This window comes from Papio anubis, chromosome 20 (genome assembly GCF_008728515.1).
Source record: "Papio anubis isolate 15944 chromosome 20, Panubis1.0, whole genome shotgun sequence".
Taxonomy (NCBI): Eukaryota; Metazoa; Chordata; class Mammalia; order Primates; family Cercopithecidae; genus Papio; species Papio anubis.
In genome coordinates this window covers 13,561,386-13,678,229 of record NC_044995.1, presented here as the reverse complement: position 1 = coordinate 13,678,229, position 116,844 = coordinate 13,561,386, and the positions used below count along the sequence as shown (strand labels likewise).

Below are 116,844 nucleotides of genomic sequence, written 5' to 3'. Positions count from 1 at the left end.
GGAGGCTAAGGTGGGAGGATCGCTTGAGCCTGGGAACTGGAAGCTGCAGTGAGCTATGATTGCACCACCGCACTCCAACCTGGGCAACAGAGCAAGACCCTGTCTCAATAAATAAATAAATAAATAAATAAATAAATAAATAAATACTTGAGTGGAAAATAAAGGCAAAATAGCCAAATGGTTGTATCAATTATATAAAGGTAATGGGTATATAGGGGCATATTATGCCATTCTGTCTCCTTTTCTGTGTGTTTGAAAAGGCTTATAATAAGTATTTTCTTTCTTTTTGTTATTTATTTATTTATTTATTGAGACGAAGTCTCACTCTGTCACCCAGGCTGGAGTGCAGTGGTGCTATCTTGGTTCACTGCAATCTCTGCCTCCTGGGTTCATGCAGTTCTCCTGCCTCAGCCTCCTAAATAACTAGAATTACAGGCGCACGCCACCATGCCCGGCTAATTTTTGTATTTTTAGTAGAGATGGGGTTTCATCATGTTGACCAGGGTGGTCTCGAACTCCTGACCTCAGGTGATCCTCCTGTCTTGGCCTTCCAAAGTGCTGGGATTACAGGCATGAGCCACTGCACCTGGCCAAGTTTTTTTTTTTTTTTTTTTTTTTAAGTAAAATAAAACACTAAAGATAACATTGTCTCCCCTTCTTAGGATGCATCTAGCTAAACAGAGCAATTTAATGTAGGTGCAATGCCTGAAATGGCTGCCGGCCAAAATGGAGGGCTCAACACATTCCTTTAACTTTTACCAAGGACATAATTTGTGCTGGGCACTGGTCCAGGAGCTGGGGGCACAGCAGGAAGCAAAGCAAAGTTCCCACCTTTTGTGGTGTTGACAGTGGGGAGCAGATACGTGTTATCTAAACTTTCACTGTCTGAGAGGGATAAGCAAACTGGAGAAAGCAAAGCAGGCTGAAGGAAGTACCTGGGTGTAAGTGAGGTGTGAGCTGTTTTAGGTGGGTGATCCAGGAGGGGTTCCCTGCGCAAGTGGCACTCAGGCAGAGGCTGAATGCAGTGAGGGAAGAAGTGGGGCAGATGTGCAGGGAACCTTTCCAGGAAGCAGGAACAGCCAGTGCGAAGGCCTTGAGGTGGAAGCCTGATGAGATTCTAGGAATGGAAGAGATGTCAGTGTGGCTGGAACAGAGTAGGAGAGGAAGAGAGTCATAGGGGATGAGTAAGTGGTAGCTACTTCTACTGCTGTAATAATGATTATACTATGTGATTTGTTGTTGCTGTTTTTGAGATGGAGTCTAACTTTGTCTCCCAGGCTGGAGTGCAATGGCGTGGTCTCGGCTTACTGCAATTTCCAACTCCTGGGTTCAAGCGATTCTCATGCCTCAGCTTCCTGAGTAGTTGGGATTACAGGCATGCCTGGCTAATTTTTGTTTGTTTGTTTTTGAAATGGAGTTTCTTTCTTGTTACCCAGGCTGGAGTGCAATGGTGCGGTCTCGGCTCACTGCAACCTCTGCCTCCCAGGTTCAAGAGATTCTCCTGCCTCAGCCTCCTGAGTAGCTGAGATTACAGGCATTCTCCACCATGCCTGGCGATTTTTTTTGCATTTTTAGTAGAGACGGGGTTTTACCACGCTGGCCAGACTGGTCTTGATCTACTGACTTCAGGTGATCCACCCGCCTCAGCCTCCCAAAATGGTGGGATTACAGGCTTGAACCACCGCGCCTGGCCCTAATTTTTGTATTCTTAGTAGAGATGGGTTTTCGCCATGTCGGCTAGGCTGGTCTCGAACTCCTGACTTCAGGTAATCCACCTGCCTCAGCCTCCCAAAGTTCTGGGATTACAGGCGTGAGCCACTGCACCCGGCCCTGATTTTTGTATTGTTAGTAGAGATGGGGTTTCACCGTGTATGCCAGGTTGGTCTCTAACTCCTGACTTCAGGTGATCCACCCACCCTGGCCTCCCAAATTGCTGAAATTACAGGCGTGAGCTACGGCTTCCAGCCTATACTATGTGATTCTTACTAATTCATTGAAGTTGTAAGCTAATGATTTTAAGATAAGGTTAGAAAACAAAAAACAAAAAACTCCCAATGGTGAGCACGGTGGTTCATGCCTGTAATCTCAGCACTTTGGGAGGCGAAGGCTGGAGGATCGCTTGAGCTCAGGGGTTCGAGACCACCCTGAGCCACAAAGTAAGACCTTGTCTCCATAAAAAAATAAACAAAATTACAGCCTGGACTACCTAGTGAGACCTTGTCTCTACAAAAAATACAAAAATTAGCCAGGCGTGGTGGTGCACACTTGTGGTCTCAGCTACTCAGGAGGTTGAGGTGGGAGGATCACTTGAGCCTCAGAAGTTTGAGGCTGCAGTGAGCCAAAATTGAGCTACTGAACTCCAGCCTGGGCAACAAAAGTGAGACTGAAAAAAAAAAGAACTCCCAAAGAATTTCCTAAGAAGTAGTATAGCCCAGTGGTTAAGAGTGTGGGAACTGGTCTCAGATTTTGAGAATTTAAATTCCATCTACATATTGGCTGTGTCACCTCTAGCAGGTTACTTAATCTCTCTGTGTGCCCAAGCCCCTTATCTTGAAAGTAGAGATAGCAACGATCACCCTCCCAGGGCTGGTGTACTGGGGAGCTAAAAGAATTTACCTAAAACAACTGAGCGTGGTGGCTCACGTCTGTAATACCAGTGCTTTGGGAGACCAAGGCAGGTGGATCACTTGAGATCAGGAGTTCAAGACCAGCCTGGCCACCATGGCAAAACCCTGTCTCTACTAAAAAATACAAAAAAAAATTAGCTGGGTGTGGTGGCATGCACCCGTAGTCCCAGCTACTCAGGAGGCTGAGGCACGAGAATTGCTTGAACCTGGGAGGCAGATTGCAGTGAGCCAAGATCGCACCATTCCACTCCAGCCTGTGCGACAGAGCTAGACTCCATCTAAAACAAACAAACAAACAAAAAGAAGAATGCACCTAAGATGCTTGCCACAGTGCCTCGTACATAGTATGTGCTCAATAAAAGCAATAGCTGCCAGTATTATCGTTGTTGCAACTCTGGACTTTCACCTCTTCCTGGAGTAGGAAGGAAGATGGAGGCCTGTCATTGAGTCTGACGTCAGCAGTTATCATGCGTCAGCTGCTGAAGTGGGACCTTCCCTGGCTGGGTCACCCTGGGCCAACAATGTTCTTTCTGAGCCTCAGTTTTCTCAGCTGGAGAAGGGGATCCCTCTTGGGGCTGGTGTGAAAACTAAACTAGATAGGAGTGTACATGAGGTGCGGAAGTAGAACGTTGGGGTGTTGGTCCAAGCAGGCTTGAGACCCAGCTCAGCCACTTGCTTCTGGGTGACCCTGGGCAAATGGCTTCACTCCACTGATCCCTGACTTTCCTACCTATGAAATAGGTCTGGGGTGGGTGGGGGGCATCTCTCAGTGAAGAGAAAACTCAGGTTTGAGGGTCATGCGGAGCTGTGTGCTCTGCTGCTACCACTTCCTGGTTGGATGACCTCACTTCTCTGAGCCACAATTTCCCAATTTCCTTTTTTTTTTTTTTTTTTTTTGGAGACAAGGTCCTAGGCTGGAGTGCAGAGGCATGATCATAGCTCACTGCTGCCTTGAACTCCTGGACTCAAGCGAAACTCTCACTTCAGCCTCCTAAGTAGTTGGGACCTAGGGGTGTGCACCACCATGCCTGGCTATTTTTTCATATTTCGTGTTTTTTGTAGAGATGGGGTCTTGGTCTGTTGCCCAGGCTGGTCTTGAACTGCTGAGTTCAAGTGATCCTCCTGCCTTGGCCTCCCAAAGTGGTGGGATTACAGGTGTGAGCCACCACGCTCAACCAATTTCCTCTTTAGTTAATAAGAGGTATTTCAGAGCCCACTCATCACTGCCCTCGCCTCCTGAAATCTGTCTTTTCCTGTGTCTGTCTCTGTCTTTTTCTATCTCTCTGTTTTGTCCTTTTTCTTTTTCTCTGTCCCTCTTTATCTCTCTCAATGCCTATCTCTGTCTCTCCAACTCTATCACTTTCTCTGTCTGTACCTCAATCTCTGTATCTGTTTGTCTCTCTCTTCATGTCTTTCTCTCTCTGCTTCTCCCTTTTCTCTGTCTTTCTCCATGGCTCTCTTTCTCTTTCTGTGTCATTGTTTCTGTTTCTGATTCTTTCTCTCTATCTCTCCCTCAAGTGACACACACACCTGTAAGGTTCTGCTGACGTGTAAAGGGAAGGGAAATGCAGGGATCAGGACATGGACACTCTCCAGAAACACTGCAGGGATGTTGGCTCCTTCCTCCTCATGACTCACCTGGGCCTCACCCAGCTCTTGCCTGCCTGCGGGGTCATGGGTGAGGCCCATGGGTTTCGGGGGCTTCCCCAGCCTGTGGAGAGGAGAATTTCAGGCAGAGACAGAGAGGGTGAGAGAGTTGGAGGCAAAGAGAGGGAGAGACAGAGAGAGCTGGGGATAGAGATGGAGGTGGGGAAAGGAGGCAGAGGGAGAGAGAAGAGACCCACAGACAGACTAGTTCAGGGGAAATCGGAGATGGGGGTGTGGGGGGAGAGAGAGAGACAGAAAACAGTAACCGAAGGACAAGGACAGGGAGAAAGAAAAGTGGGCAAGCAAGGAGAGAGAGAAGATAAGAGACTGACAGGAGTTAGAGAAAACAACACACAGTTGCCTTCAGAGAGCACAAAATAGACACAGTGATACAGGGACACTGTGTGTGTGTGTGCGCGCATGTGTGTGTGAGTGTACATGCATGTGTGTGTGTGTGCACATGTGTTCATCGAACATAGGGCATTTACATTAAACAAATTCTTGTCACTATGAATACCCCCCTCAGTTAGTGGTTTCTTGTTCACCATCCTCCGTGAAATCAATATCCCGCACAAGAGTGCTACTCTCTTGTGCGTGAGTGTGCGTGTGTGTGCATATGTGCGTGTGTGTGCATGTGTGTGAGTGTGAGTGTGTATGCATGCATGTGTGTGTGTGTGCATCTGTTTGGGGCTCCTTCATCCTCTTGCCACCTGCCATGATGAAGTGACTACCCTCTGGCCTGGCCACTGGGAGCGTCCTTCTCTGGTAGGGGAGCAGGGGTGGGGGATGGGGAGGTGACTGGGCTGATGGTAGGGAAAGGGCCATTGCCCATAACCTCCCCTTTCTGGGACGCCTAACAGGCCACACTGATGTGGCTTTCAGATCCTGGCCTGGCCACCTCTTAGATGCAGGGAACCTCTCCACTCAGGACCTCCCTAGGGAGTGGAAGAGCTGGTAAACCCTTGAGTCCAATAACCGTCTTCCCCCGTTTTCCAGGTGGAGAAACTGAGGTCCAAAGGGAAGACTTTTTATTTTTTTGAGATAAGGTCTTGCTTTATCGTCCACGCTGGAGTGCAGTGCTGAGATCTCAGCTCACTGCAACCTCCGCCTCCTGGGCTCAAGCCATCCTCCCACCTCAGTCTCCCAAGCAGGTGGGACAACAGGTGTACACTACCACGCCTGGCTAATTTTTGTATTTTTTGTAGAGTTGACATTTCACCATGTTGTCCAGGCTGGTCTTGAACCCCTGAGCTCAAGCGATCTGCCCACCTCGACCTCCCGAAGTGCTGGGATTACAGGCATGAGCCACGGCGCCTGGCCTAAAACAGCAGACTTTAAATGAGTTTCTCCCTATCTCAAGTTTATTGTGTTTGTGTTACAGTGGGTACTGTTCTGAGAGTATTATCTATATTATTGGTGAATCTGTAAATATCCTATTTCGTACACACATATACACACGCACACGGAAACTGAGGATTAGAGATGTGTGGTGGGCTGAAAAATGGTCCCCCAAAATATGCAGGTCCTAAGCCCCAGAGCCTATGGGTGTTACCTTATAGGAAAAAAGGGTCTTTGCAGGTATTATTAGTTAAGGAACTTAATCAGGAACATTTTCCTAATTATCCAGTTGGGCCCTAAGTGTAATCAGAAGTGCCCCTAGAAGGAGGGACAGGGACATTTGACTATAGACAGGAGAGAAGTAAGTCATGGGAGAAAAGCAGAGGAAAAACAGGGTGGGAGAGAGAAGGTATTTGTTGCGAGCTTTGACGAAGGAGAAAGGGCCAAGAACCGAGAAATATAAGAAATACAGCTCCTGCTGGAAAACGACAAGGAAATCACTCACCCCGAACATCTCTTGACCAGAGCACTGCTCTGCTGACACCTTGATTTTGATTACGAGACACATTTTGTACTTCTGACCTCCAGTCTGTAAGAGAATAAATTTCTGTTGTTTTAAGCCACTAGATCTACGCTAATTTGTTACAGCAAAATAGGACACCAATATAAGAGGTGAACTCACTTGCCTGAATTGAGCTGATATTTTTTATTTTTTGAGACAGGGTCTTGCTCTGTTGCCTTGGCTGGAGTGCAGCGGCAAGATCATAGCTGACTGTGACCTCCAGCTCCTGGTCTCAAGTGATCCTCCTGCCTCAGTCTCCTGAGTAACTGGAACTACAGGCCCAAGTGACCAAGCCTGGCTGATTTTAGAGAGCTTTTTTGTTTGTTTGAAACGAATTCTGGCTCTTCTGCCCAGGCTCGGGCACAGTGGCGTGATCTTGGCTCACTGCAACCTCCGCATCCCAGGTTCAAGTGATTCTCCTGCCTCAGCCTCCTTAGTAGCTGGGATTACAGGCACCTGTCACCATGCCCGGCTAATTTTTGTATTTTAGTAGAGACAGGGTTTCACCATGTTGGCCAGGCTGGTCTTGAACTCCTGACCTCTGTTGATCCACCCACCTTGGCCTCCCAAAGTGCTGGGATTACAAGCGAGAACCATCATGCCCAGCCCCCTGGCTGATTTAAATCTTTTTTTTCTTTTTTCAATAGAGACAGGGAGTCTCACTATGCTGCCCAGGCTGGTCTTGAACTCGTGACCTCCATCAATCCTCCAGTGTTGGCTTCCCAAAGTGTTGGAATTAATAGGCTTGAGCTACCACATCTGGCTTCTAAACTGACTTTGTTAGGCCAGGTGCCTCATGTTTGTAAACCCAGAACTTTGGGAGGCTGAGGCGGAGGGATCACTTGAGGTCAGGATTACAAGATCAGCCTGGCCAACACGGTGAAACCCCATCTCTACTTAAAAAAATAAATGAAAATCAGCCCGGTATGGTGGCAGGTGCCTGTAATCCCAGCTACTTGGGAGGCTGAGACATGAGAATCACTTGAACCCAGGAGATGAAGGCTGCAGTGAGCCGAGAACGCACCACTGCACTCCAGCCTAGATAACAGGGCGAGACTCTGTCTCAAAAATAAATAAATACATAAAATAAGATAAACTGACTTGTTAAGTATAGTGTCAGGATTTGAATCCCCTGCAGTCTGGCTCTACTTCCTACATGTACACCCACCATGCTGAGGGGTGCTGCCCTGGAGTGGCGGAGGCAAAGTCTAGGAGCTATTAATAGAAGTTTCATTCCGTTCGCTCCCAGCTCCCCCCCTGCCTCTTTCCATCTCATCCCTCAGCAGCCTTCTTTGCTATGCCTCTCTCTGGCATCATGGGATTAGGGGTGACTTGGAGAGAAGAGGGGACCAGAGGAGTAATATTCGCTGAGTTTGTGTGAAGAAAAATGCTTTTCTTGCCTCTAGCACCTTGCAGCTCTTTTATTCCACCGCCTAGATGCAATAGCAGAAATAATCTTTGCAATTCAAGGCCTAATATTCTGAATATATAAGGAGCTCCTGTTATGGGTTGAAATGCTTCCTCTCCACACCAGAGAAAGACAGGTGGAAGTCCTAACCCCCAGTACTCAGAATGTGACCTTATTTGGAAATAGGGCTGTTGCAGATATAATTAGTTAAGATGCAGTCATACTGGAGTAGGTTGGGCCACAAATCACTATGACTGGTGTCCTTATAAGAATGTGGCTCAAGGCCGGGTGTGGTGGCTCACGCCTATAATCCCAGCACTTTGGGAGGCTGAGGTGGGTGCATCACCTGAGGTCAGGAGTTTGAGACCAGCCTGGCCAATATGATGAAATCCCATCTGTACTAAAAATACAAAAATTAGCCAGGTGTGGTGACGTGCACCTGTAGTCCCAGCTACTTGGGAGGCTGAGGCAGGAGAATCGCTAGAACCCATCAGGCAGAGGCTGCAGTGAGCCGAGATTGTGCCACTGCACTCCAGCCTGGGCGACAGAGTGAGACTCCATCTCAAAAACAAAACAAAACAAAACAAAAAAACAAACAAACAGAAAAAAAGAAGGCAGCCCTGTGACGACAGACAGACACAGGAATAATGCCATGTAAACACAAAGGAAGAGACTGGAGCTAGGCAGCTGCAAGCCAAGGACCGCCAAAGATTGCCAGAAAGCCACTGCTGCTGGGAAGAGCGAGGAAGGATTCCTCTATGGGTTTATGGCCCTGCTGACACCTTGATCTGGACTTCTGGACTCCAGACTGTGAGACAATACATTTGTCGTTCTGACCCACCCAGTCCGTAGTCCTTTGTTACAGCAGCCACAGGAGGCTAACAGAGCTTCTATGAATCAACTGAGCTGAGCACAGGGGCTCACGCCTGTAATCCCAGCACTTTGGGAGGCCAAGATGGGTGGATTGCCTGAGCTCAGCAGTTTGAGACCAGCCTGTGCGACACTGTGAAACCCTGTCTCTACTAAAATACAAAAAATTAGCTGGGTGTGGTGGCGTGGGCCTGTGGTCCAAGCTACTCGGGAGGCTGAGGCAAGAGAATTGCTTGAACCCAGGAGGCAGAGGTAGCAGTGAGCCAAGATCGTACCACTGCACTCCATCCTGGGGGACAAAGTGAGACATCGTCCCAAAATAATAATAATAATAATAGAGGACAGGAAAAGAAGCACAAATGACCCCTATAAAAATGACACTAGACGGGCACAGTGGCTCACGCCTGTAATCCCAGCACTTTGGGAAGCGGAGGCAGGGGGATCGCTTGAGCCCAGGAGTTCCAGACGAGCCTGGGCAATGAAGGGACACTTTGTCTCTACAAAACAAAAAAAGGTTAGCCAGGTATGGTAGGACATGCTTACCTTCCCAGCTACTCAGGAGGTTGAGGCAGGTGGATTTCTTGAACCCGGGGGTTCAAGACTGCAGTGCGCTATGATCGTGCCACCGCACTCCAGTGTGGGTGACAGAGTGAGACTATGCTCTAAAAAAAAATTAGTCAATAAGAGAGACCCCAGAGATCTGTTTTGTCCCTTCTAACAGATGAGGATGCAGCAAGAAAATGCCTTCCATGAACCAGAGAGCGGGATCTTGCCAGACACCAAATCTGCTGGTGCCTTGACCTTGGACTTCCCAGCCTCCAGCACTGTGAGAAACAAATGTCTACTGTTTGTAGGCATTCAGTTTGACAGATGGTCTTATTCATACATCTAGACTCTCAACTGCGATGTTGGGGGTGCTGGGAGCCTCTCTCCTCAAGGCTTCTTACCCTGCAAAAGGTAAGCCTGGGCTACTTCATCCAGTGTCAAAAGAGTTCTCAGCAGCAAGAAAGTGAGAACAGCAGTGGCAAGTTCTTTTTGTTTAAATTTTTAAAGCTCATTATTAATTTTCTTTATTTTTTTGTTGTTTTTTTGAGACAGGATCTCTCTCTAATGTCACCCAGGCTGGAGTGTAGTGGTGAGATGTCGGCTCACTGCAACCTCTATGCCCTGGGCTCAAGCAATTCTCCCACCTCAACCTCCGGAATAGCTGCGACTACAGGTGCGCACCACCATGTCTGGCTATTTGTCTGTATTTTCAGTAGAGACGGGGTCTTGCCATGTTGTCCAGGCTGGTCTTGACCTCCTGAGCTCAAGCAATTCATCTGCCTCGGCTCCCAAAGTGCTGGGATTACAGGGGTGAGCCACTGCACCCGGCCTAATTATTATTATTATCATTATTATTTTTGGACACAGTCTTGCTCTGTGGCCCAGACTGGAGTGCAGTGGCGTGATCTCGGCTCACTGCAACCTCCGCTTCCCGGGTTCAAGTGATTCTCCTGCCTCAGCCTCCTGAGTAGCTGTGATTATAAGCGCCCGCCATCATGACCAGATAATTTTTGTATTTTTAGTGGAGGTGAGGTTTCACCATGTTGGCCAGGCTGGTCTCGAACTCCTGACCTTAAATAATCCACTCACCTCAGCCTCCCAAAATGTTGGGATTACAGGCGTGAGCCACTGCACCTGGCCTAATTATTCTTTTTTAGAGATGGGGTCTCACTGTGTTGTCTACACTGGTCTTGAACTCCTGGGCTCAAGTGATCCTCCTACCGCAGCCTGCCAAAGCACTGGGATTACAGAGGTGAGCCATTGCCTCTCACCAAAGCTGCAAGTTCTTGAAGCCAGGAACTCAAGGCCCAGGCTCAGAACTCATGGAACGTCAACATATCTCATTCTATTGACCAAACCAAGTTACAACACCAGCTCAGATTTGAGAGGAGGAGGATCGACGCTCTCTCTTGATGGAAGGAGCTGCAGAGAACTCGTGGCCACTTGTATTAGACCACACACCTTTTCACCTGGCAAAAATAAAACGGTTTGATAATGCATGGAGTTGATGAGGCTGTGGGAAAACAGATACTCCCCACTGTTGCTCCTGGGGGTGTAAACTGGTATAGCCCTGTGAGAGGTAATTTTGCAATCGCTCTCAAAATCACAAATGTGGCAAAACCTGCGTCATTTTGCAAAACCACTCACCACGTCCAGGAACTTGATGCATGTATGAAATGATATGGGCACAGGGCTCTTCATTGCAGCATAGTTTGTGATGTCAAATGGGAGCATACTAATGCTACAAGAGGTGCATTTATCCAGTGGAGAAAAGAAAGAGGAAACTCTTCATGCAATTCAGGTTACATTATTGCCAAGTTCAAAAATCTAGGGCAGAACAGTGCGGAGAATACCCCACTGTGCATTAAAGGAGAGGGGCCTGCCCTGGCCAACAAGGCAAAACCCCGTCTCTACTGAAAATACAAAAATTAGTCGGGCATGGTGGCAGGCGCCTGTAATCCCAGCTACTCGGGAGGCTAAGGAAGGAGAATCGCTTGAACCCGGGAGGCGGAGGTTGCAATGAGCTGAGACGGCACCACGGCACTGTAGCCTGAGTGACAGAGTGAGAGTCTGTCTCAAAAATAAATAAATAAATAAATAATAAATATTAAAAAACAAAAAAAAGAAAGAAAAGAAAAAGGAGAAGGGCATATGTCTATATTTGCTTTTAGAGTATATGCATTAAATAACTTTTCGGTGCTGGGCGTGGTGGCTCATGCCTGTAATCCTTACACTTTGGGAGGCCAAGGTGGGAGGATTACTTGAGCCCATGAGTTTGAGACCTGCTTAGGCAACACAGGAAGACCCTGTCTCTACAAAAAGTAAAAAAATTAGCCGGGTGTGGTGGTTTGTGCTTGTAGTCCCAGCTACTCAGGAGGCTGAGGTGGGACGATTGCTTGCGCATGGGAAGTTGAGGCTGCAGTGAGCAGAGATTGTGCCACTGCACTCCAGCCTGGGTGACAGAGCTAAACTCTGTCTCAAAACAAAAAATAAAAAACAAAACAACTCGTCTGATGCCCCCTTGCCTCCACATTTCAAGTGAAGTGCAGGGAAGTGTCCCTTCCCTGCGTGCCTGCTCTTCATTCTTCAGTCCACTAGCCTCGTGTTTGTGCAGCTCCTGGCCTGTCACCCAACCCGAGTTATCAGTGATGATAGCATCTAGAGAGACTGGCTTCCCCTAGTCACGAAGTGCCAGGTGCTGCTCCCTCCTATCCACACTCCAGACTCGCTGGAGGACTCACTGTCCCGTCTTCTCACCTCTCCTGCACCAAAGGGTTCTGGGTTTACCTGGGAAGGATATGAGCCAAGACCACAGACTTCTCCCCGCCCCAGCACCCCATCGAGAAAAGCCACCTCCCCATCGCCAGGCTGCTATCTTTCCTTCCTAGGCTTGGCACCTTCCAGAGTCACCTCCTTGATCGTACACCCTGATTCAGGGGCCCCACCTGGGATTCTGGGAAGCCTGGCAGGCCTGTGGGTGACCTTGAACTTGTCCTTTCTCTTGCTTGGGATCTCTCCTCTGAGCCAAGAGCGGAGGTCAACCTCAACTTGCCCCTTAGCAGCCTTATTTTTGTTGCTAAATAATGATGATGATGACGACGACCACAATGACAGCAGCAGTTACTGCCCACTGTTCTAAGTGCTCTACATAAATCAACTCAATCCTCACAGCAGCCCTTCGATGGAGGTCCTCCTAGTTGCCCTGTTTTACAAATGAGGAAACTGAGGCCCAGTAGGTAAAATGTCTTGCCCAAGGCCACTTAGCTTGGAAGTGGCAGAACTGGAATTTGAACTCGGATTGTCTGGTTCCAAAGCATTCATCACTCCTCTGGACCGGTGTGCGGTTTCCTTAACGCCCAAGCATCACTACTACAAATACCTCCAATCCTAACAGAGCCACCATTTAGCATTAGTAAAGAGGCAGGCTGGGCACCATGGCTCAAGCCTGTAATCCCAGCACTTTAGGAGGCCAAGGCAGGAGGATCACTTGAGGTCAGGAGTTGGAGACCACCAACATGGTGAAACCCTGTCTCTACTTTAAAAAATAAAAAATTTGTCTGGGCATGGTGGTGGGCACCTGTAATCCCAGCTACTTGGGAGGCTGAGGCAGGAGAATCACTTGAACCTGGGAGGTGGAGGTTGCGGTGAGCTGAGATCGTGCTACTGCACTCCACCCTGGGCATCAGAGTGAGACTCTATCTCCAAAAAAAAAAGGAGGGCACTTACAACTTACAGCAATCCAGGCCCTGGGCTACACCCATTTAGCAGATGAGCACACTGAGGCCTGAAATAGGGGAAGGGACATCCCCAGAGTTGCACCTCATAGGAGGAGCAGGTGGGGTGTCAAAGCCCATGAAGGGTGGACTTGCCAGGCACCAGGCTGGAAGGCCCCTCACGAAGTGGTTGAAATTGATCTTATTCCCATTGAACAAGTGTGAAAATCAAGGTGGCCCAGGGAGAGGCAGGACAAGAGCGACACAGGTCTTATCCAGAGAGGGCAGATCAATTTCCCTCTTGGTACCTGCCCTGTGCTCAAGCCAGAGACGTTTGGGTTCAAATCCTGGTTGTGCTGATTTTCTTATTGCATGCCCCTGGACAAGGCCTTGACTGCTCTGAGCCCTGGTTCCTTTCTTTGTAAAAGAGGGAACCCCAGGGCTGGTTTCATTTGTACTGGTTGTTAAAATATTGAGGTATGTCCAGATTTGGTCGATAAAATTCCCCTGTCTGGAGGCCTTGAGTGCCCTGATGGCATCTCTGGGTCCTCCCAGACATCCTCATGTTCTAGAAAGGTGAGGGAAAGACTGGGTCCCTGGTGGCCACCAGGATGATACTCTAGCAATTGGGCAGAATTGTTACTGCCAATACCCTGGCTATATTGACAGGTGGTCAAATATTTTGAGTATCCTTCCTGGGGTTAATGATAATGGCTGGTAGGATTACTGTAAGGATTTTGTGAGCTAACGTCTATAATGAGTGATGAGGCAACCCATTATTATTTTATATTATTATTATTATTTCTTTTTTAGAGCAGAGTCTCACTGTCACCAAAGCTGGAGTGCACTGGCGACATCATAGCTCACTGCAACCTCTAATTCCTGGGCTCAGGCAATTCTCCCACCTTAGCCTCCCGAGTAGCTGGGACTGTAGGTGTACACCACCATGCCTGGCTAATTTTTATTTTTATTATTTTTTTGAGACAGAGTCCCACTCTGTCACCCAGGCTGGAGTGCAGTGGCGCAATCTTGGCTCACTGAAACCTCCGCCTCCCGGGTTCCAGTGATTCTCCTGCCTCAGCCTCCCGAGAAGCTGGGACCACAGGCACGCACCACCACACCCAGCTAATTTTTTGTATTTTTAGTAGAGACAGGGTTTCACCATGTTGGCCATGATGGTCTCAATCTCTTGACCTTGTGATCCGCCTGCCTTGGCCTCCTAACGCGCTGGGATTACAGTTGTGAGCCACCGCACCCGGCCCTAATCGGCTTTTGCCATCCAGTGTCGGGCCCAGCCTTCTCCCGCAAGTATGCAAAACAAGTTGGTAAAAATCAGAGAAGCTGGATGGGTAAGCCTGAATTGTGAAGTTAAATTTATCGGCAAAATGATGGGGCTCTTCAGTAACTTCAGGAAATGCCTTGGATATAGCATGGAGTTCAGCTTTAGTTCCAGAGACATAAGAAATTTGAGGACCTCAGTGTCGTCAGACAGCCTGGTTTTAAGGGGATAAGTTTTTATAGGTTGAGGTTATGAAGCAGAAGGGGAAGGGGTGTTAGTGGGGAAAGACATCAGAAAAGAAAGAAAGAGAAGGGTTAAGAACCAGTATACGGGACCTGAGAGAGAAAGATTTGGGGCTTCAAATGCTTTTTTTTTTTTTTTGAGACAGTCTCGCTCTGTCGCCCAGGCTGGAGTGCAGTGGCATGATGTCAGCTCACTGCAATCTCTGCCTCCCGGGTTCAAGCGATTCTCCTGCCTCAGCCTCCCGAGTAGCTAGGACTACAGGCGCGTGCCACCATGCCTGGTTAATTTTTTTTTTTTTTTAAGTAGAGACAGAGTCTCGTCATGTTGGCTAGACTGGTCTCGAACTCCTGGCCTCAAATGATCTGCCCACCCTGGCCTCCCGAAATGCTAAGATTCCAGGTATGAGTCACTGCGCCTGGCCCACCTGGCTAATTTTTAAATTTTTTTTTAGAGGCTGGGTCTCACTATGTTGTTCAGGCTGGTCTTTAACTCCTGGGCTCAAGCAATCCTCCCACCTTGGCCTCACAGAATGCTAGGATTACAGGTACGAGCCCCTGCGCCTGGACACAACCTATTAATAGTAGTAATAATAATAATAATATGTCCCCCTGTCCTTCTCTGGCCTCACTGAGTAGTCCCAGGCTTTCCCCACATGCCTCTCAGGACTCAGTTTCCCCATCTCGATGCTCTTTCAGTCCCCTCTCTTGCCAGGTGTCCCAGTGGCCAGGAGGGTGGGAGGGGCCGCTATCTTCCCGGCCTATTTGCTCTCTCTCTTCCGGGGCTGCTACCCTGGCCAAGGCCCTAATAAAAGGCAAGGGCACCTATGTCCTGCGTCCTCCTCTCCGGCCTGGACCATGCTCTGGCTCCTCTCTGCTCTGGTGCTCCTGGGAGCGCTGGCCGCCCCAGCAGGTGAGCGAGTCATGGTCCATCAGAAAGGGAGAGGGTCGGCTCAAGGTCACATGGGGTGGTGGGAGTCCAGCTTCAGAGTCTGGACCCCAGGTCCTTCCAACTGGGCTCACTGTCTGGCAGAGGCAGAAGAACAGGGCGGCTGAGAACCTGGTTCTGGAACCAGGTTGCCTGGGTTCAAATCCTGACTCTGCCACTTCTTAGCTGTGTGACTCCAGACAAACCACATAACCTCTCTTGCCTCATTTTTTCTGTGAAGTGGTGACAATGCCCCTGCCTCAGAGGGTTGTTGAGGCATTGGTTGAATCCACATGTTTGAGGAGTTCAGAACAGTGCCAGCCTGGCAATGGCTCTGTTTGAGGGTGAGCTCTGCTGGATTATCCAGGAGCAGTTGCTGTTACTCTTTTACCTCGTCTGCTTGTCTCCCCTTTGGCTCTAATTCTGCCACCTTTGCCTGAGTTGGGAATTCAGTGGTTTGAATCCTGGCCAGGACCTCACTGTGTGATCTTGAATTGAAACTGTAAACCCAGCAGCTCCCACTTAGAGATTCCGTGATTCCCATCTCCAAACCTTTGCCTGCATTGTTTCATCGACTTGGAACGCCATTCGCACTCCTCACAACAAAGAAGGTTGTTGATCTCCCAATGGCCCTCCCCTGCCAGCCCTTAGTTTTATTCTTTATTTTATTTTATTTTATTTTTGAGACAGGATCTCACTCTGTTGCTCAGGCTGGAGGGCAGTGGTGCAATCTTAGCTCACCGCAGCCTGAACTTTTGGGCTCAAGTCATCCTCAGCTTCCTGAGTAGCTGGGATTACAGGCATGAGCCACCATGCCTGACTAGTCCTATTCTTGAAGTGTGTGTGTGTGTGTGTGTGTGTGTGTGTGTTTGTGTTCTTTGTCCTTCTCAAACTGCAGAGTTTGATCGCTGTTCTCTTCCTTGCAGGAAGCTCCAAGACATGTCCAGCCTGCTCTTTGCTGCGAAACTGCACTGAAATAACTTTCCTTCTGCCCAGGACTCCTGCTTGTTTAGCCAGATGCAGCTGGGTGGGGGACCGGGCTGGGGACTGGACAGGGGCTGGGTGGAAAGAATGGACAAAGGTGGTGGTTGGAAGGGGAGCATGGATGAGGCATCCTGGGACTGGAGATTGCCAGCCCTGCCTCATAGCTCAGCCTGGTGCTGCTGGGGTAAAGGGCAGAGGGGAGCTCAACAGCAGAAGAGGCCCTGGATTGACCATGGGGATTGCTATAGAGTGGGCAGAGGTCCTGGAGGGCTTGGAAAGCAGGGGCCCTAATCTCCCTTCCTCAACCTCTATCCCTAGAAAATGGGACTCTCATTGAGAAGGGGTCATGTGTGGCCCCTGGAGAATGCCAAGAAGGTGTCTATGCCCTGACCTACGGCCCCCATGCAAGTCTCTGGGTCAGCACAGCCTGTTGTGAAAACAACTGCAGTAACCTTCCCCAGCAAGGTTTGTTGGGGGGACCTCGGGCTCACACACCAGGGTAGGGTGTGATGCGGACCCGGCCTCAATTTCCTGCCTCACAACCTTTTGTCTGACTGATTGGGGCAAGAAGGAGACCCTCAGTTTTCTCATCTGGAGAATGGGTGTGATGTAGATTTTAAAGGGTGTTCATCCCCTAAGCTGGCACGTGGTAGACACTCCTTTTGTTGTCATGTTTATTGAATATTGGGAGGCTAAAGAGAACTCCAAGCTCTTTTCTGTCTCTCTCTCTCTCTCTTTTTTTTCTCTTTTTTTCTTTTTTTGAGACAGAGTCTCGCTCTATTGCCCAGGCTGGAGTACAATGGCGCAATTTTGGCCTACTGCAAACTCCACCTCCCTGGTTCAAATGATTCTCGTGGCTCAGCCTCATGAGTAGCTGGGATTACAGGTGTACACCATCACATCCAGCTAATTTTTGTATTTTTTGTAGAGTTGGGATTTTGCCACGTTGGCCAGTCTGGTCTCAAACTCCTGACCTTAAGTGATCTGCCCGCCTGGGCCTCTCAAAGTGCTGGGGTTACAGGCATGAATCACTGTGCCCAGCCTCTTTTTTTGTCTTTAATAGAGGGGCTCCCCTTGAAGGCTAGTCAAACAGAACATAAAACCTCACAAGTGGTGACAGGCCCAAGTCTAGGGTGAGCCCAGCCAGGAGCCCAGGATGCCAAAAAAAAATTTTTTTTTTAAATTTTTTGACAGAGTCTCACTCTGTCGCCCAGGCTAGAGTGCAGTGGTGTGATCTTGGCTCACTGCAAACTCTGCCTCCTGGGTTCAAGCAATTCTCCTCCCTCAGCCACCTGAGTAGCTGGGATTACAAGCGTATGCTACCACACCAGGCTGAGTTTTTTGTATTTTTAGCAGATATAGGGTTTCCCCATGTTGACCAGGCTGGTCTCAAACTCCTGGCCTCAAACAATCCACATACTTTGGCCTCCCAAAGTTCCGGGATTACAAGTGTGAGCCCTCGTGCCCAGCCACAGGGTGCAAAATTTAAGGAGATGCTTACTCTAACGGATGGCCCTCTACTTGCACAACCGTGAAAAGTCGTGCCTCCTCAAATTCTGGGCCCCTGGTGTCACCTAGACCTGTCCCTGGGTGGTGAAAAAGATCACTTTTCGTTGCTTGGTTATTTCTTCTAAGAAGGAATTCGTACTTGGCAGATGTAGCAATGGGGAGAGGTAGCCATCCTTTCAAATGAGTGGGATTTCCCGCTTCCTAATTTGTGTCTAATTTCCCTCCTAAATTGTGTCTGTCAGCAAAATAAAACCCCAGGTTCAAGTTAAGAGGTGGGCATGCTATTCAGAATATAAAATGCCAGGTATGATTATAACTGCATGAATTTTTTTTAGACAGTCTTGCTCTGTCGCCCAGGCTGGAATGCAGTGATACAATCTTGGCTCACTGCAACCTTTGCCTCTTGGGCTCAAGCAATCGTCGCACCTCAGCCTCCTCAGTAGCTGCGGCTACAGATACGTGCCACCATACCTGGCTAATTTTTTTGCATTTTGTAGAGATGGAGTTTTGCCGTGTTGCCCAGGCTGGTCTGGAACTCCTGGGCTCAAGCCTTCCACCTGCCTCAGCCTCCCAAAGTGCTGGGATTATAGGCGTAAGCCATTGTGCCCAGCCTCAGGTCTCAAACGCTCCTTGCAGCCCCTGAAAACTTATTCTGGGGCCAGGTGCAGAATCGCTTTGGGTTGGGAATTCAGGAAGAGCTCCTTTGGAGAGAGTTCAGGGTCTCTCACGTGTTGTAGTCAGAGGGTGTTAGGAGCTGGAACTGCTGGGGCAGGAATAACCAGGGGCTTTCTGAGCACCTCTTGCATATATGTAAAAACAGGGCCTTTCTATGTGGCCTCTCCACATTGGTTAGATTGAGCTTCCTCCCATCATGGCTACCTCAAGGCTCTTTACATGGTTGCTAATGATTTCATTCAGCAAACAAAGTTATAGCAGCTTGGTCTTTATGGCTCAGCCTTGGAAATCACGTAATGCGACTTCTATTCTGCTTTATTGATTGAAATGGTCACAAAAGTTCCATCTGGTTTCAAGATGGAAGAGGCATGGACCCCACTTGTTGACGTGTCATAGATTTGCAGAGGTATTTTTTAAATCACCACTATGATTTGCAAACAGTTGGAGAAGAGGACTTTTCAGCAAAAGATTTATAATATAACCACAGTAGCCAGAGGATAAACTAATTATGAAGCCAACCAAATAATCGAGAGCAGTAGCTTGGGCTTCTGCTTTTGGCAGTATGGTGGACTTGATCCTCTAAAAGGTCTTTTGCTCCAAACAGTGGCATACTGGGAAGGTGGAGGACAGAGACAGTGAAATAGAGGAGGTGGCCCATCACGGTGGGGAGGAGCATTTTATCACTGACATTGTTTAGAATTGCTGGTACTACATGGTGATAATAAAAAGCAAACTGATCTTTTAGTTGGTTTTATGATTTTAAAAAATTCTCTATAGGCTGGGCATGGTGGTTCATGCCTGTAATCCCAGCACTTTGGGAAACTGAGGCAGGTGGATCACTTGAGAACAGGAGTTTGAGAATAACCTGGCCAACATGGTGAAACCCCGTCTGTTAAAGATACAAAAATTACCCGAGTATGGTGGCACACACGTGTAATCTCAACTACTTGAGAGGCTCAGGTAGGAGTGAGCCGAGATTGTGCCACTGCACTCCAGCCTAGGTGACATAGTGAGACTCTGTCTCAAAAAAAAAAAAAAAAAAATTCTCTATAGAAAATAAACCCCTTATAGCCTATTCCCAGGATGGACTGCTCCCGTTCCCTACCCCTGCTTAGTATGCCACTGTTTACAGATGAACAAGATCCTATACAGAAATACTTTTCCACACTTTTTCGGGTTGCAGAAAGTTAAGAAAATTTCCACGTGTCCCTAAGCAAAACAAAAATGTGAACAGAAATCAGAATGGGAGCAGTGAGAAAACATGGAAGGCACAGTGGTCTGGGAGCAAATGCTGATAATAGCCTGCTTTAGGTAAATAGGTTTTGGGCTGGCAGCATGCTTCTGGAATTTAGGTTCCCACATAAGCTAGGGACCTTGGACAGAGGCCGAAATGATCCCTGGTCAGTAGCACCTCCTGGCACTCAGTAGAAGCAAAAGCAAGTCCTTTCCAGGGAAAAGCTCCCAGGATTCCCACAGATGAATATCAACCAAATATGAGCTGACAATCATAGTTCATGAAAGGCACAAGGAAACAAGCCACCATGAGTGATAGCAGAAATAACAAATCACAGATACAGACCTGTGAGGAGCTCAGCTATTGTAATTATCAGCTGTAGAACATAGCATAACGGTATATGATATGTCTGAAGGAATAAACTTAGAATCACAAATGTGAGTAGGCAACAAGAGGTTGTAAAAACTGACCAGGTAGATTTGAAACTGAATCATATAGAACTACTAAGATGGGAACTTTCAGATAGCGAAAGATAGACATCAAGGTGGGAGGGTTGGACTCTGAGCCTCTTGTTGCAATCTCCTCTCATTTCTGCAGGGGGTCCCCAAATTCTGAAGGGCTGTGCTACACCAGAGGTCTGCAACTTACATAAGAATGCCACCCTGGGTCCAGAAGACTCTGGATTTCATCTCACTGCTAAGCCTGAATGCAACTACCTTACTCCTCCTACACAGCCAGGTGCTTTGAACCCTGCCTTTCTTACCTCCCTGGATCCCATATGCTCTTTTCAAACCTATGTGTTCCCAGGGTGTCCACATTCCCTATGATAATGCTCCCAATGAGTATAATTACCCATACACACACACACACCCCACCTGACACACTCAGAAGCAGAACATCTATTGGCACATATCCACGAACATCCACATTTACATCCTAGCACCCAAAACAAATATGCAGAGGTACATAAATTTCTAAACATGAACATACTGTGAACATATTATGTGAGTGAGATTAAAGATCCACACTCTGTTTAAATGGATCTGAGCCTGGGCAGCATGGCAAAACACCGTCTCTACAAAACAACAACAACAACAACAAAACAAAGCCAGGCATGGTGGCATGCGCCTGTGGTCTCACCTACTTGGGAGGCTGAGGTAGGAGGATGGCTTGAGCTCGGTAGGCAGAGGTCACAGTGAGCTGAGATTGCATCACTGTACTCCAGCCTGGGTGACAGGGCAAGACTTCTTCTCAAAAAAAAAAAAAAAGGAAGAAAAGAAAAATTTGATGGTGGTTTCTCTCTTTCCTTCACTTCCTTGCTTGTGAAAGAAGACAGATTTGCCAATAGTCTTATTTTGGCTTAACAAAGAACATTCACAAGAAGTTTTGTCTTCCACAAAAGTGATATGCTAATTGAAATAGTATTTACTGGGGCCACAGTTTATTAAGCAATTCAACCAACTCAACAGAGGGATAGATGTTTTAGAGGTGAGAAAGGCAATTTTCTCTGGATAGAGCTGCCTTCCCTCAGCTCCAGAGATATAGAGGAAACTGTGTTAGAAACTACACCAGAAAGGACCATTCTGTGTGTGTGTGTGTGTGTTTAGAGACAGAGTCGCCCTCTGTTACCCGGGTTGGAGTGCAGTGGCACGATCATGGTTCGCTGCAGCCTTGACTTTCCAAGCTTAAGTGATCCTCCTGCCTCAGCCTCCTGAGCAGCTCGCACCACAGGCACACACTGCTACACTCAGCTGATTTTTAAATTTTTTTTTAGAGGCTAGGTCCTCCTTGTGTTGCCAAAGCTGAAGGACCATTCTGTGATGCAAAAGAGAGTGTGTTTACTGGCGTGGTGGCTCATGCCTGTAATCCCAGCACTTTGGGAGGCTGAGGTGGGAGGATCACGAGGTCAAGAGATCAAGACCATCCTGACTAACACGATGAAACCCCGTCTCTACTACTAAAAATGAAATTAGCCAGGCATGGCGGCGGTAGTCCCAGTTACTCCAGGAAGTGAGGCAGGAGAATGGGTGAACCCAGGAGGTAGAGCTTGCAGTGAGCCGAGATCGCGTCATCGCACCCCAGCCTGGGTGACAGAACGAGATTGTCTCAAAAAAAAAAAAAAAAAAGGCTCATCAAAGAGTGTGTTTACTGAATTTTCAGACAAAGCTGAAACATTCTCACCTTAGCTTCTTCAAATCTCCAGCTGCCAGGAGTTTTCCTTTTTTAAACTGAGCAGTGGATTTTTTTTTTTTTTTTGAGGGTGAGACAGAGTCTCACTCTGTCAGTCAGGCTGGAGTGTAATGGTGTGATCCCGGTTCATTCAACCTCCGCCTCCTGGGTTCAAGCTATTCTCCCTGCCTCAGCTTCCCAGGTAGCTGGGATTACAGGTACCCACCACCACACCTGGTGAATTTTTGTATTTTTTGTATTTTTAGTAGAGACAGTGTTTTGCCATGTTGGTCCGCCTCAGCCTCCCAAAGTGCTGGGATTACAGGCGTGAGTCTGTAATTTACAGCAGATTTAATTAATTATCACAATGAAGAAAAAAGGCTGACTTAGGAGCTCAAAATTTACAATACGGAAGGAAAAAGGGCAAAATAGGAAGCCTGACAACAGAAATGTGGGACACGGAATTTTTGCACACATGATTCCTGTGGACACAGACACGGAACATATCTATGCATGGACACACAGGCTTTCATATACATGACGTGGAAAAGAGGCACAAGCACCCACAAGCATACAAAAGCACAAAATATACACAGGCAAGCTGAAATACATTACCAACATCCACGAACGTTCACATCTGTACACCAACATATCTATATATATATATAAGCACCCCCACACCTTGATGGAAACACGAACACACCCAGCCACAGAAACACACACACACCCTTAAAACCAGCTTTATACACATACACATAAACACACACCCTTGTTTATACAGACATGCAGGTAAACACTTACTCACACAGTGTCCTGCAGAGCTACACTCTCCTCTGAGCTCTCACCAGTCAGTTTCCTAGCTTGAGCTTCCTTACAGTATGGTGACTGGCTTCTGAGAAGGAAGAAGTGGGAACAACCAGAAGAAGTGGGACACATCCCTGCCCTCCTGCAGACAGTTTCAGAAACACACAGATAATTCAACACAGGAAGGCGCAGCCAGATGTGCACACAGACTTAACAGGCCTGCAAACTTGCACACACAAATGGCATTCTTGCAGAAGTGCGCACACGAAGGCACTTTTGCGCACTCATGGGCACATATTGATGTGCCCAGAAACTCAGCTCCATGCACGTGCATGCACACTGGTTGTCTTCCGTCCGGTTCATCTTCCTCTGTCCCCAGGTCCTCATGCAACTGTGACACACGCCAAAGCTGAGACCACCATCTGCTTCACCTGCTCAGACCTCCACAGCTGTGGCCCACTTCCATGCCCAGAGGATAATAACTACTGCCTTCAGATGGCGGGCATCACAGGTGAGTGCCCATGGGGACAGAAACAGGGCCTAGGGCACAGCAAGACCTATCCTCACTCTCCCACTTTGCTGCCTAGCTCCAGCCATTGTAGCCTTTTCCTGGGCATGCAGGACAGAGGCTGGGGTGCAGTGGAGGGTGTGAGTTTAAAATCTACTGCCATTGTTGTTTAAGTTACTGCTGAATAACAAATTGGCCAGAACTTAGTGGCTTAACCGATCATAAAAAGACAAATACTGTATGATTTCACTGAATTATCTAGAGTAGTCAAAATCATTGAAACAGAAGATAGAATGGTGGTTGCCAGAGGTTGTGGGAGGGGGAAATGGAAGTTGTTCGATGGGTACAGTTTCAGTTGTGCAAAATGAGTTCTAGAGATCTGTTACACTCAACAATGTGAATATAGTTAACATTACTGAATGGTGCACTTAAAAATTGTTAAGAAGGCCAGCCGGGTGTGGTGGCTGACACCTTTAATCCCAGCACTTTGGGAGGCCAAGGCGGGTGGATCATCTGAGGTCAGGAGTTCAAGGCCAGCCTGGCCAACATGGTGAAACCCCATCTCTACTAAAAATATAAAAATTAGCTGGGTGTGGTAGTAGGCACCTGTAGTCTCAGCTACTTGCGAGGCTGAGGCAGGAGAATCACTTGAACATGGGAGGCAGAGGACACAGTGAGCCAATATCACGCCACTGCACTCCAGCCTGGGTGACAGAGTGAGACTCCGTCTCAAAAAAAAAAAAAAAAAAAAAAATTGTTAAGAAAGCCACACATGATGGTTTATGCCTGTAATCCCAGCACTTTGGGAGTCTGAGGCAGGAGAATCACTTGAGGCCAGAAGTTCAAGACCAATCTGGGCAACACAGTGCGACCCCATCTCTATTTTTTTTTAAAGGTTAAGAGGGTATATATTATACTGTGTGATTTTCAAAAAAAAAATCACAATTGGCAAAAAAAGCTTCTCAGATTAGACAAGTATTTGTTCTCTCACAATTCTGCAGCTGACTGGGCTCAGCTGGGCAGTTCTGCTCTAAGTGGTAAAGGCTGAGGTCACTTATGTGATTGCATTCAGCTGGGAGCTTGACTGCAACTGGAATGTTCAAGACAGCTGGGGAGAGCATCTCTCCTCTGAGCTCTCACCAGTCAGTTTCCTAGCTTGACCTTCCTTACAGTATGGTGACTGGCTTCTGAGAAGGAAGAAGTGGGAACAACCAGGCCGCCTTCTCTTTTTTTTGAGATGGATTCTTGCTCTGTCGCCCAGGCTGGAGTGCAGTGGCGCGATCTCCGCTCACTGCAAGCTCCGCCTCCCGGGTTCACTCCATTCTTCTGCCTCAGCCTCCCGAGTAGCTGGGACTACAGGTGCCCGCCACCACGCCCAGCTAATTTTTTGTATTTTTTTTAGTAGAGATGGGGTTTCATCTTTACTATTAGCCAGGATGGTCTCGATCTCCTGACCTCGTGCTCTGCCCGCCTCGGCCTCCCAAAGTGCTGGGATTACAGGCGTGAGCCACTGCGCGTGGCCACAACCAGGCCTTCTAAGTGATAGACCCAGAACTGTCATAGTGTCAGTTCTGCCACTGTCCATTTGTCAGAGCAAATCCCAAGGCCAGCTCAGATTTAAGGGGTGAGGTAATAGATTCCACCTCTTGATGACAGAGTGGCAAGGTTAGGTTGCACAAGAGCATGCAGGATGGGGGATACAGTTGTGGCCATCTTCGTATCTACTACAACACTCTGGGCAGGCAGCCCTCCTTAAGGCTCCTGTCACTCTGCCTCCACAGAAGGAAAAAGTGGACTCTTCTGTAAATGGGAAGAGGAGTTCAACTTGAAATCGGCTCTTTGCTATCTTTTTACAGCATAAAGAGGCATAATAAAGATGGTGTTCCAGTCTCCAGTTCTAGATATTTCTGGGATCTTAGAGAAGTTTCTTACTAAGCCCATGAGATGCTCATAGACAGGGTGTGGAGACTTCCCAGGTACAGAGCCGCCCTATTAATTGGAACCCTAAAGAGAGAAGGCAGGGGATCATGGAAGGCTTTCTGAACTATGTGATTTTTTATTGTTGTTGTTGTTGTTTTGAGACAAGGTCTCACTCTGTCACCCAGGATAGAGTGCAGTGGTGCAAACTTGGATCACTGCAGCCTTGACCTCCTGGGCTCAAGCGACCCTCCCACCTCAGCCTCCCAAGTAGATGGGACTGCACCACTATCTCTGGCTAATTTTATTTTATTTTTTTGTAGAGGCGGGGGTCCTACTATGTTGGCCAGGCTGTTCTTGAACTCATGGGTTCAAGTGATCCTCCTGTCCCAAAGTGCTAGGATTATAGGCGTGAACCATTGCCCCCAGCCTGAACTTCATGTGTCTTAATGAACAATGACCAGCTTTGGATGTATTATGGGGAGATCTCAGGCAGAGTGAATACCATCAGGGAAATACCCAGAGAGATTTGGGGAGTTCGGTTGGGTGGTGGGTTGTGATTGCCTTTCCTCACTAGCCTGGCCTCCATCTCTCTCCAGACTTTGGAGAAGGTAACCCAGTTTCCTGGAGAAACGGTTTCTGTGTGACCTCCAAGGACTGCAAATTTGGCAACTCCATCTATGCCCTGACCTACGGCGTTGGCTTTGGCTTCTGGGTCAACACCACCTGTTGCCAAGGCAACTGCCAGGGGCCCACCCCTCTTGGTATGCTGTCACCAGAAAGCAGTCAGACGGGTGGCCACGGAGGTGGTGGGTGACTCTGGAGGCAAAGTTGGGGAAGGAATGCAGGAAGGAACATCACTCAACCCCCATCCACAACCAGGCTGCCCTCAGGCACCCTGACCCCAGCTTGGGAGGAAATCCCATCAAGGTCATGACAATGTCAAGGTTGTGACAATATTAAGGTCGTGACAATGTGGTAGAGCCTAGGAGTGCACTGAGGGCTCCAGGAGGTCCTGAGATTCCTTCTGACTGACCCTCATCCTCTTCTACACAGCAGCTCATCTGGCCTCACACACTCTGAGTGAGATCTTGTGTCCTACATGTCCTGGGAGCTCCTTGGAGCCCTGCAATTCCTCCTTCTACATGCGGTGTCCCAGTGGGGAAACTGAGTGTGTCCAGCTGGACCTGACGTCTGAAGAAGGTAATGGGGACAGCATGTGTGTGTGTGCGTGTGTGTGTGTGTGTATGTGTGTGTGAAGAAGGTAATGGGGACAACACGCCTGTCTGTGTGTGTGTATGTGTGTGTGAAGGTAATGGGGACAGCATGTGTGTGTATGTATGTGTGTGCACATGTGTGTATGCATGAGTGAGCCTGAGCACACTGGATTTGGACACTGGTGTGCTTGAGTTTGGAGTTTCCCCTCCATGCTTTACTCTGTGTAGCTCAAGGCAAGGGACTTTATCTCTTTGAGCCTCAGTTTTCTCTTCTGGTAATTGGGGATGGTAGACACACACCTTGAAGGGCGTTGTGAGGACAAAGTGAACTTATGAAGGAGGTGACAGAGTAAAGGGCATGAGAACAGGACTCTAGGGCCAGGCTGCCTGGGTTCAAATCCTGAATCCACCACCTATGAGCTGGGTGACCTTGACCAGGTGACTTTGCCTCTCTGTGCCTCAATTTCTCCATCTGTAAAAGGGGATAACTTGGTATGCAACAAGTTCTTTAAAAAACAGGGGAGGGCCGGATGTGGTGGCTCACGCTGGTAATCCCAGCACTTTGGGAGGCCAAGGTGGCAGATCATGAGGTCAGGAGATCGAAGCCATCCTGGCTAACATGGTGAAATCCCATCTTTACTAAAAATACAAAAAATTGGCCCAGCGTGGTGGCAGGTGCCTGTAGCCCCAGCTACTCGGGAGGCTGAGGCAGGATAATGGCATGAACTCAGGAGGCGGAACTTGCAGTGAGCTGAGATCATACCACTGCACTCCAGCCTGGGCGACAGAGCAAGACTCCGTCTCAAAAACAAAACAACGACAACAACAACAACAACAAAAACAGGGGAGGCCGGGCGTGGTGGCTCACACCTGTAATCCCAGCACTTTGGGAGGCTGAGGCGAGCAGATCATCTGAGGTCGTGAGTTCAAGACCAGCCTGACCAACATTGAGAAACCCCATCTCTACTAAAAATACAAAATTAGCCAGGCGTGGTGATGCATGCCTGTAATCCCAGCTACTTGGGAGGCTGAGGCAGGAGACTCGCTTGAACCCGGGAGGCAGAGGTTTGGTGAGTCGAGATCGCACCACTGCACTCCAACCTGGGCGACAGGACTCTGTCTCAAACAAACAAACAACAACAAAAAACAGGGGAATAACAACAGTCGCTAAGTCCTAAGACTGTTGAGAGAATTGAATAAGATAATCCACTAAACTATATCAGTGCTGTCTGAAAGAAATGTAATGTAAGACGCGTGTGTAATTTAAAATGTTCTGGGCCAGGTGTGGTGGCTCACACCTGTAATCCCAGCACTCTAGGAGGCCAGGATCGCTTGAGCCTGGAAGTTTGAGACCAGCCTGGGCAACAGAGGCTGACCCTCTCTCTACCAAAAATTGTCAAAATAATTAGCTGGGCCTGGTGGTACAACCTGTAGTCGCAGCAACTCAGGAGGCTGGGGTGGCAGGATCACCAGAGCCCAGGAGGTCAAGGCTGCAGTGAGCCATGACTGTGCCACTGCACTCCCGCCTGGGTGACAGAGTGAGACCCTGTCTCATTTAAAAAAAAAAAAAAAAAAAAAAAAAAAAAAAAATTTAAAAAGGAAACAAACATTGCACACAAGTGAAAACACACCTGTAACATACGTGTAAGGTAGAAGGAGTGACAATGAGAGAGACAGCGGTGACCAGCCTCCAGCTCAAGGAAAAGAACATTCCTCATGAGCTTTCACGAAGGACATGGACTCGAGGGGCTCGCGGACACTGAGTGTGCAAGGCACTCTGCCTGAGCGCGCCCCCACGTCCCCTCCTTGCACCCTGTCTCCGTCTCCGCAGGCGGCTGGAACGTGAGCGTACGCGGCTGCGGCTCCCGAGACCTGTGCAGCGCCCCGGACTGGACCCACGGGCTCTCGGTGCTCCCGAGACATCGAGACATCGGCTGTCCAGCCACTGCAGCCCCGGCCGCCGCGCCGTCCTAGAGTCCCACTGCCGCTCGGGCGCCGCGCGCCCACCCTGCCGGTTCTGGCGGTAGTCCTGGCGACCGCGACGCTGTCCTAAGGAATCCCGCCTGGACCACCCTGCTGTCCAGGAGGCCCCCTCCTCCTGCTTGTTCGGCACGTTGCTAGATGGTGCCCTGGCTCCCCTCTGCTGGGGCAATGCGCGGACCTGGAAGCTTCTGGTGAGGAACTCAGGAAGTAGGGGTGATCTTCCTCCCTCAGACTAGCGCTTCCCAAAGCCAGACCTTTTGCTCCAGACTCAGGGCTTACTCAAGGCTAAGTCCTCTTTCCTCCCACCAGGGCCCCAAAGGCCATGCCTCCATCAGCCTAGGGTGTGTCTTCCCCCCTCAGACTAAGGCCACTCACCCCCTGCTGAGATCAGACCTCTGCTCAGCTAAGGGGGGGGGGGGCGCTGTACCTCCCCCCTCTGATTAGCACTTTCCCCAAGGCCAAACCTCCTCTCTCAGAAGAGGGCTGTTCTTCTTCCTCAGGTTAGAGACGTTAGGGACATCCCCATAGCTACACATTCTTTCCTTTAGATCAGGGGGCCTCAAAGACTAAGCCTCCTTCTTCAAACGAGGGAGTCCCCAACATCCGGCTGCTCCCGGACACCAGGGATGTGTCTCTTCTACCACACACTGACAAGCCACTTCTCCTCTTTCGTTCTCCCTCTTTGGGGTCTAGCAAAATCCTGGGCAGCCAAGGTGGGGCTTGAGGATCCAATACACCCGCTTCCAAGGTTTTCAGGGCAGCCTCCTCCACCCCTACCGTGGGCCAAGACCCGGCAGGGGGCTTGGGTGGGGTGAAGAGCCCCTCTTCTGTGTGGGCTCAATCTCCCAGCTGTAACCAGATCTGAATGAATCACATGTCACAATGCCAAGTGGTCTGAGTTTCCTTTTTCTGACGTTTTAACCTCAAAGAGGGACCTGATGTGGTCCTCTTTCCTCTGGGGCTAGAGGAGGTAAAGCCTCTTCAACTGGGGAACCTGGAGGGGACATACCGACAACAGTGTCTGGGAGCCAGGGTGGGCATAAGACCAAATGCTGCATCTAGAACTGAACTCAGAGGACTGAGCGGAGAGGTGACACTGGGGAGCTCACCATAGGCACAATGCCAGGAACCGTTTGCTTTCTGCTGAAAGTGGCTGGGCGTGGTGGCTCACGCCTGTAATCCCAGTGACCGGGGGCTGACAGTGGGAGAGAGGGCTACCTAAGAAACCACTCCAGGCCATGCACCAGACAGATTAGATGGCGTGGCTCTAGGGTGCTTGAAAGAGACCGCCCCCGCCGGGCGCAGTGACTCACGCCTCTTATCCCAGCACTCTGGGAGGCTGAGGCGGGCAGATTACTTGAGGTCAGGAGTTTTAGACCAGCCTGGCTAACATGATGAAACCCCTGTCTCTATTAAAAATACAAAAAATTATTTGCGGGTCATGGTGGTGGGTGCCTGTGTTCCCAGTTACTCAGGAAGCTGAGGCAGGAGAATCACTTGAACCTGGGAGGCAGAGGTTGCAGTGAGCTGAGATCGCACCACTGCACTCCAGCCTGGGCAACAGAGCGAGACTCCATCTCAAAAACAAAAACTGAAAGTAACAGAAAGCCCAGCCAAAAGAACAGAAACAATTTATTTAACATTCATCTAACAAATCTTTATCAGTCACAAGCTATGCATCTTTTTGTAAGTGAGACACTTGTGATACAGACAAAATTCTCTGCTCTCATGGAGGTTGTGTTTTAGTGGAGGACACACATAATAAATAAATATCACCTATCATACATCACACATCAGTGAGTACTAGGAAGGAATCATAGTGCAGGGAAGGAGAATGGGCAATGCTGCCAAAGAGGTATGATCTTATATATGGTGAGTAAGAGCCTCAGTAAGGTGACGTTCGAATAAAGACCTAAGTGAGGCAAGGGAGAAGACCATGCAGGTGTCTGAGGAGGGGGAGGGGGGCATTCCAGGCACAGGGAACTGCAAAGGCAAAGGCTCCAAGGCAGATACAGTAAGAAACAGTTAATGTGGACCAGACGCAGTGGTTCACGCCTGTAATCACGTGTGATTTTAGGAGTCTGAGGTAGGAGGATTGCTTAAGGCCAGGAGTTCAAGACCAGTCTGGGCAATACAGCGAGAGCCCATCTCCACAAAACATTGAAAAGTTAGCCTAGCATGGTGGTGGCTACTTGAGAGGGTGAGGCAGGAGGATCACTTGAGGCCAGAAGTTCAAGGCTGTAGTGAGCTATGATTGTGTCACTGCACTCCAGCGTGGGCTACGGAGTGAGACCCTGTCTCAAAAAAAAAAAAAAAAAAAAAAAAGAACGAGAAAAAGGGAGAAAAAAGAAAGGAAGGAAGGGATGGAGGGAGGGAGGAAGGGAAAGAGAAAGAAAGAAATGAAAGAAAGAGAAAGAAAGAGAGAAAGAGAGAGAAAGAAGAAGGAAAGAAAGAAAGGAGGGAGGGAAGAAGAAAGAAAGGAAGCAAGGAAGGAAGGAGGGAGGGAGGGAAGAAGAAAGGAAGAAAGGGAGGGAGGGAAAGAAAGAAAAAGAAAGAAAAAGAAAGGAAGGAAGAAAGGAAAGGAAGGAAGGAAGGAAAGAAAGACAGAAAAAGAAAGAAAGGAAAGAAAGAAAGGAGGGAGGGAAGAAGAAAGAAAGGAAAGAAGGAAGGAGGGAGGGAGGGAAGAAGAAAGGAAGGAAAGGAGGGAGGGAAAGAAAGAAAAAGGAAGGAAGGAAGAAAGTAAAGGAAGGAAGGAAGGAAACAAAGAGAAAGAAAGAAAAAGAAAGAAAAGAAGGAAAGAAAAAGAAAAAGAGAAAAGAAAGAGAAAGAAAGAAAAAGAAAGAAAGAAAGATGGAGGGAGAAGGAAGCAAGGGAGGGAGGCAGGAGAAAGAAAGAAGTTAATGTTATACAAATGGAGGTACAGCAGAGGGTATCCAGAGGTCAGTAATTCAGCGATTCAAAGGAAACATTGAGAAACTATCTTTCTCCTCTGCTGTCCTCTGCATGTTTCCATGATGATGGCCATAGCTGCAGCATCATGGCCTCGTACAACCATATCCAAAGCCAGAAGTGGGGGACCTCTCATCCTTGTCTTTCCAGAAGCCCCATCCCCTAGCAGACTTCCCCTCATACCTCCTTGGCCAATATTGAGCCAGCCAATCCCTGGCAAGATGATAGACTTATCATGATTGACTTCACCTAATCAAGATTCAGTCCCTGGGGTTGAGAAATGTTCGTCTCTCCTATGGATCATGGCTGCCCCAGAGTCTGGACAAATATGGGGTTTGAGAAGGGGGAAATGAAAAAAATACGGGGTTTGAAAAGGGGGGCATGGTGAAAATATGGGGTTTGAAAAAGGGGAAAAGAAAAAGAAGAAATGGATCAATAAGGATCGGTCAGAAAGACAAGTTACCCTAGGCATTTCAACAGAAGGAATTTAATGCAGGGAGTTGGGAAGGGTTGGGAGAGCAAAAGGGAGAAGCAGGGGAGCTGGAGAGTAGAGAGGAAGAAATTGAGGGTTCAGTTACTGTGGCTGTGTGACATATTTCCCCCCAAAACTTGGTGGCATAAAACAATTCAGGACTGTGAATCAGGATTTGGGGGTGGGGTGTGATGGTTAATACTGAGTGTCAATTTGATTGGATTGAAGGATGCAAAGTATTGATCCTGGGTGTGTTTTGTGAGGGTATTGCCAAAGGAGATTAACATTAGCTTCTAATTTAAGATTACCAATTTCAGCCGGGCGCAGTGGCTTATTTTTGGGAGGCTGAGGCGGGGGTATCACCTGAGGTTGGGAGTTCAAGACCAGCCTGATCAACATGGAGAAACCCCATCTCTACTAAAAATACAAAATTAGCCGGGTGTGATGGCTCATGCCTGCAATCCCAGCTACTTGGGAGGCTGAGACAGGAGAACCGCTTGAACCCGGGAGGTGAAGGTTGTGGTGAGCCAAGATTGCACCATTGCACTCTACCCTGGACAACAAGAGTGAAACTCCGTCTCAAAAACAAACAAACAAAAAAAACAAGATTACCGATTATCAATTTCACTTTGAGTTCATCAACAGGGAGATCATCTTGGTGGGCTTAATCTACTCACACAAGCCCTTTAAAAGTAGAATGTTTTCTCTTGCTGGTAGCAGAAGGGGAAGTTAGATTTGAAGCATGAAAAGGGTTTGATGCGGCATTGCGGGCTTGAACATTGAAGGAATCAGGTGGAAAAGACCTAAGAGTAGCCTCTAGGGGCCAAGAGTGACCTGAGACAAGAGCCAGCAAGAAAGTGGGGGCCTCAGTTCTATAACTGCAAGTAGCTGATTCTGTTGAACACCTGAATGAGCTGTTTTTTGGTTTATTTATTTATTATTTATTTATTTTGAGACAGAGTCTCGCTCTGTTGCCCAGGCTGGAGCACAGTGGCACGATCTTGGCTCACTACAACGTCTACCTCCCAGGTTCAAGGGATTGTCCTGCCTCAGCCCCTGACTCCCACCCCGGTAGCTGGGATTACACGCCTGGCTAATTTTTGTATTTTTAGGAGACGGGGTTTCACTATGTTGGCCAGGCTGGTCTCGAACTCCTGACCTCTGGTGATCCACCCACCTTGCCCTCCCAAAGTGCTGAGATTACAGGCGTGAGCCACCATGGCCCGCCATTTTATTTTATTTTATTTTATTTTATTTTATTGAGAGACACAGTCTTGTTCTGTGGCCCAGGCTGGAGTGCAGTGGCGCCATCTCAGTTCATTGCAACCTCCGATTCCCAGGTTCAAGGGATTTTCCTGCCTCAGCTTCCCAAGTAGCTGGGACTACAGGCGTGTTCCACCACAACCAGCTAATTTTTGTCTTTTTTAGTAGAGACAGGGTTTCACTTTATGTTGGCCAGGCTGGTCTCAAACTCCTGACCTCAGGTGATCTGCCCGTCTTAGCCTCCCAAAGTGCTGGGATTACAGGTGTGAGCCACCGCACCCGGCCCACCTTAATCATTTCTAAGTGTGCAATTCAGTAATGTTAAGTATATTCACATTATCGTGGAATCAATCTCCAGAACTTTTTCATTTTGCAAAACTGAAATTCTATACTCATTAAACAGTTCCTCCTTTCCCTCTTCCCAGTCCCCAGCCACCACCATTCTACTTCCTATTTCTATGAATTTGACTACTCTAGATACTACGTATAAGTGAAATCATACAATATTTGTCATTTTGGGACTGGCTTATTTCACGTAGCATAATGTCCTCAAGGTTCATCCATGTTACAGCGTGTGTCAGAATTTCCTTCCTTTTTAAGGTTGAATAATATTTCATTGTATGGATAGATCCAAATGTTGATCTATTCATTGGTTGATGGACACTTGGGTTACTTTTGCCTCTTGGCTATTGTGATGCACATGCTGAATGATGCTGCAATGATCATAAGCGTGGTTATACAACTCTCTCTTCAAGACCATGCTTTCAATTATTTTGGATATATACCCTGTAGAACGGGTGGATGATGTGGTTATTCTTTTTTTTTTTTTTAGATAGATTCTTGCTCTGTTGCCCACCAGGCTGGAATGCAGTGGCGCAATCTCGGCTCACTGCAACCTCTGTCTCCCGGATTCAAGCAATTCTTCTGCCTCAGCCTCCTGAGTAGCTGGGAGCCACAACACCTGGCTAATTTTTGTATTTTCAGTAGAGACAGGGTTTTACCATGTTGACCAGGCTGGTCTTGAACTCCTGACCTCGTGATCCACCCTCCTTGGCCTCTCAAAGTGCTGGGATTATAGGCATGAGCCACCGTGCCTGGCCTGATGTGGTAAATCTATGTTTAATTTTTTGGGGACCACCATACTATTTTCCATAGTAGTTACATAATTTTGCATTGCCACCACCATTTGTTATTTTCTGGTTTCTGTCTGTGTGTGTGTGTGTGTGTGTGTGTGTTTTAATTTTTTACATTTTTTTAGAGACAAGGTCTCACTCTGTCACCCAGGCTGGAGTACAGTGGTGCAATCACAGTTCACTGCAGCTTCGAACGTCTGGGATCAAGTGATCCTCCCGAGTAGCTGGGGCTATAGACATGTGCCACTATATCCAGATAAATTTTTTTTTTTTTTTTTTTTGTAGAGACAGAGTCTTGCTCTGTTGCCCAAGCTGGTCTCAAACTCCTGGGCTCTCGCAATCCTCCTACCTCAACCTCCCAAAGTGCTGGGATTTTGAGTGAGTCATCACGCCCTGCTTCTTTTTGTTTTTTACAGTAGCCTTCCTAACGGGTGTGTACACATGGGTGCTATTTTAAGCCCCTAGGCTTGTGGTAATTCATTACTCGGCACTAGGTACCCTTGGGTGAGAATGTCAAGAGAGGGAAGCCATGTTGCCTTTCTGCCGTACCCTCAGAGATCATACAGCATCACTCTTGCCATATTCTGTTCGTCCAAGTTCAGGGGAAGGGGCAAAAGAATAACAGCGTTCTGGAAAAGGATGTAGGGCCTGAAATATTGCTGTGGTCATTTTTGTAATACCACATATTGGTGGGTTAGGGCTTCAACATATGAATTTCAGGAGACACAAATATTCCATCCATATCACTATTGAAAGTAGGTGGGAATTGAACAATGAGAACACGTGGACACAGGGTGGGGAACATCACACACCGGGGCCTGTCGTGGGGTTGGGGGAAGGGGGAGGGATAGCATTGGGAGATATACCTAATGTAAATGATGAGTTAACAGGTGCAGCACACCGACATGGCACATGTATACATACATAACAAACCTGCACAATGTGCACATGTACCCTAGAACTTAAAGTATAATAATTAAAAAAAAAAAAAAAGGAAAAAGGGAAGGAGGTATCATTTCTGGCTAGAACTGTGTGGATGTTTCACGTAATTTATTGCATCTGATGCCCTATGATGTAAGCATTATAAGCCCTTATTTTGCAGATGAGGGATGGAGACTTCTGAGTGTTCATCTCAAAGTCTAACAGCAAGTAGCTGGACTCAGCTATGTCTGCTGATTCACGATTCATGTGGATCAAAAGGTCAGCAGGTCCCATGTTGGAAGAAAGGACGGGAATGTCCTTGCAGGGACTCTGAACTGTGGGCGGATGTAACCTGAGTCATTTCCAGCAGATTTCAGAGCTTGAGTGGTTTGTCAGCCGGGTATGGGGGCTCATGCATGTAATCCCAGCACTTTGGGAGGCCAAGGTGGGTAGATTGCTTGAGCGCAGGAGTTCAAAACCAGCCTGGGCAACATGGCAAGACCCTGTCTCTACAAGAAATTAAAAAAATTAGCCAGGCATGGTGGCACACACCTGTGGTCCCAGCTACTTGGGAGTCTGAGGCAAGAGGATAGCTTAAGCTCGGGAGTTCAAGGCTGCAATGAGCTATGATTGTGCTATTGCATCCCAGCCTGGGCAACAGAGCAACACCCTGTCTCAAAAAAAAATAAAGTGATTTGCCCTGTCACTGCTCTCTCTGCCATATGGACCACCAGGTTCCCGATAGAGTCCACCTGCTGGCTTCTGGAGTGAAGCTGACATTGAACAGAGCCACAGTGGACTCCAGCAGAGATGTGATAGGAGCGAGCAACCTGCTGTTGTAAGTTACCAAGACGTTGGGGCTGTTTGTTACTGTAACATCACCTGGCCTATCCTGACTAGTCCAGAAGTCTCAGAGGGGATTGATGACAGAGGTGAGGGTAGAACCAAATACGTCAAATTGCTGCCCCAGATAGGTTGGTGAAGATCTTTGGACTCTTCATGTACCCTATAAATATACATACCTAATATGTACCCATAAAAATTAAAATTAAAAAAACTGAAAAAAATAAAAGATCTTTGGACTCAAACAGACCTGGTGGGTTTGTGGTGTGGATTCACAATTTATCTTCAGTGTAGTCTTGGACAAGTTTCATAACCTCTCTGAGCCTTCTGTTCCCATATTGTAAGCTGCTATTGTAACGTATGTTAAGCACAAAGCTTGGCCCACACTAAGCTTTCAACCAATTGAAACAGTCATGTCTTCGGGTTGTTAATCATGAGGACTGTGCTATTATTTATCCACATTGTATAGAGGAGGAAACTGAGGCTGAAGGAGGCTAATAGGCTGCTAGTATGTAGAACATTGGGATGGAACACACATCTATCTGACACTAGAAGATAAAATTTCCCCCCCTTAAATGTTAAGAAAACGTCCAAATATATACAAAAGTAGAGAAAATAGTATAATATCTATGATAGACTGATACCCCAATCTATGATGGAATCAGAATGTGACTGAGCCCAGAGCCCATGGCAGAGTGCTCAGGAAAATGTTTGCAGGCAGAAATAGTCATTAAGTGTCCAAAATTATCCACATTTTGCCAAATTATCTCTTCCTTCCTGTCTTCCCTGCCTCCTCCTTTCCTATACCTTCCCCTCTTCCTCCCTCCTCTCTTCTCTCCTTTTGCTTTTTTTTTTTTTTTTTTTTGAGATGGGGTCTCGCTCTGTTGCCCAGGTTGGAGTGCAGTAGCGTGATCTTGGCTCACTGCAACCTCTGCCACCCGGGTTACAGCGATTCTCATGCCTCAGCTTCCTGAGTAGCTGGGATTACAGGCACACATCACCGTGCCCAGCTAATTTTTTGTATTTTTAGTAGAGACAGGGTTTCACCATGTTGACCAGGTTGATCTCGAATTCCTGACCTCAAGTGACGCACCCACCCTGGCCTCCCAAAGTGCTGGGATTACAGTGTGAGCCACTGCTCCTGGCCTTTCCTTTGCTTTTACCCTCCCTCCTTTGCTCTTTCTCTCTCCCTCCTTCCTTTCTTCCTTCTTTCCTCCTCTTTCTCTTTCTCCCTCCTCTCCTCCATACTTCTTTCTTCCTTTCTCCTTTCTTTCCTTCCTGTATTCCCTCCCTCTTCCCTTCCTTCCTTTTTGTGCTGAGACATTTAAAGCAAATCCCAGTCATCATATTCCATCCATAAATACTTCCATGTGTATCAAAGCCCATGCTTTCAACTCTTGTAGGACAGATGCATCCTTTCTGGGAGGGAGGATGGAATAAAATAAAGCATATTGAGAGCTTAGCATAACCTGCACCCATCCCTCCCTGTTTGCAGAAGGCCTAGAATATCCTAATCTTTCAGGGCAGATCTCCCCTCACCCATGGATCTGTGACATTCTTCTAAATCCTTCATGGAAAAGCTCATATCAAAAGTGACAGGTTCACCTGTCTCTACAAAAAAAATTTAAAATTAGCCTGGGTGTGGGGGCATGCACCAGTGGTTCCAGGTACTCAGGAGGCTGAGGTGGGAGGATCACTTGAGCCTGGGAGGCTGAGAAAAAAGTGACTGGTTCAATATGGATACAAGAGACACATCCACAGAGCTCAGGATAGTGGTTCAGAGGATACTCGGGTTCCAGTCTGTCTGGGTTTGAAAGCCAACTTTGCCACTTACTAGTTTTTTTTGTTTGTTTGTTTGTTTGTTTTTTAACCTTTGGAAACAGAGTCTCACTCTGTCGCCCAGGCTGGAGTGAAGTGGCGCAAACTCAACTCACTGCAGCCTCTGCCTTCCAGGTTCAAGCGATTCTCCTCCCTCAGCCTCCCCAATAGCTGGGATTACAGGTACACCACCATACCCAGCTAATTTTTGTATATTTAGTAGAGATGGAGTTTTGCCATGTTGCCCAGGTTGGTCTCTAACTCCTGAGCTCTGGTAATCCGCCTGCCTCGGCCTCCCAAAATGCTGGGATTATCACCGTTTTGTGAGCCACTGAGCCCAGTCACTAGTTCAGTTACTAGTGGCCTCAGGTGCGTATCTTGACCTCAGCTTTCCCATTTGTGAAATGGGACAATAATGGGTCCTACTCATAGAGGAGACATGCGGTTGAGGGAGTCCACACGTGCACAGAACTCAGAACAGCGCCTGGAATTCAGAGTTCAATGCAGGTAAACGGTGGCCCTTACTGTCATTATTGGGGAAGGGAGTGCCCTTTGGGTCATGGGTGTCGTTTCTGTCTGTTACCCAATATGGCCTCCCGCTGTGAAGGTTGCCCGCCCCAAGGTATGGGTGGGAAGGAACCTGGGGGTGGTGAGGAAGGAAGGCAACATCTCTGCCAGACTGGAGTCTCTGGAGGATGAGTCCCGGATATGACCCATCCTGGCTGAGTCCAGAGTCCATGGCAGGTGGTCAGGAAATGTTTGTGGAAAACAGTCATTTAATGGTCCTGGAATCTGCAGGGGTAAAAGGGACTTGGGGGATAGGGTGGGGCTAACCTGGGTGAAGAATTTGATGTTATTGTACATTGCTAATTTTCCATAGGGGCATACATGTAGGCATATTATTCAAGTTTTTAAATTTTATTATAAATTATTTAAAACAAATAAAGAATAAGTGGAGTCTCCTGGCACTCAGTTGAAAGACAAAAAACATCAAAACATTTGAAATACACGCCCAGGGGCCACAGCCTTCCCTGGCCACAGCTCCTTTCCTCTCTCCTCGCCTGAGATCACCTCTATCCTGCACATGATATCTCTAATTTTGTCACCTACAGGCATGCTTTTAATTTTTTTTTTTTTTTTTTCCAGACAAAGTCTTACTCTGTTGCCCAGGCTGGAGGGCAATGGTGCTATCAATAGCTCACTGCAGCCTCAACCTCCTGGGCTCAAGTGATCCTCCTGCCTCAGCTTCCTGAGTAGCTGGGACCACAGACATGTGCCACCATGCCCAGTCCGTCCTTCCTTCCTTCTTCCTTTCCTTCTCCTTTCCCTTCCTTCCCCTCCCCTCCTTTCCCCTCCCCTGCCCTCCCCTTTCCTTCCTTCCTTCCTTCCTTCCTTCCTTCCTTCCTTCCTTCCTTCCTTCCTTCCTTCCTTCCTTCCTTTCTCTCTCTCTCTCTCTCCCTCCCTCCCTTCCTTCCTTCTTCCTTTTTTTTTTGAAGGGGGAGTCTCGCTCTGTTGCCCCGGCTGGAGTGCAGTGGCACAATCTCAGCTCACTGCAACCTCCGCCTCTCAGGTTCAAGTGATTCTCTCAGCCTCCCAAGTAGCTGGGACTACAGGTGCATGCCACTGCGTCCGGCTAATTTTCTTTTGTATTTTTAGTAGAGATAGGGTTTCACCATGTTGATCAGCTGGTCTCGAACTCCTGACCTCAGGTGATCCACCTGCCTCGGCCTCCCGAAGTGCTGGGATTACAGGCGTGAGCCACCACACCTGGTCCCTTCTTTTCCTTCCTTCCTTCCTTCCTTCCTTCCTTCCTTCCTTCCTTCCCTCCCTCCCTCCCTCCCTCCCTCCCTCCCTCCCTCCCTTCCTTCCTTCCTTCCTTCCTTCCTCACTCCCTCCCTCTTTCTGGTCTCCCTATGTTGCCCAGGCTGTTCTCAAACTCCCGAGCTCAAGCGATTTTCCTGCCTCCAACTCCCAAGGTGCTGGGATTACAATGATCAGTGTTGAGTCACTATGCCCAGCCACTTTTAATTTTTTAAGGGAAGTCTTTTCTTCTTTTCTGCTTGGTTCTTTCCTCACCTTTCTCTTCTCTCCCCCACAGACTCCTTCATAGGAATGCTCGTAGCTCACTGCAGCCTTGATCTCCTAGGCTCAACTGATTCTTCCACCTCAGCCTCCCATGCAGCTGGGACCACGGTCATGCACCCCCATGCCAAGCTATATGTATATGTTTCGTAGAGATGGGATCTCACTATGTTGCCCAGGCTGGTCTTGAACTCCTAAGCTCAAGCGATCTACCCACCCTGGCCTCCCAAAGTGCTGGGGTGACAGGCAAGAGCCACTATGCCTGGGCAACTCTCAGCATCTTGCTTTCCTCAACCCTCCGAGTCATTCGATTCACCCTTTCTAATGGCTGTGTGGTGTGGTTTCCATGGCCTATGGCATGGATGTACCAACATTTATTCAGCAGTCACTGTCCTATTGAGGGGAATTCACCTTGTTTTCTCTTTTGTCCCTCCCACTATGAGAGATGTAAACATCCTACTGACAAGACAGTTTATCATCTGTTATGTGTCTCTGTGTCTTAAATAATTTCTAATGAATTTTAAAAGCTTGGGACCGGGTGTGATGGCTCACACCTGTAATCCCAGCACTTTGGGAGGCCAAAGCGGGTGGATCATGAGGTCAGGAGTTCGAGACCAGCCTGACCAACATGGTGAAACGCTGTCTCTACTAAAAATACAAAAATTAGCTGGGCATGGTGGTGCACGCCTGTAATTCCAGCTACTAAGGAGGCTGAGGCAGGAGAATTGCTTGAACCCAGGAGGCGGAGGTTGCAGTGAGCTGAGAGCTGAGATTGCACTCCAGCCTGGGTGACAGAGCAAGACTGTCTCAAAAAAAAAAAAAAAAATTGCACGCCGTATGCCTTTCATGCATTTTTAAAAAAAATTCAAAAATGTGTAATTAAATGAAATTGAAAGTTACAGTTAAAAATTAGAAGCAAGAGGCCAGGTGCGGTGGGTCACACCTGTAATCCCAGCACTTTGGGAGGCCAAGGTGGAAGGATCATTTGAAGTCAGGAGTTCGAGACCAACCTGGTCAACATGGTGAAACCCTGTCTCTACTGAAAAATGGAAAAATTAGCCAGGTGTGGTGGCGCTTGCCTGTAATCCTAGCTACTTGGGAGGCTGAGGCAGAATAATCGCTTGAACCCAGGAGATATAGGTTGCAGTAAGCCAAAATCATGCCACTACACTCCAGCCTGGGCAACAGAGAGAGACTCTGTCTCAAGAAAAAAAAAAAAAGTAAGAAACAGTGAAGTGGCCCTCACCTCCCCAGGTGTGCTCCACTCCCCAGGTGCCATTTCCATCCAGATGGGGCCCCCTAGACATCCTTTTTCCCCTGCAGACTCCAGGGAGTGGTCAATGAAATTCCTTCAGTCATGAAAAGGTCCATCGGATAGATCTTTAGGAGCAGGGATGCTCAATTGAAGGAAATGTGTTCATTTAATTCATTAATAAGTGTTGTCAGATTTGCCTCAAGTGTTTCATCTGGGGCCTTCCTGCATGGGGAACACCTGTTTCTCTCTATCAGGCCTAATCCAACTTCCCAGCCATCCCTTCTGCCTCCTCCCACCCTCTCTCTTTGAACCTTCCAAGTGAACCTTCCAAGGCCACAACTTGGGGTTCTGACCAGTGTTGTGCTGAGCCACGTGGGACCTGATACAAAAGGCACTATTTACTCATGCCCCTCTGTCATGGTTTCATGATTTCATGTTTTTTTTTTCTTTCTTTCTTTTTTGAGACAGGATCTGGCTCTGTTGCCCAAGCTGGAGTGCAGTGGCTTGATCTCAGCTCAATGCAACCTCCGCCTCCTGAGCTCAAGCCATCCTCCTACCACAGCCTCCAAAGTAGCTGGGGCTATAGCGCCTGCCACCAAGCTCAGCTAATTTTTGTAGAGACCAGGTTTTGTCACGTTGCCCAGGCTGGTCTCTAACTCCTGGGCTGAAGCAATCCACCCACCTCGGCCTACCAAAGTGCTGAGATTACAGGTGTGAGCCACTGCACCTGGCCCTCACGTATTTTTTTGTTTTTTGTTTTTTTGAGACAGAGTCTCTTTCTGTCACCGAGACTGGAGTGTAGTGGTGTGATCTCAGCTCACCTCACTCCTAGCTTGTTACGGGAAAACCTGTGGGTTGGCTGGGCTCAGCTGTATGGTTCTTCTGCCCCCATGTGGTGTTGGCTGGGGTTACACCTGTGCCTGCATTCAGCTGGAGCTCATCTGTGGCTGAAATGTCCTGGATGGCTTCAAGCTCATCTCCATGTGGCTGCAGTCTCTACATGAGGTCTCTCCAGCAGGGTAGCAGGACCTCTTCGAATACAAGCTTTGGAGAAAGAAGGAGAAAACAGGAGCTGAAACCTGTTAAGGCCTGGGTTTGGGAGTCTCAGAGTGTCACTTCTTGTGACAAAGAAAGTCACAAGACTGGCCCAAATTTAAGGGAAGGGGAAAGAGACTCTGCCTCTTGCTGGAAAGAGTGGCACATGCCCACAGGGATGGGAAAATTGCCAGTGGCAGTCTACCCCTTCCCCAAACCCCTTCCCCAACTGCCCATCTCTATCTTCTTGCTTGCTTTTCCTTCGTTTTTCTTATCATTACTTGACACTATCTTAATTACTTTTGCTTATAAGCTCCATGAGAGCAAGGACTGTTTTGTTTTATTTTGTTTTTTGTTGTTTTTTGAGACAGAGTCTTGCTCTACCACCCAAGCTGGATTGCAGTGGCACAATCTCGGCTCATGGCAACCTCTGCCTCTTGGGTTCAAGCAATTCTCATGGCTCAGCCTCCCGAGCAGCTGGGACTACAGGTGCCCATCAGGACACCTGGCTCTTCTTTTATTTATTTATTTATTTATTTATTTAGTAGTTTTAGTAGAGATGGGGTTTTGCCATGTTGGCCAGGCTGGTCTCAAACTCTTGACCTCAAGTGATCCACCCAAAGTGCTGGGATTACAGTCGTAAGCCACCATGTCTGGCCCTTTTTCTTCTTTTTTCTTATCACTACTTGACACTACCTTAATTACTTTTGTTTACTATTTATATATTTTTAAAATATATAAGCTCCACAAGAGCAAGGGCCTTCTGTGTCTTATTCATCACTGTATCAGTACCTAAAACTGTGCCTAGCACCTAAAAGACAGCCAATATTTACATAAATATTGAATATGAATCCCTGAGGACTGATTTCAGGTTTACCCAGGTTGTGGAGAGTGGAGAGAAGGTGGAGGCCACCACATGTATATATTCCTAGGGACATGCTTTAGAATTTCTAAGAGACACAGAGAGAAAGGGCAGGCAGGAAAGGAGGCTTGGGAGTGGGCAGGAGAAATGGTTCAGGGACTGTCTTTGTCACTGCTGTGTCTCCAGCCTCGACCAGCCAGGGCCTGGCTCACAGTAGGTGTCTGGAAAGCATGTGTTGAATGAATTAACTTTCTCCAAAAATCCTTCACTGACTCCATCCCCACCCCTAGGCTGGGTCAGGCACCCCCATGGCTCCCACACCTCTCTGGGCAGCTTCAACCCCATTGTGGCCACCGTGGGTCATCACTGTCTGAGGACGGAGGTGTGTTCCCTTCTAGACTCAGAGTCCACAGGGTTGGTGCTGTCTCAGTCACCACTGGATCCCCAACATCAACCAAGGGGTCCTTGGAGGTAGTAAGTATACTTTGCATCAACCTCCTCTCTCTGGGGTAGAGCCGGCCCCATCATTGCTGTATTCTCACCCCAGAGGGACACAGAGTAGACACTCACAGAACACCTTCGTTGATTCTAAGATAGATTCTTTTTCCTTTTTCTTTTTCCACGTTTTAACAATTTTTTTTTAAGAGACAGAGTCTCACTATTGCCCAGGCTAAAGTGCAGTGATGTGATCACAGGCCACTGCAGCCTTGACCGCCAGGGCTCAAGCAATCCTCCCACCTCAGCCTCCTGAGTAGCGAACCACAGGCACACGCCACCATGCCTGGCTAATTAAATTTTTTGTGTGTGTGTGGAGACGGGGTCCCCCTATATTGCCCAGGGTGATCTCAAACTCCTGGGCTCAAGAAATCCTCCTGCCTTGGCCTCCCAAAGTGTTGGGATTACAGGTGTGAGCCACTGGGTCTGCTGCAATTTTTCAAATAAGACAACTGACTGGGTACAGTGGCTCACATCTGTAATCCCACTTTGGGAGGTCGAGGCGGGGGGATCACCTGAGGTCAGGAGTTTGAGACCAGGCTGGCCAATTTGGTGAAACCCCATCTCTACTAAAAATACAACAATTAACCAGGCGTGGTGGCACGTGCCTGTAATCTCAGCTACTCGGGAGGCAGGGGCAGGAGAATTGCTTGAACCTGGGAGGCGGAGGCTGCAGTGATCTGAGATCGCGCCATTGCACTCCAGCCTGGGTGACAGAGTGAGACTCTGTCTCAGTAAGTAAGTAAATAAATAAATAAATAAAACAAGACAACAGTGAAGTTTGCTGCATCATTTGCCTCTTCCTTCACAAAAGATTTCTCTGTAGCATGCGATGCTGTTTGATAGCATTCCACCCACGGTAGAACTTTCAAAATTGAAGCCGGTCCTCTCAATCCCTACTACTGCCTTATCAAGTAAGTTTATGTCATATCCTAAATCCCTTGTTGTCATTTTAACAATATTCACAGCATCTTCACCAGGCACAGATTCTATCTCAAGAAACCACTTTCTTTGCTCATCCATAAGAAGCAACTCCTCGTCTATTCAAGTTTGATCATGAGATTGCAGCAATTCAGTCGCATCTTCAGACTCTACTTCTAATTTTAGTTCTCTTGCTATTTCTAGCACATCTGCAGTAAATGCCTCCACCGAAGTCTTTTTTGTTGTTGTTTGTTTGTTGAGATGGAGTCTTGCTCTGTCACTCAGGATGGAGTACAGTGGCGCAATCTCGGCTCACTGCAACATCCGCCTCCCAGGTTCAAGCAGTTCTTCTGCCTCAGTCTGCCAAGTATCTGGGATTACAGATGCATACCACCATGCCCAGCTAATTTTTGTATTTTTAGTAGAGATGGGATTTTGTCACATTGGCCAGGCTGGTCTCAAACTCCTGACCTCAGGTGATCCACCTGCCTCAGCCTCCCAAAGTGCTGGGTTACAGGCATGAGCCATCATGCCCTGCCATTGCTTTTTTTTTTTTTTTTTTTGAGACAGGGTCTGGCTCTGTGGCCCACTCTGGAGTACAGTGTTGTGGTCATAGCTCACTGTAACCTTCAACTCTTGGAATCAAGCAATTCTCCCTCATCAGCCTCCCAAGTAGCTGGAACTACAGGCATGTGTTACCACACTTAGCTAACCTTAAAAATTTTTTATAGAGATGGGGTCTCACTATATTGCCCAGGCTGGTCTCAAACTCTTGGCCTCAAGGGATCCTCCAAACTCGGCCTCTCAAAGTGCTGGGATTACAGGCGTGAGCCACCACGACTGGCCCCTATCTCGGCTTTGGACAGGCCTTCTTCACTAAGTTTAATCATTTCTAGCTTTTGATTTAAAGTGAGAGACGTGTGACTCTTCCTTTTACTTGGACACTTGGAGGCCATTTTAGAGTTATTAATTGGCCTAGTTTCGTTATAGTTGTGTCTCACAGAAGAGGGAGGTGCAAGGAGAAGGAGAGAGACAGGAAAACGGCTGGTCAGTGGAGCAGTCAGAACACATATAATGTTTATCAATTAAGTTTGCTGTCTTCTGTGGGCACAGTTTATGGTGCCCTGAAATGATTACAATGGTAACGTCAAAGATCACACTAGCAGAGATAATAATGATGAAAAAGTTTCACATGTTGTGAGAATTTCCAAAATGTGACACAGAGACATGAAATGAGCACGTGCTGTTGGGAAAATGGCACCAACAGGCTTGCTGGACACAGGGTTGCCACACACTTGCAATTTGTAAAAACCATAGTATCGGCCCAGGCGGGGTGGCTCATGCCTGTAATCCCAGCACTTTGGGAGGCCAAGGCGGGAAGATCACTTGAGGCTAGGAGTTCGAGACCAGCCTGGCCAAGATAGCGATACCCCCGTCTCTATTAAAAATACCAAAATTAGCTGGGCATGGTGGCGCACGCCTGTAGTCCCAGCTACTCGGGAGGCTGAGGTGGGAGAAGCACTTGAACCTGGGAGGCGGAGGTTGCAGTGAGCCAAGATCATACTACACACTCCAGCCTGGGCAACAAGAGCAAAACTCTGTCTCAATACATAAATGAATGAGTGAATGAATAAATAAATAAATAAATAAATAAACAAAACAATAGTTGGGAATGGTGGCGCATGCTTGTTGTCCCAGCTACTTGGGAGGCAAAGGTAGTAGAGATTGCCTGAGCCCAGGAGGTGGAGATTGCAGTGAGCCAAGATCATGCCACTGCACTCCAGCCTGGGTGGCAGAGCAAGACCCTCTTCTCCACCACATACCCCCACCCCCGGCAAAAAAAAAACACATAGTATCTGTGAAGGACAATACAGCTGAGTGCAATAAAATGAGGTGTGCCTGAAATTGAATTTATTATTGAATGAATGAAAGTTCTCTCTCAACTCAGGGTTTTTGCAGAGGCTGGTCCCTTAGCCTGGGATGTAACTCCCTAATGTGCCATCTGGCTCACTCCTACTTATCCTTTGGATCTCAGGTCAGGTGCCCCCTCCTCCAGGAAGCCCTCCCTGACTCCCAGGCTGAGTCAGGCATCCCCCTTTGTGCTCCCACAGCCCTCTGGGGTCCCCCATCCCAGAGCTGCCCCCTCTGTCATCATTATCTTGGGATGGATCTGACTCCACCACTGGACTCTGAGTCCTGTGGGGGCAGAACCTGGGGCTGTCTTGTTCATTGCTGTGTTTCCAGCATGCAGATAGGCAGGGTGCAACCCCTCCCTGGCTGGTGCTCTGAGGAGCTGCTGGGGGCATCCTTGGGAACATGCCAGTCTGCATCGGTGCATATGTGCAGGCAGCGGTGGCTCTCTTTCTTGGTCCACAATCATCCTGGGCTGCAATTATCTCCATTTTCTTGGGTCTGGAGCCCCTGAAGCAGTGCCTGGGTTTGATGCATCTCTGGGGCCCTAGCTGCTGCAGCAGAATGAATGAGGTTCCTGAATGGAGTCAGTGGGTTTCGGGGTTTCTGTATATGTTGTCAGTGTGTAATTGTGTCTCTTAAAGTCTGCACGTCTGTGTCCCTGAATGAGGGTGTTTGTGAGGCTTTGGTAACTGTGTGTTTGTCTGAGTCTTGCTTTCCTTCAATGACTCTGTTGTTTTGTTTCGTTTAGAGACAGAATCTTGCTCAGTCACCCAGGCTAGAGTGCAGTAGCACGATTATGACTCACTGCAGCCTTGAACTCCTGGGCTCAAGCAATCCCCCTACCTCAGCCTCTTGAGTAGCTGGGACTACAAATGTGCGCCACCACACCTGGCTAATTTTTTTTTTTTAAAGAGATAGGGTCTTGCTGTGTTGTCCAGGCTGGTCTCGATCTCCTGGGCTCAAGAGAACCTCCTACCTTGGCCTCCTAAATTGATGAGATTACAGGCATGAGTGAGCCACTGCGCCCACCAGCAATGACCCAATTTGTATCATCAACTTTCACACTTGTCTGGGGAACTGAGAGTCCCCGGGTGGAGGGTGGAGTGGTAGCAGGGCCAAGCCCTCGGACACCAAGCTGTGAATCTGAGAGTTTGTCCTGGGGGTGATGGAGACTATGGAGGATTTTGAACAGGTCTCAGTGTTAGAAAGATCTCTCCGGAGCCTTCAGCGGAACTGGAGGGCCCCGTGTGAGTGGGTGGTGAGCCCATGAGCAGCTGGGGTCTGGAGTCCCTGCTCCACCTCCAGGCCCCGCCCCCTGACATCACTGTCGCATTATTGCACCAAGGCTGGCTGACCAATAAGCTGCTGCTTGCTATTACAATGGGTCCTAGCAACGGCGTCTGACCTTGGGTTAACAGGGAAGGAGATCCAATCAGTGGGGAGAGTGTGAGGGGAGAGGGAGAGCCTGCAGGGCAGGTGAGTCCCCCAGGGCTCTCTCGCTGGGCCCCTGTGCATGTGCGGAGCAGGGGCTTGCGGTCCTAATCTGGACTCTCTCAGCCCAAATTCCAACCACTGACTCGTCTGCCCCTTGCTGCCAGGACCTGTTCCAGGTTCCCACTCTTCCCACCCAGACAATACTAGGGAGAGGGCATAGGCAGGAACCCTTCTGACCCAGGATAGGAGGCTCAGATCTGGAGGCAACAATGTCTTTATTTATTTATTTATTTATTTTTCTAAGACCGAGTCTCGCTCTGTTGCCCAGGCTGGAGTGCAGTGGCGCAATCTTGGCTCACTGCAACCTCCGCCTCCCGGGTTCAAGAGCTGGGACTACAGGCATGCGCCACAACACCTGGTTAATTTTGTATTTTTAGTAGCGATGGGGTTTCACCATGTTGGCCAGGCTGGTCTCGAACTCCTGACCTCAAGTGATCCACCCACCTCGGCCTCCCAAAGTGCTAGGATTATAGGTGGGAGCCACCACGCCCAGCCAGGAACAATGTCTTAAGGACACATTTCTGTGGGGGGTGGAGTGCGGTAGCAGAGGATGGGGTGAGGGGTGGGAGGTGAAGAGACGGGATGCAGGGGGCAAGGAGACAAGGCGGGAGGCAGGGACATGTGGCTGAAGGGAGAGTAACTCTCTAGAGGGGTGAAGGAGCCTGGGGACCTGGGTTTGGGTCCTGGCTGTGCCTCTGGATGAGGAGGCCTCACTTGTCTTGTCTGAGCCTCAGTCCCTCTCCCTATCAACTGGGGACAGTGATCCCAGACATAAGCAGCTCTCCCAGGGCTCCCTGAAGACCCTTAGTGAGTAAATGTATTTTAGAGGTGATGGGCCAGAGGAGGGTGAGTGGGAAGGGGGAGGACCAGGGAAGCTCCTGGCGAGGAGGAGGGATCTGAGGGGGGCCATCACGACAGGAGCTCCAGGGGGATGGGAGGGGAAACTGAACCCCAGGAGGCAAGGGCTGCCATGGCAGGGCTGGGATTTCATGGAAATGACTCCCAGTGTCCAGGTGGTCCCCATGCCTGGCTTCCCGAACCCAAGGGTATCTGAACCCAAAGTCAGCCTAGGGCTAGCTGAACGGGGTTCGTGGTCATCACAGCAGCCCTGCGAGGTGGAGGGGAGTATCCCCCACAGAGCAGCTGAGGCTCAGAGAGGGCGAGGACTTGCTCAAAGTCACACAGCTAAGAATATTACTAATGATAAGTACAATGACGATGATGATGATGCCAATGACACGTGGCACCTGCCCTGAGCCAGGCGCTGTTTTATGGGCTGTTTTATGTCATAACTCATTCAAGTGACAGAGATCCTACAGGGTGGTTTGTCGTGATTGTAGGTATCATTCTCAGTGTACAGATGAGGACAGTGAGGGGAGAGTTAAGTAACTTGCCTCACATCACTCAGTGAGTATGTGGTGGAGCCAGGATTTGATCCCAGGCAGTCTGGCTCCGGGTCTGGGTCCCCTTCACCCCACCCTCCAATCCCAGCCGCAGCAGGAGGCAGCTGTTTCCTCTGAATGGGTCTGTGCCACAGGCCAGGAGCTGGGCTTAAGCCCTTTCCTATGCAGCCCTGGCTATGTAATTTGCAGAGCCCAGTATGAAAAGAAAATATGGGGCCCCTGGTTCAAATATTACAAAGAATTTCAGGCCAGGTATGGTGGCTCATGCCCTTAATCCCAGCACACAGAAGCCAAGGCAGGAGGACCTTGATCTCGGAAGTTCAAGCCCAGCTAGGACAACATAGTGAAACTCCCATCTCTACAAAAAGTTTTAAAAAGTAGCTGGGCATGGTGGCATGCACCTGTGGTCCCAGCTATTCAGGAGGCTGAGGTGGGAGGATTGCTAGAGCCAAGGAAATCAAGGCTGCAATGAGCCATGATTGTAGCACTGTGCTCCAGCTTGGATGACAGAGATCCTGTCTCAAACAAACAAAGAATTTCAGCCAGTGTCAGCAGAGCATTAAACCAAGCACTGGGCTACTCTAAGCACACAGCCCTCCAAGGCATGCATACATCTGGAAAACTGACCTGTGCCTAGATTACCCTGCAGACTCCAACAGTGCTCCAAGAGGCTGCTTGGTGGTCATGCCCATTACACAGAGAGGCGCTTCATTTTGCCCCTGGTCACACAGCAAGTTAGTGGCAGAAAAGGGATGTGAACCTGGGCCTGCCAGATCTCAAAGCCCTTTAACTTGTGCCAAAAATGTGTCCCCAGTTCTTGAAGGAGAAAGAGAGTTGTGGGCTTCCAGGGGGACTCCCTTCACATCCGTGATGTCTGTCTCTCCCCACCCTATGCCAAGGCCCAGGTGGTGTGAATGGCTCCCTTCTCCTCTGCAGGCGCTGAGGATCACGCATCCTGTGACTCTCCCCTGTCCCCCGCCACCCTCTGAACCACTGGCCACCATGGCTACTTCAAAGTTGCCTGTGGTGCCTGGGGAGGAGGAAACCACCATCCTCATGGCCAAGGAAAGGCTGGAGGCCCTGCGCACAGCCTTTGAGTCGGGCGACCTCCCCCAGGCCGCCTCTCACCTCCAGGAGCTGCTGGCCTCCACGGAGAGCACCCGCCTGGAGGTGGGCGTCACGGGCGAGTCGGGCGCCGGCAAGTCCTCCCTCATCAACGCCCTGCGTGGCCTGGGGGCCGAGGACCCTGGCGCGGCTCTCACGGGCGTTGTGGAGACCACGATGCAACCGTCGTCCTACCCGCACCCACAGTTCCCCGATGTGACCCTCTGGGACCTGCCAGGGGCCGGCTCTCCAGGCTGCCCGGCGGACAAGTACCTGAAGCAGGTGGACTTCAGCCGCTATGACTTCTTCCTGCTGGTCTCCCCCCGCCGCTGCGGGGCCGTCGAGACCCGCCTGGCCGCCGAGATCCTGTGCCAGGGCAAGAAGTTCTACTTTGTGCGCACCAAGGTGGACGAGGACCTGGCGGCCACACGCAGCCAGCGGCCATCGGGCTTCAGAGAGGCCACTGTCCTGCAGGAGATCCGAGACCACTGTGCTGAGCGGCTGCGGGAGGCCGGCGTGGCTGAACCTCGCATCTTCCTGGTGTCCAACCTCTCGCCAGCCCGCTACGACTTTCCCACACTGGTGTCCACCTGGGAACATGACCTGCCCGCCCACCGGCGCCACGCTGGCCTGCTGTCGCTCCCCGACATCTCACTGGAGGCCTTGCAGAAGAAGAAGGCCATGCTTCAAGAGCAAGTCCTCAAGACTGCCCTGGTGTTGGGCGTCATCCAGGCCCTGCCCGTGCCGGGGCTGGCGGCTGCCTACGATGATGCCCTGCTCATCCACTCGCTGCGTGGCTACCACCGCAGCTTTGGTCTGGACGAGGACTCGCTGGCCAAGCTGGCCGAGCAGGTGGGCAAACAGGCGGGTGACCTGCGCTCTGTCATCCGCTCCCCGCTGGCCAATGAGGTCTCGCCTGAGACTGTCCTGCGGCTCTATTCCCAGTCATCCGACGGCGCCATGCGGGTGGCCCGCGCCTTTGAGAGGGGCATCCCTGTGTTTGGGACGCTGGTGGCTGGCGGCATCAGCTTTGGCGCTGTCTACACCATGCTCCAGGGCTGCCTCAACGAAATGGCCGAGGACGCCCAGCGTGTCCGCATCAAGGCCCTGGAGGAGGACGAGTCGCAGCCAGAGGTCGGCTTGGAAGCGGCCGGTGACAATGGCGTGGAGAAGGGGGGGTCCGGGGAGGGAGGCAGCGAGGAAGCCCCACTCTCAACCCGCAGGAAGCTGGGCCTCCTTCTTAAGTACATTCTGGATAGCTGGAAGAAACACGACTCAGAAGAGAAATAAAGAGTGCAGCCCCGGCCCCCTGCCTCACCCGCAAACTAAGTCTTAACAAAATCCAACAAACCAACAAAAAAGGCCAATGTGGTGAATGTGAGGGCTGCAGTTGCCTGGAGGGTGGGTGTGGAGGGAGCCTGTGTCCCGGGCAGGGCAAAGGAGGGGGCACTGGGGAGGGGAGGAGGGAGGCAGGTGGGCCCAGGGCCAACAGGAGTGTAGTGAAAGGGGACAGGAGTGCCCTGGGGAGGGAGGTTGGAGACATGAATGGTGGGCCCAGGGTTCCCAGGGCTTCTTGGTGGTGTCTTTCTCCCCGGTCCCCAAGGGGCCAGGAGGAATTTGTGGGGCACAGGACAGCAGGGCCAAGACAGGAGATTGTGTCCTGCTAAGGTACTATTTAATTTAATTTAATTTAATTTAATTTAATTTATTTTATTATTTTTTGAGATGGAATCTTGCTCTGTCACCCAGGCTGGAGTGCTGTGGCACGATCTTGGTTTACTGCAACCTCCACCTCCCGAGTTCAAGCAATTCTCCTGCCTCAGCCTCCCAAGTAGCTGGAATTACAGGCACACGCCACCACGTCCAGCGAATTTTTGTATTTTCGGTAGAGAGGGGGTTTCACCATGTTGGCCAGGATGGTCTTGAACTCCTGACCCCAGGTGATCCTCCCACCTTGGCCACCTAAAGTGGCGCCCGGCCTGATTTTTGTATTTTTAGCAGAGGTGGGGGTTTTGCCATGTTGGCCAGGCTGGTCTTGAACTCCTGACCTTGGCCTCTCAAAGTGCTGGGATAATAGGCGTGAGCCACTGCACCTGGCCCCTGCTAAGGTACTTTAGTTTCAATCTCATGTCCCTTTCTGAGAACCCAGTGTACCAAAGACAGCCCCTGGGGCCTGGGATGAGCACAGTGGTGTCCAGCAGTGGTTAAACAGGTTGGGGAGAGTGGGCATCTGTGCCTGCCTGCTGCTTGGGAGCCTTGGAGGGGTGGGGGGTAGTAGGGAGAGGGAGGGCAGGTGGCCACAGGGCTCACCTCTGTGTGGTGCTTGAGGAGACAGAGAATGGCATGGGGAGAGAGTGACTGGATGTTTCCTTGAATATCGGAGGGGAGAGGAGGCTGAGAACACAGCTCCATGGCCTAGCATGAGTCTCACTCCAGAAGGATGGAGGGTATGTCTCAGAGCAGGAAGGCACATGGAGTTGAAACATCTGGCGTGTCTGTGATTGGGAAGAATCCTGGTCTCTCCATGACTAAAAAAAAATTTTTTTTTAGAGACAGGGTCTTGCCCTGTCGCCCAGGCTGGAATGTAGTGGCATAATCACAGCTCCCTTCAGCCTTGACTTCTTGATTTTGATGCTGTGAGTCTAAGATTGTGACACATTTGCTGAGTTTGGGGTCACCTGTCTCTGTGGGATTGGATTGGGGTGTGCGTGTGTGAATACTGGGACCTGCTGAAAGGCCCTGGGTCTTAACGTGAGGGCAACTATGTGTTGAGGTTTCTGACCAGCCTGGCCAATATGGCAAAACCCCATCTCTATTAAAAATACAAATATTAGCTGGTGTGGTGGTGCCTGCCTGTAGTCCCAGCTACTCGGGAGGCTGAGGCAGGAAAATCGCTTGAGATCTGGAGGCGGAGGTTACAGTGGGCTGAGATTGTGACCCTGCACTCCAGCCTGGGTGACAAGACTCTGCCTCAAAGAAAAAAAAAATGCTAAGTTTAGAGATTCATGTCTACATTTTTATTTTTCACTTTGACACACTCAAACCCAACTTTTCCCTGCTCAAGACCAAATTAAAAAGTAACCATAACAATAAAAGTCATAACAATGCCGAGTGTCTGAGGCATCACCAGTAATAATACTGAGAGCGTAACCACATGCCAGGCTAAGTACTTCATATTAGCTAACATTTATTCATCACTGCTAGGTACTCCTGGCTCATAACAGCCTGGAAAAGAAGCTTTTACTGTTTACATTTGGCAGTGAGAGAATGATTAACTTGCTCAGTCAGGTGTGGTGGCTCGTGCCTGTAATCCCAGCACTTTGGGAGGCTGAGATGGGTGGATCACCTGAGGTCAGGAGTTCGAGACCAGCCTGACTAACATGGTGAAACCTGTCTCAACTAAAAATACAAAAATTAGCCAGGTGTGGTGGCAGGCACCTGTAATCCCAGCTACTTGGGAGGCTGAGGCAGGAGAATCACTTGAACTGGGGAGGCAGATGTTGCAGTGAGCCAAGACTATGCCACTGTACTCCAGCCTGGGCAACAGAGCAAGACTCTTTCTGAAACAAACAAACAAAAACCTTGCCCAAGGCTGTTGTAGGGAGGTGTCAACCAGTATTTGTCCAAGCTTCTATTATCTAATTATGGCATTGCTGGAGACCATCAACAATTAAAGGATTAGGAGCATAAGTTATTTTTGCTTTTTTTTTTTTTTTTGGTGAGACAAGGTCTTGCCTTGTCATCAGGCTGGAGTACAGTCACATGATATCAGCTCACTGCAACCTCCACCTCCGGGGTTCAAGCGATTCTCCAACCTCAGCCTCCTGAGTTGCTGGGATTACAGGCATGAGCCACCGTGCCCAACTAATTTTTCTGTACTTTTAGTAGAAATAGGGTTTCCCTATGTTGGCCAGGCTGGTCTTGAACACCTGGCCTCAAGTGATCCTCCCGCCTTGGCCTCCCAAAGTGCTGGGATTACCAGTATGAACCACCATGGCCAGCGTATTTTTTCGTTTAGTTAAATTGTTTTTTTTACAATTTAAAAATCTAATTTCAAAGTCTTTTCTGTAGACTGTAGTCACTGTTAGGGTGAAACAGTAAATCTGAACATGTAAGTCTCAAAGTTTCACTCTGTGGCTGGGCGCAGGGGTCATACCTGTAATCCCAGTACTTTGGGAGTCCAAGGCAGCAGGATTACTTGAGCCCAGGAGTTGAAGACCAGCCTAGGCAACATGGTGAGACCCTGTCTCTACAAAAAATTAGCCAGGTATGGTGGCACATGCCTGTAGGCCTAGCTACTCAGGAGGCTGAGGTGGGAGGATCACTTGAGCCTGGGAGGTCAAGGCTGCAGTGAGCCATGATCGTGCCACGGCACTCCAGCCTGGGTGACAGAATCAGATCCTATCTCAAAAAAAGAAAAAATAGGCTGGGCGTGGTGGGTGGCTGATGCCTTTAATCCCAGCACTTTGGGAGGCCAAGGTGGGCGGATTACTTGAGGTCAGGAGTTCAAGACCAGCCTGGCCAACATGGTGAAACCCCATCTCCACTAAAAACACACAAATTAGCCAGGCGCGGTGGCGGGCACCTGTGATCCCAGCTACTCAGGAGGCTGAGGCAGGAGAATCGCTTGAACCCAGGGGGCGGAAGTGGCAGCGAGCCGAGATCGCGCCACTGCACTCCAGCCTGGGCAACAAGAGCGAAACTCTATCTCAAATAAATACATACGAAAGATGTGAATACAGAAGTCAATGCCCTTTAGTTTGGCAGCACAGGGACTGGTGAGAAGGACTTAATATGGACCTTTCTGGTAAGGCTGGATAGGACTCTTGTGTAGGTATCTTTTCTGATAGACAAAGTCTCCGGGCTGCAGATCATGGCGCTGTAGGTCTTTGTCTCCTATGATTGTGCTGTGGAAAGATTGTTCTATCAAAGTATGATTTCTATCCATTGCTTTAATGCCTTTACTTTATTCAGGCTTTATTAATATTGGAGTATGTCTGTTTCATTTTTGTTTTTGTTTTGAGACAGTGTCTCCCTCTGGTGCCCAGGCTGGAGTACAGTATTGGGATCTCAGTTCATTGCAACCTCTGCCTCCCGGGTTGAAGTGATCCTCCCGTCTCAGCATCCTGAGTAGCTGGGACTACAGGTGCACACAACTACGCCCAGCTAATTTTTGTGTTTTTGTAGAGACAGGGTTTTGCCATGTCACCCAAGCTGGTCTCGAACTCCCAGACTCAAGCAATCCCCTTGCCTCAGCCTCCCAAAGTGTTAGCGTGAGCCACTGCACCCAGATGGGTATGTCTCCTTTTATCAATTAAGGGTCAAAAGCAGAGGAGCCCAAGTGCATAGGATGGCCTGTGACTATTTCAAAAGGTGAAAGTTTATGAGCCCCAAAGAGTGGCCCTTAGATTTAATAATACCAAAGGAGGAACTTAGGTCAAGGAAGATGTAGATAAATTCTGCCAACTGGGTTTTTTGTTTTTGTTTTGAAATGGAGTCTCACTCTGTCGCCTAGGCTGGAGTGCAGTGGCTTGATCCCAGCTCACTGCAACATCTGTTCCCTGGGTTCAAGCAATTCTCCTGCATCAGCTTCCCTAGTAGCTGGGATTACAGGCGTGTACCACCACACCCAGCTAATTTTTGTATTTTTAATAGGGATGGGGTTTCACCATGTTGGCCAGGCTGGTCTTGAACTCCTGATTTCAAGTGATCTGCCTGCCTTGGCCTTCCAAAGTGCTGGGGTGTGATCTGCCTGCCTCGGCCTTCCAAAGTGCTGGGCTTACAGGGGTGAGCTACCGCGCCCGGCCATCCCATCGGGTTTTTATAGTTCCACTTGTTTGTTCCACTGAGCCAGAAGATTGGGGATTGTAGACAGTGGAAATGCTGAAAAATTGGCCAAACTGAACGCACTTGTTTTATTATATGGCCAGTAGAATGGGCTCCTGATCATGATGTACTTCAAGGGGAGTTCCCTAGGTGAGAATCCTTTTTTTTCCAGCTGAAGCAGTGGCTTGTCTACCAGGAAAGCCTCTACCTAATAGGAGAATGTGCAAACCATTACTAGTACATATATATATATATAAAAATAGTATATATACACATATATAGTACATATATGGTATATATATACTATATAGTACATATAGTACTATATATAGTACATATATAGTATATATACATATATAGTTATATATACATACATGGTATATATACTATATATAGTAGTGTATACACATATGTAGTACATATATAGTATATATACACATATATAGTATATATACGTACTATATATAGTACATATATAGTATATATATACACACACCCACATACACATGGAAGTGGGTAGTTGGATAAAATCCATTTGCCAAACCTTGAAGGGCCTATTAGGTAGATAAAAATGTCCAGGATCAGGATATACACATTTTCCTGAGTTAAACTTACGGCAGGCGGCAGAAGTCAAATAGGCTTTTTTTTTTTTTTTTGCCGTGTTTTTGTTGTTTGTTTGTTTGTTTTTTGAGAGAGGGTCTCACTCTGTCACCCAGACTGGAGTGCAGGGGCACGATCTCCGCTCACTGCAGCCTTGATCTCCTGAGCTCAGGTGACTCTCCCACCTCAGCCTCCCCAGCAGTTGAAACTACTTCTTTGATATTTTTAGTGGAGACAGAGTTTCGCTGTGTTGCCCAGGCTGGTCTTGAACTCCTGGACTCAAGCAATTGGCCCGCCTCGGCCTCCCAGAGTTCTGGGATTACAGGCCCGAGAGCCACCGCACCTGGCCAGTACAGCTTCTTTTAATGTCACTCCCCCTAATATTGTTTCATAAAATAATTTGTAAGTTCCCCAGTGAGTCAAATTCTGTACTGTAGTTAACAATATTGAGTTGGAGAGAACTAGTTATCAGGCTTTTTTTTTTTTTCCAAATCATTGAACTAGCAGCGTGATCTTTCCAATTTTGTTTTTTGGTTTCTGGTGCCCAATTTTGTGCATCTTTGGTAATCATTTTTAGATCATCTTTTGGTGGCTCTTTTAGCTGGGCCACGAGAGAGATTTGAGGAACCGAACCTTTAACAGCAGCATCCTTTGTGGCATATCAGCCAAAGCTGTTTCCTCTAGCTTCCGCAGAGGCTCAGCTTGAATGTCCGGAAGTTTCCATAATAGCCAAGGCAGCTGGCAGCTGGATGGCATCCAGTAAGTCCTGTATATAGGATCCATTTTTAATTCGATCTCCAGTGGAAGTGAGGAAACCCCTTCATTTCCATAGCAGTCCAAAATCAGGAGCAACCCCAAAGGCATATGTACTATCTGCATAGAGTAACAGATTGCCCTTTCACGAGGCCAGCCCAGGTAAGGGCAGTGAGTTTAGTTTGTTGGGCAGAAGTAGCCACAGGGGCTAGGCGCAGCAGCTCACACCTGTAATCTCAGCACTTTGGGAGGCCGAGGTAGGCAGATCACTTGAGGTCAGGAGGTCAGGACCAGACTGGCCCACATGACGAAACCCTGTCTCTACTGAAAATACAAAAAAATTGGCCGGGCATGGTGGTGGGTGCCTGTAATCCCAGCTACTCGGGAGGCTGAGACAGGAAAATTGCTTGAATCCAGTGGGCAGAGGTTGCAGTGAGCTGAGATTGTGCCACTGTACTCCAGCTTGGGCGACAGAGCAAGACTCCATCTCAAAAGAAAAAAAAAAAGTAGCCACAGATAAGGGGGTGGCTTCAGCAACTTCGAAGGAAGTGGTAACTACATAGCTTGCACAGTTTTTACCATTGTCATCTTTCAGATACGATCCATCCATATCCATAGTTCAGCTAGTTCAGCATTATCTAGTGGAAATTCTTTAAACATTTTTAGGGAATCAAAAGATAGTGTCAAACAGTCATGGAGAGCCGTGTGCGGTGGCTCACACCTGTAATCCCAGCACTTTGGGAGGCTGAGGTGGGCGGATCACCTGAGGTCAGGAGTTTGAGACCAGCATGCCAACATATAGTGAAACCCCATCTCCACTAAAAATACAAAACAATTAGCCAGGGGTGGTGGCAGGCACCTGTAATCCCAGCTACTCAGGAGGCTGAGGCAGGAGAATCACTTGAACCCGGGAGGCCGGAGGTTGCAGTGAGCCGAGATTGCACCATTGCACTCCAGCCTAGGCAACAGAGATAGACTCTGTTTCAAATTAAAAAAAAAAAAAAAAAAAAAGCAAAGAACCTGTGGACCTATGCCTGTATTCCTTTAGAATTTCCAATGGTGGTTGTGGATGGCTATTTTAAAGAAAACATGCTTGAAGCGGGAACTTATTTACATGGCTCTGATGTTGACTGACCATCCCATAGGGCCATGGTCAGCCACTGTAGGATGTTGTTGGGTTTTGGGTTGGTGAGATGAAGAACAGGTGGGCTAAACTGCAAGCCACAAGGGGAAGGGGAAGTTTTAATGAGGCTAAGGTGAGGAGGTTTTCACTGGGTTTCAAACAATGTGTGTCAGGCCTAAAAGTGGATGCCAAGGCAGCAAGTATATTGTAACACATTTATGACAGGCATGCAGAGGGATTGGAGAATGGGTAACTCAGGGTGAAAATACTCCCTCACCTGTTCTGCTGAGGGTCACCAAGTTCTGAAGCTGGAGAACTAGGGATCAGGCAACCTACGGGGCAAGTACAGCCCAGCCAGCCCTCAGCCAGTTCAAGAGACTGATGCTATCATGAGAGGTGGCGAGGGCTCTGACAGAGGCCTGCAAGGTGTGGAATCTGCCAGCAGTTGCTGCCAAGTTGCAGGCCACATTTTGTTCATTGGAGAATGTCAGGGTGCACATTGGCACTACCAGGGCCACAGGCTCAGGCAAGTTGACCTATCAACACCATGAGAGGCTACGAAATGAAGACCCCAACTCAGTCTGCATGGGTGTGATGGAAATGGCTGTGGACCCTACAGCCTACCTGCATCCACAGTCATCATCAGACCCTCCAGGCATAGGCATGCCCACTTTCCAGGCTAACAAGTACCTCCAGCAGGTGCTGCTGGACCGTTACAACCTCATTATCATTGCATCAGAGCATCTGACCACCAACCATGCCCAGCTGGCTGGCGAGATCCTGCAGCAGGGCGTTTCTCCTTCCTTTGTTCCAAGATGGAGTTTGCCACCCCCACAGCTGCCACCCCAGCACCCTCTCTGAGGCGAGTGGGCTCAGCCAGATCCTGGATGGCTGTCGACAGTAGCTGGAGGGTCAGGCAAAGGCTCTGGGGGACTGGTGGCAGAGAAGGAGGGCCTGGACCCTTGAGAGACTGCCTACCTCTTCACCTTCACCTTCCAGCACAGGCCCAGAGTGGGAAAAGGTGTCACCCCAGGTACCATCACATGGCTGAACTAGACTCCACAGTGAAATAATGCTTTTCAGTTGCCACTCCCTAAGAGTCCGCACTTCTCAGTCACTGGTGACAGAGACCAATCACGTGCATTAAGGAGAAAAAAGAGGATGTATTGGCTCATGTATCTGCAAAGTTAGAGGACTGCAAAATGCTATGTGGCCAATGCAGACCTGGCACCTGTGGATGATGGTGGCATCTAACATTTATTGAGGCTCAGCATAGGTCAGGCACTGATATGGTTTGGATCTGTGTCCCCACCAAATCTCATGTCCAATTGTAGTCCCCACTGTTGGAGGTGGGGCGTGCTGGGAGGGACTGGATCATGGGGATGGTTTCACATGAATGGTTTAGCACCAACCCCTTGGTACTGTCCTCACGACAGTGAATTCGTTCTGTGAGATCTGGTTGTTTTGAAGTGTATGCCACCTCCCCTCTCTCTTGTCCCTGCTCTGGGCATGTGAAGTACCTGCTCCCACTTCACCTTCCGCCATGATGATAAGTTTCCTGAGGCCTCCTCGGAAGCCGAGCAGATGCCAGCACCATGCTTCTGGTACAGCCTGCAGAACTGAGCCAGTTAAACCCCTTTTCTTTATAAATTGCCCAGTCTCAGGTATTTCTTTACATCAAGGCAAGAACCGACTAAAACAGACACAATTATCATGAACTCAATCACCACAACACCTCTAGGAGGTAGGTACAATCATCACCTTATTTTGCAGACAAAACAGATGCCCAGCAAGCTTTGGCAACTTGTCCAACGCCCCACAGGTGGTAGATGGCAAAGCTGGGATGTGAACATACGCAGCCTGGCTGCAGGGCTGACATTCTTAAGCCAAGTGCTGTGCTCGTGACAGGCGCTTGAGCCCAGGCAGCTGCCAGCATCACATGGCCTGCTCCCATGTAGAAGCTGATTGAGCGGTGCTCGTTTCCTGCAGCGGAGGGTGAGAAGGATACCGATGTATTCCTGTGTCTGAATTGAAAAGGGTGAGTTCCACCTGCTGGGAATGATGGTGAAGGGACTGGAGAGCCACAAGCAGCAAGCATTCCTGGTGGCCAGGCCTATCTTACAGCCCATCCTAGAGCAAAAGACCTCCCTGCAGCAGCCTATCTAGCTGGTATCGACAGTGGTCTGCCAGCAACATCAGCCTGAGTCCTCCGCTGGGTGTAAAGGCGGTGGCAGGTGACCTGTACATACCTACCCACTGTTCAGAAGGCTACTGCCAGTGTGACTCCTCTGTCAAACTGCCTCAACGGGCCAGCCCCTGCACAAAACCCTGGCGGTGGGACAGGGCCTTCGGACCAAGGTCACCAGATCACCACAGTGCTGGTGGTGGAAATGCTAGGCCGGGTTTCCAGAGGTGCCTCCTTTCACCCATCCTGGGCACCCTGGTCACCTGCAGCACCTCCTTCACCACCATCTACCGCACGCTTCACACGGCCTGGATTTGGCAGCCAGGGAAACCAAGTGTGCTGATTCAGACCTTCCTTGGCAACACTGGCCACAAGATCACAAGTGAATCCAATCAACAATCTCAGCCCTGAGCTGGGCCAGCAGGAGGTGGCAGGTTAGGGCTGGGAGGACACAGTTCTACCTGTCCCCAGCCGTGTGCTGAAAGGTGCTGGGATGAAGAAACTGAAACTCCTGCTCTCCTGGACTGAGACGCGTGCTGTCTGGTGCTGTCTTGCCTTGGGTCTCCCATCCTTCTCTGGCTGTTGCCCCCACTACCTTTCCTACTCTGGCAAACCCCCAAATCAACCAGCAGGCAGACCCCCTGGGGAAGTAGGGGTGCGGATGAGACACGGGGCAGAAGTTTTGACGAGGCAGGGAAGAGTTCAGTTATCTAGCTGGAGAGGATGGTCAGGAGGGTTCGGTATAGACCACAACAGTGGGGCAAAGGATTTAGAAGCATTTCGGTAAGAGGGCAGTGAATGTCACAGCTGTGAAGGGCCTTGAGGATGACCTTAATGTTGAAATAATGACCAGGGGAGGGAAGGCTCCTTGCCTACTATGGTCAGTCAGGAAGTGGCCACGCCAGAGCCTGTGCTGGACCTCCTACCTCCCAGGCCTCAGCCCTCTGTAGAGACTGGCATTCTGTCCACTTCTGGCCTGACCTTCTCTGGCCCTACTGAGCGCTTTCTTCACGGACCCCCCTGCCCTTCCCCACTTCAGTTGTTTCTCAAAAGGCCCCGGATCCCTATGGTATGAAACACCAGGGCTGTATGGGATAGCTGAAAGCAGGACGAAACCAGGGAGACAAAGATGTGCCACAGGTTGGAGGGGCACGGGGAGGGCAGTGGCTGAACAGACTCAGCTAGCTGGACTGGAGCTGACTGCTTTACTGAATGGTGGATTAATTTGGGGTGGCGAGACCAAATTGGAGACATACTTTGGGAAACCTCAAACTAAGATTATGCACTGTATTTAACTGAGCAGATGAGGGTTGGTACTGTACCAAATCGGAGAGTGGATTTAACTGAGGGTAGGTTCTGGGTTTAAAGGTAGGGGTTGCTGTTTCTAAGCAAAAAGAGGTTTATGAGAGGAAAGTCACTGTATTTAACCAACAGAAGGCACAGTCTGTACAGGTGAGGCATGGTACTTGGATTAAGGGTAAGTACTTACTACATTTAAGGACAAGTTCTGTTTTTTAAACCAAAAATAAGCATTGTATTTTTTTTTTTTTTTTTTTTTTTTGAGATGGAGTCTCTCTGTTGCCCAACCTGGAGTGTGCAGTGGCGTGACCGTGGCTCACTGCAACCTCTGCCTCCCAGGCTCAAGCAGTCCTCAAGTAGCTAGGATTACAGGCGTGCACCAGCTAATTTTTTTTGTATTTTTAGTAGAGACGGGGTTTCACCATGTTGGCCAGGCTGGTCTTGAACTCCTGACCTCAAGTGATCTGCCTGCCTTGGCTAGGATTACAGGCATGAGCCACCATGCCCGGCCAGGCATTGTATTCAACTGGGCATTTAACTCAAAGGCAGGCAACTGTCTTTAAGTGAGAGCAGAAGACACCAGGGTAGTTTCTGTACTCAGCTGCACAGTGTATTTTCCCATCCAAAACATACACAGGGGAGGCGTGATACCACCCCCGGAAACAGAATAACCCCTTCTAGGGACTTCCTTCTTAGCGGAGACTGGTCTCCATCTGTTCCCCACAACTCTATGACCCACAGTGAATGTGGCCCTGAGGGAAGCTTGTTCAGACTCCAATGGGTAGTCAGGGGATGATCTGTCCACAAGGGCTGGGCGTCCAATTTGTCCTGCTTCCCAGAGCTGCATGTTGGGTAGAGGAGTAAATGGAATACAAGAACAGGCTTGCATGACTGTGTTTATTTGAACCACCAGATCTGCTCCAATAAAGAGCTCTCCAGACCCTGCCTCACCTTACAGGGAAGGGCTTAGAGTCAGGGAAGAGGGACCTGTTGCTCCTGTCCCTGAAAAAGGAAGTCAAGATGGAGCCAGGGCTTCCTGGTGCCCATTCAGACTCCTCCCACTGCTTGTCCCTGTGGAGGACGTAGGATGGACAGCCCCATCTCAGGCTGGGGTGGGGGGAATCGCTCACAGTCACCCCCTGAACAGCCCCCAACTGAGGGTGGGGGACCTGGCCCTGGACACCTCATGTCTCTGGGCCGGGAAGCCACGATCCCTCATCCATCAGGCCTGTTGCTGCTCTCCACCCCAGTGGGGGACGGATGTTTGTGCTCCCTCGCCGTCCACTGGGGACCCAGGAGGTCCCCTGCGTGACATTCCTCTCCTTGGCCTCAGGCCAGCAGGCGGCTGTACTCTGCCAAAGCAGAGGACTTTTTCACCCCATCCCAGATCCGGGCAGCATAGTGGAACCTGTGAGAGGAGGTCAACAGTCGGGGCTGCCTGGCCGGGGCTCCCCGAGCCCAGCACAACCCTGGACAGGTGGGGAAACTGAGACCCCTTTTCTGACCTGAGATGTGACTCTGAACCTCTTGGAGCCCAATCTCCTCAACAGGGATACAGGGAGGATCCTGACAGTGATGGGAGGTGGCCCCACTTTTCTTAGCTCACCCAGGTTAAGCGAAGCTGAAGGTTCCAGGGCTTGGACTAAGACCTCAAGTCTCCACCACCTAAACTTCTCCCACCGCTGGCTTTGTGGGTAAGGGTTCAGTTTCCACCTCCCTCCAGAGTCTTACGACATGGAAAACACCTAACAGCAGCTGCACAACCCACAATCTTCCCCCTCTCCCCTCTGGGTCCTGGTTTAGACACACGGCAGGAGCAGAGCTGGGATGCAAAGCTCAGCCCCATCTCTGCCCTACAAGCCCCGAGGGGCTTCCTGCTGCTTTGTCTGCACTCCTGACCCCTTCCAGGCACAGCCAACTGCAGATGTGGGAGCCAAGGTAGAGAGGCTGCACCCAGTCAAGCTATTTAGCTTTCCAATTTTTCTCTTTGAAGTAAGATGAGGGAGACCTGGACTCATATGCTGAGGGCTCTGGACAAAGAAGTCATGTAAAGTAGGGGCCACAGAGGTAGGGCAGGGCCAAGCGAAAGCAGGGAGAGAAAGCCACAGGCAGGAACCAAGGCAAATGCAGAAGTGTGGACAATGAGACCCTGATGGCTTTCTGGTTCCCATCTCCTGAAGGGCCCTGTTTTCTGTGATCAGGTCCCTAGAATAAATCTTCCTTAAGCTAAATCCGGTCACTGGTCCTACTCCCAGCAATCAAATGACTCCTAGCCACAGATGTGTGGCCTTACTACGTAACACTTTTCTCTGAGCCTAAATTTCCCCACCAGGAAAACTGGTGACAAGGACCTACATGATGCTGGCTGATGAGGAGGATTCAAAGTCACACGAAACAGCATGTTGCTGCGTGGGTGAGATGCTTACAAGACAGTAGCAATCATCACTGTTCCAGAAAAGGAACCTGAGATCTGGAGAGGAGGGGCTTCATGAGGTCATGCCGATCTAAGAGATGCCCCCTTCTCTCTACACCAGGGTGAGGTGCCTCAAATTGACCCCCTCTGCAAAGAGCTCTTACCAGTTCTTCTCGGTGAGGATTGTGTGTGACAGCTGTGGTCGGGCCATGGACATCACTTGGCTCCGGAGCTTGCTTACCAAGGACTGGAAACTGGGGTGGCCGCGATACCCAGGCAGCAGGGAGAAGAGTGGGCTGGAACTAGGCCCTGGAAAGTTGGGGCAGGGAGGGTAAGAGGGATAGACTGCCAGGGTCTTTCTCCCAGGTAACAGCATCCTGGGCTTCAACAAGCACCTGAGAGTTGAGCCCCGGCCGAGCTCTTCCTGTACTTTCATGACTCTGAAACACACTCCTCATAAAGGGTCCATGCACCCCGGGAACGAACCAGGGTCTTCTCTCAGACCAGGTAGGCTCCACACTGCTCCCAAACCAGGGCAACCCATGTTGCCTCCTAGACCAGGGGGTGCTGGGTCTCTCGCCGATTAGCACAGGACTTGTCTCTCCATGAACCCGTTGAGGGTAACTGTACCTGCTCTTGGTGGGTTTTCACTCTCTGCTTCACTGTCCATGAAGGGTACCAGGAATAAGTTGACCTCAGAGTCCAGGAAGTCAGGTGGAAGCCCCGGGAAGACATTGCATTGTAACATGGACAGAGTCCCTGGAGGAGAAAATGCTTCAGCCTTCAGGTACCATGTTGTGGGTTTTGGGGGGTGGGAATCGTTGACAGTCAAGGCAGGATCAGGAGGCTAGTCTGGGGGTAGAGACTGACCCACGGGGCTGGATCAGGAAATCAGGAGGCTGTTGACTAGCTTGGGGGGTGATCTGGGAACCCTCACCCTTGTAACGCAGGTGGGAGTGGGCCATGAGCTGGTCGATCATCAGATGCATCTGCCGCAGCTTCCGAGGACAGAAGTCCTCTCGGCGAGCTTTGTTCTGCAAGAAGACTGAGGGTGGGAAGAGACGGGCCCTGTGAGGCAGACAAGGCTTGGCTTCATGGACTCCCCTTTCTCACCCCAAAGACCTGCTATTACCCCTGAGTTCAGATCACTGTGTAAATATTTATGTAACTTCACTTCACTTCAGCACCAGGCTCTGGTTAGGGCAATGCTGGGGACCCAGAGGTGAGTCAGATCTGGTTTCTGCCCCTAGTCTCTTTGAGGCCCTAGCAAGGGATCATAAAATGAGCTGGGTCTTTGCAGAACAGTGGAGCGGAGAAAGCATGAAACAGGCAAAGGAACGACATGTGCAAAGGCTGGAGGAGGGAGAACAGGTGGATGGGGTCACTCAGATGAACCCAATCTAATATTCATTTCCTGAGCTGGGAGATTCCACGGACCCAGATATAGGCACACCTGGGGCCTGTCCCATTCCCATCACAGAGCCAGATATAGGCTCAGGGGGTCATGCCCTCAACTGTCAGGGTGGACCAGGGCAGTGGGAACTTGGGAGGAAGGAGCAGCTAATCCTTTTTGACTTCACTCCTCACAACTCTCAAAAGTGCTCCACCCAGAACTCCACTCCTTCCCTGTCTCTCCCCACCTCTCCAGCATGCTCCTGACCTTCAGCCCCTCATTTTTCCTCCTGCCCACCCCTCCAGCCCCCAGAAAGCCTCTCACCCAGGTGGGGGTAGTACTCGGTGCCTTCATCGGAGCCTGATGAGCTGCTGGACTCGTGGCTGGGGGATGGGGTGGAGGGCTTCACCATCTCTGCTGTCTGCAGGAACCTTGGGGTTTGGGGTGAGTGGCTGTTGCTCTTGCACTTGCACCCCAGGTCCCACAGCCTGGGACAGGGGCTTCCTTTGAGATTCTGATGAAAGCTACAGCCATGCTCAGAAAAATACCATAAACACACTATGTTTCTCACAATTTCAGAGAATTCAGAGATAATCCTCTCGGATACCAATCCATGGACTTACATCAACTGTATAAATTCTTTGAGTTTACCCTATTTTTTTTTTAAAGATCATTTTTTAGAGCAGTTTTAGGTTCACAGCAAAACTGAGCAGAAAGCAGGTAGAATTCCCACACACCCCCTGCACATGCACAGCCTCCCTGACTATCAACATCTCCAACCTGAATGGTTCATTTGTCAAGACTCACAAAGCTGCATTGACACATCATTATCACCAAAAATCCCTGTTTACATCAGGGATCACTCTTGGTGCTGTACATTCTACAGGTTTGGACAAATGTATAAGGGTGTGTGTCTGCCATTATAGCATCACAAAGAGTAGTTTCACTGCCCTAAAAATCCTCTGTACTCTCCCTATTCATCCCTCCCTCCCTCCAACCCCTAATCTTTTCACTGTCTCCATAGTTCTGCCTTATCCAGACTGTCTGTATAGCTGGAATTACAAGTATATACCGTTTTCAGATTGGTTTCACTTAGTCTGCATCTAATGATCCTCTATGTCTTTTCATAGTTAGACAGCTCATTTCTTTTTAGTGCTGAACAGTATTCCATTGTCTAGATGTGCCACTGATTATTTATCCATTCAATTTACTGAAAGACATCTTGGTTGTTTCCAAGTTTTGGCAATTATGGATACAGCTGCTATAAATATCTGTGTGGCTGGGCATGGTGGCTCACACCTGTCATCTCAGCACTTTGGGGGGCTGAGGCGGGCAGACCACCTGAAGTCAGGAGTTCGAGACCAGCCTGGCCAACATCATGAAACCGTGTCTCTACTAAAAATACAAAAATTAGCCAGGCATAGTGACACACACCTGTAAGTCCCAGCTACTTGGGAGGCTGAGGCAGAAGTGCTTGAACCTGGGAGGCAGAGGTTGCAGTGAGCCAAGGATGGGCCCCTTGACCCCCAGCCGGGGGAAAGGGCGAAAACCCAATCAAAAAAAAAAAAAAAAAAAAAAAAAGTGTGTAGGTTTTTGAGTGGATATAAATTTTCAGTTTGTTATTTTAAAATAATTGTTTCAAATAGGTAAGAGTACACAAACCTGTTTTCTAAGGTAAAGGATATTGGGATCTGCTAAAATACAGGGACATTCTCCTCACACACAAACACATCTACAATCTCAAGGGGCTCCCCTACTCTGAGAAGCCCACCTGTAGACAAGAGCTTAAAAACAAGGCTCTGCCATGTGCCAGCCTGAGCCAATACCCCCGCCAGAACGTAAACTCCCCAAGGAGTTTTCTCTCTTTTATCTGTTTTGCTCACACCTGTGTCCCTAGTGCCCAGAACAGTGCCTGGCACACCTAGATGTGAATGAATCCCAGATGGTGGTAGGAATGGGGGTTTCAGAATGAAATCACAGCTTAACCGCATTAGATCTGGTCAGAACAACCAACTCCCCAGCAGGCCTTTTTTGCTGTTGGCCAGACTCTCAGCTCATCCCCGTCACCAGGGTTACTAATACGAACACTAAGTTCTCTTTATCAACCACTTACTATGTAACAAGGACTACGCTGAATGCTTTAAATTCCTTAACTCACTGAATCTGCACAACATAATTCTGCTGATGAGGAACTGAGGAGGGAAGAGACACATGCCCAGTAAGAGCTAGGATTCGAAGGCACTGCCTAGCTCTGAAGGAATCTGCTTCCTAATTTAATCTCTCCCCTCCCTACAAGCTCCTGTCTCTTCCTTCTGCCTGGTCCCTGTGCCCAAAGTTGCTCCCCCCAACACCTCCCAGTGGTCTCCTGGGGTCTGAAGCCAGGAAGAGCCTTTGTGGCCACAGGTTCTGAGCCAGTCTCTTCTGGGGGCATTTCTGGAACCTGTGGTTGCTTCAGTCAGGACTCCTGCCAGGTCCTGCCTCCCTTTCTTTTCCTGCCTGCCTGAATACCAACAGGATGGCACACAAACTCGAAGGACATGAACAGCAAAACTCCATAGACCAGACAAGCCAGCTCCTCATGCTACTTATTCAGCAAATTTGTAGTAAATATCTACTGTGTGCCAGGCACTGTGTGAGGTGCTGGGGACCTTGCCCTCCTGGGGCTTACATTTGAATGGGGAACAAAGATCACGAGGAAAGCTATAGTATCCTATTAAGGAGAGGTAAATGCAATGAAGGAAAACACAGAAGGCAGGGAGAGTAACAGGGGATGCTGTGTTAGATGGTCAGGGAAGGCCTGAAGTTGACTCGAATGGCACGAGGGAGAGTCTGAGATCTGCGGTAAGGGTATTTCCCACTGAGGGAGGCGGAGTGCAGAGGTCCTGGGCTGTAGGAAGAACAGCCACAAGGCTCTGTGGCTTTAATAAAGGGAGTGAGGCCGGACGCGGTGGCTCACACCTGTAATCCCAGCACTTTGGGAGGCCGAGGCGGGCAGATTACCTGAGGTCAGGAGTTCAAAACCAGCCTAGCCAACTAGGCTAGGCTGCAAAAATTAGCTGGGCGTGGTGGTGGGTGCCTGTAATCCCAGCTACTCGGGAGGCTGAGGCAGGAGAATAGCTTGAACCCAGGAGACAGACGTTGCAGTGAGCCGAGATCGTGCCACTGCACTCTAGTCTGGGTGATAGAGCGAGACTCCATCTCAATAAATAAATAAATAAATACACAAACAAATAAATAAATAAATAAAAATAAAGGGAGCGAGGGGAGGCAGTGAGAGAAGTCAGCAAGGTGACCCGAGGGTGCAGGACTTTGTAAGCCATACACAGGCAGACTTTGGATTTATTCTGGTAGATATGTAGTCATTGGAGGGGTATGTGTGTGCGCACAGTGCTTTGAGGTTAGATGGTGGTGATTTGCTCCAACTTAAATTTTAAAAGGGTCCCTCTGGCTGCTGTCCCTTGAGGCAGTGGCTCAGTCTCTGGGCCTTTGTCTCCTGCCTCGTTCCTCCTCTCCACCCCCCAACCCCTCAGCTCCTCACCTGTAGAGACTGAGGTCTGTGAACCAGTCCTGGACGACAATCACCACGTGGCAGACCGTGAAAAGGAAGGCAGCAATCTGGAGTGACTGAGGGTGGGCAGGAAGGAAGGGAGGTGAGGACCTCTTTTGCCTGGACTAATCAGGAGTCCCTGATCCCAGGACTCAGCTCAGGAGGCAGCAGGGCAAGGAGCCTTCAAGCAGCTACTGTGTGCCCACCACTGTGATGGCACTTCTCTCACAGGCCATCCCTAACTCAGGAAGGGTGGGAATTATCACCCCCATTTTACACAGGCAGATGCTGAGGCTTCAAAGGGGTTGGGGTGGGAAATGACTTGCCTGAGGGGCAGAGCCAGGAGTTGAGCTGGTTCTGACTCTCAGTGCAGTCCTCTTCCTACAGCCCTTGGGGCAGCCAGGGCTCTTATGAAGCAGAAACTAAGTGGACCACCCATACCCAGCTCTTCAGATCCTAGGAGGATGGGGGTGGGGATGTAAAACCTCAGTCCTGGGCCTGGCTTGGCTCCCTCACCTGCATCTCAACGTAAGTGTGGGGAAGGTTGTACTCTGGAGGCAGTTTGCGGTCATTATTGATGAGATGGTCTAGGATAGAAGGGCTCAGGATGGGCTGCAGCAAGGAAGAGAACAGAACGTCAGGGAAAGGGCTGCTCACAGACACCCAAGTTTCACATGCTCAAGGCAAATACATCGCCTATCTCAGGACAAAACAAGGTCAGAAACAAAGGCAGGCAATTTCTAATTACAACAGTAAGGAGAAGCTAAAGAAAAATAACTCAAAGCTGATACACTTTTCCAACTCCTTTACAAATCACTGCTGCTCTCAAGCGCCTCATGCCCAAAAAGAAATCGCTTTCTGCTAATGAATTTTTAATGTTTACTCAAATGAGTCATGTCCCTTCAAGACTCATTTTGTTGTCAGTTGTTTCAGACCCTTTCAAAACTTTGCTAAGATAATTACTTAGGTGAAAAAAAAAATGATTAGAGTGAAAACTGGTGAGAATTTAAAAAACTGCATCAGTATGTACAAGAATCAGTGGTGAGCTCACCAGACTTTTTTTTTTCTTAAAGGAACATTCAATCAAAAAACTTTAAGAGCTAAATTAAATTGGCCTGATAGTCTACTGGCTTCTTGCTGCAGTGAAATTCTTTTAGAAAGGGGCTTTCACAACTGCTCGCTTTCTCGAACACCAAACACTGAGACGTGCTCTATTCTGTCTTGTTTTGTTAACTTCTGTCCTCCTCTTCACAGGTCTCTGACTCAGACCACAGCTGGTCTGGTTTGTCTCCAGGTCTCTGTAGCCCCTGCACACAAGGCTCACATCACATTTGTAGATTTTCCACTCTGTGTCATCAATGCCACAGTGATCAGAACTCTGTTCCACCAACTATGAGTGCCAACTAAGGGCCAGGCCCTGTGCCCCAGCTCTCAGCCCCAGAGCCAGGGCTCTGCCCTGAAGAGCTTCAGGCAGGTAGGGACTGGGAATAGACATGGTGGCAAATCACATGCTGTGGTGGGAGGTGCATATGGGCAACAGTGGAAGGGGAGGGCTTCTGAGAGGAGGCCACACCCCACTGGAATCTTGAGGAAGAAGGAGGCATCAGCCAGGCAAAAACGCAAGGTGAGAGACTATTGTACTGATAATGGTATTAATCACTAACAGTGTTTAGCACCTAACTCCTCTTGGGTGCTGTCATTGGGACTTTACTTGCATCAATGCACTGAAACCTCACAAACCTCCTATGAGGTAGGCAATATTGTTTTTCTCACTTAAGAGAACTGAGGAATGAAAATAGGCCGGGCGCGGTGGCTCACGCCTGTAATCCCAGCACTTTGGGAGGCTGAGACGGGCGGATCACAAGGTCAGGAGATCGAGACCATCCTGGCTAACACGGTGAAACCCCGTCTCTACTAAAAAATACAAAAAACTAGCCGGGCAAGGTGGCGGGTGCCTGTAGTCCCAGCTACTCGGGAGGCTGAGAAAGGAGAATAGCGTAAACCCGGGAGGCGGAGCTTGCAGTGAGCTGAGATCCGGCCACTGCACTCCAGCATGGGCGACAGAGCGAGACTCCGTCTCAAAAAAAAAAAAAAAAAAAAAGAAAATAAATAGCTTGACAAGGTCACACAATTCGCTGGTAGTTTCAGGTAAAAACAAGATATGCAAAGTTCAGAGAAGAGAGAGATCAGTGTGTGCGTGCTTGCGGTTTGGGGGCTCCTCCAGAGGCGAGGATAGGCAGTCTGAGGGAGTCACGCCATACCTTCTGAATGCCAGCTTAAGGAATCTGGACTTTGCCTGAGAACAAGGGAGAAGCCGAGGAAAACTGCCAGGTAAACGCATGACCAGTCAGTTCTAACAACAGTGACGAGCCTGAGCACTAATCTTGTGCCAGGTCCCGGCCAAGCCCTTTGCCTGGACTATTCCACTGAATCCTTGAAACTCCTAAGAGGCTGAGTACAGTTATCATCCCTACTTATAAAGAGCTGTGGTTTAAGGGAGTTTAAAACTTAAAATCACTCAGCTGGTAAGAATTAACAGGCAGGATGAGAACATATATTCTCCAGGGCCCACACTTTTCAGCACTATACTAGAAGATCCTTTATGCTACTGTGTAGAAGGTGAATGAGATGGGGGTAAAACTGACAACAGACTAAGGGCCAAGAAAAGACACAACTTGCCCCAGGGCACCCAGCATGTCCATGGCTTGACTGGAAGCACACGGAATCCACGCAGGGTTCTGGCTTAATCACATTCCAGGAAGAGGCTCAATGCAGGATGTGGCAGGGTGGGGCAAAGGCAGGCGGGGCTGGCACCTGGGTGTCCAGGAAAACAATCCGTTCTTGGGTAATAAAGAAGTCGATGCCACTGGTCTGGTTGCCCCCTCGTTCCTTCATTTCAGCGCTCTGGGCCCGGAAAACATAAGCCCTGTGGAGAGGAGCAGGCAGGGGTGCGTGAGCGCTCTGGTGCTCAGCCTTGGAGGCATCCGAAGTGTGACCCTGCAAGCTGGGCATGTGAGCCGAGGTACCCGGCCTGTTCCCTAAGCTTCCCATCTGCGGCCATGTCAGGGCGTGGGAGGCAGGGGCAGTGCACGTTTTGAAGCACACTTCACTCCTACCCATAATGAGATCCATTAGTTCAACTGATGAAGCCAGTACACTGAGGTGTTGAAGGGCAGAGACTCTGCCAGTCTGCCAGGATTCAGATCCCAGCTCTGCCTCTTCCTAGCTGTGTGGCTTTAGATACATTCCTTAACCTTTTTCCATCAGTTTCCTTATCTGTAAAATGGGGATAACCACATGATCAAAACTCTGTGTATTACTGTGAGGTCGGTATATGTAAAGCCCTTAGAATGGTGCCTGATATATAGTGATACATACTTTTAGCTGTTAATTACCAAACAAACCTGCTAGATCCCAGGCACTGGAGAGAGAGCATTGAGTGCCCTCCACTCCCACAGTGAGGAAGTTTTGGTCTTGTTCCCAGCATCTTCCCCTGTCAGGTGAGTCTCCCTCACTTCTACGTGTGCTGGGTGCTGGGAATATGAGGGCAAAGAAGGAAGAGCTGAGGCCAGGCGCGGTGGCTCACGCCTGTAATCCCAACACTTTGGGAGGCCAAGGCGGGTGGATCACGAGGTCAGGAGATTGAGACCATCCTGGCTAACATGGTGAAACCCCGTCTCTATTAAAATACAAAAAACTAGCCAGGCGAGGTGGCGGGCGCCTGTAGTTCCAGCTACTTGGGAGGCTGAGGCAGGAGAATGGCGTGAACCCGGGAGGTGGAGCTTGCAGTGAGCTGAGATTGCGCCACTGCATTCCAGCCTGGACGACAGAGCAAGACTCCGTCTCAAAAAAAACAAAAAAAAAAAAACAAAAAAAAAACAGAAGGCAGAGGCAGAGCTAGGACTTGCCCTAAACCACTAAGTTCAACTTGGTGACTCTGTCACTTGGGCAAAGTGATTTTACCTTTTGAAATCTGTAAAATCAGGGTAACAGTACCTACCTCTCAAAGGGTAATTTCTATCTCCCCCCAAGATATATAATCTGTTGTCTGACACAGAGCAGGCATTCTTCCACTTTACAAACACTATACGGAAAATCTCTTATTTGCCAGATACCAGAATATAGCAGTGAACAAAAAAGACTAAGTTGGCTTCTGTGGAGCTTCTGGTCTACTTTACAAATTACCAGAAATCAGTAACTGTGGGTGTTAGAAAGAAGAGGCGTGCAGTGCTCCAAGTGCAGATCATTTAGTTGCTGGAGCCAGGAAGGGCTGCCCTGGAGAGGGAAATGACAATGCTGAGGCTGAGAGAGAAAGAGGGAGTTAATTGGCGTTGGGTGGGGGATGGACGCAGAAGGTAGGTGGTTTGTTGTACCAGGACTCAAAGACCAGCATGGCAAGAGCAGAAAGATGGTGTGTGTGGGAGGGGAGGGAACAAGAGGCTACAGACCCTTGTGGGGCGTGGTAAGGCTTTGGCCTATGAGCCTAGAGAAGGTGCTGGAGAGATCTAAGTAGAGCAGTGACAGGATCCGATTGTGGTTTGAAAGGTCCCCCTTGCTGCTATGTGGCGAGGACCGGAGGGTGGAAAAAGTGGAGATAGGCTTACAAGGCCCAGTGCCACGGTGCCTCCTTCTGCGTCTCTGGCCTTATCTCCTACCCCTTCCCTTCCAAGGCTGCCATGCTCTTCTGCACATACTCTGGGCAAGCTCCCACTTCAGAGGCATTGACTGTGCCAGTCCCTCTCATTGGAATGTTCCTCCAAGCACGCTTTTTCTCAAACGTTCCCCTTAGGAAGGCCTTCCCTCACCATCCTATTTAAAACTATAAACTAGTCTGGGAAACACAGCAAGACCTCATCTCTACAAAAAAATTAAAAAAATTATTAACGGCGTGGTGGCTCACATCTGTAATCCCAGGGCTTTGGGAGGCCAAGGCGGGAGGATCACTTGAGGTCAAGAGTTCGAGACCAGCCTGGCCAACATGGTGAAACTCTGTCTCTATTAAAAACACAAAAATTAGCCGGATGCAGTAGTGCACACCTGTAATCCCAGCTACTCGGGAGGCTGAGGCAGAACTGCTTGAATCTGGGAGATGGAGGTTTCAGTGAGCCAAGACTGCACTCCAGCCTGGGTGACAGAGCAACACTTGCCTCAAAAATAAAAAATAAATAAATTAGCCAGGCATGGTGGTACACAAATGTAGTCCCAGCTACTCAGAAGGCTGAGGTGAAAGGATAACGTGAGCCCAGTCTGGGCAACACAGTGAGATCCTGTCTCTACAAAAAATTGAAAAATTAGTTGGGCATGGTGGTGCATACCTGTGGTCCCAGCTACTCATATGGTCAAGGTGGGAGGATGGCTTGGGCCCAGGTGTTGGAGGCTGCAGTGAAGCCATGATCACGCCACTACACTCCAGCCTGGGTGACAGAGCAAGACCCTCATCTCTTAAAGAATAGTAATAATTTTTAAAACCTGTAACCTAGGCCCAACATCACCTCCCTATAACCCTTTCCCATTTTGTTATATTCTAATGTGCCAAATAGTGTGTTTATTTTGTTTACTATCTCCCCTATTAAAACATAAGCCCCATGAGGGCAGATTTTTTCCAGTTTTGTATACCGTTGTATCCCCAGCACCTAGAACAGTGCCTGGCACATAGTAAGCAATTAATACAGTACTTGTCAAACTGAATTAAATCACGAAAAGCAGATAGAAAACTCTTGGCATCCTCCATGTAAGATATTAATGGCTTGGACTAAGGAGGTGGGAGTGAAGGAGGGAAAAAACACATGAATTAGAAAAAGAATTAGGAGGAAGGCCAGGCGCGGTCGCTTACACCTGTAATCCCAACACTTTGGGAGGCCAAGGTGGGCAGATCACCTGTCAGGAGTTCGAGACCAGCCTGGTAAACATGGCAAAACCCCATCTCTACTAAGAACATAAAAATTAGCCGGGCATGGTAGTCGCAGCTACTCAGGAGGCTGAGACACATGAATCAGTTGAACCCAGGAGATGGAGATTGTGTTAAGACGAAATTGTGCCACTGCGCTCCACCCTGGGCGACAGAGCGAGACTGTCTCCAAAAAAAAAAAAAAAAAAAACGAGAGAGAGAAGTAGGAGGCCAAACCTAGACCTGATGAAAAGAGTTGATACTAAAGTCTACCACACCGCAGGCTGACGTGGCTCAAAAAGACAAGCCGGGCGACAGGATTCTCTCTACCTCAGGAATCTGAACTGAGAGCCATGGGGAAAATCTGCTAGTTGGGGTGAAAAGCTGAAATGGAAAGAATGTTATCTAAGATCTGGAGCTGTTCCAGAGTGGAGCCAAACTGAGTCATGAGTGAGCAGAGAACAGCAAGGAGAGAGGCAGAGGAACCTCACAGCTCCAGCTCTATGGGATGTGTATTCGCACAACAGTGGTCTTCACCTTTTCTAGACCTCCATCAGCCCACTCTGAGATCTGGTGCAAACTAGGGACCTTTTCCCTAGAAGAAAAGCCTGACTGCAAATGTGTGTAAAATTCTGCATATGGCTATGGGTGGTGGCTCACACCTGTAATCCCAGCACTTTGAGAGGACAAAGCGAGAGGATTGCTTGAGTCCAAGAGTTTGAGACCAGTCTGGGCAACACAGGAAGATGCCATCTCTACCAAAAAAGTTAAAAACTAGCTGGTGTGGGGGCATGCCTCTGTAGTCTCAGCTACTTGGGAGGCTGAAGTGGGAAGATCACTTGAGCCTGGGAGGTAGAGGATGCAGTGAGCTATGATCATGCCATTGCACTTGAGCCTGGGTGAAAGAACAGGACCCTGTCTCAAAAATAAATAAATGAAATTCTGCATATCCTTTTAAGGGGTTAATGGACTCATCGCTCATCCATGGAGGCCAGGGTAGTATCGCCTGCTTTACAAAAAACAGATCCCTTATTTTTAGGTAACTTCAATGTGTCTGTGTTCTTTACCACCCCAGTGGCTACCATCCATTCTCATTCCCCATTTTGATTCTTCCTTAATGAGATGTTTATCCCCCCCATTCCCAAATTCCTACCTTTTTCCCTTTCCTTCTCTGCCCCCAGTTTTGGGACCTGTTTCTTAAGCTCTCCCCTCCCCAAAACCTGCTCCTGTGCCCTTATGCTTTATCTTCATAATCACATTCCATCCTCACTCAAGAATGTTGTTCAGGCCAGAGAATCCTCATGTCTGACCCTCCCCAGCCTAGAGAAGCAGAGCCATTTTGCCAAGGTGACACAGTAGGACTGAGGCTGGTACAGAAACCACTCTCTGTCTCCAGATCTCTTTCCCCACCCTATTTCTCACATCGTATCAGCTACCATCCTGTGAGTACTTGCTCTGTGCCAGGTATTCATTAACTTTTGCCTTCTTGATCTTACTTTATCCTCCAAAAATCTACCTGGACAGGGGATACTGGAAATGAAGTCACCTGCCCAAGGTCAACCAGTTATGGAGCAGGGCTGAGCCTGAGGTGGGCCCAAATCCAAAACCTTAACAACTACATCATCCCACTTCCTGTCTACGGCCTGTACCATTTCCTGGGGCCAGGCAAGAAGGGAGGGAGGACGGGAGGGAGGAAAAGGATTGGATGCCTTGGAGCTACACAGATTTAGTCCAGCCCATTATCATCCTCATCTCATGAAGACACTGAGGCCTAGGGAAGAAAAGCAACTTTCCAAAGTCCTTTGGTAACACCACTTACAACACCAGAGCGTACCCTGCCCCAATCCCCGGTGGGTGCCCACCTCCCTCCTGCACCCTACCTGATAGCCCCTCACCTCTGGTCCTCCTCTGGAGTGTTGGCTGACAACAACGACATCACCATGGACTTGCCTGTCCCCTGGAGCCCCAGGACACCAACCACCAACACATCAGTCTGATCCAACAGGTACTATGGGAAAATACAGAAATAAGACTCTGACAAGTCTGTCAGTTGCTGGAGCTGGAATCAGAGGGGGGACTCCAGAGACCCTTGTGGCTCCCGCATCTGCCTTATCATATAGGAAGAGAAACGCCTATTGTTGCAACCCCTTCAACTAGGCATAGGGCCTCTGTTCCGTGTCATGGTAGGATTATGTCAAATGTTCTAGACACAAAGAACAGTGTCTGTGAGAACTCTGAAGTGGAAAAGAGCCTAGCACGGTCAAGAAGCTAAAAGGAAGTCAGCGTGGCTGGACACAGCGGGAAAAAGGGAAATCTGATCTTGGAGAAGTGAAAGTGAGTCACAGGAACAGAAGGGCAGGTTGGAGAAGATAGGACTCAGCGACTGAGGGCTACTGGCACAGATTCCTGGGAAACCTGGGAAAGCACATAAAAGGGAGTGGTGTGCAAACAGGAGCCACCCAGGCTCTCGTCTGTGTGTTTTTTTGTTTTGTTTTACATTCATATGCTGTTGTCTGTGGGATTTAAGAGCCCCTCTGGAAATTACTGAGACTAACCCTGGGCCACCAGTTCTGCTGACTTTCACCACCAGGGGGTGTAAGAGACACTACTTAAGGAAAAAGCTACATCCTGAACTGTGGCTGCTGCTCATTTAAATTACATGGTGAAACCCCGTCTCTACCAAAAATACAAAAACTGGCTGGGTGCAGTGGCTCACACCTGTAATCCCAGCACTTTGGGAGGCCAAGGCGGGAGGATCGCTTGAGGCCACGAGTTCAAGACCAGCCTGGCCAACATGGTGAAACCCCGTCTCTACCAAAAATATAAAAACTGGCTGGGTGCAGTGGCTCACACCTGTAATCCCAGAACTTTGGGAGGCCAAGGCAGGCAGATCACCTGAGGTTGTGAGTTCGAGACCAGCCTGACCAATATGGAGAAACCCCATCTCTACTAAAAATACAAAATTAGTTGGGTGTGGTGGTACATGCCTGTAATCCCAGCTACTCAGGAGGCTGAGGCAGGAGAATTGCTTGAACCCGGGAGGCAGAGGTTGCGGTGAGCTGAGATCGTGCCACTGCACTGCAGCCTGGGCAACAAGAGTGAAGTTCCGTCTCAAAAAAACAAAAAAAAATACAACTATCTGTATGTGGTGTTGCACACTTGTGGTCCCAGCTATCTGGGAGGCTGAGGCTGGAGAACTGCTTGAACCTGGGAGGTGGAGGTTGCAGTGAGCCGAGATGGTGCCACTGCACTCCTGCCTAGGCAACAGAGCGAGACTGTCTCCTAAATAAATAAAGCAAACCCTGGGCCCAATCAGAATTTAATGTGCTTTAACACATTAAAGCTGAATATCTAGGGATGCCCTGTTCAATCAGTAGGCACTGATCATACATGGCTGTTTAAATAAGATTAAACAACATTAAAAATTATTTGGTTGTACTAGCCACATTTCAAGTGCTCTAAAGCCATATCTGGGGATAGTGGCTACCATACCGGACCGATAGTTCAAATATATATGATCTTCATCACTGCAGAAAGTTTTCCTTAATAGCGCTGAAGGGTAGGGCTTGGCTCTTTGTTTTGTTTTTTGAAAGCTCCCCAGTTAATTCCAATGTGAGAGTGGACATAGAAGTGGCAGGGGCAAGGCAATAAATGGACTTGAGCTAGTAAGTCCAGGCTGCTGGGTAGGAGAAGTGACACCTCTGGGAGAATCTGAGCAGGTGTGTGACAGGTCTAGGGGAGAAAAAGCAAAAGAGGGGATACAAAGTCTGGGAGACTGGAGGTACGTATGATGATCTAGGAATGTGAGATCTGAACTTGAGCAGGGGGTGCTGGGATGGATGGGGGGGCACTTCGGGGGAGTGACATTCAAAACGGTTAACACTGAGACAGCGTGGGTTTCTTGTTCTTTTTTTTTTTGACACAGGGTCTCACCCTTGTTGTCAAGGTTGAAGTGCAATTTCATGATCACAGCTCATTGCAGCCTTGACCTCCTAGACTCAAGTGATCCTCTTACCTCAGCCTCCTGAGTGGCCTGGATGCCTGCCACCATGCCTGGCTAATTTTTATATTTTTGGTAGAAATGGAGTATTCCTATGTTGCCCAGGCTGGTCTTGAACTCCTAGGCTCAGGCGATTCTCCCACCTTGGCCTCCCAAAGTGCTGGGATTACAGGCATGAGCCACAGCAAGGGTTTCAACCAAATAAGAAGGGTACTGGGGCAGGGTCGAAGAGACTCCCCTGCTGTGGATGGCACAGGAGATCCCAGGGGTCCTGGGGTGGTAGGGACAGTACCTCTTTACCAATCAGTACCAAAGCAGTTCGGTATTTTACCAACTAGCAAGCACAGCTGAGCTAGCTGAAATTCAGCTCTGATGAGGTGAGAATGTTCTGATTCCACCCCGTCGCACTGCTGTAAGTTGCCTGAAAGCTCTCCAGTCTGGTGTTGCCTACCAAGAGGTGGAGGAAGGGGTGGAGGATCAGAGGATGCAGGACGTGTGGAAGCTCAGGCAAGCAGGGGCCCGTCAGTACCTCAATGGCACTATCACACCAATTCATCTGGTCATCTACCAACTTGATGCTGTGCTTCATGCGCTCTGGGGGCAGCAGTTTGGCCTGGCCCACGACAGCTGGAGATTGGAGAAAGCAGGAGATAGAGAATGCAGTGAGGGTCTGTGAGGAGATGCCAGTTCCCAACCCAGTCCTGCCCGGCCCCAACTCACGGTCCATGGCTGCTGGGGCGGCAGTCCCCATGCCCCGGTTCTGGATCTGGTACACAGGCTGTGTGGGTCTCTGCCCCTCCTTTTCCCCCTTGGGTGGCGCAGGGGCTGCAGGGGGTGGTGGGGCGGTGCCCTCAGGGGTAGAGGCACCTGTCACGGCCACAGGCCCCTTCCCCTCCTCCCGTGGCTTCATGAGGACGATGGGCTTCTCCAGAGGGGCTGGAGCAGGCGGGGCAGCAGGGGCTGTTGGAGGTGGTGGCTGCTTTGACTACAGAGGTAAAAAAGTTTCCATCAATGGGGGCAATCCCTTCCTTAATGGCTCCCCTCCTCCCTCCTTCTCTGCTCACCCGCTCTGCTGGAGGTTTTGAGAGGATGATGGGGGTTTTCTGCATGACGGAAGTGCTTGTCTCTTCGCTGGCATCCTGTGGTGAGGGAGGGCAGTTACTCAGGAATGGCTCACTGGCTCTCCTGGACATTTCAGATCTTTATGTGCCATGAACTATTCTAAATGCTGAAATACATTAACTACCTTGATCCTACCAACAGCCCTGTGAGATAGATACTATTATTACCCCCACTTTACAGATGAAGAAAATGAAGCCCAGAAAGGTTAAGCAGATTGCCCAAAGTCACAAAGCCCAGGCAGCCTGGCTGCAGAACCAAATCCTCAAGCATTCTGCTCAGCTGCCTCTGCAAGGCAACAAGCCCAGGCGGGAAGGAACTAGGAGCTAGACAGGTCTGGGTGCAAACCTGGTCCCGCCTCGTGTTGGATGTGTGAATATATAAGGAGCCAGCCTCACCACCTTCACTTATGCCTCATTTTCCCATCTGTGAGTGGGTACGGGAATTCCTTCCTCACAGGATTATGATGAGGATGAAAGGAGACAGAACTCCTCAAGCGCCTAGCGTGGCACCTGACACATGGCAGGTGCTCATATGTGAGAGCTGCTGGTGGCACTTGCTATCCTGATCACCTCTGCCCTCAGCCCCGCTCCTGCTCTAGCAAAGCTGGCAGGCTGATCCCACGCCTTGACCTCTTCGTGCCTCCCCGACTCACCCTCAGTCTGCTGAAGAGGGGAGAAATCTGAGTCTCAGTCCCGTTCTTTCTCTGGTTCCTTGAGGAACCTCAGGACAGTCTTGACCCCTCACTGCTTCTGTTTCTTCACCAACAGACTGAGGACACTTACTTAAATCCTGCTCACTTCACTGGCTTACGGTGAAGAACAAACAAAAAGATGATGTGAAAGTGCTTTAAAAAGATGTTTCAAGGGAAAAACTACAGGAGGAGAGGCTGTAGACTTCCAGGAGGCTAGGAAGGGGGAGATTATATAGGCTGAGTATTCCTTATCTGAGATGCCTGGGACCAGAAGTGCTCTGGATTTGGGATTTTTTGAACTTTGGAATATTTGCATATTTACTGGTTGAGCACCCCAAATCCATCTGCTACAAGGCTCCAATAAACATTTCCCTTAAATGTCATGTTGGTGCTCAAAACATTTTGAATTTTGGAGCACTTCAGATATTCACTCTGTACCTGGAATGAGCACTGTGAGGGTGGAGAGAAGACACACAGATATACCCAGGTGGCGGAGTGTAAAGCACTGGTGCCTGAGTAGCACAGACGAAGCAGGGGAGAGGCGAGAGAGGCATTCAGGATGAGGCCCAATGGGCTGTCACTGATATGGGAGAAAAAAATGGGAAGAGGAAAAATGGCAGAAAGATGCTGAGGTCAGCAGGGGACACAGAGGATGAGAAGCCCATGGGTGTGACAGGAGGCTGCCAGGGCTCAGTAGCATATTTAGAGACAAAGATGAGATTTAGGAGTTGCTTGTTCAGGGGTTAAACCTGAAGGTGTGGCGGGATAACATTCCCCAGGAGGGCATTATGTGGAAGGAAGAGAGACGACGCGTTCTCATTTACGCTGTGGCCCAAGAGAAGGAGCAAGTAAGAGCCCAGCTCACTGTGAATAAACTATTCTTCATGTTTGTACAGTTTTATAGCTCAGAAGCTGGCCTCAATTGTTACCTACTTCCACCCTACCAGACATGTCTGAGGTGGACAGGGCCCTAGAGAAAAAAGCCCAGGGGGCAGGTTCGGGCAGTGAGTCACCTAAGTACAGGAGGGGAGTGAGGCAGGGTCTGGGCACAAGCCGATCCCTCCTGATTCCCAGCCCAGGGCGCTCTCTACAGCACGCAGAGTGATGCCATATGTGAGACTAAGCTGGACCTGGATCTGAGTCCTGGAACCAAAGTTTATTGACTCTCATTATGGAAAAGTCCCTTCACCTCTGGGGCTCATTTTCCTCATTAGTGAAAATCAGATCTATTATAGAATCTACTTCATGGGGTAGCTGTAAGGGTTCAGGAAGACCCAAAGGATGTAAAGGACTTTGCACAGTGCAAGCACAGTATAGGCTGCTCAGTAAAAAGAAACAGAAACAGTTGTTGTTATTATGACATGACTCTTTAAAACGAGCTATGAAACCTCTCAGCTCAAACTCTCCAATGCTAATTTCACTCAGTGAAATATAAAGTTCTTTCCAAGGCCTACTAGGTCCTACCTGATCTGGCCCCAATTAACTGACTTCATCTCCTCTCTCCCTCCTTCCTCACCCACTGCAGCCATCCTGACCTCCTCTGGCTACTCCTTGAACACGCCAGATATGGGCCACCTCAGGGCCTTTGCGCTTGCTGTTCTGTCTAGAATGCTCTTCATCTAAGATGTTGGCATGGCTTATTCCCTCATGTCCTTAAAGCCTCTGCTAAAAAGTCACCTCTTCAGAGAGACCTTTTCTGACCATGTTATCTAAAACAGTCTCCTTTATCACTCTCCACCCTCTTTATCCATGAGGGCGGTAGGTTTTCTTTACAGATATATCCCGGCATCTGGATTAGTGCCTGGCACATGGCAGGTGCTCAATAATCATTTGTGGAACCAAATAGATACATGAATGCTGCTCCTGGGTCCAGACACTCACCCGTCTCTCTCTTTCCCATGGTGCAATGTAGTCCCTCTCCCGACCACCAGGCCCAGAGAGATTCTGGGGGCCACCAGAGCCAGGCTCCTTCCACCGTCGCCGCCGCTCTATCCCATAGAGTCCAGGCTGACTGTGTCCAGACTCAGACATGGTCACCTACGGAGGGAATGAGGGGATTTCAAGATGAAAGAGTCTCTTCCTACTCTACTTGGCATACCCTAGACTATACGAAGTCCCTTCCTTCCTTTTTTTTGGAGATGGAGTCTCTCTGTCGCTCAGGTCGGAGTATAGTGGCCTGATCTTGGCTCACTGCAACCTCTGCCTCCCGGGTTCAAGTGATTCTTCTGTCTCAGCCTCCCCAAGTAGCTGGAATTACAGGCACCCACCACCATGCCTGGCTAATTTTTGTATTTTTAGTAGAGATGGGGTTTCACCATGTTGGCCAGGCTGGTCTCGAACTCCTGACCTCAGGTGATGCACCTACCTTGGCCTCCCAAAGTGCTGGGATTACAGACCTGAGCCACTGTGCCTAACCAAGGCTCTTCCTTTCTTCTTTTTTTTTTGAGACAGAGTTTCGCTCTTGTCGCCCAGGCTGGTGTGCAATGGTGTAGTCTCGGCTCACTGAGCCTCCGCCTCACAGATTCAAGCAATTCTCCTGCCTCAGTCTTCTGAGTAGCTGGGATTACAGGTGCCTGCCACCGCACCCGACTAATTTTTTTTGTATTTTTAGAGATGGGGTTTCACCATGTTGGCCAGGCTGGTCTTGAATTCCTGACCTCAGGCAATCCACACATCTCAGCCTCCCAAAGCGATGGAATTACAGGTGTGAACCACCGCGCCCGGCCAAGGCCCTTCCTTTCAACAGAGCTCGGGCCTGTGGTAGCAACTACAAGCTGGCTCCTAACATGCACTCCTGACTTCCAAAAAAGTAAAACCCTCAGTTCTGAGCTAGGTACATGGATGGCTATCCAGAACAAACTTCTCATCCTTGTTTGCAGTTAGGTGTGGCCATGTGAGTAAGTACTTTCTGGCTATGGTATGACACTAGAAGTGTGGCTTGGCAGCTTCCAGAAACTTCCCTTCACAGACTCTGGCACACGCCTTTTGCCCCTTCCTCCCAGTGACAGGAATGTGGGTGTGGAGGTTGGAGCTCAAGCAGCTATCCTGGGCTGTAAGGCAACTTAATGGAAGGTACAATAAAACAAGACACAAAGTTGGGGGTTCCACGTTAACCCTGAATTGCCTACTTCAAGAGGCAGCGAAAAACAAATACACACCTATCTCTTACTTGCAGCCAAAACTATTCCCGACTATTAAAATGCTCCAGCATCAATAAACTCACAGGGGCAAGTTCACGTAAAAATAGGATATTCTCCTTAACAAAATGCAGCAAGGCGTTTGCTTACAAACCAGCAATGTGATCCTCAGTCCAACAGCTACTCTTGATGATCCATTACTAGTGCATGTCATGGTGGGGCTCCAGCACTCAAGGGCCTGTTTTCACCTGGTACCCCACTACATTTCAGTGTCTGTCTTCCGTTCCTGACGGTCTGCCTTCCCTCCCACTGAATTTCATTTCAAGGTATCCCCCGTGTTTATTCTATTTGACATGTTATTTAATGTCTGGCTATCTATGCAACCCACTCTCCACCATTTTAGTATCTGTTTACAGGTCCTTAGAGAGTTTTCCAGCTGTTCACACATCATTCTAGGGTGGCCTTTGCTACTTAACTGTTTGTAGAACTCAATGGGGCTATCTGCTCAAGCTCAGAGGTCAGGCTGACAAAGTGTGGCCTAGAGGCCAAATCTGGTCTGCCTTCTGTTTTTGTAAGTAGAAAGTTTTATTGGAACATGGCCACATCCGTCAATTTACAAATTGTCTATGGCTGCCTTCTTGATGCAATGGCAAAGCTGAGTAGTTGAGACAGACAATACAGTCTGCAGGGCCTAAAATAATTACTCTCTGGCCTTAACAGAAAGTTTTACTGAATGGCCGAGTATGGTGGTTCACACCTTTGGGAGGCCGACACAGGAGGACTGCTTGAGCCCAGGAGTTCCAGATCAGCTTGGGCAACATAGCAAAATCCTGTCTCTATAAAACATTTTAAAAAGAAAAAAATAGCTGGGCATGGTGGCATGCACCTGTAGTCCCAGCTACCTGGGAAGCTGAGGTGGTGGGATTGCTCGAGCCTGGGAGGTCAAGGCTGCCATGATCGTGCTGCACCACTGCACTCTAGCCTGGGAAACAAAGCAAGACCCTGTCTCAAAAAAAAAAAAAAAAAAAAAAGAAAAGAAAAAGCAGAACCCTGTCTCAAAAAAAAAAAAAGTTTGCTGACCCTTGCTTAGCTTGGAAGTATCTGTTAAACCCCTCCATGAATCCTCCCCAGCCCAACCTCATAATGACATAAACAGGTCCCTCGGAGACTCTCCAGAACTGAAGGGTCTGTTTACAAGACAGAGTCATAATTTTGCTAGCCAGACAAGTGGCTTGTCTAGCTCCTCTCTTACTGTGCTACATGACCTCTCTCCCAGCCACAAGCCAGGTTGAAGACTGCTTTCCTAGACAGAGGAGGACAAGGGCCTGTTTACAGATGCTTAGGGAAAATGACTCATTCAATACCGAAATAACTGCTTACAGTCTCGGATGGAGATTCTCCCCAGCATCTGAAACTCCTCCCTCCCTTGCAATTAAGTGTCTTTACACATTATTCTGAAATCTACCCAGTGCTTAAGTACCTGTCTTCATGTCTCAATTGGGATTCCGCCCAGCCCTGAAGTTTCTGTTTACCCGCCTATGAGGATACCCTTTCCTGTGCAAAGTAAGCGCACCATGTGTGTGCTTTTCTTTTTTTTTTTTTTTTGAAACAGAGTCTTGCTCTTTTGCCCAGGCTGGAGTGCAGCAGCGCGATCTCAGCTCACTGAGTCACTGCAGCCTCTGCCTCCCGGGTTCAGGCAATTCTCCTGCCTTAGCCTCCCAAGTAGCTGGGATTACAGGCGCGTACCACCAGGCCCGGCTAAGTTTTGCATTTTCAGTAGAGACGGAGTTTCGCCATGTTGGCCAGGCTGGTCTCGAACTCCTGGCCTTAAGTGATTCGCCAGCCTCCGCCTCCCAAAGTGATGAGATTCCCCATGAGCCACAGCGCCTGGCCTCCCTGTGCCCTTTATTCCGGGAGCTTCCACAGTATCTGAATGTGGGGAGTTCCTTGGAACTTAAGAGCCCACCTAAGCCAGGTGTGGAGGTTACAGTGAGCCGAGATCGTGCCATCGCACTCCAGCCTGGGCGACAGAGCGAGACTCTGTCTAAAAAAAAAAAAAAAAAAAGGCCCACCCCACATGCAAGCTGGGGACTTCCAATGCTGTTTCCGGGCTCCTTTGGGGGATTTCCCCCAAACTTAGGAAAGCCGGTTTATTTAAGTGTCTACTGATGGACTTCTAGGGTGACTTCCCGAAAACTAACAATCGAATTTACATATTTTTGGTGAGTGTCTCCTCAGTGCTTAGGCATCGCTTCACACACTCCCTTCGGGCATCTCCCAGAACCTCAGTGACTATTCGCAAATATTAGGGGAGACTCTCCCAATTCCTGAGTATGTAAGCCCACTTCGTGGGACACTCCCCACCCCAGAACTGTAGCCGATTTGCACATTTTCCTAAGGACTCCCTAGGATTTAAACTCTCTATGGGGTTCTAGAGGGGGGCCTCCCCGGATTTAGGCATTGATTTACAAAGCTTCCCTCAGGGAACCCAACTCAAGTTCCTCTTTACGCGTTATTGGGGCGGCCTCCCCAGTACTTGACGGGCAGTAGTTTGCAGGCTCCACTTGGATCTCGCAGAGCATTAGTTTCTTATTTACACGTTATTTCCGTCCCCCGCCCCCATTCCTGCCAACCCAGTAACGAAATGACCGGCCCCGGACCCCTACTCAGTGCCGCACCCCCGCCGGACATCCCAGCGACCTTTTAATAGCCAAGGCGAGGGCGGGGCCTGCCGGCGCGCCCCGCCCCCTGCCGGTGCGCGAGCCTCGCGCGGACTCGCGGCTCCCTTACCTAAGGCGGCTGCTGATTGGTTCTCGGGGCGCGGTGTGGGCTCTCCCGTGACGGGCGTCGGGTGGGGGCGGGGAGGCTGACCCCAACCACCCGCCTGTAAATGGCGTCTGGGGGCCAGGAGCGTGGGAAAGAGAAAAAGTGGGCAACCCCCACTCCGAAACTGGCCTCGGCGTCCGGGTTGCGGCCCCTAAGGAAAGCTGGCCCGAAGAAGGAAGAGGAGGAGGAGGAGGTAATGCGGGGCCAAGTTGAGCTCAGGTACCTCAGGTTGCTGGTCCTGCGCATGCGCTGAGGGCTGGACGCTCGAGAACCGAACGCGCGCGCCGGGCGGAGCATGCGTGGATGGAGGCGGTCGACTTCAGCACGCATGCGGGTTCCGGAGGGGAAGGCGGGAGGACGCCGCGGCTCTGACTCAATGCGCGTGCGCGCGGTTGGAGCTTGAGGGTGGGGAGATGAGTAGGGAAATGGATACGCCGAGGAGCGGGAGGGGAACCTGGGGTTCGAGTTGTGCCTCTTCAGTGATGTTGGCGGGATGCGGTGGGGTGGGGCGACAGGGAGGAATTTCACTGTTCTGGGCTCAGTGCCAAGAACACATGAATGAATCAGACTTGGCGTGCGTCCTGGAAGACACCCCAGCCTGTGGAGAGACTGCCAGGGCCTCAAATCACTTAGGAAAGGGCGCGGGTCCGGTTGGACCTTGAAGGACAGACAGGCGAGGGCACTCCAGGGGACAGCTAAGCAAAGGCGGTGAAGACCCCGGGGGAGAGGTCCAGACTCGCTTGGATTCAGGGTACCCCAGGGTGGGAGGTGAGGCAGCAGAGTGGGCAGATCAGACCCTGAAGGGTCTCCTGTGTCAGTTTTATCCTTAAGGCCTGGGAGATGCAGAATAGTCCGAGAGAGAACCATGTTTAAAACCCTCGAAGGCTGCGTTGGAGGAGGGAATCCGCTCCAGGTTCGAAAATTTAAACACCCGTGGGCGGAGTCTTGCTCGCGCGGAAGAGGAGCATTGGGCGAGGGGCGCGGCCTGGGAGCGCATGCGCAGTCGGAAGGGCCAGCGGTTCCCCTGTGGGCAGAGTGGGTGAATGGGAAGGTTCTAGCTTCTTATTTGAATTTCTTTATTTTTATTTTATTTGTTTATTTAGAGACGGAGTCTCGCCCTGTCGCCCAGGCTGGAGTGCAGTGGCACGATCTCGGATCACTGCAACCTCCACCTCCCGAAATTCAAGCGATTCTCCTGCCTCAGCCTCCCGAGTAGCTGGGATTACAGGCGCCTGCCACCATGCCTGGCTAATTTTTTTTTATTTTTAGTAGAGACGGGGTTTTGCCATGTTGGCCAGGCTGGTCTCGAACTCCAGACTCCCCGCCTCAGCCTCCCAGAGTGCTAGGGTGACAGGCGTGAGCCAACGTGACTGGCCTAAAAAATGTTTTATAAAATTGTATTTGAACAGGTATTACATGTACATACACAATTCAAGCCTCTCTGGCTGTATACAATAAAAGCAAGTCTCCACCTCTGGTTCCCATTTTCCTTTTCTAAAGCACTGGTTCCCGGTTTCTTTCTGGAGCTGCTGTTATATTAAAGCATTGGAGTTAAGAGCATGTGTTGAGTTCATATAAATAGCGGCTGACCTTGACCAAATGACTTAATGCTCTCTACTTCTACGTCCCTGTTTGTGAATTGGGTGTGGTATAACCTTACAGCATTGCCGCCAGCATTAAATGGGTGAGAGTGCGTAGAACAGTGCCTGTTGCCTAATAGCACTGTGTGTTGTCACTGTGTTTTATTTTGTGATCTACCATGATGATAGTTGTAGATTCTGAGCAGCCATCTCCCCTCCAGGCCTCATCCCTACTGTCATTGTCCCAGTACCAGTACCAGGTGGAGCCACCTCTCCAGGCTGCCACAGGTAGAAACACCAGTCACCCAGACTGACTTGAGTCCACTGTTGATGGATTCTGGGGAGAGATTCTGGGTGTTTGACAAAGATACACATGACAGGCCATCTCTGTATTATGTCTATCGGTGTCCAATTTTACTTCTTTGGCTCAAGCCATATCTGAATTTCTCAACCCCAGATCACCCACGATTGCCGGTTTCACATCAGGACAACCCTCAAAGGTAGAATTTTCTTAAAAGATAGAAAGAAGAGGCCTGGCATTGACCTTGGACCCACTGTGTGCCAGGTTGTGTGTTCTCTGCTTTATATACATCACTATAATCTTCTCCCCTAATTTGTTTAACAGATATTGACCCGTGCAGTGACTCATGCTTGTAATCCCAGCACTTTGGGAGGCCAATGCAGGCAGATCACCTGAGGTCAGGAGTTCAAGACCAGCCTGGCCAACATAGCGAAACTCCATCTCTACTAAAAATACAAAAATTAGCCAGGCGTGGTGGCATGCACCTGTAATGCCAGCTGCTTGGGAGGCTAAGGCACGAGAATCACTTGAACCCGGGAGGTGGAGGTTGCAGTGAGCTGAGATCGCACCACCACACTCTAGCCTGGGTGACAGAGTGAGACTCCATCTCAAAAAAAAAAAAAGAAAACAGATGTAGACAAATGAGCCTGGAAAAGAGAAGGGCCTTACCAAAGTCCCCATAGCCGGGAAGCAGCAGGCCTGGATTCAAACCCAAGCCTGTCTCACTCTAGAGCAAGCCTACACTTTTTCCCTGGCACCAGGGAGCCAGCCTGGTGATGAGTCAGCAGTACAGTCAGGCACCCAGTGAGCTGCCTTTTGTATTAGTGGCATGGTGTGCTGTTCTGGAGATATATCATACTTTAACACTTTCTCTATTGATGAGCATTTAGACTGTTGCTAAACTTCTGCTCTTACAAACATTTACTGCAGGGGTTTGTGTGTATGTTTTTATTTTCTAATTTTTTCTTTTTCAGACATGGTCTTACTGTCTCGCCCAGGCTGGAGTCCTGTGATACAGTTGTGGCTCACTGCAGCCTCAACCTCCTGGACTTAAGCAATCCTCCCACCTCAGCCTGCGGAGTAGCTGGGACCACAGGCATGTGCTACCACACCCAGCTACTTTTTTATTTTTTGTAGAGATGGGTGTTCACTATGTTGCCCGGGCTGTCTCAAATTCCTGGCTCAAGCAATCCTCCTGCCTCAGCCTCCCAAAGTGCTGAGATTATGCTACAGTTAATATCCTTATACACGTGACTGCATGTATATGTTAGTATTGTCAGTAGACTATCTCATTTGAAGTGCAGCTAGAATTGCTGGGTCGAAGGGTATGTGCATTGGGAATTTTGAGAGCCATTGCCAAATGATCTGTTCAACTCTTTATTTTTTGTTTTTGAGACAGGGTCTCCCTCTGTCACCCAGGCTGGAGTACAGTGGCATGATCACAGCTCACTGCAGCCTCAGCTTCCCAGGCTCAAGCAATTCTCCCATCTCAGCCTCCCGAGTAGCTGGGACTACAGGCGTACGCCACCATGCCTGGCTAATTTTTGTATTTCTCGTAGAGACAGAGTTTCACCACGTTGCCTAGGCTGGGCTCAAGCAATCCTTCTACCTCAGCTTCCCAAAGTGCTGGGACTACAGGTGTGAACCACTACACCTGGCCCTGTTCATCTCTTTCTCACTTCTGTTCATTTCTTTCAGTTATATGTTGAATGAATTATGGAACTCTAGTCATCTTCCAGGCACAGCTGTAGGCTGGAGATCCTGTAGTGAATAGGAAGAGCACTTACCCTTTGGGAGCAGATATTCTAGTGGGGCAGATGATATCACATAAAGGATGCTTGGAAGAAAAGGAAATTGGGGGTGAGGATTGTGAAGACATTGCAAAGGATATTAAATTTCAGTTAGACAGGAGGAATAAATTCAAGAGGTCCAGTCCACAACATGGTAAGTATAGTTGGTAACAATGTATACTTGAAAATTGCTAAGAGAATAAATTTTCAATGTCCTCACTACAAAAATGATAAATATGTGAAATAATGCATATGTTAATTAGCTTGATTTAGCTATTGTACAATGCATACATATACAAAACATGTACACCGTAAATGTATACAATTTTTATTTTTCAATTAAAAATAAAGTCAGGTGCCAGGCATAGTGGCTCACGCCTGTAATCCCAGCACTTTGGGAGGCCGAGGTGGGCGGATCACGAGGTCAGGAGATCGAGACCATCCTGGCTAACATGGTGAAAACTCATCTCCACTAAAAATACAAAAAATTAGCCGGGCGTGGTGGCGGGCACCTGTAGTCCCAGCTACTCGGGAAGCTGAGGTAGGAGAATGGCATGAACCTGGGAGGCAGAGCTTGCAGTGAGCCAAGATTGCGCCACTGCACTCCAGCCTGGGCAACAGAGCGAGACTCCGTCTCAAAAAAAAAAAGTCAGCTTACAGGAATTGAGAGTGATAGAAGTCTTAGAGACTAACAGGTGGCCAGGGAAGGCCGCTTTGAGGGGGTGACATTTGATCAGAGGCCTGAGTACAATTAAGGAAGGTCAGGAAATGAGCCATCTAAAGATGCTGAAGAATGGCCAATAAAGACCCCAAGGTGGGAGTGGGCCTGGCTGTCCAAGGATGGTCAAGGTGGCCAGAGTGACTGAAACAGAGCAAGGGAGGGAAAGAAGGGCAGGATTGTTTAGAGACGGAGCTCTAGGCAGGACCAGTTTACATAAAGTCTTATAGGCCATGGTAAGCATTTGGAACTTACTTCCAAATGTAACAAAGCCATTGAACGGCTGCAAACAAGCACTGGCTTGTTCCAATGAATGTTTACAGAGACTTCTCCAGTGAACAACAAAAATTAAAGGTGATTGCCTGTAGGGATAAGGGTTATAGACAGATGTGGGTCAGGGCTATGGGGACTTAAAAAGCATTGTTGTTTCTTTTAACCACATAATTACTAGCTATGCGCAAAAATGTTCAATGCAAACAGTGCTGGTTGCTGTGAGGAGAATGGCCTGCAGGGGCGGAAGCAGGAGATGAGAGAGCTGGTGTCCTTGCCTGGGTGAGAGGGGATAGTGGTTCAGGAAGAGGATGGTGCTGATAGATGAGTTGAGAAGGGTCAGGAACTGGGATATGTTTTGAAGGTAGCGCCAAGGAATTAAAAGTGGGGTGTGAGAGGAAGCATGAATCAGGGATGACTTAAAAGTCATCCCAGAGATATGTTGTACAACAGGGTGACTCTAATTCATAACAATGTGTTATATACTTGAAACTTACTAAAAGAATGTATTTTAAGTGTTCTCACACCACAAAAAAAGTACGTGAAATAATGCATGTGTAAATTAGCGTGATTTAGCCATTCCACAATGTGTACATATATTAAAACATCATATTATTTGCAGCATTAAAAAAAGTTCTAGAGGTTTTGGGCCTGGTCAACTGCCTGAAGACTGAGGCTTTTTTTTTTTTTTTTTTTTTTTTTTGGAGACGTGGCTCTGTTGCCCAGGCTTGAGTGCAGTGGTGTGATCTCGGCTCACTGCAAGCTCTGCCTCCCAGGTTCACGCCATTCTCCAGCCTCAGCCTCCCAAGTAGCTGGGACTACAGGCGCCCATCACCATGCCTGGCTAGTTTTTTTGTATTTTTAGTAGAGTTGGGGTTTCACCATGTTATCCAGGATGGTCTCTATCTCCTGACCTCGTGATCCACTCATGTTGGCCTCCCAAAGTGCTGGGATTACAGATGTGAGCCACCACGCCTGGCCTAAGACTGAGGCTTTTTACTGGGATGAGGAAGAGTACTTTTGATGGGAAATCAGCAAGTTTTGAAATTCTTAACTTTGAGATGCACGATGGTCATCAAATAAGTGATCAGAGTTAGAGGAAAAAGACGGGATTTGGAGATAAAGATTTTTTCTGACTTTTCATTACAGAATTTAGTTTAATTAATTAATTTATTTTGAGACAAAGTCTTGCTCTGTCACCCAGGCTGGAATGCAGTGGCACAGTCTTGGCTCCCTGCAACCTCCACCTCCCAAGCTCAAGCAATCCTTCTGCCTCAGCCTCCCAAGCAGCTGGGACCACACATGCTCTAGCATACCTGGCTAATTTTTTAGAGACGAGGGTTCACTATGCTGCCTAGGCTGGTCTCGAACTCCTGGGCTCAAGCAATCCACCCCCCTCAGCCTCCCAAAAGCTGGGATTACAGTCACTACAGAATTTTAAAAACACACAAAGAGTCTCCCACGTACCCATCGCCCAATATTGACAGTCATCTGCATTTTTCTTGTCTTATGGCTTCTATTTTTCCCTCCCACATATAAGCACACTTCCCGCCACCCCCCTGGAGTTTTGTTTTAAGAAAATCACAGATAACCTGTCATTTTGTTAATAACTATACAAGTATGCTGAATTTTCGAGCTGCCTATGTATAGATGATATTTAAAGCTGTGATTTGCTGAGATCATCTAGGCTGAGAGGTTGAAGACAGCAGGGACTAGGCCTGAGCCTCCCTCATGTAGGAGCCAGGATCCTGGAGAGGGGCCGAGATGGAGCCAGGAGTGTCAGGAGAAGGGATGACCTGGCGCCATGGGAGCAAAGGGTTCCAAAGAGAAGATAATGGACTAAGGAGCAGAGACACGGGGCAGCAGCTGGAAGCAGATGTGGGGTCCACCATGGAAAAGACATGGCTTTTGATCCCCCATCTAACTGTGTTACGGAACCTTCTCAGTATCTATAAGGAAAAACATATAAGTACTCATTTTTCTTTATCTTTTTTGTGTGTGTGTGAACTATAACTTAAGTGTGGTAAAGTATATAAAGGGCACAGATCTTAAGTGTACCGGGCAATGAATTTTTGCAAATTTATGCATCCATGTAACTGCTAATCAGAGAACATTTCCAGCACCCAGACATCTTGCTTGTGCTCTTTCCCTGTCAATTCCCCCGCTCCAGAAGCAACCACCCATCTAATGCCTTTCAAAAACAGGCACAGAGATTCTTTGTGTGTTTTTGAACTTCATGCGAATGAAATCTTACAGCATGTCTTCCGTGTGTCTGGCATCTTTAGCTCTTTATGTCTGGGAAAGTCTTTTATGTCATTCTATGTAGCAGGAGTTTGTTGTATAAGAAGCAACTTTATGGCCGGGCTTGGTGGCTCACATCTGTAATCCCAGCACTTTGGGAGGCAGAGGCAGGCAGAGCACGTGAGGCTAGGAATTCGAGACCATCCTGGCCAACTTAATGAAACCCCATCTCTACTAAAAATACAAAAAGTTAGCTGGGCGTGGTGGAGGTGCACACCTGTAATCCCAGCTACACTTGGGAGGCCGAGGCACGAGAATTGCTGGAAGCTGAGAGGCAGAGGTTGCAGTGAGCCGAGATCACGCCACTGCACTCCAGCCTGGGTGACAGAGTGACAGATATTTTGCGGTTTGGTGAATAGTGAACTTTAAGGAAAATGGAGAATCTAAAATGCTTCTGAAAGTTCCAGTGGGATGTTTATAAGGTGGGAGGAATTATAGCATGTTTATGTGCAGATGGGAATGATAGAGGGAAAAGAGACAAGGAGACTTCGGAGCTGAGTTTTTTGAGGAGGTGTGGACAGGGTACAAGTGGAGAGGGGGTTGGACTTGACTTGAAGAAGGGCCAGCTCATCCTGGAAAAAGACAGGAAAGTTTTATCATTTGACACCCCCTCCAAATTATACAAAGCACTCTCCTGGCTTGTATATGTTAGCAGCTCTTCCACACAACATAAAAGCTTAAAGCCTGCCTTTGGACTGCCAGTCTGGCGTTGATGATGATGATACAGCTTCCTTTATGGACCGTAATAAATAACTGGGCTGGGCGTGGTGGCTCCTGCCTGTAATCCCAGCACTTTGGGAGGCCAAGCGGGAAGATCGCTTGAGCCCAGGAGTGCGAGACCACCGTGGGCAACCTAATGAGACCCCCATCTCTACAAAAAAGAACTGAACACATGTTAGTGTGATATTTATTTTTATTCTAAGCGGATGGGGCAAGAAGGAGGGGAGAGCAGCAGGCAGTTTGGGAAGGAAGAGGAGCCTAGTGGCCTGAGCAGCCAGGACAGGGAAGAGAAGGGGAGACCAGAAGACCAGAGAGTCTTGCAGAGTTGAGCTTCCAGAGCCCCCCGGCTTGCAGAGGCTCGTGGGCATACTGACACAATGGAATACTACTGTGTAATGAAAAGGACGAGCAGCGTGGCTGAATCTCACCACCATCTTGCAGAGCCCAAGACACAGATACACACCAGGGCGTGCAGCAGGGTTCCTTCCAAAGTTCAAAGTCGAATGAAAGGAATCAAGATAGGTCAGGATGGTGGTTCCTGGGATGAAGGGGGCTGTTGGCTGGGAGGGAAATGAGAGCTTTAGGGGGCTAGACACTTCTAGCTTGATCTGAGTGATGGCTACTCAGGTGAATGTATTTAAAAAAACATATTGAGATTACATTTACAATTTCTGTACTTTACTGTATGTTAAAATGTTTGTCAGTTAAAGAGAAAAAGAGGGCCAAGCATGGTGGCGCACACCTGTAGTCCCAGCTGCTTGGGAGGCTGAGGCGGGAGGATCACTTGAGTGCAGGAATTCAAGGCTGCAGTGAGCTACAGTTGTACCACTGTACTCCACCCTGGGTGACAGAGCAAGACTCTGTCTCTTAAAAAAAAAAAAAAAAAAAAAGCAGCTGGACTCAGAGCTAGACTTTGACAGGAGGGCAGTGGGAGGTAATGGGAAGGGTGTGGGTGTTAGAAAGGTCCTCAGGGGCAGTTGGGGGATTCATGAAGGGGAAAGGCCCGTGACTGGCTGTTTGACCCTAGGAAAGCCCCTGCCCCTCTCTGGACCTCCTTTCTCCCACCCAGTCCTCACAGGAGTGCAGGCAGAACAGAAATAGGAGAGGGAAGGAGCCAAAATCACCATGAGACTGAGCCTCTGGAGGACAGAGCCCTCTGATTCATGTTTGCAGCCCAGCTCCTGGCTCAGGGCCTTCAGGAAGTGTTGATTTGGTGAGGGGGGTGCAAAACCTGCCAAAAGTGGGGGCATCCAGGCCTGATCCCCACAGTGGAGAATGAGGGCAGGTGGCCCAGGGCAGATCCAAGATAATTCAGAACACAGGATCTCGTGTATGTTCTCCTGGGTTCTTGGTCAAAAACCCCTTCTCACTGGTTCTGACCTTGCCTCAGCTGAAACCAACATAGGATGACTTCAGGCCATCCCAGGCATTCAGAGGGTTCGTTTAATGACATTCACTGAGGCCCTGTCTACGCCAGGCCCTTGGTGTTGAAGACATCGTGAACAAAAATGAAAATAGAATGTGGTGATCTCCTGAGTGTCTGAATGGGCCAGGTGGCTAAGTGCTGGGGCTCTGGGGCCAGGCTGCCTGGGTAATAGCCTGGCTTCAAACTGCTTTGCTGTGGCTTTGGGCAGTTACCTCATCTGTAAAATGGGACCAACAGTGCCTACCTTGCCTCCTTTTGTGAGATCACTTATTAAAAGGGCTTAGTGTGGTGCTTGACCCATTATTATTATTATTATTATTATTACTATTATTATTATCACTTGAGACAGGGTCTCACTTTGTCACCCAGGCTGGAGTGCAGTGGCACGATCACAGCTCACTGCAGCCTTGACTTCCCAGCCTCCTCAAGTGATCCTCCCACCTTACCTTCCCAAGTAGCTGGGACCACAGGTGTGTGCCCCCACACTGGCTAATTTGTTGTTGTTTGAGATGGAGTCTTGCTCTGTTACCCAGACTGGAGTGCAGTAGCACGAGCTCGGCTCACAGCAAACACCGCCTCCTGGGTTCAAGTGAATCTCCTGCCTCAGACTCCCAAGTAGCTGGGATTACAGTCACGCACCACGCCCAGCTAATTTTTGTATTTTCAGTATAGACAGGGTTGCACCATTTTGGCCAGGCTGGTCTCCAACTCCTGGCCTCATGTAGATCTGCCCACCTCGGCCTCCCAAAGTGCTGGAATTACAAGCGTGAGCCACCACGCCTGGCCAGACCTAATGTTATTATTGTGATAGGGATAGGTTTATGAGGCTATAGGAGTGTCAGACCGGGCCTCCTGAGGAGGGGACATATTAGCTGAGGCCTAAAGGAGGCATAGGAAGGAGTTTGCCAGCTACAAGGGAGTGGAGGCAAGGAAAGAGAGGTCCCAGAAGAATGAGTTTGGCAGGGGCTTTGGCAACACTGCCAGGAGGGCTTCTTGCAGGGGAAGGGTGTCAGCACTATCTGGAGGTCTCATCCAGTTCCTTTCCTGAGTCCCTGCCTTTACTCCCCAGGTGGGCTGGCCTCCAGAGGAAGGGCAGTTCGTGGCGGAGGCTCCAATTTAGCTCTCAGGGATGAAGGGGCGAGGCTGGCTGTGGACTTTAAGGGAAATCCAAAGATAGCTCAGCAGAAAAGGATGACTCGCAGCCTGATCTTCCCCTCAAGAGGAGGGAAGCAAGAATGAATCAGCCCCTCAAGCTGGAATGAAGTTGTGGCGGGAAGTCAGTCCTGGGTTTGTGGCCCAAGGCCACTCTGCCTCTGACTCACCTTGGCAGTGGGGCGGGATGGGTGTGAATCTGGGCTCTGCAGCCTGGATTCCTAGCTTCCGGCTGGGGGCCTGAGGGGAGGCCTGGCTCCTCTTGAAACCTCAGTTTCTGTATCTATGCAGTGGGGTAAGGAGGGTCAGGGGAATGGTTATGGTGACTTACAAACAGAGCAGGGCACACAGTAGGGCCTCTGGAAGTGCCAGCCCCCTCCTTTGCCCCCTTCCCTTTCACATCCTCTCTTCAGCGGATGTGAAATGGGTATGTGGGTGGTTTGGGGAAGTTTGGGGCTTCTGTTAGTCTCTTGATGGGTGAGTTGTCAGCTAGATTCTGGTAAGGCATGAATAGAGGGAGAAAAGCAACAAAAGATCAGAAAAAGGGCAGCCGCACATTGTGTGTGAAAATCAAAAACAATAATAATGATTCTTGGCTAGGGACAGTGGCTCATGCTTATAATCCCAGCATTTTGGGAGGCCGAGGTGGGCAGATTGCTTGAGCCCAGGAGTTCAAGACCAGCCTCTGCAACATAGTGAAACCCCATCTCTACTAAAAATACAAAAATTAGCCAGGCATGGTGGCAGGTGCCTGTAATCCCAGCTACTTAGGGGTAAGGCAGGAGAATCGCTTGAACTCAGGAGGCAGAGGTTGAAGTGAACCGAGATTGTGCCATTGCACTGGAGCCTGGGTGACAGAGCGAGGCTCCATCTCAAAAAAAAAAAAGATTCTTTCTCACATATTTGGTTCCTACTAAATGCCTCTGGGCTACTCCATGTTTTAATCTTCACAGCAGTCCCATGGGGAGACAGTCCCATTTTACAGGTGAGGTAAACTGTTCAGAGGTGAAGCCACTTACCCGAGGTCACACAGCCAGTGGATGGCAGAATCAGGATTTGGAACCTGATCTGTCTGAGTTCAAAGCCATTGCTCTTTGCCTCAGATCTGGGCAGGGGTTTGCTGAGGACTGCCCAGCCTACAGACCTGAGAGGGCACTTAGAGGAGGAGGCCTCTGAGACAGGTTCAAACAGGGCAGCAGTCTTCCACTGGATGGTCTGCCAGTGAGGAGTGTAGATATGTTTAGAGAAAAATGGCAACTTCTGGCTTTAACATTTATTACAAAGATCAGAGCAGAGGCTGGTGAGTTACACTTCTTCCTCCCCACCAAGTGCTCTCTGCAGCTCTGGAAAAATGGTGTCCTCTTTGTTGTCCCGCCAGGGGGCGCCACCTCCTACCCGCCCCAGCCTCATACCTAGTTCTTCAGCTCGGCCAGCGGTAACTGAAGCCTCCCAGAATCCTGGATCCAGGCCCCTAGTACCCTCTTCCCCAGGGACCCAGGAGTCCGGCCTCCAGGCGCCTCCGCTTGTGACTGAGCTGGAGGTCGTCCATAGCAGCATAGTGATTTTGATGAGGGTATGCAGAGTGGGGGTGACCATGTTCCCACCTGGGGCCTCAGGTGGGCCAAGGCCTCCCCACTTTAGCCAGCGTCCTCTCCAGCAGCCATCACAAGCCAACCCACTCCAAGCTGGGGCCCCCTTTGGTCCTTGCACTTGAGGTGCTTTGTTCGGGGCCAGGGCAGGAGTGGCAGAGACGACGTACATCACCTCAGTCCTGGGGAAAGTAGCCTGGTTCCTCCGTGGGTCCTGGAGAGACGGAGAGACTGATGGAGAGGCAGGTCAGGAAGAGGGAGAGGGAGAGTGAGAGTGGGACACACCGAGGTGCAGACAGAACCTGCTGAGCAGAGGTGGGAGGCAGGGGGTAGGTGTTTCTGGGCCCCGAGGCCAGGGTGCAGGAGGGCATTTAGACAGACACATTGAGTGGACAGAGCCAGAGAATGTGCCCAGGACAGGCAGAGAGAGAGAGAGAGAGAGAGAGAGAGAGAGACCAAGCAAAGAGGGAGAAGGGCATCAAGGGTCAGTGAAGGGGAGAGGGAACACCATCTTCCTTCACTGCCAATCCAGCCCTGAACTGAGTCCTTTCCTCCAGACAGTGCCAGAGCTGACGAGAAAAGGTGGCCGTGTCTCCCAGCCATCCCCTGCCCCCTTGGCCACAGAGGGTGCTGGCCACAGGAACCCTTCCTCCGGGATGCCTTCCTGCCCAAGTCCCAGCCCCCTCACCAGCTACGTGGACTGCTGGCTGGGTTCTGGAAGCTGCCTCGGCCCCAGGGCAGTGCTAAGCAGCTCAGTCAGGGTGTCCAGCTTCCCCGCCAGCGTGTCAATCTGCTTCTCTAGGGCCCGGTGTGAGCTGCTCAGATTCTGCTGCAGGTCATACAGGATCATGTGCATCTGGACGGGAGGAGAGGATCGGAGGTGTCAGGGGGGTGGGGTCGACCCCTGCCTGCTCCATAGCGTAAGGCAGTGGAACCAATATTGACTACATCCTTGTGGTCCTCTGAGGATTATCCTCAATAATAACTGTTACCATGTACCACTTCCCAGCTACCTGCCCAGGTGTTTCCCTGTATGGTTTAAAATCCTCCTAAAAGCCACTGGGAATGGGAATCCTGTTCCCATCTTATAGCTGAGGAAACAGGCATGGAACCGTTAAATGACATGCCCAAAGCAGCTCCTGAAGTAAGACCTAGAACATAGTAGGTGCTCATTAAATATTTATAGCATGGATAGTGCCTGACTTCCAAATCCACATAGTCTTTTACTACTCTCTCTGGCTAGGATTCACAGCTTGCTTGATCCCTGAGGGTTTGTGGGTTTTCTGTGGAAATTCTTGAATTCTGTGTTTTTGGCTTGATAACCTTCAGAAATTACCGCCTGCCAATTCCTGCCGATCTGGGCCACCGCCTCCTCACTGAGACCTGCCATGCAGTTTTGGGGCCTGCATCTGTGACCGTGCTTACCATGGCATTGGTGCCAGGGGCCACTGTTTGAACTGCCATGGGCTAACGAGAAAAAGCAAAGGCCACCGGATAAGCAGAAGATGCTGTGAGCCAGGCCAAGGGGGTGTTGTGACATCACTGTCCCTGAGCACCGGCAAAATCAAGTGGTCTCAGCAGAAGGGGGCGGGTAGCTGAGTCACGCCTTGGCCAGGCAAACTTCCATGGAAGTCCCTGTGGCCCTGAGCACCCCTCCACAAGAGCAGCAGAGATTGAGTTTTACGGAAACAATGTCACCTGTGTCCTTGTCAGTGTTGTTCATTTTAATTGTATTGGTTTTGCCATCTATGGGCTTGGTTTGTAAATTTGCTTTGGTTTTATTGTATGAGTTGTAGTTGGAAGGAATTTTATATCTGTCCACATGTAAGTAACTTAACAATAAAAATAATTTGAAACCAAACACTGGGGTTCTTTGTGCAATTTTTTTTTTTTTTCAGTTTGTAAGGGATCTGTTCCTTGCATGAATGTAAGAAGCTCTGTGTTGCATCATTCATTCCTTCCTTCCTTCCTTCATTCAACCACAGACCTTTACTGACAGCCTGTGTGTGCCAGGCTCCTGCCAAATTTCCCTGTTCTAGAGCCAGATTTCCCTCCCTGTGGCCCCAACCTCCCCCTTCTTCCAGACATCCTCCCATGGGATCCTAGTACCTTGGAGATGTCCACCATGGAGTTCACTTGTTCCTGGAGCTTCCGGTGTTTTAGCCGCACCTGGCGGAACCTGTGGGAAGAAGTGGGGAGTCAATTTTACAAGCCTGGTCCCTGAATGTGGCTGTAGCTCAGGGGTGGAATGAAGGGAGGAGAGGCACATGAAGCAACAAAACAAAGACAAAACGTTGTCAAAGAGCTGAAAGAGTGGGAGGGGATGACTGCACCGCACATCCCCATGAGCCCCCATCCCCAGTAGAAACCCAGGTACCCAGGTCCACAGACACGCCAAGATATGCAAAGACAAACCAGCACAGACACACAGAGTCATGCATGGTCAGATCCAGGTGGACAAGCTGTTGAGTGAGACCACACCTGGGTGTCCTGACCTGGACGGGCATGGACACGCACACACACAAGCCGTGCAGAGAGGTGACTTGGACATGGGTGCACATGGACACATGTGCATACAAAGCGCCCTCACGCGTTGATGGCAGCCAGCAGCCTGCGCTGATGCCTGCGGGCAGCTCGAGACTCCTTCCTGCGAGTATGTTTGTAGAACATCCAGGCTTCTTGTAGCACTCGGGCAGCGGACTCCTTCATCTGGGGGTGGGTGGCACAGTGTCCATGGAGATAGACCCTTACGGTTCTGGGAAGGCAGGGCTCGGGCTGGGACTCGGGTCCTAGGGGAAGCGGGGGAGCTTGGACTCCTGCCTCTTGAAAGAGGGGTGTGCCATGGGGGGCCATATGCCCATCCTCACCTCTTTGGTATACTGGATATCCATCATGAAATTGTGCACGTGCTTTTCTGCCTTGTTAAACTCCAGCTTCCGGGCCACCACGGCCACCAGCAGGGCTGTGCAGCAGACCCCCTGTGGGCACAACAGGTACTATGGCATGAGGCTGTGCCACCGACTCCCTCCTTGAACCCTCCCAACAGCCACAGAAGGCAAGCACAATATCCCCAGTTGACAGACAAGCAAACAGGCTCAGAGAGGAGAGCCAAGGTCCCAGCTCAGAATGGGGGAGCTAGAATCATAAATCGCCTATGTACGAGCCCAAATTTGATGTGTAGTATTCACACTCGCAGGATGGCCTCTTGCATTAGGGGTATGACTGGAGGAGCAAGAGGAAGGCTGGGTTCTGAGCCAGGGGCAGGCCTCTGGGTCCTCACTGCTGACAGGGTCGGCCACTGCATTGTGGAGGGTGTCCCTCCTTCTCCCACCTCCACAGCCTCTTCCTAACTCCAGCCCTGTCCTCTCTCTCCTGGACCATCTCCAGCCTCCCACTCATCCTCCCCTAACCCCCTTGGCCCCCTCTAATCTCCTAGGCTTCCACTGCCCTGAACTTCTCAGCCTGGCTACCAAGGCCTTCCAAGGTCTACGCCTCTCACTCAGACAACTCAGCCCTGGCTCCATTCTGCCTGCCCTCCCTGAGCACCTTCCTCCGAACACTCATTCTCCTCCCTTCCTTCTCCCAATGCTCCTGGCCCTTCATGGCCTTGCCGATTCCTGACTGCTTGTGGCACCTGCTCACCTGTCCCCTAGTTAGAATGAATCGTCCTAGGAAGCATCCCCCACCCTATAGTTTCAGCTCTTGATCACCCAGAACAACTTCCAGTCACAAATACTGGCTCCAGGGGACTGCCTGGGTTCCAATCCCAGCTCTGAGCCAATTATTTAATCTCTCAGTATTTCAGTGTCTCATCTGTGAAATGGGCATGGCCTCAACAAGGTTACTCGGTGGATTTCATGAGTTACCCCTGGCAAGTGTTTAGGGCAGAGACTGGCACAGAGTATGTGCTCAGTAAAAGTAAGCTATTATGGGCCGGGCGTGGTGGCTCATGCCTGTAATCCCAGCACTTTGGGAGGCCCAGGTGGGTGGATCACGAGGTCAGGAGATCGAAACCATCCTGGCTAACATGGTGAAACCCCGTCTCTACTAAAAACACAACAAATTAGCCGGGTGTGGTGGCGGGCGCCTGTAATCCCAGCTACTCAGGAGGCTGAGGCAGGAGAATAGCATGAACCCGGGAGGTCGAGCTGAGAGTGAGCCGAGATGGTGCTACTGCACTCCAGCCAGGGTGACAGAGCGAGACTCCGTCTCAAAAAAAAAGTAAGCTATTATGGCTCAACTGTGCCATGGAACCTTTCTGCCAGGAGCAGGCTGTGAGCTCAAGTGCGCATCGCCCTATCTCTCTAGGTTTCGGTTTCTCCTTTTGTCAAGTGAAGGAGGAGGTCCTGAACGGCACTGCAGTTCCCTAACTGAGTCTCTGCCCCTCTTCCCTTGCTCTAAAGACTCACCACTGGGGGAGTGAAGGTCACCACATCCTTCACCTGTGCACCCAGGGACTGAGGGGATGGATATGTCTTTCCTGGGTCCACATCTGGGCTTCCTGCTGGTGGCTTAGATCCCCGAGGGTGAAGGAAACCCAATCTTGTAGGGAGGTGAAGGCCAAGGCATTAGGTGCTGGTCTCTAGAGGGGGCCAGGGCTGGGTGGGAGGACCTGAGTGACTGGGTCTACGGAGGGAAGGAGGTGGATGTTGGGGTTCAGGAAAAGGCTGACTCAGGCTGCAGAGCCTCTGCCTCATCCTCGAGGGCACAGGAGCTGGTGGGGAGGTGGCTGGATGCCTGGGCGCCCCCAGACCTGCTTACCGAGCACCTCCTGTGGGCTGGGTAGTGTTGGAAGCACTTTCCATAGTTGAACCCATTTAATCATCTCAGCAAGCCCATGAGGAGCATGCTAGCATCAGCATCCCCGTTTTATAGGGGAGGAAAGTGAGGCCCAGAGAGATCACGTGGCTCGCCTGAGCTCCCCAGCCAGGAAGTGGCAGCCGCAGGATTTGGACCCAGGTAGCCTAGCCCCATAGGCATGCACTTGATAACTGGACTCTACACCCTTGGTGGAGGCTGGGAGACAATTTCTGGGTTCTGAAAGAAAATGGGGCTGGGAAGTCAGGAGCCTGGGTCCCTGAGGAGGATAAGGGCTGGGCCCTAGGTTCTAGAGTGAGCAAGGCCTCAGGGACTGGATTCCTAGGTCTGATTTTTTATTTTTATTTTTTAAAGAGACAGGGTCTCACTCCATCACCCAGGCTGGAATGCAATGGTACAATCATAGCTCACTGGAACGTCAAACTCAGGCTCAAGTGATCCTCCCACCTTGGTCTCCCAAAATATTGGGATTACCGGTGAGTATCTTGGTCTTGAAGAGAGAATGGGGCTGTGGGCGCCCCAGACACTCAAGTTTCTCAGGAGCTGTCCCTGAGAGCCTGTGTTGCCTCCATGGCTTCCTGGGGCCAGAGGATGACCAGTTTGGGATGAGGATCAGGTCCCCAAGGGGGCCGTACTCACCATGACTCCAGTGCACAGGCAGACGATCTTGCCCCACATGGTGCCCGGCACCACGTCACCATAGCCGATGGTCAGGAATGTGATGGGGATCAGCCAAAGTGTGTCTGAAAGGTGCCCGGTGGCATTCACAGCCTGCCTGTGGGGAAGGGTGGGTTAGTTCTAAAACCCTACCCTGGAGGTTTCCATGATATTCAGTCCCCTTCCCTCTATGCCCTTCCCTCCCCTCCCCTCAACTCCCCTCCCCTCCCCTCCCAGTATACACCCATAGTCCTAAGAATCAGCTGGACAAAAAGCCATTAAGTTCTGAGCTTTGGAAAGGCTGCATGGCCTCCTCTCTGCTGTGTGACCTGGGCGAGTTGCTTAGCCACTCTGGGATCTGAGACTGGATCTGGACAATCCCAATGCCGGTATGCTCTCAGCTAGGCTACCTGGGCTGCTGTGGCATTCAGAGCACGTGGTTGAGGGTGGAGAGTCAAAAGGGGGACAAAACCCAGTCAGACCCTGACTGGAGGCTGCATCCACCCAGAGGAAGGGGTATATTTTTCTAATTTCCACAAAGATGCTGTGTGGTCCAGAAGGGGCCCTATCAGGATCAAAAAGCACTGTAAAAAGGCTTGGTGGGACTCTGCCTTCCTTTCCCCTCACTTCACAGAAGGAGACTTTTTTTTTTTTTTTTGAGACGGAGTCTCGCTCTGTCGTCCAGGCGGGAGTGCAGTGGCCAGATCTCAGCTCACTGCAAGCTCCGCCTCCCAGGTTTACGACATTCTCCTGCCTCAGCCTCCCAAGTAGCTGGGACTACAGGCGCCCGCCACCTCGCCCGGCTAGTTTTTTATATTTTTTAGTAGAGATGGGGTTTCACCGGGTTAGCCAGGATGGTCTCGATCTCCTGACCTCGTGATCCACGCGTCTCAGCCTCCCAAAGTGCTGGGATTACAGGCTTGAGCCACCGCGCCTGGCCAGAAGGAGACATTTAAGTCCAGCCATGGAAGGGATTGAAATACTGAGATTTGTCTAACTTTGTCCACAAGCCCCTTGCTGCAAGATAAGCAGGGAAAACTTCATTCGTGAGAGCCCCAGACACCCCAGACCCACCAGGTTAGAGTTTCTAGGAGCGAAGATGGAATCTGCACTGTTTACAAACCCCACCCCCCTCATTCCCAAGTACATTCTAGTTTCAGGACTTCTGCCTTGGAATTTGGAACTTTGACTTCCTCCCCATTCTCCCATCATTCAGATGAGAAACATGGTGGGGGGATCATTCATTAATCCTGATTCTGATCAATTTCTTTTTTTTTTTTTTTTTTTGAGACGGAGTCTCGCTGTGTCGCCCAGGCTGGAGTGCGGTGGCGCAATTCGGCTCACTGCAAGCTCCGCCTCCCGGGTTCACGCCATTCTCCCGCCTCAGCCTCCGAGTAGCTGGGACTACAGGCGCCCGCCACCTCGCCCGGCTAGTTTTTTGTATTTTTTAGTAGAGACGGGGTTTCACCATGTTAGCCAGGATGGTCTCGATCTCCTGACCTCGTGATCCACCCGCCTCGGCCTCCCAAAGTGCTGGGATTACAGGCTTGAGCCACCGCGCCCGGCCTGACCAATTTCCCAGTTGGGAAAACTAAGATCCTAGGAGGTGAAAGAGTTTAAAATCATGACAGAGGGCCAGGCACAGTGGCTCACGCCTGTAATCCCAGCACTTTCCGAGGCTGAGGCAGGCAGATCATGAGGTCAGGAGATCCAGACCATCCTGGCTAACACTGTGAAATCCTGTCTCTACTAAAAATATAAAAAATTAGCCGGGCATGGTGGCGGGTGCCTGTAGTCCCAGCTACTGAGGAGGCTGAGGCAGGAGAATGGCATGAACCCGGGAGGCAGAGCTTGCAGTGAGCCAAGATTGCACCACTGCACTCCAGCCTGGGCGACAGAGCAAGACTCCATCTCAAAAAGAAAAAAAAAAAAAAAATCATGACAGAGTCCGGGCACGGTCATCCCAGCACTTTGGGAAGCCGAGGCAGGAGGATCACTTGAAATCAGGAGTTCAAAACCAGCCTGGGCAACATGGTGACATGGTCTCTACTAAAAATACAAAAATTAGTCAGGTATGGTGGTGCACACCCATAATCCCAGCCACTTGGGAAACTGAGGCTCGAGAATCGCTTGAAGCAGGGAGGCAGAGGTTGCAGGAAGCAGAGTTCGTGCCACTGCACTCTAGCCTGGATAACTGAGACTCCATCTCAAAAAAAAGAACTGTCAGGGAGACTACAGATGGTGGAATGTGACACTCATTTTTCAGATGAGGAAACTGAGGCTCAGAGAGGAGAGATCTAAAGCCAGATCTTCTCATTCTCCTCCTGCCCTGAAGGATCTTTGCCACATACACTAGACCAGAGGTTCTCAACCTTGGTTGGGCCATACAATCACCTGGAGGGCTTGCTAAAGCGGATTGCTGGCCCTACCCTTCAGGATTCAGTAGGTCTAGAAGGGACCTGAGAGTTTTCATTTGCAAGTTCCCAGGTGATGCTGCTGGTCCTGAAACCACACTTTGAAAACCACTGGCTGAGATCACTCCCAACCTCTTTCTCTATAAGGGATAGAAATTGAGGTGCGGCTTCCGGTTACACAGTATCCAGGCGGCAACCAGGATCTAGTTCCAATTCCCTGCATGGAATTATTTTCCAGAGAAGCTCCAAATCATCCCCTTCCTAAGGTCACAGAAAGCACCCACCTACAGTGCATTCTGTGCTAATTTGGAAAATATGTCCCCTTCCTCCAAGGCAGACGCAACCCTTTAGGCAGGTCCCAGAGACAGGTTTGGAGACCGAACAGATGGCCTGGAAACCTGAGGCAGTAGAAGTCCAGGAGCCAGAAGGGAAGGGCTTTTTAGGGTCTGTGTGTGCATTTGGGGAGACTGAAGGCTGCACATGGAGGATTGGCTGGGGGCTTGTCTGTTGGTTCTTCTCACCCCAGTTGATGCGAGTGTGGGCAAATTGCAGCCAGCAAGAGGAGAAGGGGTCAAAGTGTGAACTTTTTGACAAAGAGTTCACACTTTGACCTCTGCTTGGTCCTAGGGGGCCTCAACCTGCACCGCGGCACAAGACGGCCACCGCGGCTGTCCGGGGTTCCCTCCCCTGCGCATTTATGCCTCCAGCACCCTCACCTCTCGGCCACGGACAGCACCCAGGCGGTGGTCAGCCAGAGGCCAAGCGTGAGGCCGAGCAGCAGGCGGCCGGGGTGCGTGTTCATGTAAAGCTTGGCCACGAACCAGTGGCGGAAGCGGACTTGGTTGAGAGCGCCGATGCTGCGGTAGGAAGCGTTGAGCAGGACGCCGCTGCGCAGGAGCACGGCGCGGGGTACCAAGTAGAGACGCAGCAGCATGGCCAGGGACAGCAGCGCTTCCCCTTGGCCCAGGAATCCCGGCCAGGGCTGCGGGGAGGTCAGCGGCGCCCCTAAATCCTGCGCGCACGGCGGGCCCCGCATGGGCGCCGGGTGCAGCCCGCACACCACCAGCTCCAGCACGATCTGCGCCGCCTGCCGCCCGGTCAGCGCCACGCGCCAGTCCCGCAGCCCGTTGTCCGTCATGAACAGCTGCGGGGAACGGGCCAAGAAGGGAGGGGTCAGGCGCAGGTCAGGCGGCGGCCCGCGCCTGCCTGCGCCCTGAGATAAGTGGGGTGTGCCCGCCTGGCCGGGAGGGAGGGAGATAGAGCAGGGCGGGAGAGGGATAGGGAGGGAGCGGGACAGGACTTGTGGAAGACATCTCTCCACTTTCTCCTCCTTCAGCCCACTTCCAGCCTTTGAACACTGACTGAGTGCCGACTGTGTGCCTGGCATTGTTCTATGTGCTAAGGATACACAGTGAACCAAACAGACCCCCCTGCCTCCCTAGAGCTTGCATTCCACGTGTCTGGAGCTCGCTCCTACTTCTGTTTCGGTTGACACGCGTAATAACTGTAATAATAGTATCAGCAATAACAAAGCCTTACGCCTGTAATCCCAGCACTTTGGGAGGCTGAGGTGGGTGGAACACTTGAGGTCAGGAGTTCGAGATAAGCCTGGCCAACATGATGAAACCCCATCTCTACTGAAAAATACAAAAATAAGCCGAGCATGGTGGCGCACACCTATAGTCCCAGCTTCTGAGGAGTGTGAGGTGGGAGAATCACTTGAACCCGGGAGGCAGAGGTTGCAGTGAGCCGAGATCACGCCACTGCTGCACTCCAGCCTGGGTGACAGAGTGAGATTCCATTTCAAAATAAACAAAAACAAAACAAAACAGTAACAATAGCAAAATCAGCATGTACTGGGCACTGTGGATACGCCAGACACTGCTCTATCCCATTTACATGTTGTGACTTAGTAAATGTCCACAGCCCAGTGAGATTGATATTATTTATTATTGCCACCATTTTATAGATATGGAAACTGAGGTCCAGGTCCCTCCCATGGGCAATGGTGCACTGAGCTACAGACCATTTGACTACTCTATGATAAGATGATAATGTGCACTGTTTACTGGGCACCTCGTATGTGCCAGGCACTGCTCAGAGAATTGCCACACATGACCGATAATCCCCATTTTACATGCAAAGTTATGATAGGAGACGCAGAAGAGGGGAAAGGGAATGGAGCAACAGCATCTGGGGCAATGGGGCAGTGGGGGATGGGATGTGTTTGGGTGAGACCCAAGGTGGAGTATGGATGGGGAGAATTCCTGGGTCTGGGGCAAGAGGGAGGTTATTGGCACAGAGATAGGGTGATTAGGAGTGGGCACCCCTAGGACTGGGCCAGGTGCAGTGGCTCAGGCCCGTAATCCTAGCACTTTGGGAGGACAAGATAGGCAGATTGCTAGAGCTCATTTGTTGGAAGCCAGCCTGGGCAACACAGTGAAACCCCGTTTCTACTAAAATACAAAAAAATTAGCCGGGCCTGGTGGCATCTGCCTTTAGTCGCAGCTACTTGGGAGGCTGAGGCATGAGAATTGCTTGAACCCAGGAGGTGGAGGTTGCAGTGAGCAGAGATCGTGCCACTCCACTCCAGCCTGGGCAACAGGCCAAAAAAAAAAAAGGAAAGGAGTGGGCACCTCTGGGACCTTAGGTTGCATGGGGACTGGATTGGGGATGCGATGTTGGAGTACAGAGATCTGGAAGGCTGAGGTTGCCTGGGAGCAGAGTGGACAGAGGCCTGGGGGCAGAAGCAGGGCTGCAGGTTCGCTCTCAGCATCTGTGAGTGTGCAAGAGGGGACCAGGGGCTACAGGGGAAGAGCGGGGCTGGTTGGGGAGGCTCTGCCTGTCTGCTTGTGGTTCATCCCATCTGGGTGGGTGAGGGTGTGGACACAGCATCTGGGGCAGAGGAACTTCATTACTCAGATCAGGAGGAGGAGGAGGATGGAAAGTATGAGCTGACAGGGCACTGAGGGGAGCAAGGCTTAGGGGCGGGGCCTGCCCTACCTGGACCTCTTTGGCGTGAAAGGCCACGATGAGGCAGAGGAGTAAGAAGGTGGAAATGCTGATCATGCATTTAACCAGGAACACGTAGAGCGCCCACTGTCAGGAGGGACAGAAAAAGGAGTGTGAGATCTCAGGTCTCCCTCCACCTGGCCCTCCACCTTTCCTTCAAAACCACCACTTTTTTTTTTCGATTCCCAATTTTCCTAGCCTCCTTCCCCCACAGACCAGTCCCTCTTGATGTATTGGTTCTGGGGAAGTCTCAAAACCATCATCTGGGCCCAGTGCGGTGGCTCACACCTATAATCCCAACACTTTGGGAGGCCGAGGCAGGCAGATCACCTGAGGTCGGCAGTTTGAGACCCCCTGGCCAACATGGTGAAACCCAGTCTCTACTAAAAATACAAAAATTAGCTAGGTGTGTAATCCCAGCTACTTGGGAGGCTGAGGAACCAGAATCTCTTGAACCCAGGAGGTGGAAGTTGCAGTGAGCTGAGAGATCGCGCCACTGCACTCCAGCCTGGGCAACAGAGTGAGTCTCCGTCTTGAAACAAGCAAGCAAGCAAACAAACAAACAAAAAAACACCATCATCTGGTCCCCAGGAATGCTCTATTTCTCCCCAACAGCTCAACCCTGTTCAGATGCTGGTGTCTACCCTCTTCCTCAGCTCTTCTCCCAAGACCCATATCCATGAAGGGGGGCCTTGAAACTCACATTCCTTCTTATTCCTGTCCTGTTTCCCATCAAAAATAGTTCTGCAGGGGTGTGTGTGTGTGTGTGTGGTGTCTAGAAAAAGACATCTAGCTTCTGGAGAGTGCCCCCTCCCCTTCCCTTCCCACCCAGCTGGTGTTGCCCTAGAAACCAACTTCAACCATCCCCAACCCCAAATCTGGAAGAATGTAGAAACTACCATTCAGTCCTCAAAGACTGAATCACACCCTTTCCTGCTCTCATCCAGAGGGCTGAGTCCCTGAGACCCCAGCCTCAGCTCTGAGCCAGCCCCCTCAGTTCTGCCTCCCTGCAGCTCCCCACCCCCCGCCCTGCCCCTCTCTTCTGGCTCTAAGCCCAGGGCAGATCTGGCCGGAAGCACAGGGCCTCCAGAAACCACGGAGCAGTTGTTGCTTTTTTTTTTTTTTTTTTTCCTCTCTTTGTGTGGCACAACCTTGGAGGAATCTAGAATTCTGGAGAGAGGGATTTAGAGGGGACTGGGACTGTTGGATTTCCTAAGAGGGGTTGGTCCCTGCCTGGCGGGTATTTGCAGGGGGAGGGGTCCACGTGGGCATCCTTACAAACCATTGCACCTGTTTCTCCTAAGAGGGCTGCCAGCTCCCCTGGCTGGGCCAGCACCACGCCTCTGAGCAGGGGAAGAGAGCCAGTTTCCTGCCCCAGGGGCTGCTCCCCAACCCCCTACCAGAACAATAGTGCTGTTGTCACCAGCCCTCCCCCACCTTCTATGGCTCCCTGGTTCCCTGCCTCCTTCTTCAGTCTGTCTCAACCCCCCACACCACTAGACAACAAGCCCCCTCCTCACACTGCAATTCACTTCTCTGGTGGTCTTCTCTACTTTTCCAGTTCCTCTCCCCCCATATCCCGGACCTGTCTGCACTTGGGCCTGTACTCTGCTCTCTGAATTTCTCTGACTCTAGGGATGGTTGTTTCTGTCCCTCTATGTGTTTTGAGGGTCGCTGTTTCTATTGTCTTTTCTAACACCATGTGTGTATCTCTGTGTCTCGTGTCTCTCTCTGTACCTCTCGCCATCCCTCCTCCTCCACCCCACCTGGTGCTTTTGGATTTCTGCATCTTTGTCTCCATCTCTCTATCTCTTTCTCTCCGTGTATCTCTGTGTCTCTGTCTCTCTCTGTACCTCTCGCCATCCCTCCTCCTCCACCCCACCTGGTGCTTTTGGATATCTCTATCTGGTTCCCTTGGACTTCCTAGGGTTTGGCACCTGCCTCTCTGCCAGCCCCTCCCCTTGGGGAGCAGGTGTCTGGGTCCTTTGCAGAAATGAGCTCATTAGATTGAGATGGAGGTGGTGAGGGGCCATGGGTGTTATTAAGAGAGACCTCAAAAGGGGACTGAGGAGCCGTGGCTCAGGCCTGTAATCCCAGCACTTTGAGGGAGGAGGATTGCTTGAGTCCAGGAGTTCAAGACCAGCCTGGGCAAACAAAGCAAGATCCCATCTCTACCAAAAATAAATTAAAAAGGGTGAAGGGTGACCCTTAGGGTCATGTATTTTAACCCTTACCCTAATTTACAGATGGGGAAATTGAGGTTCAGAGGGTTGGAACAGCTTCCCCAAGGTCCTACTGATAGAGGCGGTGACCTGGCCATGGTGGAGGGAAGGAAGAAATGAGGGGTGAGGAAGCAGAGGGGGGAAGTGGGGTAGGATGGACCCCGACTCTTCCCATCTGCCAGGGTCACTGTGTTCCCACCTTGGCTGCTGGGTGCGGTGCTCCAGCGGCGGCCAGGCCCCGGCCATGCTTCCTGTTGGCATGGACTTCGGCGGCCCCACCCCCTCAGTGCCCGCCGCCGGCCAGAGGAAGCTGCCTGTCTGACCCTCCATGTGACTCCTGGTCACTTCAGAGCTGCCCACCACCCCCTCCAGATCCGAGTCGGACATCAGACCCTCAGGAATCTACCCAAACTTCAAATCAGTGTCTGCTCCTGGCTCTACCAGCCCAGTTCCACAACCCTTCCGCCAGAGAGGTCTCCAGCCCCTCCTTTCCTGTTGAGTAAGTCTGTTCTCCCCTCAAGCCACTTATTCCAACCCTTGTCCTTCATCTGCCCCATCACTGGCCTGACCAGGGCTGGAATGTGACGGCAGCCTGCTGAGACCTGTCCTGACCCCGCTTTCCCCTTTCTTCCCTACTCACCACGATCTTCCGAGTCAGCCCCTCTTCCCCAAAGACATTCAAAACCCCCTTCTCCTTAAGACTCAGGAATCCAGGACCCAGCCCCCTCCTTCCCTGGTACCTAGGGGTCCAGGCCCCTGTGAGCCTACCTCTCCTCTATTTCCCTGACTAATTAGCATATGCAGATTTGGGGAGAAATCGAGCTTGTTAACAACGGAGACTGGGTTGGGGGTGGGATGGGGGAGGCAGGTCAGGGGAGAGGTTCCTTTCCCATTTCCCATCCCCACCCCCAGGCAGTTTTTTCTGTCCTTCGCATCTAAGGCACTGGGTAAACATTAGAGGTTAGATAAGGACCAAAGAGCTGCCGCCTACTGGAAGAACTTTGTCTTTCCTCCACCCTCCCTTCACCAAACCTGGGGCTACCTCTCCCCTTACTGGCTCTTGGGGGACTTGAGTGTCTGATCAGCCACCCTCTGGCCTCCAGGGGTCCTGGACCTCCGGCCGTCTAATGGCAACATCTTCAAAGACTGAAACACTGAAACAAATATTCCCTTTCTTGTGCAGAGGTCCCCAACAACTAACTATCCCCTGGGAGCACCCAGGAGTCCCAGCCAAAGCCCATCCTCTCTCAGACCCAAGAGTCTAGGCCCCCAACCCCTCCTCCCTCAGATTCAGGAATCCTGACCATCAGTCCCTCCTCCCTCAGACCCAGGAGTCCTGACCCCAGTCCCTCCTCCCTCAGACCCAGGAGTCCAGACCCCCGCCCCCCCCCCCTCAGACCCCGGGAGTCCTGACCCCCAGCCCCTCCTCCCTCAGACCCGGGAATCCTGACCCTCAACCCCTCCTTCCTCAGATCCAGGAGTCCAGACCCCCAGTCCCTCCTCCCTCAGACCCAGGAGTCCTGACCCTCAGCCCCTCCTCCCTCAGACCCACGAGCCTAAGCCCCAGCCCCTCCTCCCTCAGACCCAGGAGTCTTGACCCTCAGCCCGTCCTTCCTCAGACCCAGGAGTCCAAGCCCCCAGTCCCTCCTCTCTCAGACCCAGGAGTCCTGACTCTCAGCCCCTCCTCCCTCAGACCCAGGAGTCCTGACCCCCAGCCCCTCCACCCTTAGACCTAGGAGTCCCAGCTCCCAGCCACTATGCCCCACTCACCGAGCACCCCCCGAACCACAGCATCTCTGCATGCAGCACCATGAGTCCGATGCCAGTTCCCGCCAGCACCAGCGTCCAGCCGGCCAGAGACTTCTCCTGCTCCAACAAGCGCTTTCGGAGTCTCAGGGCCCCCAGGCCAAGCACCAGATCCCCGCCCATGGCCCCCGGGGTCTTGGGGCTCAGCCAGCTTCCTGCCCAGGGTCCCCCACCTCGCAGCACACACAGGGCAGCCACTGTGGCTTGCAGGTCGTCAGCCTGCTCTGCTGGCTCTGGGACTTTTGCTCTGAGGCACAGCAGAGCCCTGTGCCCTCTGGGGAGTGGTGGCGGCCAGGGAGGGCGGGGAGGGGCAGGGGAGGCCCCAGGGTAGGGGGAGGCTCCCCAGCTCCCCCTTTTGAGAATAAGGAGGGGCTAGGGTGTGTCTTGGGGCAGAGCAAGAAAGAGACGTCCATCCACGTGGGTAAAGACACACACCGACACACGATGGGCTTTGTCACACACAATGGTCTGTACCTTGTGACACACACCTCCACTCACCACACCCAGACACCGAAGGACACTCCACGGCCCAAGACAGAGACTAACACACCAGGGCACACAACACAACCTACACAGAGTGACTCACAACTCCCAGCAAGCTCCGAAACCCACAGCCACACCCAGACACCACACACATGGTGTGACACACACCAGCACTTAGCAAGCAGGCAGCGTCCCGTGGCACACACAGCCACACAAACGTCGTCCACACACAGGCACAAATATTACACTCAAAGTTGTCACAACTTTCTCTGACACAAAGAGCCTCACCCAAACACCACAAATAGGATGATGCACATCTGTGGCCACACAAACACAACATACATCAGGTGTTACACAAACACATAATATATATTAAAATACTGACACCCCGACGCCACACACCACACATCTACAGAAACACGGTGCGGTCCCAGTTTCCTAAACACTACACACCCTTGGAATGAAACCCGATATGTGCAGACACACAACATTTAGGGACATACCTAGAGCAGCCCCCGATCACCCAGCACCTAGAGAAATGCACATACATTGTGGCACCTGTTGACTCGAACACAAGTGCTCACGGTTATGATTCAAAACACACACTGATCCAGCGTGCTCCGGTGTGTGATGCGATTCCAATGTATGGTCAGAGGACACGCTGAGTGGATGCGTGCGGAGACCTACAAGGTACAGAGACACACGGAGAAACCCAAGCAGCACATGCCTGAAGCAAGATGATTCTGGTATATTCTGGTTACACAGGACACGACCCAGGATGGTGCCCCGGGGGAGGGGGATGGGGTTGGACCTTCATAGACCCCAGTGCCCAAATGCAACATACGGCTGGGTGCAGTGGCTCATGTCTGTAATCCTAGCAGTTTGGGAGGCTGAGGTGGGAGGATCGCTGGAGCCCAGGCGTTTGAGACCAGCCTGGGCCACATAGCAAGATCCTGTCTCTAAAACAAACAAAAACAAGAAAATAAACGCAACATACACCATCATCTTTGACCCATGAGCCACACCCAAACATCACCGACAATACCGCCACACAACCCAGCACATGTTATATTCCAACATGTGTGGCCACACAGACAACACGCACGGAGTAATACACCAGCACACAGCAACACAAAACACATAGACACAATGTTTCCAGCACACCCAACCTTCCACAAACGACCACGTGTCCCATAAAACACCAGATGTCACCACTCACTGATACCACTGACACTGAGGCCTACCACCACCCACACAACACCAGCACCCGGGGAGCGGGACATATCCTCCGACATAACACGCAGCTACACAAACACAAGACACTTGGGGTGGTTGGCACTCAGGCTGGGTGCTGGGGGCTGGGAAGGAAGAGGCCCCGGACAGGGACAGGGACCCTGACGTGAGACACAATGTCACGTCCTTGAGTGATACACAATGTTACATACAGGAGACCCACCAAGAGAAAACACACACACTGCCACACACAGCAGCAAATGGAAGTGTGGAATGCGCACAGTGACTCTCAGAGTGACACACGACAAAGGACATCACCATGCGTCGTGGTATGAGCCACTCATGGGCCTGTATACCATACGCTCTGACACAGACCCAACCCTCCTGTAGAGACACACAGCCATGCACTGACCTGGTGACGCACATCGCCTCCCAGCGTCGTGCACTGACCTGGTGACACTGCCCTTGGCCTCATGCACACCCATCTGGGAGGAACCCGCGGACACAACCCTCCCCCTCCTTGTGTCCTAGGTCATGTGGGACCCTGGACCCACCAGCCCCAGGGAAGCACGACACGCACAGACATGCCTGGTTGCACACCGAGGCAGCCCACACAAACACACCCAGAGACACCAAACCATACACACGGACACGCCCAGTGACAAAAACACAACCCTTGCGGGGGCTCCGCCCCTCAGCACACACGATTACCCCCTCGGCGAGACTTGGCGGGAGAGGGCTGGAGGCACACCCGGGCGCACCCAGACACCACACATGCGTCCACTTGGAGAAAGTGCAGCCGCCAGGCACTTCCGAGCCTGCAGCCTGGGTACCCCTGCCCACTGGCCGCCAGGCTCTCCACGTCTCCCTCCTCCTCTCTGGCTCTTTCTCTAGTTCTTTGGGCCTTGCTTCCTGTCTCAGTCTCTCCTGGTCTGGAAGCCTCTGCTTTTGTCTTTTTTTTTTTTTTTTTGTGAGATAGAATCTTGCTCTGTTTTCCATGGCTGGAGTGCAGTGGCAGGATCTCGGCTCACTGCAACCTCCACCTCCCACATTCAAGCGATTCTCCTACCTCAGCCTCCCGAGTAGCTGATATTACAGGCATGCACCACCACACCCAGATAATTTTTGTATTTTTAGTAGAGACGAGGTTTCACCATGTTGGCCTGGCTGGTCTTGAACTCCTGACCTCAGGTGATCCACCTGCGTCAGCCTCCCAAAGTGTTGGGATTACAGGCGTGAGCCACCGCTCCCGGCCAGGTTTGTCTTTATCTCTGTCTCTGTCTGTCTGTCTGTTTTTCTCTCCCAGTACCTTTGTCTCTCTCTGTCTCTCTCTGCTCTGTCTCTCTGTCTCTGCCTCTCTTAGCCTCTCTGTGTCTCTCTCACCTCTCTGTCCCTTTCTCCATCTTCCTGTCCCTCTCTGCTCCTCTGT

General features: G+C 50.1%; 4 protein-coding genes and 1 long non-coding RNA gene across 23 annotated transcripts; 3 read left to right on the top strand and 2 right to left on the bottom strand.

The window, feature by feature from the left end:
- The first annotated feature begins 16,006 nt into the window (after positions 1 to 16,006).
- On the top strand, positions 16,007 to 29,022 carry LOC103880113. Of its 2 annotated transcripts, none has more exons than XM_009194653.4 (6): positions 16,007 to 16,184; positions 16,460 to 16,606; positions 20,157 to 20,297; positions 22,912 to 23,043; positions 26,017 to 26,160; positions 28,006 to 29,022. In XM_009194653.4, the coding sequence occupies exons 1-6, from the start codon at positions 16,175 to 16,177 to the stop codon at positions 28,146 to 28,148; spliced, it is 717 nt and encodes a 238-aa protein (XP_009192917.1). In that variant the 5' UTR covers positions 16,007 to 16,174; the 3' UTR covers positions 28,149 to 29,022. The 2 variants fall into 2 exon arrangements, with proteins under 2 accessions (XP_009192917.1, XP_021786840.1); XM_021931148.2 differs by having other exon boundaries at positions 26,014 to 26,160.
- Positions 29,023 to 41,685: 12,663 nt separating this feature from the next.
- On the bottom strand, positions 41,686 to 87,396 carry SMG9 (SMG9 nonsense mediated mRNA decay factor). 7 transcript variants are annotated; one of them, XR_002518992.2, is made up of 15 exons: positions 86,888 to 87,396; positions 82,842 to 82,997; positions 80,212 to 80,286; positions 79,868 to 80,132; positions 79,599 to 79,774; positions 77,043 to 77,155; positions 72,075 to 72,186; positions 69,777 to 69,872; positions 69,252 to 69,337; positions 66,038 to 66,144; positions 65,258 to 65,365; positions 64,951 to 65,079; positions 64,485 to 64,629; positions 64,263 to 64,377; positions 63,207 to 63,315 (listed from the first exon to the last, which is right to left on the bottom strand). XR_002518992.2 is itself a non-coding variant. In XM_021931150.2 (14 exons), exons 2-14 carry the CDS (start codon positions 82,989 to 82,991, stop codon positions 41,820 to 41,822), a joined length of 1,680 nt encoding a protein of 559 aa, XP_021786842.1. In that variant the 5' UTR covers positions 82,992 to 82,997; positions 86,888 to 87,396; the 3' UTR covers positions 41,686 to 41,819. The 7 variants fall into 7 exon arrangements, 6 of the variants coding, with proteins under 6 accessions (XP_021786842.1, XP_021786841.2, XP_017808438.2 ...); XM_021931150.2 differs by lacking the exons at positions 63,207 to 63,315; positions 64,263 to 64,377 and adding an exon at positions 41,686 to 41,937; XM_021931149.2 differs by lacking the exons at positions 63,207 to 63,315; positions 64,263 to 64,377 and adding an exon at positions 59,585 to 60,406.
- Positions 47,467 to 51,482, top strand: IRGC (immunity related GTPase cinema). 2 transcript variants are annotated; one of them, XM_003915651.3, is made up of 2 exons: positions 47,467 to 47,596; positions 49,954 to 51,482. In XM_003915651.3, exon 2 carries the CDS (start codon positions 50,020 to 50,022, stop codon positions 51,409 to 51,411), a length of 1,392 nt encoding a protein of 463 aa, XP_003915700.2. In that variant the 5' UTR covers positions 47,467 to 47,596; positions 49,954 to 50,019; the 3' UTR covers positions 51,412 to 51,482. The 2 variants fall into 2 exon arrangements, with proteins under 2 accessions (XP_003915700.2, XP_009192918.2); XM_009194654.3 differs by having other exon boundaries at positions 47,525 to 47,596; positions 49,917 to 51,482.
- Positions 87,002 to 88,075, top strand: LOC103880114. The gene is made up of 3 exons (XR_640996.3): positions 87,002 to 87,116; positions 87,742 to 87,836; positions 88,027 to 88,075. It is a non-coding gene; the product is annotated as an uncharacterized LOC103880114 (long non-coding RNA).
- Positions 88,076 to 98,439: 10,364 nt separating this feature from the next.
- Positions 98,440 to 116,342, bottom strand: KCNN4 (potassium calcium-activated channel subfamily N member 4). Of its 11 annotated transcripts, none has more exons than XR_004180256.1 (10): positions 115,828 to 116,342; positions 113,664 to 115,141; positions 109,663 to 109,758; positions 107,376 to 107,803; positions 104,228 to 104,363; positions 101,638 to 101,748; positions 101,348 to 101,525; positions 100,880 to 100,949; positions 99,459 to 99,626; positions 98,440 to 98,984 (listed from the first exon to the last, which is right to left on the bottom strand). XR_004180256.1 is itself a non-coding variant. In XM_031659401.1 (10 exons), exons 2-9 carry the CDS (start codon positions 113,820 to 113,822, stop codon positions 99,462 to 99,464), a joined length of 1,284 nt encoding a protein of 427 aa, XP_031515261.1. In that variant the 5' UTR covers positions 113,823 to 115,141; positions 115,828 to 116,332; the 3' UTR covers positions 98,440 to 99,001; positions 99,459 to 99,461. The 11 variants fall into 11 exon arrangements, 9 of the variants coding, with proteins under 9 accessions (XP_031515261.1, XP_031515260.1, XP_031515263.1 ...); XR_004180255.1 differs by having other exon boundaries at positions 101,361 to 101,525; positions 115,828 to 116,338; XM_031659401.1 differs by having other exon boundaries at positions 98,440 to 99,001; positions 101,361 to 101,479; positions 115,828 to 116,332.
- Positions 116,343 to 116,844: the final 502 nt, after the last annotated feature.

Coding starts and splice junctions, on each gene's coding strand:
- IRGC (XM_003915651.3), top strand. CDS start 50,020: ATGGCTACTTCAAAGTTGCCTGTGGTGCCTGGGGAGGAGGAAACCACC.
- KCNN4 (XM_031659401.1), bottom strand. CDS start 113,822: ATGGGCGGGGATCTGGTGCTTGGCCTGGGGGCCCTGAGACTCCGAAAG. Junction 109,759..113,663: donor TGTGGTTCGGGGGGTGCTCG/GTGAGTGGGGCA, acceptor CCCTCCTGACAG/TGGGCGCTCTACGTGTTCCT. Junction 99,627..100,879: donor CCATGGTGGACATCTCCAAG/GTACTAGGATCC, acceptor CCTCCCGTCCAG/ATGCACATGATCCTGTATGA.
- LOC103880113 (XM_021931148.2), top strand. Junction 16,607..20,156: donor CAGTAACCTTCCCCAGCAAG/GTTTGTTGGGGG, acceptor TCATTTCTGCAG/GGGGTCCCCAAATTCTGAAG. Junction 20,298..22,911: donor TACTCCTCCTACACAGCCAG/GTGCTTTGAACC, acceptor CTCTGTCCCCAG/GTCCTCATGCAACTGTGACA.
- SMG9 (XM_021931149.2), bottom strand. CDS start 82,991: ATGTCTGAGTCTGGACACAGTCAGCCTGGACTCTATGGGATAGAGCGG. Junction 69,873..72,074: donor TTGTTTTCCTGGACACCCAG/GTGCCAGCCCCG, acceptor TCCTTGCTGCAG/CCCATCCTGAGCCCTTCTAT. Junction 64,630..64,950: donor TGAAAACCCACCAAGAGCAG/GTACAGTTACCC, acceptor CCAACTTTCCAG/GGCCTAGTTCCAGCCCACTC.